Source organism: Telmatherina bonti (genome assembly GCF_933228915.1).
Source record: "Telmatherina bonti genome assembly, chromosome: 4".
NCBI classification, from domain to species: domain Eukaryota; kingdom Metazoa; phylum Chordata; class Actinopteri; order Atheriniformes; family Telmatherinidae; genus Telmatherina; species Telmatherina bonti.
In genome coordinates this window covers 21964974-22109152 of record NC_136622.1, presented here as the reverse complement: position 1 = coordinate 22109152, position 144179 = coordinate 21964974, and the positions used below count along the sequence as shown (strand labels likewise).

The following is a 144179-nucleotide window of genomic DNA, read 5'->3' as shown; positions in this document are numbered from 1 at the left end:
GAGCCAGCCCTTTACATGACCCTTACCTGGTATCCTGACATGTCAGCGGTCCAGTGTGGGTAAATGTTGCATGGAAAGGAATGAGCATGTGGATGTGTGTGTTTAGGGTAGGAGGGGGGCTTTATTGCAATGTGACTAAAAAGGATCCTGTCCATCCCGCTTACTTTTCCTAAAGCATTTCACACAACATTTTTTTCTCTCATTGGCCCTGAAAACCTCTTGGCAAAGCGAGGGTGAGGGTAGCCTGCAATTTCTGTTTGTTTTATGTTTATGATAAGCTGAAGGCCCCATGTTGATCACCGCGTTTCCTGATAATGTTGATATGTTGTCTTTGTTTTGAGGACAACAGTTTAGTTTATTGTGACATACTGTCCAGATGAAGAGAAGGCGAGGGAGAAGCAGATCGGTTGGATATGATGATGCATGTTATGTAATTATTCCCCTAGCTGGGATTTAAGGGTTAAACAAGAGTTCCACCAAACCAACGCATACATGCTGCACTCCTGGCAACCTGCATTACACTGTCCTGAGGTCATCAAACCTCCCTTAGAATCGGAGCATCTTGGCACCTTTTCAACTTGGCAAACCTCCACTTTCCAACTCCACTGGTTTAAAAAAAAGCGTGTCCTGTTGGTTTCCAAAACAAAGTCCATATTTCTCTGTGACACTCAAGTAGTTTAGGATAATAAATCTCTTACATGTTCTGTGATCAAAATCAGTTTGTTCAGTGTGCAGTGAAGAATCTTCTCTATGACAAGGCCACAACAATATGCTGCAAGTAGTTTTCCAGACATGGAAACCTGTAATATCTACACAAAACAAAAAAATAGCACGACACTGGACCGAAAATGTGTGTGTATTTATATATATATATATATATATATATATATATATATATATATATATATATATATATATATATATATATATATATACATATATATACACATACATATCTAGACCTGTTGACAGGTATCTTGTTCCACTGTTCAACAGAAAAGTGCTCTTATTTGTCCATTTGAGTGACTGTTGTAAATTGTATATATATATGTATATATATATGTGTGTGTGTGTAGATAGATACATAGATAGATGGATATCAAACTAATATCTACACATAACAAAAAAGATATAGATAAATGAAATGCACAAAATTAGATTTCCCAGAAAACTTGAAATATGGTCTCTATTTTGTTTTTGTGACACATCTGTGTTTTTCCTTTATCATTGTGATGTTTCTAATTTTGTTTGGTTGTTTATATATTTGTAAATTATGTTTTGTTTTTCTCGAATAACTGCATGCTGGATGTATCCATAAAATGATGTTTTCATGCTGGTTGTGTTCTTCACTTCAAGGGTATGAGTTCAGGTCCAGCATGATATGGACAGTAAAAAAGTCTCATGTGCGGTCCCTATAAAACTTGCAAATTACAAATATTTCTTTTATTATTTCTTTTTCCACTCCTCTGGAGCAAGATTCTCTCTATAGGTGTTCAAACCTTTTTTATAACAGCATCTGTCAGTGCAACTTGTTTCCCTTTTCCTTTTTTTTAAATTTTTTTTTTTTAACTTAAGTTCCCTCCTTTTGCTGTTATGTGTAATGTGGGACCATTTCCTGACTCTCTATTTTGGCCCCCTCCTCTGTCTTGAATGTCTGCAAAGCTCTTTTTAAAACTCCCCAGGTCACGCATATCTAAAGAGTTTTGATGAAAACAGATTTCTGCAAATCCACCAGAAAACTCAGCTTTGATTATGTTTCTCCGTCACTGTGACTGCCTGGCAAGAATCTCGTCTGTCTTTTTTCTTTCCGGTGCCTGAATGATATTTTAAGTAGCGCTGCAACACCATTGTTCCAAAACTAAAATGGATACAATTTATTCTGGGCTTACTTATGTCAAGGCAAAGGTGTATAGAATCTATACAAGATACAGAAGTGAGTTTTCACAGTCTGAAGAATTGATCCGCTGCTTTGACCCTTGCGATTTAGCTCGAAGGCTGCAGACTGGAAACACAGAGCAATTTCATCTTTCAGCCAGAACAAATCTGGCCTTGGGGTTAGCTAATCAGCGACATACCTGATGTGACCCAGTGCAAAGCCACCAGAGATGGGGAAGATATGAAAGCATATTCTTCCAGTGACCCAGCTCCCATCACATATTTTGTCTAACCATCACCGTGGAAGTGCAGTCAATCCTGTCTTTGAACAAATATGGAAGCAATGAGATTTTAAACATAGTTTGTCTTTGACCTGAATTTTCTTTGTAAAAGGTTGACATTTAGGATCCATAAATTTCTTCTTTTTTTTTTCTTCTTCTGCTGAATTACAGTTGTAATATTATCACAGCAAAAGATACTGTTACTCTGTGAGATAAATGCTCCATATCATCAGAAATAGGGCAGGAAAAGCAGGCTGTTGTGCATAATGACATGCAGTATGCTTTAGAAACATCCTTTTTGGTAAATATATAAAATTATTCAAAATATAATCCCAGGCATTCATTTCCCAAAACATCAAAAACAAAAATTATAGACTGCTTTTTTTATTTTTTTTTTTTATTTTTTTTTTTTTACATCAGAAACATCCGGTCAGCAGCACTTTCATCAGCCCATCGAGTCTGCATGTCTGCAGGGCCCCTTTCTCTCATCATCGGACTTATCCACGGCTTACTATCATCCTATTGCGTAATCTTCGAAAGAAAAAAAGTAAAACAAAGGAGAAAACCCATGTGATGACATGCTAACTGTTCAACATATGGGTTCATTTTTCACATTTTTGCAATGACTCCATGCTGTAGTTTAGTCTGCGAACACACCTCAGATCCTAAATTTTCCGAAGCAATGCCGATGCGCATGTGTCTGCGTGGCATTCTAGCATGTGGCTTGAAGTAGTTAAAGCAAACATTTTCCCTTCAGTTTTTTTGGTTGAGAAAAACAACAAAGAGTCGGTAAAACAGAGAGCAGTCTTTCCAGGCAGCAGGTGAAATCAAAGAAGCAGTGTGATGTGATAGAAAGTGGCAGCAACTCATGACAAACAGCCTGAGCGCTGAAGCAAGTCATTTCTTATTAACTCTGTGTGCCACCACCTCATTTTCCATTGAAATACAATACAGAAAATAGGCCTTAATCCCTGCTTTGCTCCACTAAACAATTCACTGCAAATGCTAAATATAGCTCTTTCTCATTCACACCCATTCAGTGCCTCATGCTTATAAATATTTAATGTAGATCCATATTTTTAATTAAACAGGATTTCGACTGGAGAACATGCTTTAAAGTCAACAACAAATGACATAGACTGCTTTTGTAAAATTACCGACGCTAATTATTTGCATGATGGCTAACACATGACCCCACAAATGGGACTGGATTGTTTATGCTAGTCTCTGCATGCCGTATGACCTACTGTACTCAGGACATCCGCTAAAAAGCTTAAACAAACCATGGCCACCCAAAGACAGTTTACTTTGAAAAAAAGGGCCTCACCTCAATTCCCAAGATAGAAGTTTTACCAATATCTTTAAAATACTTACGAAATGCACGACTTCAATATATTTAAAAGAAATTACAAGAGTCTGCGGTCGTCACAATGGAAATACAGTCGCACAGAGAACGCCTAATCCACTGCTTGGCACTGAAGGTTGTCATCTTTCCTATCTGGCATGTTGGGGCTTTAGCATTGCTGACCTGTCACAGCCTTGTCATTGTAATCTCAGGAGCTCTAACTGAACAGCAGCAGACAGCGAAAGAGTGACATACCCATGCTGGTTTAGGCTCTCAAAGCAAAATCTGCTGTGCAGGACAAGGGATTGTTCCAATACCCAGAATTCTTCAACCTCAATCACACTTCTTTCCCAAAAGAAACACAGGAAGATAAATCGGACTAAGTTAAACTAACAAAAAGTTTCACCACCCTGACCTACCTTTTCTCCCTTAGAGCTATAGTATGATTACACTGTGTCACACTACAGTTTACTTTACATAGGCAGCAGCAGACTTCACTCATGTGAAGTTTAAGCATTTTGAGCATAAACCAAAGGATCAAACATGTCTCTCTGGACTTGTTCTGACAAAGCAAACCAACCAGATTAGCACCTTAGTCAAACTGACACTGAACCTGCTTTGGTGATAAGATTAATTTTACACACAAGAACCCTTTGTTAAACAAGCAGAAATAGTCAGACACGCACACACACGAGCTGCAGACACACAGACACATCCCACAGGTGAGGAAGGCCTCCTTGCGAAGGTCACTAACCTGACACCTCAAACACTCTATTTATGGTGACAGACACACTTAATGTTTCATTGACTGTAACAGGAGATGAGTGCAATCCTCTTAAACACCCTCTTTTATACATGTCCGTTTGTATATATCTGTGTTTTTGCACCAGCCTGCTTTATTCCCACCTTAAGCAGTTTCCTGAAATTCTTTCCTTTTAATAACTTCAGCACTTTTCAATCAAAGATCCTTTAAGATTTTCCTCCTTAAAGAAAAAAGTAAATTCCTTTTCTAGTTGCCATCTTGTGAGTAGTGAGCAGCTTTCTGCTGAAAATATTCCTTCATTACTGCCACTCACGTAACCTTTCACCCTCTCTGCTCTTCCTGTTCAATGATGAAAACCAGCATGATTCAATTTCAATCAACCTAAAACCAGGAAACTAGAATTACTGACTCACAGCAGTAGCAGTGTTTACTAATATCTGAACCTGACTGCAAAGTGGAACAGTGTGCTCTGTTGTTTCCATCACATCGCATTAGGCTGAATGAGTAGAAAGAAGTAGATCATTATAGTGCTTTATGCAGTTCAGGAAAATAAGGATTAGGAGCACAAACAATCCCTTCTTAGATAATTGTAGATTCATTACAAGTGGTTGCATTAAATTCCCACTGAGCACTTCAGTCTCCTAAATTAAATCATGAGTCCTCTTAGGTGAAAAGCTCTGAAAACAGACCAGGATATGAACTGAAAAAGATTTCAGGTAAATAGATCAAACTCCAGATTTCTAACAAAACTATAGAACTAGATGCTAATTAGACTAGATAGATTTGTTTTTCCATTACAGCACAAATAAGATTTTGTAAGAGAAAACTGACTTTTCAATCTCTCATGATAGAAAAGAAAGATCTAAACAAGAATGATGATTTTGAAAACAAATCATGATAGGTGGTGATGTAAAGGTCCATCAATAAATAAATAATTAAATAAATAAATGGAAAAAAGATTACAAATGGTATAGTGTTTGGAAACTAGGTCTTGTAAAATTTCATGAAAAACCTCTTTGCGAAGTTGTTAATCTGGCCTTATTTTCAGAAAAATAAAGAAAGAAAGAGCTACATTAAAAAAAACACAATCAAGAAAATGAATAATTGCTGCACAAAAGTAAATTTAACATCAGGATACAGTGGTGAATATATTCCCATTTTCCAAAAACTTTGTACTTCTATGCCAGAGTAAATTCCAAAAAGAGAAATCTAAATTTTTATTTATTTCAAAGTTCTTTAATTTGGGATTAAATCAGCCGTTATATTTACCAAACTTGTGGACAAGAACGTGATAGGTAAGGTACTTTATGAATTTTAATATTTTGAAGCCGGTTCAGTTGACTGTGAAAGAAAGAAAAGGTGCTTCATTCAGTTTATATCAGCTGAGTGACATTTGGCAAATATTTAAATGTTTCCAGCTAATTAAAGGCATTTTTCATAAGTACTTCTGTGATCCTTTTTGTAAAGATGAACAATGATCTCTGTAGTAAGATTTTATGACATTAACTCCATCACCTTTCCATTTTTATATCTAAAAACAGTTATTTTAATTAAACCAAAAATAACAATATATCCTCGTTCAATAGAAGTGTGAGAGTGATTATTACCAAATATTATTGCCACTATACTTTTCATAATCACAAACATCATTATAAATGAACACGATAGAAAATACCCTATATCATAGTGTAATAAAGGATATTTAGTAATTATTGATAATAATGCTCTGCATAAATTAAGAACTTTGTGTGAGTGTGTGTGTCTGTGTTTGATTATGATTATATTTATGCCATCAGCTGGACAGTTAAGTATATAAAATTGTCTTCTTCTAAATAAATAAGTCAGTAAATAAATAAATAATAGCTGAGCTCTCTTCAAAACGGACAATGACCTGTTACAAGAGGATCATACTGACTAATCAAAACAACACTGCATTTCTGTGAACTTACTTAAAAAAGGTTGTATTTTCACACTTATTAAAAACGTAAATACAAAGTGTTTTTAAGGAGAATTAAAAATGAGAGAAGAAATAACTGTGAAGCTACTATTGGGATTTAAAAAAAAAAAAAAAAAAAAAAAAAAGCATTTAAGATAACAAATCAAAACAGTGCTAAAAATAAAGATCTCACTAAATGTGTCTCATTCATGACCAAACCTTTGTTTTAATCCTGTATGCGACCCAACTTTGAGACTATAAACAACTGAAAAGATAACAATAAAAAAAATAAATTATTCTTAGTTGGAATATCAGAGTAATTAATCATCTTCATCTTTAGATATTCTGGGATTCATGTAATCTTTTATTTGCTTATAGTAAAATTTTATAATTTACAATTTATAATTTGAAGAATATTTTTTCATTTTGTTATGCCTCCACTGGGGTTTTTCTGACCAAAGCAGTATGTAGCCCAGTTCGTTTTTACTCTGCATGTCACGCTGAGGCAAGTTTGTGCCTTTATAAATCACAATGAAAGAAATAAGCGGCAGCAGACCTTATTACAAACTTTATTCTTCTGCACAGGCTGCACATTAATTATCACAGAGTTACCGAATGAAATTACATTCAGCAGCTTTGCATGGCACTTTGTGCATAATGAATATAATGGTTCCACTTAAATAATTACACTGGTCAGCCAACTATTTCAAGTTGAAAACCCACTATGGGGCACACATGGACACACACACACACACATATGATCAATCAGACGAAGAACTATGCTGACATGTAAACACACCACAAGAGTCCTTTTTTCCCCCCCTCTCACTCCTTACACAGAGAACTATTCATCCCGTTTCCTTCTCTCTTTCGTCCTCAATCCTTCAAGCTGCTTTACACTGCACTCATTCAACCCTGTCTACCTTTTTCCATCTCTGCAGATAAATAAACACTGTCACAGTAATCATCATTAAAACTATGACGTGCACACAGGCCTTTGCGTGATGTCTTAAATGGCACTCTACAAATATTCACATGCACACAGGTACACAGAAGTGCAAGGTTTTGACTTTGAACAGTGTTTTTTCCACGCATGCACTCTGCTGATAGAAAATAAGCAAATGCATGTTTTGATAGAAAGCACATCCCGTATGTCTAAGGTAAAATGATATTATGCATGTGTCCTCATCAGGTGAAACAGTTAAGAGTAGATTTCCAGCCTGGAGTTACCTCATCCTGGTAGTATTTGTGTTTCTTCTATTCAGCAGACCCTTGCCATGGAGGGTTTGCTTTATTTCCCAGCCCTCCTCTTTGTTTGACTCTGTATTTACAAAGCGAAACTGATACACCTACATTGTCAGTCTATTTTTTTTCCCTCCAGCTGTGACTTTTCATATGCCTCCTCCAGTTTGTCCACCATTCTATCACCGAGTCTAGCCTTTTGCAAACAATGGGGGATGTTCCAGGATTCAGCCAGATCTCTCTAAACAAATAGGAGCAACTCATCAGATGGTTATCTCAACTGCAACACTTTTTTTCTTCATGGGCCTCTTCTTTTGATCATAAAAAAATCCATAATGCATTAAAACATGCAGGTATAAATGGTGATAGAAACCTGTTATAAGCAGCCCCGGAGCAAAATGTACTCACTGGGCTCCTATTAAACTCCCCTTCTCCGCCCACTCTCTGTGCTCTGTGGTTATCCCATTTCACCTATAGGTATCAATCAAGCATGTAGACGGTTACACGGGGCATCTTTATTATATTTCTCCTGAAACATCAGAAACTAACTATTAACCCTTTGATGGAATACCACCTTGTCCCAGGTTTGTTGTCTGTTTGTGGTAATTTGATCAAAGATTATTTTAATTGGAAATGTGCATCATATATGCCTCAAATCAAAAAGGTCTCAAACAAGATTATCACACAGGGTGCCTCTACAGGGCAGGACCTGGAGATTAAGTATACGTTTGTTTTGGATTAGTTATGTTACATAACAGTGTATACATAACATACATACAAAGAATATGTATAACCTAGAGTGAAAACATAGGTGGTATATAATCAGGCTAGTCTGTGAGGCTACTCAGAGCTGTGGATTATGGGCTTAATTCGAGGTTACTCAAATCCAAATCTAAAGAATTATAGCTCTTTTATATATAGAACCTTATTTTCCTCAAAATGTTCTCGCTGTTTCTTTGATGTTTTTTGTGTGTATGTGTTTTTGTAACCAAAGGTTGGTCTGTTTCATTTACAGAGTTCGTATGACCTTACACCGTGAGTTCACAGCAGCAACTTGCAAAGTTAATTGACTCATTAAATCATCTCCAAATTATTCAACCTCCAAACAGTTAAAAAAAAAATCACAAAGGAAAAGCCCACATCTGTCCATGTCACAAACATCATTCATTGCATCTGAACCTTTACAAAAATGGGTAATATAACAAATTTGTGCTGTAATTCCTAATTTCTTTTTAGCCCTCTCTCCAAATTGTCATTAAAGTACCTCAAATTAAGCTAACAGTGCTAATTTTAAACTTATTTCGTTACAGAAGTAAAAAACAGCTAGCTCAATGATGCCAGTGTCTAAACAATTTGAGAACTAACTGTAGTTGCATCAGAAAGATAACATTATTCCTATCAATCATAGCTTCATGAGAACAACCTCAACAACGGATGTGTAAAGACCTGTTTTTCATTTCTGTACACTTTGCATATATTTTCATGTGAATAATCTAATTCCAGAATAAACCCAAAACAAACTATTAATGTTACATATTATGAAGTGTTGCTTTTTTGAGGCACTTCATGTGATAGGAACTTGAGCAGGAACTTTAATTCAACAGCTATGGTAGCAACAACTGTGTCAACATGGAGATCTTTTCAAACGTCTGCTGAGATGATAAATCATAAAAACTTGTGACAAATTCCATTTCAGTCCATTCAAGTTTTGTCAGGTCAAAACTCAAAAACGGAATTTGAAACATTAAGTTGAGGTGATGACAGAGACCAAAAAAAAACCCCACAAGTTCACAAACATTACAATCTGTCATGTGGTGATGAACCTACCAAATATTGTGCTGGGACATTAAAGGTGGAGTATGTAAGATATTCAATATTTTCAAAATGAATTAACAAATAAAATAACTACAATCATAATTAGATCGTTTTTTGAACATGTAGGTTCCACTCTGTCCATATTTGATGCATTATTAAATCACAACTTTAATTAATGACAAATGACAAAAAGCACTTTTTTTTTTTTTTACTGGTAGGCAAACATTTAAGAAGGGTCTTTGTCATTAATTAAACTTGTGATTTAATAATGCATCTCATATGGACAGACTGGAACCTACATGTTCAAAAAACTATCTAATTATTATTGTAGTTATTTTTTTTAGTTAATTTATTTTGAAAATATTGAAAATCTTACATACTCCACCTTTAAGTCATTGCTCAACATTTTCTTGAACATGTGTAAATGTCATATGGCTGAAGTGATCATTGTCATTGTTCCTATTAATCGTAAAGTTTCTATTTTAATTCTGTTTTGATGTGGTTTGTTTTTATTTATTGCACAGGTAGTTTTTATTCAGTAGTGTGAGCATTAATATTTTCTTGTCTCTCTGAGTTTGCCTTATGATGGACTGGTGACATTTCCAGGTGTACCCTTCCTCTCACCTGCTAATTTCTGGGATAGGCTCCAGTTTCCCTGTGATCCTGAGTTGGAATATGCAGTTTAGAAAATGGATGGATGGATGGATGGATGGATGAATGGATGGATGGATGGTTTCAAACTGTATTTAACCCCAGATTCTGTAAGCAGAGGTGCAGCCCTTTAAGTACAGTGGCCATGAAGTATCAAATCAAAAGACACAACACAAATCCAAAAAAGCCATTACTCTAGAATTAGCCATAACACAAATGGCTATGCATACACAATAGCTGAAAAGCAACCAGCTAATAATTTTGGTGTGCACTATTATAAATGTTGTTAACTGTGATGTGTTAAAAAAAGATTGCCATTTTGGATCTACAACTACAACATTTACTGCCTGAGCGACCCAGTGGCGAGCCAGCATGGGTGGAGTTTTCACTCCATTTAAACCAGATGATCAGCTAGTCCCACTCAGATCCAACAGCGTATTCAGCAAGAATGTCCCGTCTAACCACAGGATTGGAAGAAACAAGTGTTCTACCTTGATAAATAATGTTGGTGTGTGGCACTAAATAACCCCTCCCCTCTATTTAAGCAGCAAACACCTTGTCATTGCTTCTCCCTGGTCATTGCCCGGCTGTATTGCTGTGACACTTCATGTCTACCATTTTCAAGGCCATAGCTTGTGGATTTGTCCCTCACTCACACAGGCAGCACTGGAAACCGTAGTTCACACCCACCTACATGGTAGGCCCCACCTTGGCCTCGAGTATAAATCGAACTAAGACCAGACAATTGTCTCCCAAAACAGCTTTTTTGTTGGCCATTTTAGGAGGCAGAGAGGCCCACAACTTAAAGGGTTGTGTCTATACACACAGAATATGGGGTTGCAATTTGAAACCAACATTCAATTTCATAAAGGCTTTGCTCTTTAGGGATTTTGTTTAAGGGTTAAAGGTGAACCAGGATGTAGTCTACTCCTCACTGGATCCATTCACTACCACAAGCATAAAAACAACTACTTGCAGAAAATATCCAAGTCCAGCTGCTGTGTCATGTGTAATGACACAGCATAAACAACCATTGGGCATATGAACTGCAGAGTCAGGAAGTATTCTGCATCAGGGCTATGCTGGAACAATGGAAACCTACTGCTATGAGAATTCACAAGGAAGCTTGTACACTGTTACAAATGTCTCCAAATGCCAACAGGCAGAAGGAGAAAGCACATCCATCACTCTGACAACACACTCAGGACAGAGCAGCTCATCGAGAAACTGGAGACCAATTTCACAAGGGATAAAAGAACATGGTGAGAGCCATGAAGCTGCAGCGTCCTCCACTGTCATCCCTCAAGCAAAGCTGTGGGGGATGAAATCCCTCAAGTGGAATGAGTTCTGAGACCTTCTGGGGGGATCAGATCCAGAGCAAACGTAAACATTGGCATAGCTAACAGTCTTCTAGGTGCTATGCAGGCTGAGGAAAAATGCGAGCCAGTTGTCTGGTCTCAGTCTAATCTATATTTGAAATGGAGGTGGAGCTCACCCAGTAGGTGGGCGTGGACTACAGGTTTCAGCGCCGCGCATGCAACAGCTAAACCCACAAGCAATGATCTTAAAGGAAGAGGCCTTTATGAAATAAAACTATCAATGAGAAATGGCAACATGCAGAGAGGAGTTACGGTGGTGTACTGGCGGACGATTCTGTTCTGATTTTTAGGCATCCAAGTTGAAGATGCAGGACAATGGTTATAGAGACCATGCAGACAATGCTGCCTTACCTTTTATTGTGGCTTGAATTTATTATAATTTGAAATTTTTTTAAAATCTATCCTGATTTTATCTGTGCTATGCTTGCGCTTATATTCTTTCATCAGATTTTTTAAAAAATGACAAAGATCATATTCATTTATCGGTTATATTCATTTATGGTTATTTAAAGACATGGTCCTATTGTGTCTTTATGTTCCCTCTGATCCCCTTGCTTGCCCTCCTCCTGATGTTTCAAACCTTGCAATAGTTTTAATTCCATTACTTTTTAATCTCACTCCACATTTGACCACCTCGTGAAATAAACAGATGGTGGTGTAAGAGGAAAGTCTGAGAAATGCTAACATTGATAGCATTCATTCTCTGGCAACTAATCACTGAGGTAACTCATGTTTATTGCAATAATTTAATCTTCATCGGGGGGGTGGGGTTTGTTTGTTGACTGGCATTGGGAAAGTGGAAGAAATTTGGAAGGCACGATCGCCTTGACACTGTCAGCTTTATTCCAGAACCCCTGAAGTGCACAACGTGCTATTCACCACATCTGCATCTCCATCTGCATTCTCACTTCTCACACTCAACACTACTTTAAATAAACTTCACTGCACGGAAACATGTGCCACACAGTACTGCTTACAAACCATGTACACACAGGCCACACTGCCTCCCACAACCATCACGCTGTGCTGTTTTTTCTGGATGATCACATCGTTCTTCTGCAGCGTCCTCGTTATACCCCTCTGATGTAACATGTGTTCCAATTTCTTTCCATTGTGAGATTTAATGGAGATAGTTTCTCCTCTCTGATCATTTTGCATGAATTGTATTCTGCTCAGTACCTTTAAGACTCTCTTCTCACGTCAGTTGTTTTACTCGATAGAATTCCAATTTCTACTTTTACACTCCCTTCAGCCCATTTTCTTTGCTTGAATTACTATCCATCTGAGTCCACCCAGTGTATCCTGTTTGCAAACTATTTACTTACCACAAAAAATATTGAAAATGAAGTATCAGAGGGTTGGATGCAATTTTAGTGAAGAAGAACATGGAAAACTGTTCTTCACTGGAAAAATACTCCTGATAGGCAGCTTTTAATGTCTGTTTTTGATGTTGCTCCCCTGATTGGCATTTCAAATGGAACTTCCTTCAATGCAGCACTCACCGCTGGACCTAAACAAACTATTTCAAAGGCTACTTCATGCTGAGTTAAAAACACAAAAAGCATTGCTGCCTCGTTTGTTTAATCATCCTGCCTTTTGTTGACTTTCATAGGGTTTTTATTTTTTCCCATCTTTTGTGTCTCTTGTCCACCTGGTTCTTCTCTGTTGTCCCATCTTTTCGGTCGATATACTTGCTTGGATGTTTTTGCTTCCCTTATCTAAGCCTTTTGTATGTTTGCTGTGCACACAGATAATCCATCATTGCCGTTCAGCAGAAAGAGGGCTCTGACAGAATAAGCGGGAAAAAAACAGACCCGTAAAATGAGCAGCTAAAGAGGAGAAGAGCCAGATGAGAGGGATGAGGAAGAACAGTTTTGAATTTTGACATTAACCCAGCAGAAAACACATATGCATCATCTGTGGAGGGGTCACGTTCTCAGGACCCCTGCACACTCACTGTAAATATTGATACTGCGCACAAGAGCGTCTCAATCCTTGTTTGTCTCAATACTAATTGGTTTACTAATTTTGGTCGGATCTAATTTTATTTAAGCTTGCTTTCTAAACCATGTACACAATGGAACAGCCCAGGTCCAAATTTTGCATTATGTGAATATTGAAGTGCATCGAAGATTAAATAATCTTCAAAAGTCAAAAGGCTGAAGTTAAAATCTCTTCTCAACATCTGAACTAAGATTTAGGTACTTTCTGCTTTGCAGGTCAAGGTAAGGTCTCGCAAACCAGGATAATTCTGAAAGAACAGAAACCGCTTGTAAGATTGCTATAAAGGCTAATCTTGTGAGCAGTCTGACTGTAAAGGGCATTCAGGAGCATTCGGCAGACTGCAGTGGGGCTGCACCATTTTACTGTGCAGCCACTGCTGCAAAAATGTGACCTTTATGGAAAAGTTGTTCGAAGAGAAGCAATGCTGCATCCTTACCACTATCAGTGTCAGGAGTTTGCTATTGAACAGCCAACTGGGTCTGATGCATTTAGATGGTCAGATCTTTGGAGAGATCAAGTTAAGAAAGCTTTTTGGGTGTGTGAGCACAATGTTTGAAAAGAAAAAGTATTCCTTGAAAGAGTACTTTTAAGTATTTTTAATTTTAATTGTGTAGGAGACTGGATGGACCATGTTTTGGGCTTGTGTTGCAGCTGGTGGCACAAACAGAACGAATGGGCTTCCCACCAATATTTTACAGGTGGGAAGGAATTATTTAAATTCAGTACTACCAAATTCCTCAGCATTGTGGTGTTGTGGTTAGTAGAAATTATTCCTTCCCACCAGTAAGCACCAGGGGCTCACAGGAAGAAGGTTGCTGGTTCGAGCCTCAGCTTGGAAGAGGTTCGAACAATGGCCTTTCTGTGTGGAGTTTGGATGTTCTCCTTGTATATGCACGTTGTCTCCTGATACACTGGCGTCCTCCGACTGACATGCATGTTAGGTTATTGGTCACTCTAATCCCCATAGTGTGGGTGGTTGTTTATCTCTCTGTGTTGGCCCTGCGACGGACTGGTGACCTGCCCAGTACTGCTGAATTAAGTGGAATATAAAATGAAGGAATGACCATCAAGTTTTAAAAGCAAATATGACAATTTGTATAGAAAAGACTGAAGATCATAATGAGATGGCTTTTAAAATAAAATACTGACCCTAAGCACACCTAAAATCTACCACAAGATGTTCTTTATATAACTGTTTTTGTTGGAAGACTAATAAAAAAAACTAAGCAATGACAGACTTGTTTGAATGGGGTTGCAAAATGTACTATTGCATGAACACTGATGCTTGGGAGTAATGAAGTTTTGGACATGTAATTAGTTCAGCTTCTCTGGAGACAAGATCTCTTTCAATATGGTCATTTAACACCCTTTCTATAAATCTAACCATGATACACAATCTCTCACATGCTAATGCACCAGTAAATTGTACAGATATATATATGTATACATATATATATATATATATATATATATATATATATATATATATATATATATATATATATATACACATATATATATATATATATATATATATATATATATATATATATATATATATATATATATATATATATATATATATATATATATATATATATATATATATATATATATATATATATATATATATATATATATATATATATATATATATATATACATATATATATATATACATATATATATACATATATATATACATATATATATACATATATATATATATATATATATATATATATATACATATATATATATATATCAGTGGAAAGGTTTGGTAGCCTAAAAGGAAATTGGCTCAGACAGCTGGCATGTTGGGAGCAAACAAATGAAGGCTCAGGAAGGACATTTTCCAAAACCTGCTCTAATTGTCTGGATCGAAATCTGGTGGCTCAGAAGTGACATTCCACTTGCACATATGTAACCTCTTATTTCTGTCTGAATTTAATCACAACTAATCAATCCAAATTGGGTCCAGGTAATATCTGCTGCTTTCTAATAGAACGTAAACCGACGTAACAATTGAAAGAAAACAAGGCAATCACGAAACAAAAAAACAAACAAACAATTGAAGCATGAGCTACACGACAGATAAAATGTTCTACCACTTGTAACAATGTTTTTATTAGGAAAAAATGGCTTTACAACTCCTATAGTTGTTCAGTAGCTGGTTCTTACACAATAATGTAAAATGAAAACTGCAATTTTCACTCAAACCACAACTTTAGCATTTGCCAGTGTGTCTTCTACTTCACCAGCTGACTTGAAATACTGTTAGATAAAAACAAAAAACAAAAATAAAACAGAAAAACACTTAAAATACTATTACGATTTATTTGATCCTTATTTGACCCTACAATCCTTTGGTTTATGAAGAGCTTTATTTGAACGGATAAAAATCTTCACATCTTATCTTCACCTTACTGATATAAGATGTAAAGGAAATACACTGCATGTTGTAGTTGTTGAATGCATGAAAAAGTTGCATCAGTGCATTGACATCACAGTGTGCTTCATCTGCATCCATGCAGGTTATTCTCTCACATTGGTATTCACAATCTTCTGTTATTGTACAGCATGGCAATGAAAATCAAAGATATGCAATTCACATTTTTTGTTTATGATTAGTTTGACAAAGCATGCAGACACAGCAGCTGTTTGACACGTGGTTTGGCGATCATACTGTGACCATGCACTAATGCATTCACTATTCTCTGTAAATGTCTTGAAGACATTATAAAGCAGCCAGTCCTATAGGTATTTGGGACTACAAAACCTTTATGTCTGCATCTTCTAGGAGAACAGTTGCTTGCAGAGATTGTATCAGACAGACCACAAACTTGATCCTCACATGACTACTGTGTTTTGCTAAGAAGTACATTGGGGGAAATACACCGCCTGGCCAAGACAAAAGTCACCACCTGGCTTAACAAAGCAAATAGGTGCGAGCGTCCTATTGGATAATAACTGCATGGGCGGTTGTCTTTCAGCTGGCAACATGTTTTTTAACCCCAACTGATGCAATGAGTAGCTTCTCATTTCTGAAATAACCATGTTGAAAGACACATCCTGTGGTTGCAAAAAGATGTTAGTCTGTTTAAGTAGGGTCAAATCATCGGGCAAAAGAAAACATAAAATACTGGTCTCGTGGTGGTTCTCCAGAATCTCTAAGACAAGAATGGGTTACAAAGCCTCTAGTTTTCAGGACCCTGTTTCATGGAAAGTGCTGCCTGTTTCTGTGACACAGAAACTCAGTTTTCTGAAATGTAACTTAAAGTATTTCTTTATGAATAAGATGTCTGTTAATATTCTTGATGCCACATGATCCACCTTTTAGTTTGTTTAATTTCATTTTATTATCCTTGTTTCATTATTATTACTGTCTTTTTATATATATCTTGGTTGCTTCTATATTTACGGTTTTAGTGTTGTATTTGTTTTATTGTTGATTTTTAAATTTTATTTATTTAATATCTTTTACTCCTTAAAGCACATTGGGTTGTTTGCATGGCTTGAGAGAGTGCTACTGCTATATAAATAAAGTTGAGTTTAGTTATTGAATCAATGCCACAGTGAATGTGTGGAATAATCAACAAAAGATGGTGTGAACTTCAGTCAGTCTCAGAGGCAAACATCATGGGAAGCACACAGAAGAGGCAAACAACTAGACATATAGTTGTCAACCTTTATTTTCCATACTCAAAGAACCAACCTGACTGATTAAAACTGCCTGCTTATATAACCAAGCTTAACTGGACTGTACCATTCCCCCAGGTTCCCAAAACAGCTATATACACAGAAAACACAAAGATATTTACATTAACATTTTAACAGAAACTATACATATATTTATATAGCTCTAACCACCCCAACAATCATACTTAAATTATCCAGCCCCTGATTAACCCCACTCTAAAAATCCATTCTCCACTTAATCCCCCTTCATTTACTCCACTGCTTCAGTTCCCTCCCCCCAGAACCATTAAAAGGCGCCTGAACACCTGTGGCGTCTTTTCTCCATTACTCAGTCCTGGAAAGCAGAGACAATCAGAGGTAAGTAAAACATCAGTTTCTTGCACATCCTTCAGGAGCCTTAAATCTACTTTCCCCATACTCCAGTCTTATCTTTACAGGGAAGCCTAATATGGATGACTCCAGGTTTCTTCACACAAACACCATGAACCAATAAAACAATACAATAACTCTGTGTACTCATTTTACTACTTGTCTTACCAGTATAAAACATATTAAACCAATTTAACCAGTTACCCAAATGTTTGCTGTCATTAATCCATAAACCACAGTAGAGTCACAACATCTCATTGTGACAGATGGTTCAATGAATTTTCAGTGAGACCTCTTTGCTTTTAGCGGCAAGCATAATATGTGAGGAACTCATGAAAACTACTGTGACCAATAAAAAATAAGAGAAGTTTCTTGAAAAAGGTTTTTCTACAATATGTGAGTGTGTGTGTGTGTATAATTTGTGCTGTCAAGACAACATAAGAAATTATTTTTGTTTTCATTGGGTTGGAGGCAAAAGAGCCAAACAAAACTATTTCTATGGACACTGTATCATAAAGTAACTGAAAAAAAATCTCTAAAGTATTGATTTACTGTTACTTTCATAAAACTCCTACAAAATATTCTTCCATGATGCTCAGTGATGCTGTAGGAAAGCAACACATGTCCAGAGCAGAGGTGGGATGTATCATTTCCAGTGTCAGAGGTTTGCAGAAGTGATTAATGCTTACAGCAGCTCATGGAAAAGAGCTCTGAGAAGCAGCTTTTCCTGGTCATCATGGATCCACTCGAGATAAAACCCAAATTCTTCCACAATCTGTTATTCATGGACTTTCTGACTGTTAATGATTTCCTCAGATGTTCTTCGACTTTTCTTTGCCAGCTTTGTCAGACCAGGTGTTCATCTGCTGTCTCTGCACAGCCTGACAGCCTTTACCATCTGACTGAACATTCACGTACGCCTCATCTCTCTCTGTTGATGTCCCTGATCGCCTTGTTTGTGGTCTCTAAAACAGAAAAAGGAAAAAAAAAAAAAAACTTGGACAGAACGGTGAACTTGGTTGAGCAATTGATTTTGGACTCCTGTACTGTTTCCATTTGAGTTTTCTCCATGCCAAAGTGGGACCCCCAACTGATCACAAGGCTGATTCATGCAACTCCAGTGCAAGATTTTTTGTATTTGTCAACACCTCTGAACAAATAAAGAGGTCCCAGAGAGAAGTCAAAGAAAAACAGCTGTTATTTTTATTTCTGGCACAAATAGGAGCTGAAAATATACACTCAATCATGTGGGGGAATTCTCAGCCATCAAATCTCAGAGGGAAAGCTTGCTGTAGATTGACATATTTAAAGTATACATATTTCTTTGGAACTCAAGAGCAACTTTGCACTTCTGCTTAACGTACAAAAGATTTTCTGATGACAGGACATGGTTAGCTAATTTACAATGAATTGTTCCCAAATAAAATGTCCACAGAGTGCCATTTCCTGCAAAGTTTTCTGGCTCAGGCCTGAAAAATCTGGGCAAACCACATAATTCCTTGTCCATCATCAAGGTGATTTAATTTGCAAGATAATTTCTTTTTCACTTTGCTCTACTTACAACCTCCCTTCATCATTTCTTGCTCATCTGTTGTCATTTGAGGCTGTTAAAGGGACAAAGTGGATTAATCTTACTGCTTTACTGCATTCAACAAAATGTCCTCTAAGACCAGAGGAGCAAGAATAATCACATTACAGTGATTCTCGTGGAACTCACAGCTGAGGACAAAATGGTACGACTAGACTGCTCATGTTTACATGATGACACTGGTGGGTAAAAAGAGCCAGGTTTTCTGACATCATGGCACAATCCAGTGTCTGTTGGTCTTGTATTGGTATTTTCAGGCAGGACAAACAACGTGTGGATCTCTCTTTGCTGACGGAGACACTAAATGCGAATAAAACATGACAAAATGTCAACAAACAGAAGTTTTACTTGTTTCCTCAAGTTCAAAGGTAAAAACGGGGAAGCTTCAATTGACTTATTTACATAGTTTTGAGTCCTTTACCATCATTTTCCTGTTTGGTTGGATTCTTTCAGTGTTTGGGGTCAAAGTGTGCTCATTTATTTGTGTGTGTGTGTGTGTGTGTGTGTGTGTGTGTATGTTGGTGAATAAATTCATTAATTCCTCCATTGTACACACCTTTAACTGTTTGCATGTGTGCGAACTGTATTTCCTTACCATCTAGAGTGTGTGACAGAAAACGAAGGAGAAAGAGAGAGAGAGAGAGAGAGTCTTAAGACTGAAATAGAAAAACAGCATTTTTTTTCTCTTTCTGTCTAACCTTCTGTGTGAACTACAAGGATATGACCTGCTGCCTGCCTGGCTGACTCAGCCAATCGGCATTTGTCATGAGGGGCGACTCCTCCGGGCCTTGTCCTCCGCCATTAAAGCAGATAGAAGCCAAAAGGGCGTGTAATTGGGGAAAGCTTGCAATCGAAACACAAGCAACGTGCACCGATGGATGCCCTAAACAAGACATAAATCATTACAGGTGGAGATGGGAGGTGCGGAAGATCCATTTGGTCTGCCACTTTCACAAGAACACACGAAACGCCCAAGGGGAACTCAAGCACATGTTTGTATTTGCATGCATGTACTACACATGCACATGCATAAACACAGTTGCGTTTGTGTATTTGTTCATGTGTGTCGTATGCAGACACACGCTTCATAGGTATGTGTAACATCGTTCCTCCACTCCTGGCTGCAGGCTCCACCCATAGTCCTAGAGGACAGGCTAGTTGACCCAGGAGGAGGAGAGAGCCAAGGAGGAGGTGGAGGGTGGTGGGGCGAACGGAGCTGTTATTCATTTCTGCCGGTGGTGGTGTAGGAGGTACGGCACATTGCGAGCATAGTGAGGCGCGCGAGGACCTGAGACGCACATGGCTACTGAATGGATTACTCTAATAAACAGTTCTGAACTAGAGCACAGAAGACAATTCAAAGGACCTTCACAGACCTTATGTAACTTCTTTGTGACAGTTGCCAGGAAAAAGTTGCCAGGCTTTTCTCTGTCCTGACAGAGCCATTCAGGTGCCAGCTGATGTTCCCCAGAATGGATGCGTACTGACTGCCATGAAGAGGTCAATGGTTTGGGCAAATCCTGCCTTCTTGTAACGTTGCTGCTCCGCCGAAGTAGATCGTGTGTGAGTAAGAACCCTTTATTCTATCAATGTACTTGTCTGATATGTTTCTCGTGTTTATGATCTTAGATTTATGTTGGAACCAGTGCAAAGAAAAGAGAAAAATCCAGTTTGCATTCATCAGTAATTTTCCTTTGCTGACTAAAAATACTTTGTAGGTCATCGGTCTGAAACTTGTTCTTACTGTATTTGCGCAAATTGTTAACTGGCTAATCTAGGTCATCTTTCTGTATGTTTACATATGCATGAGACGAATATATATCGCTGAAGCTCAATATGATGCTTAGTATTGATTATCCGTGGTTAAAAAAAAATGTATACATTTCTACAATTTGTCATCACTTTCGTTGTGATGATTAATCTCACAAGTTTTTCATTTAGCCCTAAAACTTCAGCAGTGCTTAAAAGAATATATATATATATATATATATATATATATATATATATATATATATATATATATATATATATATATATATATATATATATACAGATATCTATATATACAGATGATCTGTATATAGAGATATACAGATGGTAAGGACTCTACCAATTTAACAAGAGTAGAAAATAAGAAAGGGAAAAACGGCTTTTCATAGAAATGCTGTAAATATTTTTGTTTTTGATATCCTGTGTTTTTTTTAAAAATTAAAATACTACATTTATTGTCTAAAACAGTTAATCGAAAATGAATAGTTATGTCAATTTATGGTCTTTAGATGTATGGTTTTGCTTCAAAGACTGGATCTTCACAGTTAGCTGTTACTCCAAATTAGACATTAAGCTCGAGATGAAGTAACAACATTTAATGGAATGATTTTTCTCCCACAACCTTTAGTCCCAATTTTAGCATATTAAAGGTTATGTTACCACAGTGTTTTAATCTGAAGTGACTGAGCTTAAGTGACAGGATTTTATGGCAGAGTCTACCTGGAAAAGTATGTTTTTTTCCGTTGGTGAAAAGAAGCTCAAAGAAGCTGCCAGGTCATTTATGTGATCTGCTCTTGCATGTAATATTAATGGACTGTAATGATGACGCTCTTAATGCTTCTCTGTCCCAAAGCTAAACAGAGCAAGAAAAAAATGCAGACATGAGAGAGGCTACCATGCACTGAAAACAAAGTAGGCCACCGAGGCATGTTTTCACCTTTTGGGTGCTCATCTTTTCCACGCATGCATTCGTAGTTCATGTGTATTTTTCAATTTAAGTGTTTTGGTTTGGACAAATTTTAAAATGGAGATACAAAGTCTTCAGATGACAATGAAGTTTTGTTATTACAGACTGGCTGAGTGTGTGCACTCAAGTTAATTCAGCGTTCTTTGATTTATTGCCTGACTTTATAAGACGATTACAACAACAGAGCAGGTCATAATAGTGCAACATTTTCTTAAAATTTAAGCAATAAAGACAGAATTTTTCTCCGGTGAATTTTACATTTCTACATCACATCAATTTCTCCGTTTCCAAACATTTGATAGAGATCAAGCGATTAAAGAAAATCTTTCTGATTCTGAACTTTTCAGATGAATCAACAAACCACTGTTTTGGCAGAGACAAAGAGCAGGAAGCTGTCTTTGCTTAAAATGATTGCTTCCAGTAATCATTTGCATTTCCTTTTATCTAATACAATCTGCAATATGCAAATTGATAAACAAATGCAATTTCTTTGATTATACCACCTGCCAGGTTGTTGTTTTTTGCCAAGACAGTAGAGTCTGGTTTCTGACAGAGAATCATTTCATCATGTGCTGCAGATCTGACTATATCCCCCACAAGCCTCCAGGCCTGTTTTAACTGAAGTGGCAACACAGCAGCTGGCTTTCCATTTGTCAGGGGGAATACTCTGAATTTTACATCAGTTGTGTGACGCTTTATGTTGCGCAGGCTTGATGTCAGAGTGCTGGTTAATGATACATAACAAGAAAAACAGTCCGTGTTCTGATGAACGGGCTTTGTCAGTAATGATAAAAGGACTTAAGACTTTCTTCAATACCAGACCTTGTGAGTTCTGCCCACTGGCAGGAGCACAGAAACAGATTCACTTTCATATTTGTGAATACAAAACTCGCGCAGCACCGTGGCATAACACAGCTGCTATGTGGGCAACTGATGAGTTCGTAACTAATGTGGCAATGAGGTGTGGTCCTGCACGGTTAACATTTAACAGGTTGCCTGGGTCATCTTTTTTATTTAACCAAGACTAAGAAAGACCACTGTGACAAAACCATGAATGGAATCATAAAAAGTATTTATTATTCTGAGAAATAAGAGCAAAACAATAAAAGTTTTCAGTGGAATTCAAAATAAGGGTAAAGCAGTCACACCCCCGATTGGCAACCATCTGGAAATTAATGTGTGACACCCGTGCTTAAATACCGAAGAGGATGGCAGGTGTGCTGACACACCCCAGGGCCACTGTCGGGCTCTGCCTGGTAGGAAAAAAAAAAAACCATTACAGCAGGAACCAAAAAAAAAAAAAAAAAAAGATGAGCTAAAATGAAAATCCCCAAAAACCTGACAATATGGACAAGGCATGGGTGGCAGTGTGTAGTGCGGGTCACAGTCTGAGAGACACATACTGACGATGGCGATATGTAAATCTTGAATAAAGAGCTTTGAATCAGATTTTTTAATGAGTAGAGCAGGTGCACCCTACAAATTGAAATTCAGAAACATCTACAGGATATCCAGATGTCAATAATTATAATTAATCAGAAGGTGAATTTCTGCTGCATGCGTGTTCCTGTGGGGATGTAATTTACTGATATATGAGGGTTCAAAGAAGCAGGTCTTGTAATTGTAGCTTTATCATGCAGATGAAATGCTGAACAGCCCCGAGTGACCCACATGACTAATCTAAGGTATTATTGTGTGACAATCTATTGATCAGTGTGTAAAGTCCCATGCTATATTAAGATGAGCCAGAAATTTTGCTGCATGCTCATAGTGACATGTTTGTTTGACATATTTAGTTCCAGTTAACTCGGATGCTGATTGGACTAGACCATTTTAATCCTATTTCCTGCTGCTGAAGTATTAATGAGGATATTTACAATTAAGAAAGAATTAATAAGCACATCAGAGGCAGTTTCCTCTGCAGCTTTGATCCTTGATGACAGAGGATTACGCACTGGCTATGAGAGGAGGAAATTGGAGTGGGTTGAGGAAAATCAGGTGAAACTGAAAAGATGAAGAGAAGCAGACTAGAAGGGACTTTGCAAGGTTATTTTGATTTACACAGGGCTGATAATGATGGCCGAGAAGTCCACACTGATCAAACTAGGTCAGACCTGGTCAACAGACAGTAATCAAGGGACAAACTACCACAATCAGAACTGGCAGGGAAGTGATTGATCTTTGATTATGTTTGGATTGCAGCACCAAGTTTGAGTCCACCTGTTTGTTCCCTATTTAAAAAAAAAAATCTTAGCTCAAAAACCAGAGCAAAAGCTCAGCATTTATCAATAATCTCTTTATATATAATATCACAGCCATCCAGTCTTGCTATCTTGATTCACATGATTTTTTTCTGAAATTTTTATATCTAATATTTAATTTTGTTTCACACAAAATGCTGAGATTTATACTTCTTTTTAGTCATTAAAATTTAAATGAAAATGATAAATTGGTTTATATACCATTAAAGCCTATGTTGTAAAACCTTGCATGGATAAAACATCCCCTGTGGGAACTGGGAAAATGAGTTGTTTTCTGAAATCACATTGTATGTGACTACAGCATTACCTTTGAAAAAATGGGACAAAGTTTACAATTGTGTTTCTTCACATTTGTAAAGAAGTGACATTTACAGAGGCTAATTGCTGCTATTTTTTGTTCTTAATGCTCCGAATGTTTTCAGTATGTGTCAGGTCTGGACTGCAGGCAGACCAATTTTAATACGTGGAATCCTTCATTTTTCTCTCTCTCTCTACACAACCATGCAGAAAATGCATGTAAAATGTGGACAGCCCAATTGGTTTTGACGTTTCACAGTCTTTTTTTCCCGTGGTGTTATAAAACTCTTCCAGTCTTTTGTTGGTCGACTGCACAGTTTCAGCACTATGCTGTATTAGTATTATTAAAGCTAAAATGTAGGATTTTAAAGGTTTGTAAATCATTATATTCTGCTGTTGCTCTACTTAACATTTTACACACCATTCCAAGTTTTTACAATCTTCCAAACTTGCAAAGAATGTTATATGACATGTGCTTACATAGCCATGGTTTCATAATTCAGTTTTCTACGTAGTTTTGTGTCATTTTCAAAAGGAAAACACATCCTAGCAAGTTATTCTGATAATGGCATAAAAAAAGCCTAAATATAACAAATTTTCCCAACTTTAAATGATGCTCTAATGAGACATTAGGTACTTAACGTTGGGATGGTTTAAAGGACGCTTGTTGAAGTAGCATAACTAAAACATGAGGTAATTTGTTTAAAAAGGGAATAAAAAAATGTGCAATTAAAAAGGATGACTGACATGTTGAGATTTGAGTTGCGAAAGGATAGCAGGTGCAGTTTTTTCAATGCATCTCAGACTCTTGTGTCCGTAGACCCCGAGGCACTGTGAGGTTGAGTCCCGTGTCCAAGAGGAGTATAAACTGGAGGGGACGTGGAAATAGATGGTTGCGTACTAGTTTGCCTCTGCAGAAGAAAGCATATGAGGGTAGGGAGGGGCTGCTACATCATTGATCAGACTGAAAGCTTTAAAGTAAAGAGAGGAAGCGAAGCTATGCTGTAGACAAATAACTAAAAGCGGTCTTTGCAGTCTACCCGGCACAGAGAGATGGGATAATTTGTTTTTTGCATTAAGCTAGTCAGACAGATGAGATTGATGGGATGTGTTTGCAATACATTAAACAACATCCAGCACAGCCTTGCAGAAATGATTTTCCTTCTTTATGTAACCTTAGTTTGAGGAGCTTCCCTGCATTTTGGAGCCTATCACTGGTGTCCTACATGGTAACTGAGCCACTGAACAATTTAAAGACAATCTGTTGGATGTCTGGATGCAAAAGTCAGGCTAATGAGCCTGGAGCCTTTAGAAAAAAAAAAAACACTGTGTCCTTTGAGAGTTCAGGAAAATAAGAGGTAATTCGAAATTTCCCAGAATACGAAATAAGGAATCCACTTGGAAGAAGATCATGCAACACACAATTTTCCATAACAACATATGAACAGACCCTTTTAGCCATCATTAAACCTTTTATTTCATTGCACTAAATACAGTTTGGTGAAATAATTTGACAGAACTCCTGTTTTTAGAACTCTGTTGCACTTAATCTGCACAGAGGCCCATATAGAACAGTTATTTCACATCAGAAATTAGTCCCATACATAATGAGATTACTTGGAGGGGTATGAAGGAATGGTGCAGCTCTCATAAATTCTCTCTTGAATTATGCTGTAATTACAGAGAAGGGCACGAGTTTCCTCAGATCCCAGCAAGGACAACATCAGGAGATTCCTTCATGAAAAAGGGCTTCACTGTCTAAAACCCCTAATTAAAGTAAAAATGATAAACGGATACTAACAGGGAATTTAACAACCTTTGGTCCAAATGACTTCTGGATGAGGGAGAATATGCTTGAAGAATTCTTCAAACCAGGTTTTGAACGGATCCTTTCACCCACATCTCCAGGTTTGCACTGGCCAATGAAGGCCAGCTGGCCTGGTCTATAATGCATTCATACAAATACATTCCTCTGGCAAAGCCATTACATAAAGCTTGAACGTGTTATCGGCTGTGTTATCTCACACACCCATCAGCGAGTGGGCCATTACTCACAAATTGGTCATTAGGTCTCAGCATAATAGTGACAACAGCCTCATAATGGCTTATTAGTCACACTTTATTGCTTTATATTATCTTTGGAAATTCATTCCTATTTTAGACATGGAAAATATCCAAGCAACATTTCAGTGCAATACTTCAGAAAGTTGTCAATCAAAGCACATTTCGCAGTAACTAATGGAACATACCTGTCTATATTTTTCCACCATTTAATTCTTGATTTCATAGTCCTCTACAAATTTACTATTTTACCTTTTCTGGACTGTTCTGTTCTGTTCTGCCCTCTCACACTCGTCTTTCATCTTGTTCCCTTTTTCCTTACAGACTTTACTCTGCGTGCAGTTTATTTGACCAAGGCTGACCTCAGTAACTCATGACTGTTTCTCAAATTGTCATCTCATTCCTATCAACTTTCCGTATTTTCTAGGCATTTATTTAGAAGAAAAGAAAATAAACTTAAGGTTTATTTAGATTGAGACAGAGGGTGATGCGAGGAAGAAAAAAAAAAGCCTGGATGCATGAGAGAAAGCTGCAGAAAGGAGAGCAAGAACAAGGGAAAACAGGAATGTAGGGGGTTAAGCATGGGATGAGAGCGATTATGAGTGCAGAGGTGAATGAATGAGATTGGTGGGATCGAGGGGAAAGCTGTCAATTTAACCTTGAGAAAGTTTGAAAAAGAAAATAAACCAGACCGGGCTTGCGTCAGAAAGAATGGGAAGCTTTGGGAGATGGACAAACAGACAGGCCGAAGAATTATTAAAAAAACTGAGAAAGCAAAACAATATTCACATGGCAGCATGATTGGTACAGTATCTGCCCTTCATTACTTTCAGTCAAATTTCATCAAGTTGGTCAGGAGAATCTATTTGCAGTATGATGTGAAACAGTTGTTGATGCTCCGAAAACAAAGACTCCTTGTGATGAATCCTTCCACCAACATTTATTTTTATGAAAAGGCTCAAGGCTTTTGGATTCTCATCAGCACAATCAGGAAAACACTAAGTGCAACATTTTTCCGCTTACAAATTTAGGTTGAGTTAAGGGAATTTTAAAAATGGGACCAGACATGATGCCGCAGCTGTGATAAATCTGAACAAGTAAACTGTTTGTTAATTGAATAAAGAATAAAACAAACGAATAGATAAACCTGCGCATGACTAAACCTGAGCATCCGCAGTCTTGTGACTTTGCAGGAGTTTGATTCCAAATTGCTATTCTGTATTGGGCGCTGTTTAGTTAAGTCATAAACATTGAACAGTATGGCTTTCCACCAATAACTCCTGTCTCCTGTCTTGTCTTTTAGGAATGGAAAGCATCAGCGTGAAAACAGACTGGGATGGGTTAGGCCCCTCCTCTCTGGGAACAACAGGACGAAACAACTTCTCCTCTTTGTTTGTATCTCAACTAAACTCATCTCAGAGTGGAGGATCCCTCTTTGGGATCTTTCCTGAGAATGGCTTAAACTCCACAACTCACACCTTGCCTCAGCCCAGAATGAGGGACATCGGTCTTGCCCGAGCTGAGATTGCAGTTCTTGGGGTGGTGCTGGCTGTTACCACCTTGGGGAACAGCTTTGTGTTGTGGGTGCTTTTGAGAAGGAGGAAACAAAATGCGCCGATGCACTTGTTCATGGTCAACCTGTGTGTGGCTGACCTGGTCGTGGCGCTCTTTCAGGTGAGTTCAGCCAAATTTATAAAAGGATTGGAGTCAACATTAACATCAGACGTTGAACATTATCATGCTTACACTTCTAGTGTTTGGTTAAGCACTAACATACAAAAGTAAGCGCATGTTAGCTCACAACTTCTGTAGATATGCAAAGCCTCAGGACTTGATTTCCAAATAAAACAAAGATTAGTGATCTTTGTTTTATTTGGAAAAAAAACATTATTTTTTAAAAAGAAAAGCACTTGAGTTACATTTCCTGTTGCTGTTAGAGAACACTTTTTTTTTTTTACATTAATTAACTAATTATTATTATTTTATAGTGATTAAGTTTCTTCAGGTTTTCCTCTAGATCTGTGAGACTCCTGGCGTGTTCAGCATGCACTGCCCTGCTGCAGAAAGTGAACCCATTTTCAAATATTTTAAGGCGGGGGGGGCTGTCAGCACAATGACAAAACCTTCAGCTCCTGCCCTTTGTAGTTGCTCCCTGTGCTTTTAAAAGTATTTAGGGTTATTAACCAGCTGCAGATGCCATCGGTTTTTCCTTTTACTGCATTTTGCAGACCTTGTGATATTTATCTCTCAGACGTGTTGGCATGAAGAGGAATCCCTAGTTTTCTGTCAGTAATATGAGTAACAGGATTGTTTTTCAAAATGCACCTGCCTTGTATATTTTAGCGGCTGAATTTTGCTGCAGATGTGCAGAGAAAGTTTTGTTGTGATCTACTGGCTTTTATGGAGGTCATATGTGTGCAGGTACCTGTATGGCTGCACTGTTGAACAGATATTTATAACTTGAGATCTTGAAGATATGTTGAAATCAATCAAAACCTCTGTTTAGTTTGGTTAAAAATCTTATAATCAAAACATTTTCTAGATCTTACTATGATTTTCACCCATTAACCTCAATTTCTTGATTACAATGCAAACTTAGAAAATCATGAAACTGCAGAAACTTTTTGTTTTTAGTCAAATTTGCTTTTTGCTCATCAGGTATCATAGCTTTCAGAGTAACAGAAAGCTGCTCAGATGATCCCATGGTTGCTGGTTGTTTTAAGGTCTGAGGAGTATTCATAAAGCAATTTGTGTCATCAAGCCTTTGTCAATTATAACTACAAGCACGCAACTACCTTGAGATCAAATTTAGGGGTGAGATCTTTGTAAAAAAAAAAAGGAAAGTTACAAAAACATGTGAGTGGAATAGCACACTTGCTAAACAGGCTGAGACTTTCTGGACAAAGACAAAGTGTGAACCCATCACATAAAACGTATTATTAATCATTCATGCACAAGAAATATTTGTAACAATCCTTACAGTCATGGTGAAGATTGTTTTATGCAAATCTCTCTTCAACTTATCAGCTGAGTCGTGGCTTTTGACATTTTAACTGCACTCTGCCAGATTTCTTTGTGACATTAGACATTTCTGTAGCAGATGAAACTGCATGAACAGTATTAAAATACATCATTTTTATTCAAAATATCTTTTCTCATGAAACAGTAAAATAAAAAAAGAAGATCAAGAACAGAGCTGATGATAACATCGATGTGTCATTTAGGTTTGGAGCTGACTTCACTGAGTTTAAAAGGCTCATTTGGAGCTGGATACTACTTTGTAGTAGATGTCAAACTTGAGTAAAGAATATTTTTAAGAGTACATTTGGAATTCATGACAGCAGGAAGGTGTGTTTTCAGGCTGTAGATGTACTTTTAGATAGGAACAGCCATGTGATACTAAGAGATAAGCACTGCTCCTAAAACAATACTGAACATCGCCAGATTAATCCTTTAACATTTCTCATCTACATTTCTGGATGAAGTAAAAATAAATAGACGTGCTTTGTAATGTTAGAAACAACTTTTTCTGATTATGTGTTTGAAATCTGTGTGTCCAGGTTCTTCCTCAGCTGATATGGGACATAACAGAGAGGTTTCAGGGGCCCGACTTACTCTGCCGGTCCATCAAGTACTTGCAGATTGTGGGAATGTTTGCCTCCTCCTATATGATAGTTGCCATGACAGTTGACCGACACCATGCCATCTGCTGCCCACTGCAGGCCTACCGTGTTGGGGCTATGTCCCACTGGAACACCCCGGTCATAGTGGCCTGGGGCCTGGCGCTTGTCCTCAGCATACCACAGGTAGGGAGGGGTGAACACAAGCTAAACCGTTCGCACACAAACATGGATACGTTCACAAACACATGGTGAAATAGGAAATGAGAGCTCACCAGGCGTTCACACCCTGATTTCAACGGTGGAGCTCAAGATGTTGGTCTATTTTTAGTGAGGTCACTGCAGTTCAGGTGAGGGAAAATTACCTCACGCCGTTTCTGTGGGTGTGTTGACCAACGATTTTTGTTATGTCTGTCAGGTGTTCATATTCTCTCGCTCAGAAGTGGCTCCTGGAGAGTTCGAATGCTGGGGTCACTTTGCAAAGCCGTGGGGGCTGAAGGCCTACGTCACCTGGATGACTGTGGCAGTGTTCCTGCTGCCTGCCTTCATCATTACCATCTGCCAGGTAATAGTAGTTCCACTGGCAGCTTCTGCGCAGCGTACACAAAGATTATTGATAACAAAATTACGACACATGGCGACATTATCCAATAATGATGCATGTGGCATGAATGAAATGCAGGGTGCATTTGGCGGCTATTGTTCAGTAATCCATGGGGCACTGCAGTTGCTGTTATGTAGAATCCCATGTGGACAAGCATTTTGGGCTGCCTCCTATCAGTCTTGCTCTATTTAGGGAAAGATATCTCCAGAGTCCAGCTATTTCTTCTAATTAACACAGCACTCAGAGGTCCACTGCTGAGATGACTGCTCACTCCGAGAGCCTCCTGCCAGGAGGTTGAGTATGCACATCTCAGCCAAACTTAGAATCCATGACCCCCTTTTTTCAGTATCACATTTCACATTTTGAAGCATATTTTGATATTTTTCGTGAGAGAGGAACAAAGGTTGAAAAAGAGCTAAGCAGATGGATTTGGAAAGTTTCAACAAGCTCAGAATGAGAACGCAGTGCCTTTTAAAATGCATACCAAAGGTTTTTTTTTTTTTTAAGAAAAAAAGAAAAGAGTAGGAAAATTTACAAAAACAATGAGAAAAAAAGTGAGAAACAATAGCAACAAGCAATGATCACAAGTTACTAGTGTAATACAGCGTCTTTTATATTTTTCTTTTTCAGATAAGAATCTTCCGAGAGATTCACAATAACATCTACCTGAAGTCAGAGAGGATGGGGATGACCGAGATGAAGAAGAATGACATCCTTTTCCGTTTCCACAACTTTAAGAAGGAGGAAGAGCGGACCAGGGAAAGAGGGAGGCGGGCGTCTGGAGGGGGAGGGAGGGGAGGACTGCTATCAAAGGGGGCAATTAATAACCCACACAATAACATCCATAACAGCCAAATGGCAGAGTGTTATGACTATGTACCCTCTGCTATTCAGTATAGCAACTGCCACAGGGAACACATGACAACATCATCAACTACAACATCCCCAACACATCCACCAACGCTGAACGGCACAGATTTCCAGGAATCCTGCAACAACTCACCTCGCTGCTCCCTTGACTACATCCCTCCTCTCCCTCCAGCCACTCCACCTCCAAGTATCACTAAAGCCATGTCCAAGACTGTGAGAATGACTCTGGTCATAGTGTTGGTCTATACTATCTGCTGGTCGCCGTTCTTCATCGTCCAGCTGTGGGCAGCCTGGGACCCCGACCCTCCAGATCAAGGTAAGTAGCAAACACTCTCTATTGTAGTAGCATGCAACTACATATGCGATTCACTCTCTAAAAAGACGGAAAAAAAAGATATCTCTCACAGGGGCTTCGAGTTAATCATTGACGTTGCATTTCCCTGATGGGTGAATTCTCCTCAGCACAATGAGCAAACATGGCTTATTTTGCAGTTCAGTCAGACATAAGCTAAGTGTTTAGTTTTAGTTTAGAACGGCAAGCTCTGATCAGTGCTGTTGTCCATCTTAGTAAATAAGGATCCCTCATTACTCCACACATCACTCATTATTCCAAGGACTATTCATTATTCCAAGAACAAGCTGCAGCTCAGATGTGGTAATAGGGAGGGAAATACAAGGTCAAAAACAATGTTAGCTTTGACCATTAACAAGAAATGCCTGGATCATGTCCCTGGCATAGAAACAGCATCTGCTGGTGCCTTTACTGGGAACTAGCGATGAGACGTAAAGAGGGCTCGTGTTGTCTTAAGCTGTAGCTGATTATATGAACCAAAAGAGTGTTCTCTGATCTAAAGCTATGCAAATACCGGAGGCCAGTAAATAACCTGTTTATGTCCCCTGATGATTTTGCAACTAAGCCAGATGTTGACATTTGGACAGTGATCCATGCCGGCAGCCTGGACACATAGTTCAAGTGGACACAAGGGACAAGGCACACCAACTTGCACACATACACCCAAACACACATGCAATGTGTACTCGTACAGCTACAAGAATGCATAAATATGAATTATTCTTCACTGGCAAGCAGCTCTACATACAAACAAGCACTCACAGCAGATTTTTATCAGCTTTGTATTCAGAAATTTGTTTGTCCTTAGCTGCTGTTCTCGGCTGGCTGCAGAGAAATAAACATGTTTTAGTTGTTGCTTCAAATAACTTATTAATAAAAGTAAAACAAAATGAAAATAGGAAGAATGGAAGGTTTTTTGTCTCCGTGGGATATTTATAATCCTGTTTCTGCTCCTGAAGGAAACAAGTTAAAAAACAATAATCATGAATGCTACATATCCAAACTAAATAGTTATACGTACTTTTGTTTGTTTCTCAAAGGAAAACAGTCAGATGTAAACTGTAATCCGTCCTCAGTTTGTCCTCAGTTTGACTCTGTATGCAAAAACTAATATTATTATGTTTACTTTGCACTCATCTCTGTGAATATGAATACGCTTAATCACTCGTTCTTTCATGTGTGTGTGTCTTCTACAGGAGTGGCCTTCACTATCCTGATGCTACTGGCCAGTTTGAACTCGTGTACGAACCCATGGATCTACACAGCTTTCTCCAGCAGTGTGTCCAGAGAGCTTCAAAACCTTCTGCACTGTCGGTCACGACTTGGCCGGCGGGGCTCGCTGCCTGATGACTCTACCACCACACACACCTCCACCACCAAGGACAACCTGTACTGACAGAGGCAGATGAGACGGAAAAAAAAAATCACCCTGAGACATGTTTGAAAATGCATGCATGGGTGCACATAAATGTGCTGCAAGGACATGCTGCTGCACAGAAAACACTGCTGCTAGCGACGCCATCTGTAGCATCACAGCTCGAAAACAGCCTGACCTCCAACAGATGTTTGCAGCGACAAAGGACAGCTATACTGTCAGCAGGACACCTATCTGTAATCACCTGTCTGCTCTTTCCCAGCAGTAAGGAAGAGTGTCATTGGAAATGTCAACAAGGTGTGCAATTGAGTCTTTCAATGCATTTGCAATGCAAAGTGACCTAGAAAGCAAAGAGATTTTCACCTCAGTAGATTGTAAGCTGGATCTTGCGCAGTGATTCATATGACAGAAGAAAAACCACTTTCTGACATAGAAATCATTGCAAAGAGTGGACGTCTGCATTAATAAAATGCCTGGCTAATGTTCGAAGCAGCAGAGAGAACTAGGGGTACAGAGAAAATGAAGCAGCAAGCAAGAAAGAATGAGGCAGCGGTGAAAACAGACAAGGAATGTCACAAATATTACAGCTACAGGAGTGGTCCTGAGAAAGCCTTGGTGGAAATCTAATAATGTGAAAAAACTTTGTCATATTAAAGAAAGTGGATTAGAAACAGATGCTTCAGGGCAATTTCATATTCAGTGCAGTCAGAATGGACAGAGGATCTCTTTGATTCTGCAGTCGAGTTAGGACAAAGTCCTGCAAGGAGCTGGAATACTGCGTGTTAATACACACAAAAAAACACACCCAGGACCAAACAGGAGTGAGGATGTATGTAAGTCAGGTGTGTGTTTCAAGTGTATGTAATTTTTTTTTCAGAAATGATCAAATGGGTTCAATTCTGTGACTGCATTTTGTTTGAAAGTTGAGGTACACCAAATGACCTTGTCATCATGCACTGCTGGAACTGTGAAACTCAGACATGTTATTGAAGACCCAGGAGGCGAAGCATTCAGCCACATTCCATTTGCAGTACAAATAATGTAAAGTATATTTATTAAATATGTAAGGCACATGACATGTTATTGTATTTTCTGTGAAAGCTGAATGTAAAACATAAACTGTAATGGTGAAAAGTGTGTTGGAGAAAATGGGGTGTCATACCAAAGATTTTCTAAAACTTAAGAATCTATTTGTCTTAACAGGAACACAGCTTCACGGATAGCAAACATGCTAAGTGTAAAATAAAACTACTGCACCTAAGCCGTGTATGCTTAGGAATAAAAAACAAAAAACAAAACATTTAACAATGAAAATACTCCCAAGTCAAAAACCAAGTGCCTGTGATGTCAGTTACATGTTTTTAGAGGGGCCTCCCTCATCAGGTTAATCTTCAAATGATGTCAGACATGTTATTCTTAGACAGAGCAGGGATCATAAGATATGTTATATCACACCATGAGCTATTTGTTATTTTTATCCATCTATTTATTGCTGGAAAGAAAAAAGGAATACATATACTTCAGCTCCCGTTACTACCTTACTGGCACTTTTTTTTTTTTTTACATCCAATCATCATATATGTACAGAAAAATGTAGAATGCCCCTAAACTACATGGCAAATTTAACTTTATGACTTTTTTGTTTATAACGGTGCAACTATATTAAGCCAATGTACATCCAGTAAATGTGATAACTGTGTGTATTGCATTTGGTTAAACTACGCATTTCAGATGAGATATTCCTTGAAAAATAACTGTGTTTTTTTATCCTTTTCACTTGCACTGAGCCAGTTTAGCACACCCTTTTCCCATTAGAGAAAAGTGTTATGTGAGTCTGAAGGACAATACTGGGACGCTTTCAAGGTGTCTCAGGAGTATGCGCTGGGTCGAATAAGAGAGGCCTCACCTTTTCCTTTGGGCGCCAATGGTGTTTGGGCGTCCAGAACGCTGCTGTGCATGTGCTCCCCAGACGCAATCCCCCCACTTTGATTCTCTGCCAAACAAAAGGCCCCAGCAACAACATCCCCTGTCTCACTTTGTTATATCAGGAAATAGATGAACTTCTCATAAACCTTTGGAGTATTCATGTATTTTTCCTTTCCCTGTCAGGAAGTTGAGAGGTTAGAAGAGGATTCATCCTCAGAGAAAGGACCTTGAGGTTCATCCACTTTTTCAGATCCGTGGATGGGACTGAATGTGCCTGAATTGTGCTTTCTGTGTGGCCATTAGAGAGCATTACAAACAGAAAAATGATTAATGTACCACAAAAACGTCCTTAAATACCCACAGAAGGTGGAGCGTCCATTGCAGAGCATTTTCATTCAAATCTGCTTTGTACTTTGAGGGTAGAGGATCACACTGTTTCTGTTATAAGCACAACTGCCATCATCCCCCCTTGACATGGACTATGATAGATGGTCCATAGGGCAGGTCACAGTTTCTCTGTCATCTTGTGTGACAGAGTGGGCGTGTTTATGGTAAATATCCTAATGCCCTTGGTTTCCATACTAAAATCATGTTCTATGTCCACACCCAAGGTCACCTCTTCACTACCGTGTGGCAGCATTTCCTGCCAGGCCTGGAGATGTGATGGAGTATGAAAGAATGAAATGACCCTGCAGTTACGCCGTGACAAGGACAGGAAAGAAAGGCATCTTCCTTCTTTATTTAAGGATAGCCAAGGCATACAAGCAGGGGCTCTAAAAGATGATAGAGGCCTCTAGTCAGTATAAATCAGATCCATAGTCAGAGGCTTTACTACAGTAGATAATTTGTCTGTATTACTTAACTCCAGACCCCTCCACAGATCTGATGACTGCTAAAGCTCATACCAAGATGACTGGAGGCATATTGGGCTCAGACCTACTTACACATCCAACTTTAGAGTCTGTGTAAAGAAGAGGTACAGACTTGTACTTTATTTTCAGATAAGGCAAAACATGCAACTACTTTACAATGACATCTCTAACCGTTTTCTCTGTTTCACCTTTTCTTTCCTTTAAACTTTTTTTTTCACATCACCTGTGTGATTTTTGCTGTATAGGGCACACACATGCAACGTTTATGGTACAACTCAAATATTCACCTTGCGCTTTGTAGAAAACAAACTTACTGATTCTAAACCACTTTTTTTTCTCTGAAAGCCATGCAGGATCAAGGTTAGCTTTTATCACTCCCAGCCACCTTGTTTTCATTAGCATGGTTGTTCTTACACCTCAGCACGCCCCGGCTATTTTATTCCTTATGGAAAAAACAGACATGTGAACATAGTCTGATAAAACCTAGTTTATGGGGGCTCGTTCAACATGCTTTCACAAGATTTATGTGCTGAGAAATGGTTTGTTGTAATGTGTCTGCTTCTGTTTAACCTACAGTATTTCATAGCTGCGGGCCAGCTTAGGTGTGTATGTAATTTACAAAATATGTGTTGTACCAGTCATTTCACTTCTTGTGTGAAATGTGGTGTGTCTGTGACAAAAAAAAAGGCAAACAGAGCAATATAGAGAAAATGAGCAGTTCCCCATGTTGCAAAGCAGATTAGGTGCACAAATGGGACAGGAAGAGGAAGATAATGAGAGAACAAAAAAGCACAAAAGCTTAGAAGTGACTGTGTTTATTCTTTCCAAACTGTTTTAGCTGAAGGAGCTGCACATCTAACAATGTGCATACCCATCCATGAAACAGCCAGAACAATCACTGTTTTTGTAGAGAAGGAAGTGGAAGCTGACATAAAAAGATACAGTCTACTTTTTGATTATTGGGTGAGCCCACAGTTTGTTGACCTTGCTTTGCTTTATAAAAAGTGAGAGTAACCAGCAAGAAAAACAGTGCTTGGCCAGACTGCAGACAGAAAAGTGTGCCTCCATGTGAGAATCATTTGTCAGACGCCAGTTTCCACATTGCTGAATTCCGCTAAGCCCATCAGTATCTGCCCCCGGAGCTGGTGTTTTATACACCTCTGTCAGATCGGCTTTTCCTTGCCTCACAGTACAAATACACAATTGCACATGGATTCCCCCATGGTTACTCTCCCCCCCCTCTTGTCTTGTTCTAATAATTGAAGTGTGAACAAACAAAATTAAGAGATTTGGTGTTGTTAACTCTAATAGTCTAAATGTTGTTCTGTTATTCAGAACGTTTGCTTAAAAAAAAAACAGAAAAGTGCACTTTTGGACTACAAAATGTTGCAATAAATCACCTTGTTTTTACTTATTTATATTATTACTATAAAACTAATTCAGTGATAGTTAAAACCAGGGCCTTCAAATATGGTGTGTATTTAGTCTGTGCTGTAGTCACTGAAAAATATGTGTACATTTACAAAAACACCTGACACATTTTTAACATGTATTAGAAAGCAGTCAAGTCTTTTATTGTACTCCTCTTCTAGTCACTTATTACTCTGTAAAATGTTGTCTTGTTAAATAAAAATAAAGTTTAGATCATGATAAAGTTGCAAACACAGGAAAAACATTGCATTACCAATTTACAGTTGAAACCTTTGTGTCATTGTTTAAACAGAAGTGAGGATTGGAGTCTAAAAAGTCATAATTGGAGAAATAAAGTTACTTCATGTTAACTTTTATTACTGCATCAATGTGGACAGAGGCTGCTGAGGTTCACTCTGAAATGCATTACACAACAAGGAAGAGGAAGAGTCTAATTTCAGCACTGATTTTGTGGTTTTTGACTATTTGTTTGTCCGTTCCATTTATATCCCTCCATATTCCTCTCTTCCCACAGACCAATAGGTGAGTCCGTGGGAAAGTATCTGGATTCAATCTAGCTCATGTTTTCCCATCATTGCCAACATCTCTCTATTGTCTCCTTGACTGTGGGTGCTAGAAGACATCACCTGAGATGCATTTATGTTAAAGGTGTATGCCACAGAAAAACAGACATGCTAAACATCCTGTGTTCTTTTACAGCACAATTTTCATATGAGGAGGTCATGTTACCCACTGTATAACATTTACATTGGTCTCATGGGGCCAAGTGAAAGATGTACGCTCTCTGTGCTGAGCAGTGAAAGCAAACATGGATTTGGGACAGCAACAAAAATAGACATGCTAAATTTAAAAGTAACTAGATCACATCAGCACAAATTTGCTTTAAGCACCTATGAAGGTGCAAAAGCAGAAGAACAACAAATGCATTATGTAATGTGTTGCATTACATTAGCATCGGCTTATTCCCAACCAGCCATATTCACATGGGAGCTGTCAGACTTACAAAGCGGCACAGAGATGCCACAGTGTGTTCAACTGGTGGCATTGCACTACTGGAGTCAGACAAGCAACTACAGCGGTTGTTAAACCAGCCATCATGTCAGTGTGAATTTAAGCTACAACTTCTGTTCAGTCTGCTGCCCAGAGGAAGAACATATACAAGTATCAGAGCCACAAAACAGACTGAAGAAAAGTTTGAATAATCCTTCACAACCGTTTCCATCTGAAGGTTGGAGTTTATTCAGCAGTTTACGTGCAAATTTAGTTTCTACTGTATAGGTTTGATTTATTTTCTATAACACTGCTTTTTAATACATTTTAAACTGTTTTTTGTCAAATGGACTTCTTTTTGGCTTTCATCGGATCGGCTGATGTTGACTTTGTTTTTAATGTACCTTGTGGCATTTTTACTTGTCTAATTTTCAGTACAATCATAATGAAGCCTTACCTGCACTTTGCAGGTTCACAGCAACCCCAACCTCACAGAAAATCCAGGAAGTCTGTATGGGTTCATGTCTGCTGCAATCAGTCTGAAATATAAACCTGCTTGGTTGTGGTTACAGCTGGATCTATATTAGTTGAGAGAACTAATGGATACTGCCAATTTGAAAAGGAGGAACCTTACAGCACATGTTTCCTTTGTATAAAACACTCAGCATTTTCCAGTTCATTTTGGTAAAAAGTAATTGACAGACAAGCAGGACCAACTCATTTATTTATTTCCCCAGAGAAAACATGCCTACACAGGCCTGTTCAAGCCAGCCAGTATGGTCACATAACAACATGTGCATTGGAAGGCCTAGCTTGGTTGCTGACCACTTCAGCCAAAGAACCCACAGAGAAGTGCAATCTAGTCCAGATAAATTAACATATTTTAGGCAGTGCTGAATACAGTACAAGGCCTAAAACCCCAGGTTATTGGTCTGAAACAAACAAAAAAAAAATCCACTGATAAGGACAAGATTAAAAATTAACCTGAAAATTGGTCATACTCATCACACAAAGAAATATCTTGAAATAAAAATAAAAAAATCTAAATAAAAATACAAAGATTGCTACTTCAGCTTTTTGCCCCAATTCAGACAGAGGCAAAATCCTGTAGGTTCAGCTGCAGCACTGCACAATGGCTTGGTAACTGAGCTCCACCAGAAATCAGTCTTTAAAGATCCAGTGGTCGAACAGTGATTGTGGATCAGTTCATGCCTGGATGGTGCTTTTAGCGCTGAAGGCCAGATAGTAGACCAGGATACCAATTAGGGCAGCCACAACTTCAGTTGACACCCATGGGCCACTCCATGCTCCCTGTAGCAGTTTTAAGAAAAATAGATCAGAAACTTAAAGACACAAGATCCTTTTTCAAGCAGGATCAATTTAAAAAAAAAAAAAAAAAAAAAATCATTTAAATATTCTTTATGTTTCTTAGGAGAATACTGTCACCTAACCTGATAAAGTTATTTCTTATGTCATTTTATGTTTTTAGAAACAATGGAACAAAGCCATCTGAGAACTCTTCCATCTGAACCACGTGGAAAAGAATAGGTGGGGAGCCACACATAACATATGGAAGCAGTCAGTCAGTAGAGCACGGTTTAGGTAGCAACATGCTACATGTTATTTTTCAACCACAAATGGATATGAGACTGTCAGAAGAAATACACTCATGATTGTGATGTTGGGAATCTCACAAGAATCCACCAGCTTTGCCAGTTAAATTGCCCCCACAGTTACACAATGAAATCCCATTTGTAAGGAGATGACAGAGGCTAAAAAAGTTGACTAAAAAAAAGTTAATACAGCACTTGGGTCATACTAGCACACAACTAACATTTAGACTTTTGTGGCTCAATAGACCAACCCAAACCTGGCTCTTCATTAGGAACTACTGATTCTTAAAATATTTGGCTTTTCACTTGCAATACAAATAATGCAAAGTAATATTGTGGGATGGGGTTGCACGGTGGCGTAGTAGTTAGCACTGTGACCTCACAGCAAGAAGGTCGCTGGGGGGAGGTTTGAACAGTTGCCTTTCTGTGTAGAGTTTGATGTTTTGCGCGTGTACATGTGGGTACTTTGGATTCCTCCCAACACCAAAACACGTGTGTGTCAGGTTAATTGGTCACACATCCAAGGTGTACCCTGGCACCCAATGATTGCTGGAATGGTGAAGACCCACAACCCTTAATTGGACTAAACAGTTACACTGAGAGAACACAGTGATTTATGTGCTGAAAATGTGCCATTTGATGAGAATTGTAGGACTCAAAAGTACATGTGCTGGCTGGAAAATCCAGGCAATTACTCTTGAGATGCTGTAATGACAGATAAATGCATATCAGATACTATACTCACTCTATGGTCAATGTTGACAGAGAAGAGAGGCTGAATGGCATTTACATCTTCATTGTTTCTCTGGGCCTGAAACACATGAGATACTGATGTATTATTCTGATTGAAATACCTTTATATGTTTTAAAAAAATCTATAAACTCTAAACTGAGCAAACAGTATCAAACACCAACCTTGCGCAGGGCACTGTAAGATTCCTCATCAAAGAATTTGACCTGGTACGTTCCAGAGCTGGCTTGTTTGTGAGGAAGACTCCATGATACCTGAAAGAGAAAAGTTTATGGTAATCAAACACCGACCCTTCACCAACTCAAAGTCTTACTTTTCCACGAGTTTACACTTTATTCCTAAATGCTTAAAATTCATACTTTTCAACAAAGTGTTGAGCCAACTTTAATAGACAACCATTTATGACTGAAGTCTGTTCAGGTGAAAATCCAGACATCAAAAACAAGTTTACTATTGAAATCTTAACTTCTATTTGTAATTTTCTAATGTAAAAAGGTCCTGTCTGATGAGCTCTAAAAGGTTTTTCATATCCAATATCTCACTGATTTTTTTTTTTTTCCCAGAAACCCATTTTGGTAGGAAAAAGCTATTTAATCAGCAACGTTCCCTTCCTCTGCAAATCAAGATCTGTTGTAAACTGGTGGGCTAATCCAGCAAAAACTTGCAGCAATGGGGCAGCTGCTTCACATGCTGCCACATCAAGTTCATCCAGGCTGCAGAGTCAACCTTGACAGCTGCAGTCAAAAATTGATAAATTGGGAGATCACCTCTAGTGAGATGACAGACATGCTGAAGTGGCAGATTAAAGGCAGACCATAACCACACATTACCTGGCCTGGGTTGTGGTGGTTAAAAACAAAGATGAACAGGGTAGCGGCTCACAGTGATTGTCATTAGGACAATAATCTCAAACATTTGAAATAAGTATTAGAGAAAAGAGATGCAGCTCAATGCCAACTTCACTGAGGTTACAACTCTGTTATAAACTTGTATGATCCAGCACTGACCTACCAATCTCCCAGAAGAAATAAGATGCAACAAGAGACAATGCTTAAATGTTTGGCTTCATGTCAACTCTTACCTGGTATTTGCCAACATCCTGGCCTCTAGTCACAGGGAACTGTCTTCCATTGACATCTGCATACAGAGTCACACTCTGGAGACAGCAGAAATCAATGAATCAGTTACTCAGTAAAGCATTAATAACTGATCATGTCTTTGTCTTGTTGCACAATTACCTGAGCTCCATTTGCACAGGTCAGACTCAGTTCAACGATGAAGACGGACTCGGAGGAGATCACAGCGTCAGAAGTGGTGTAGGCCGATGGAGTAATGACTGGGTCTGTGCAAGTCTCTCCTGTCAGCACAAAACACAGACATAAGATTAACTAAAACCAGGGACAGGCCTACAGAAGCCAAACAAATACTACACGGTTTAGATTAAGAGATGAAGGCGCCTACTAGCTAAGGCTGGTTAGCATTACAAGCTAATTTAACCGGTAAAATGTCCCTCTCCGGTTCTCTGCACTTACCGGAGCAGACGGCCAACAGCAGCGTGAGGAATGCGGCTATCCGGATCATATTGATGCCTGAGGGAGTATGTATAGTCTCTGAGGTTCACCTGAAGAACTGCTTTGCTACTTTCACGCTGACTGACCGGAGAAAGTCCACCTCAGCTCAACACGGTGCCACGTATGCGCCTGCGCTGTAGTGACGCTAATCGTAGCGCCGCATAGTATTCTGGGAAAGAGTCTGTCGACACGTCATCTGTCTTCTTCTTCTTGCGGTTCCGGCAGACTGAACACCACGGGGTGTATTGCTGCCCCCCTCCACTTAAAGGGAAATGCACCTCGCATCTACTCATATTCGATCATGAAGTCCGGAAGAGGTTATGAAGTGGAGCACAGCCTCCGCTACGCCCTTACAGTTCACATTTGGATTGAGGAGAACTTTTAATGATACTGAAGAGAATCCTAGCTTCATGACATCAATAAAAAGAGCTCTTCTGAAGTCTGCATATTTCTCACATTCCAACAGCACGTGATGAACCGTTTCTGACTTTCTACAGAGGTCACAAAGACCATCTTGATGTTTTCCTATTAGAGCTAGATTATTTGCCAGGCCACAATGTCCAAGTCTTAATCGCGTGAGGATAACTTGCTCCCTTCGATTTTTCCCACAGATTGGATTGCAGGATTTTACACTCTGCTGGATTTGGTGGTAGTGCCTCCCTCTTAATTCCCCGTCCCATTCTTCCTGCCATTTCCCAGAAACATACTCGTTAACTATGCTGCGACACTCGAACTGCCCCAACGAGACCCTAACCTCCACCTCCAGCTGCTTTAGAGCCTCCTTAGCGACTGCATCCACAACCTCGTTTCCCTTGACGCCCACATGGGCCGGAACCCAAACAAAGCCTACACTCATACCGCGCTGTTCTATCCTATGCAAAACGACCATAATTTCACATATTATGTCGGGCCGAGCACCAACGCCCCCCCCCCTCCAGCGCCATCAAGGCTGACATAGAATCAGAGCAGATAACGACTCTCTCCTCCCTACTTGATTCAGCCCACAATAATGCCCACAGTATACCCACAAGCTCCGCTGTGAATACCGATAACCTGTCAGGAAGCCGACGACACTGCCTCATCTGTAAATGGGGTACATAGAAACCAAATCCTACCCTTTTTGTGTCTGGGTCTCTCGACCCATCTGTATAAATTTGAGTGAAATCACCCCACCTATTCACAAGATGCTCCTCCACATAAACAGAATAATTAACTGCTGAGCCATCATTCATTGCCTTATTGACAGATAGATCAACCTCTGCCTCCGGCCAGAGCCACTGTGGGACTGAAGGCCAACAGACAGGGGGCGCTATCCCTGCTGTTTCCAACGCGAGATCTCCTAAAAGACTTTTAACTGACAGGACAAGGCTACTATGATTAAGTCTCCCTCTCCCCCCTACAAATTCCCAGCAATCCGCAAGCAGAGAAGCCGAAGGAAGAGCTGTACTGGCTCCTTTTAATTTAATGCAATAATTGAGTCAATTTTTTACGTCTCCAACTCAATGGGGCCTCCCCCGCCTCAACCAACAACGCTGGGACAGATGTGGTCCGGAAGGCCCCAGTACAAAGCCGCAGCGCCTTGGCTTGAACCACATCTAGCAACTGTAACACTGACTTTGCCGCAGAGCCGTATGCAATGCAACCGTAATCCAAGGCAGACCTTATCATAGCCTTATACACTGTCATCATTGCCCGCCTGCCAGCCCCCCAAGAAGACCCAGCTAGGCACCTTAAGATGTTGATGATTTTCCCACACTTACCAATTTGAGGACATGTTCTTTATACGTCAGCCTCTGATCAAACCATACTCCAAGAAACTTAAAAGAGGCAACTCTTTCTAAAGGCTGCCCGTAGAGCTTTAGACCATACTCAGCTAACTTCCGTTTCCTGCCAAAAATGACAAACTTAGTTTTAGCCACAGACAACCGAAAACCCCATTTGGTGGCCCACATCTCCACCTGGTCAAGAGCAGCCTGCATCCGGTTGATCAAATACTTCACATTTCTCCCTCTCTTCCATACGGCTCCATCATCTGCAAAGAGAGAATGCTCAAACCCACTCCCAACATTACTGAAGATATCATTTACCATTATGTTGAAAAGAACAGGACTGATCACACTACCCTGTGGTGTTCCGTTATCCACATCTACTATGCCAGAGAAAGAGCCTCCCACTCTTACCTGAACATGTCGAGACCCAAGGAAATCTTTAATCCAGTTAAACATTCTACCACGAATACCAGCGTCATACAGCTTTATAACCAAGCCCTCCTTCCAGAGCATGTCATACGCTTTCTCGATATCAAGAAACACACTAACAAGAGCCTCTTTGTTAAAGAGAGCTTGCTTAACATCTCTGTCAAGGAGCAAGACCGAATCCATTGTCCCACGACCAAGCCTAAATCCACTCTGAGCGGGAGAAAAATAACCAGACTTCTCAAGTCTGTGTACCAGGCGGTCAGTGACCATTCTCTCCATTATTTTACAGATTACAGCAGTCAGGGCAATTGGCCTATACGACCCAGGGCTTTCAGCTTCCTTTCCAGGTTTCAAGATCGGGACTATCACTGCATGCTTCCACTCCACTGGGAGACACCCCTCTTGCCATACTGAATTAATGAGTGCTAACAGCTCACCCAAGGTCCACTCATCCATGTGTTGAAAGATCTCGTAACCCAGGCCGTCTCTGCCAGGAGTGGAGTGGTTTCCTCGCCTAATGGCTTGCTTAAGCTCTCTAATTGAGAAGAAGAGGTTAATTGGGTCACTATTATCATTATTCCTGCTCAGCTTATACCCCTCTTTATCCAACATACTTCTCCTCCTGAGCTGGCCTTCAGGACTTACATTGGACTCACTGTGGACCTGCTGGAAGGCCCTTACTAAAAGCTCTGACTTCTCCTTTTCAGTGACAGCCACAGATCCCCCTTCAGAAAGAACAGGGATAGACAAAGCTCTGTTGATCCCAGCCATATGTAGCCTCCAAGGCTCTTTCAGGAGGAATAAAACAACTTTTATTTTCCTTTTCTTTTTCTCCTTGGCAGGATTAAATTATGGGCTCTTGATCTCCTCTTGCAGTCAGGGGGGTGTCATCCTAGAGGACTGGAGAAAATGACCTTTTGTGACCCGAAAGAGGAGGACGGCTTCGGGTGTATTAGTTTTCTTTTCCTTTTCCCCCCAGATAAACACACAATTCACATTTACCTCCAGATTTCTCTTTCAGGACCTCCTGCAGACCCCAAACCAGATGGTCTGAACAAAACCTCTAACACAATTTACAGTCCCTTAGGTCAATAGATACGGAATGTCACATCGAACTAAGCAACTGGCTCTTGTCAAAATGACACCTTTACACCTCCAGATAAGACTCAACGGCGCCAGGAGAGAGACCCGGCAACTCTGCTTTGATCCTCCCCGAATATACATTCTGGGTGACAGATCCACCCCTCTTCCCACAGGAAGAAACTCCAGATGCACTTCTTTGTGTCTTAAATCTCCTTTCACTAACTGGTTTAATGTAGCCTACATGATTTTTGTTGATAGGTTTGACTGAAGTTTCCCTTTTTATTCATTCTCATATGTGATTTAAATCCTTGAACTGATCACACATCAGAATCAATCATGAACACTTTACTACATAATGTTGGATATATCTTTCCAAGTTTGGAACCCCTGTTAAGCAAATAATAGGAATGGATAAGAATGTAACACTCTTTCAGGATTCATCGGCTGAGGAAGACAAGTCATGCCAATGGATTAATCCACACTTGATAAGAAATATGTGAAATATGCAACAATTGGGTTTCATGTGTAAAAGTATTACTATTGGTAAATGTTCCCTTTTCAAGCAAACAAAACATCTGCATGAGTCCCCAGAATGTTGATTGCCATGCTTAAAGCTAAGAAACAAAGTTAATAATTTGATTATCATGATCATGTTAATGAAATGGGAGAAAGGAACCAGGGCCCGCAGTGAAATAAGACCTGAATCACTCCTACCCTCTTGGTTAACAATCAAAGCTGACCTGATTGGGTAAGACTGACCAGCCTTCTGACTATTAGTGGTTTGTGATTGGTCAGGACCTAGGAGGAAGGGTCCAGTTAAATGGACCCGCGCTCTGGACTTAGCCCCCTTCTTTTGTTTTTGTCCGCCCTTGTTCTTCTCTCTCGGCCCTTGACTCTCGATCGCCGTGATTCTTGTACTTTGACTTAATTTCGTTGCCCTCTCGCAACTTTCCGCTGTACGCAGCTGTTTCTTTGTTCTCATAAGTTTACTCCATCTCTCTTCCTTTGTGTGCGTAAGATCTTAACGAGATAAGTTCGAACAGAAAAGTAATATTTGTGTTGAAGGCAAAACAAGCCTTGTTTAAGTTTACCCAGCGAACATTTTTATTTTTCCTTTTTGAGATCAGTAATTCACCAGAACCGCAGTTCCACTAATTTTTGCGTCTGTACAAGTACTGCCTACCCTCAGACAGTACGCGTGGAACACAACCTTTGGAATAATTTGAGTACGAGAAACACCGCCCTTGGCTCTGGGATTCTGCTGGACAGAGATCCCAACCCGTTCATCAGAGCAGCTCCAGACCTACTTCTCCCGACGCCAGAAGGTCCATTTCCCGGAGACTTGCAGTCCAGGACAGAACCACCCGGTCCGCCGGCTCCATCAACTGACCCAGCGGGAAAAAGTAGGATCTTCATAGCGCTTTGATATCACTTGTGGTGTTCAACAGTACATCAAATTTAACCAAAGTATGAATTTGAATTCTCATCCAAACACTAAGTATAATTTTAACAAAGATTTAAATGAAATAACGATACCGATTTAATTGCTTCAATTCCAACCAGTTCCTTTCTGCCCCATTTCATTCAATTCATTTTTACCTCTCATTATTACTATCATAAATGAAAATCCCTGTAAACAAATTCACTTGACCATCTCACCAATAACCTCTCCATCATTGCTCATTTTCACTGCTGTATGTTTACCATCATTGTAATAAATATGTATAATCACTTCATCCGTTCTTGTCATAATTTCTGAATGTACAATTTCTGGTTCATTCGTTCTGAGAATTTACTACTTTAAGTGAGACTGTGTTTATTGAATTAAGTATATTTCAGGTTTTTCTCATCCTCCTGAATCTTAAGTTAAGTAAAAGTGATGAGTGGTGCTCCGAGGTAATTAAAATTGAATTAGTAATTGATAGAGGCATAGTTTTACTACACATACGATGAATCAGATTCCACACCCGACTAAACGGAGTCTCCCTACACAGGGTCCCACAAAACTTTTGCCAGCTTTCCCTCTTGGCATTCTTAATAATCCTCCTGGCCTCAGCACGCCTTCTTTTATACTCAACTGCAAGACTTTCAACGGGATTTTTCCTTAATTTTTTAAACGCATTATTACGCGCTCTTACTGCTTTACTGCAGGCCTCGTTCCACCACGGCACCATCTTTCTTTTTTCCGTCTGCCCTTTAAATGGGATGGACTTTTCTGCAGCATTTTTAACCACGTTACAAAAGGACCGATTCCATTCTTCAATGCTGCCCTTACTGTCTATCTCCTCCATTCCAGTCGACAGATGATCCAAAAAGGAGTCCCAATCAGCTCTATTATAGCTAAATCTCTTTACAATATTACTATGGTCAAGTTGTGCATCAGCTCCGAGCTTGATCCAGATGGGGAAATGGTCACTTCCTACAGAAGTGCGGTCTAAAACATCCCACCGCCCACACCTAGCTAGCTCACCTGACGACAAAGATAAATCCAAACATGATGGTTCTCCATTACCCACCTGAAAGCGGGTTGGTTTTCCATCGTTCAAAGTCACCAAATTATACTTATCTATCAAGTCTTCAACAATCACTCCATTACGGTCTCTACTACTGCTGCCCCACAAAGGGTTATGAGCGTTGAAGTCACCAAGCCACATCACTGGGGGGCGCACTTGTTCCATTATTCTTTCCAACTTTTCACCATCTAGAGGCAGACAAGGATTATAAAAATTGATAAGGGAAAACTTCCCTGACCTACACCAAATCTCCACCACAACACACTCAAGCTCCGTAGTCACATTAACCCTCCTATACTGAACTCCTTCCTGAACAAAAGTTGCACAGCCCCCACCCGACCCATTCACCCTATCCTTGCGTAAACAAACATACCTTGGCACAACAAAGTTCAAATTTGGCTTTAACCACGTCTCTTGAACACACATCACATGAGGCCTATCACTCAGCTCTTCCACGTACTTTTTAAATTCCTGCCCATTAGCTGTGAGGCTTCTCGCGTTCCACTGGACAATAAAAATCATAAGAAGGCTAAATATCATCTCCATTTTCCGGTCGCACTCCATCAATGTTGGCCCTACTAGAAAACACTAGTCTATGAAGAGCAGCTGGCTCAATCCCGCCAATTTGGGCCCGGTTTGCCGCATCCACCACACATCAGAGTTATTTTTACACAACTTTGCACTACTGATTACTTCCACAATGAAAGCCAGGAAATTAACCCTATTGATCACCACTGTGTCCTCCGACACCTCAGCAGCTTGGGGAATCGAGAGCCCATGGCTCTTTGCCTCAGCACTTGCACTCTGCTTACTTACCTGTTTTGCAGCCTCTGCATAGGAGATTCCCCTTACATCCTTGTACTGCTGCACCTTCACAGCTTGCTTATATCGCTCACAGTCCCGGCTGCCGGCTACATGGCCTCCACCACAACTTCCACACTTCAGTAAACTTACCTTACACGCAGCAAACTCGTGGTCTCCGCCACATTTACCGCACCTTCGTACACCCCGACATGCAGCAGCTATGTGCCCATAGCGCTGGCACTTAAAACAGCGCAGCGGCGGCCTTCTGTGCGGATGCACCTTATAAGATACACATCCCAAGTAAACTCGTTCAGGCAGCACCTCATCTCGAAATGTAAGCACCACAACTCCTGTATCATGTCTCGCCCCATCTCTAAAGACTTTAATGCGATCAGCACTAATCACTTTCACATTTTCGATTCCTTTAACCAACTCATCCATCGCTATTTCCAAAGATACACCATACACTACACCCTTAACGCCCGGCTTTTTCCCAGGGACAAATCCTTCCACAGGCCTATCTCCCAGCATTACCAGCCCAGCAGCGGTGGCCGCCTGAGACGCAGACGTACAAAATACGAGCAATTTGCCATCATTCAAAATTTGTGCATGCTTAATTTTCCCCAACTCGTCCCTCAGCATCCCTGCTAGTTTGAGAGGATTCATAGAGTGGAAACTGCCCTCTCTGAGCTTTAGAATTGTTTTAAACTCATCTCGCCTTTCTACTCTTGTCACTTTTGGGGCGCCTCCTGAGCCCGACTCCTGATCAGACTCCTGAGACAACGAACTTTGCTTGCTCCTTTTCTTAGATCTCCGTTTTTCAGCATCCTCCCAACAACCGCTCCTACCACCACCACCTCCTCCATCCTCATCATCCATTTCAAGGTAAAGTTTTAGTTATTTACAAACGATAATCTGCTTGTTTGAATTGCGAACGCTCTTCCCAACCATCGCAGCTGCTCTAATCCGGCGTCAGCTACCATCCACCTCGAAATGCTTCCCCAAGAACACGAGTATTGATCCCTGCTCGACACGTCATCTGAAAGTAGACTGATGATGTCGTTTGGTGAATGAATGAATGAATGATTAGGATGAGTATTTGAAATAAAGATGATGCCTTTGATTTCTGTCTTTCTGATTAGTAGGTGGAATATGCTTTTAATTATCTATGAAATTAAGACAGATCATGTTAAGAGGAAAGTATAGTTGCTTGCCACTTTTAATAATAATCACTTTTTTTTTTCCCCCCCCTTTATTCTCAAGCCTGATTGATTGGAACAGAGGCCACTTTTATTTCTGCCATCAAATGGTGTTACAAATATGTAATGGAAACTGTTACAACTTATTTGTGAAACTATTTGCAACCTGATTAATTATAATTCTTCCCTGCCGTGAGAAACAAGTCTCCAATTAAAGTTTTTTTCTTCTTTTTTTGTACATGAATTAGAAAAAACAACGCAAATTCCATCCAGGGTGTAGACCCTTAGATAAACAGCTCAACTTTTTAAGAATAGGCCTACTGGAGAGGTCATGGGAATCTGACTCTCACACAGTCATTAGTTTAGTTGACTGAAGACTTAGGATTGTGTTGCTTAGATGTTCTTACAAGAGAGTACGCGGGAAAAATGCAGAACCAACACTATTTAAACAAGATTTATTCAGCTGTAATCAGAATGCTTCCAAATGTTTTTAGCTGTTTTCACACGAACAATATACAGATAAACTCATTTGAATTTGAACATTTGCTTATCCTCATTTAGCCCTTCCGAGTAATACCCACAAATCTGCAGGACTTTGTAAAATAAAGTCAATTGTTAAGGTTCCATTTTTTGTCACGTTATTTTGTCACGAATCCTAAGATGTACTAAGGAGGGAACTTTTCAGTTTAAGGGCCTCAGAATATTTTGTGTTATTTATGTGGAAGTTTGCTCTAAATGAAAAAGTTTAAGCATGTAGCTGAGACATCCAGTTAGAGACTTTTAAATGAGCTCTAAATGAAGCTCTGACTGAAGAATCCATCAATTCCCAGTTCCATCACATGTTAATGTATTCTTGGACACACACTGAACTCAAAGTTGACTCTCGGCAGGTAAGTGCCAATTACTTCTGTAGAGCCCGCCAGACCTGCCACTAGTGCATCTAGGAAATTCTTCCTAAACCACCTTGTACCATGATGTTTGCATAAATCTTATCAAAGTGCATGTTTGTTCTACTTATTTAAAATAAAAATCATAGAGGAAAGAGCAAATTATTTATTATATGTACAAAATAATCAAAGTTTGAAACAAGTTTAAAATAAAGAACATACACAACTCCTTCCAGTTTTCACAGGTTTCTGTTTTTGTCTAAATCACAGGATGAATGTCTGTAAATCTGTGTATAATCATTAAAAACTATGGGGAAAATTTTTCATACTTTCAAAGCAGTTTAACATCAACACCTATGCAGACAAAGTTTTACAAACACATTTAGCTGTACCCAAAAAATTGTGACCTAATGCACCTAATATAATTCACAGTTTTGACATCTTTCTTTTGGTCTGCAGTGCTGCAGGGCTTTACTATCGAGTACATGGCTGAGTTTAGCTAGTACTGACAAAATTAAAGAAAATAAACCTAAACCAGTCATGGGGGTTCTTCAGAGAAGGGTCTAGGTCAGTGATTTCAAAAATAGATGTGCTGAAAGCTATTGTCAAAGCCCGTCACACGACACCTCGGTTTTTATTAACATCTTCCCTCCCCCCTTTTTTAAAAAATTTTTTTTTTAAAACCATGCTGATTTTAGTGCTTTCAGTCTAATGGATCTGTTTTAAAAATCCCTTTCCCCTTTCGTCCATCTCGCTTCCCCTTTTTTTGGGGAGCTTGTGTAGAAGGAGCCGAAACACAGGAGGAGGGTTCCAGTTGTGCTTGTCGTATGAGAAGCTCCTTGAAGACTGAATCCATGTGGCGACAGACCTCCTTCAAAAACATGATAAAACAGTTGTGATGAAAGAAAAAAAACGAAGAACAAAACTGTCACAGTTTCCTGCACTCTCTGCTTTTGAGCTTTGGTGTTATTGATCATACATTTATTTATAATAAAGCTGTCTTTATAACTGTCATATATGATGCTTTATTCAGTTTAAATAGAGATAAACTCATGAGTTCTCTGGCGATTAGTTATGTGTAGACACTACATCAGTTCATCAGGAATACTTTTCTAACAAGCTTCAAAGTATTTGAAAAAACTTTTTGCAAAAGTTTCTTCATTAGACTCTTCATTAGAGTTTAAAATTTTAGGATTGGTAAATGGACTTGTACTTCTATAGCGCTTTTCTAGTCATACAGACCACTCAAAGCGCTTTACACTACTTGTCACATTCACCCATTCACACACACACTCATTCTACACACTCATACCCCGATAGGCACATCGGGGGGCAGTTTGGGGTTCAGTGTCTTGCCCTAGGACACTTCGGCATTTCAGGGGAAGCCTGAAATGTCCTTCAACTTACCAGTTGAAGGACAACTGCTCTTCCTCCTGAGCTACAGCCGCCCCCAAGGCTGAGGATTGCAGATGCCTCAGTAGAAAAATGTTCAGCCAAAAACTCTTACTCTAAATAAACGCTTTCTATGATAATCTGTTGTAATACATGTCTAATCTAAAACCATGATGATAAACCAGACAGACAGACCAACCTTGTCTACTTGCACAACTATGTCTTCAGAGGAAGAGTGTTGTTGAAATCTGTGTGCAGGGGAAAAAAAAAAAAATAAATAAAAAAAAGGATCAGAAACTCAGTTCAATCTTTCTTGCAAATGATCCATGGATAAGTGGATAATGATCTATCAATTTCATTTTGTTTCAATTTTTAAAGTATTTCATATAATTACTTATTCTTTGCATTTCAGTATGGGGTCATTAAGTTAATGGTTTCCTCTTCATTTCTGCCTCAATATTCATGTGATGAAACTCTTTCAGATTGGACCATCAGGTCAACTTCTTGCCAAACAGCACTGGTCATACAAATGTTGGTCCCACACTTGTGGGGACTGAAGGAGAAGTGCAGGGTATAAATTTAGTGTAAGAGTCCTCTATATAATGAAGCAGAAATGCATAAACATATTACACTGTTATAAATAGGTTTGGGGAAGAATGATGAGGGGAAATTATAAATTTAAGATGATTCAAATATAAAATAACACAGAGCAGTGCACAAATGCAAAAGCAAATAAAGAAACTAAAAAGGTGTCTTTTAAAGAAATGATTAAAAAGATGAAGACTAAAAAGCTTTCAATATTAAGGTAAATAAGATGAATCATATCTCTTTATGTAACACATACTTTCAGTAAAATGAGCAAGCATCTTCATTTATTTATCCAGTCATTTCAACATTTTTGTCATATGGTGTCATTACTTACTCTCTGTGCACAGAGACAGGAGAGTGCATCCTCCTTGGCTTGCCTTGCGGCCCAACTGGAATCTGAAGAGTCATTTTTCCAGCAGAGGGAATTCCGCTCCCTGCTGGTCCAGCCAGTATCCTGTTATGGTCTATAGAGCCACTGCTGTTGGCTCGGGGACGTTCTGCTTTAGTCTGTGTAGGTGCTGAAGATACACCTGGGCCATCATTAGCAGAGTATCCCAATTCCAAATCTGTCATGAGGAATCGTTGCATTTTATTCAATCACAGCATCGTCAGTTTTAGTTGAGTTGCTAAAAATTGATTAACTAAACTTACCATCTTTGCTATTTGTGTACTCTGTGTCTCCTTCTCCTTCCTCAATAATGGGCTCACTGTAGAAAGAGACAAATGACCCCATAGAAGAACTCCACCACATGTATTTTCCATAACTTATACATTATGTTCAAACATTTTTCACCATACCAGTCAACCTGTTCAAGCGTCATGCACTTCTCATACACTGGCCCTTGTACTTCAGTCTGACTGGGGAAGATGCTCTCATGCTGAATGATGATGCTCTTTACCAGGTTGTTGATCTGAGGCTGCAGGGTTACTACATCATCATCCTGAGACCCTCTTACCAGGCTGGGCCCAAAACACACGGCCAGGTTGTAGGGCTGCATCATGTTCTCGTCACTGTACTCAGATACACTGGAAGCAGGGAGTGTTGAGGAGATGGAGAGTGACACAAGGACAAAACAAATATGCTAAGAGGCACGCATTACAATAGGCAAATTACTTTTTCTTCTTTCCTGATTTTACAAGTACCCAACTTGCACAATGTTTAGTACATCTGGAGTGGAAAAATGTGGGCAATCCCGGTTGAAATTCCTGCTAATAAAATACATTAAAATGATTTAAAGCAAGATTTCTTGCAAGATTAGTCTTTCACTTTTCTATATCTTTTCATGCTTAAGGTTTCGTACTTGAATGAGACTCATGAGTTGTCTTGCTTGCATTGCTATGTTATAGTCTATCCCCTTAGTTTTTAAAAAAAATAAAACTTATTTTACAGAAGATATCAATCTCTCAATGATAAGAATGTTCCCTTCACACCTGACTTCATCAGGAGTCTAAAGCATGACTACTTAACACTGAGCGTGTGTTTTTTTTTTTTTTTTAAACACACATCCAATCAAGGTGCATTCTTAAGGTGCATTTTGAAAGAATACCGTGAGGAGCTCTTTTATCTTGCCAGCATAGTCTGAAGATCCACGAGAGATGCACTCATTGCCTCTGCAGAGGTTGCTGAGCGTTAAAAATACAAAAAAGGCCCTTGATGGTGGTTGGTCAAGTGTGATCGCTCAAATTTTCTCCAAGATGCTGAAGGATGTGGATTTTGTGGGACTCTTTTGGGTGACCCACATCTGTTGCATGGAGGTCTGGGATGATCCGAGCCAGTGGTTGTTAAATGAAAAAGGAATGCTACTTCCAGGTAAGAGAAAAACTCTTGGGGCAATAACATTGTGGGCAGATGGGTTTAGCATCAGTAGTGATGTTACAACAAGAACATTGTTGTAAAGAGGGAGTCGAATCAAAAGACTGCTTTTAATTTACTGGACCCAAAATTAGAATGAAGACATAAAATGCTGAAATTATTTTAGTGTAAGTGTCTGGGATCAGCCTTAGAAATAGGAAGAGCAGCTTGAGCACCTGAGGGGGAGCTTGGAGTAGAGGCTCTCTGCTTAAGAATCAGTCAGAGATGGTTTAGGGCATCTGATTAAGAGGTTTCATAGTGAACTCCCATTAGAGGTAATGGGCCCCACGATTCCTTTCTGACCTGGGAAAATTGCCTGCCTCAAAATTTATACAGGAGGAGCTGAAGATTTTGGCTTGGGAATGGGATACAGTGGTTTCCCTTCTGAAACTGTTGCCTCTGCAATCTAAGCTCAGATGATGTAGAAGTGAATACATGGTCTTTTGGTTAATTAATGTGGCTACAACTCACTGATGAAGGAATGCAAAGAGGTATCTCATGACAACAATGATGGGCTCAGGAAAGGAAGAGATGATCGTCTTGAGCTGAGCTGCTCTCTCTCCTTCGTTCTTTATTTCTGAGAAAGCATGATTAATGAAAGATAAGTCGTTACAGTGCATCAGTATCCACACTCCTCACATCCACATTGGTACACTTACGGGCTTGCTCCAGTAGCTGGTTGGTGCTGTCCATTGGGAAGAGTGGATTCTCCAGACTTCTAAAGTAGAGCTTTAACACTCCAGCCACAGAGTCCAGATCATACCTCTGTTCATTCAAGGGGTCCTCACCTGGAGAAGAAGCCAGTAGCACACTATCTCACATTATCATTGGTCCACAGTAAGAGCTCGAGATGAAGGTTGTCTGAATAGATCCGCAGGTCTACCTCGCTCAAATGCATCCCGCAGGTTATTAACCTCCATCTGAGATCCTGGCACTCTGAAAATTCCTTCATGGTGAAGACCTGATGAGCAGACATTGTACTGTAAGTCCGATGTTCTAAACTACTTGAGAACATATACACATGCACACACTTGCACATGTATACATTCATTAAATAAAGTGTGTAAATATATTTACACACACACACACACACAGCATCTTTTGCCACTGACATGTTTTATCTGTTGCTTGCCACCCATACATACCAGTGTTGCTCCATTATACCTGCTCTGTCAGTCTTAATATGAACAACAGGAACTCTCTCAGGGCTTAAAATAAACTTTTCTTTTTTTGTAAATCAGAGGAACAATCATGCATCTACTGGTTTACTGTTACTTCAGTTATGAATACACACCATTGAGGTTGATAAAGCGAATACAGCTTTCCACAACAACTGGAATCTCCTGGCCCGATGCCTGAATAAAACAAATTTAGCAATAAGATTCACCAACAAGATAAATCACTGTTGACTAAAACTGGGAAAATAACTTTTTATACTGAATTCAATAAAAAAAAGTAACATGTTAAAAATCAAGATGGAGTGCTGACTAAATGAAGACAGTAGCTACCTGTATGAAGGACAACATGTCTCCATTGAAAAGCTTGTGGTTGTGCATCAAATAAGCACTTGACTGATTCCTTCTGATGCGCAAAGACTTTCCAGTGTGTCTGCACAACACATCACAATGGGGGAGACAGTATTGTGTAGTCATAGTAAATAATGTAATAATAATAATAATAATAATAATAATAATAATGATAATAATAATAACATCCAAGAATGCTTAAAAACATGGTGATACCTGGGTTGATGTCCATTTGATGCTTCAGCTATGAAAAAACAGAATATTTAATAAGAATGACTCAGAACCACTCACACACACAGACCAAAAAAAGTAATCTAACACTCGAACAGGTTGTGTACAAAAAAAAAAAAAAAACGGGAAAAAGGAACATGACTGGTGTAAAATGAACCCTGCTGTACATCAACCGTTTCTAAATAGTACTTTGTGTCAGTAGTTAGATTTATTGTACTGTAATGTGAGAAACACAGAAGTGGGCTGAAAGTGGTTGACACTATTGTCTCGCAGCATGGAGGTTCCTGAGTTTCCACTCAAGCATGGATTCTTTGTGTATTCTGGATTCCTCCCACCACTAGTCATATTAGGTTAATTGCTAATTTTACAGTTGACCACAAAAATAAAGTGTGAGTGGTGTTTTTTTGAACTGATGACCAGGTAAGATAGGCATCACCTCTGTGGCCATGAATTGGACTGAATATAAAAAACAATGGTTGTAAATGGAGGTGCAATACCTTTTTCCACAGCAACTTTAAGCAGGTCGTGTTTTGCTTTGAGCTTGGATACCAAGGAGGTGCCAACAAGGTATTCTTTTACTCTCTGTAAAAGGAAATTGTGAGAAAAAACTCATTATTCATCATAGTGAAAGTCTTTAATTTCAATTCAATTCAACTTTAAAAGTGAACTACTCTGGTTTACAACCTAAAAAAAAAAAAAAAAAAAAAAAAAAAGAAAAAAAACGAACAACTCACAGTGAAGTAGATATTTTCTATTTCTTGCAGGTTTGCCCTCCGTCGGGTTACACTGGGTCTGACAGTCAAATTCTCTGTGCTGCCTTCCTGAGAGGGCCCACAACCACTGCTGGGCTCCAGATCATCATCACTGATGCCCACCAACAGAGAGGACTGGGCTGATGACATGCTTTTACTAGCCTGTGTGAAAGTGAGTCTCACATCAGCTGAAGTGGATGCAGCACTTCTGACAAAGGTCTGATGACTCAGATGTATGCGCTTTTAACACAGAAATACTAAATACAAAAACTGTCAAAAATCTTTTGTTATTAATTTTTAAGGAGGTAAAATGGTTTTTTTTCCCTGTCATTTTTCACCTATTGTGCAGGTGATAGATCAAAAGAGTCAGACAACCCAAAGTCCAAATCATACAATTATTCCCAACTAATGATGCTGCTCCTTGTCTGCCTAAAATTTGCAGCCCATCTTTCTCTTCCAGTAAATATCATCATATCAAATCATCATAAACTACATTTGCCTTATATTCACATTTGAAAACATACAATGAGTAATTTACTATTGTTCTGCTATTTTAGATCAATCTGAGCAGATTTAGGCTTTGTGAGATTAGGCCTTTAAAAACAAAAAAACAAAAAACAAAACAGGGGCTCCAACACAGCATGTTAGAAGGTGACAAAAGGTTTATCTATAATGTATGAGAAAAGTATTTATTTTGCATTAAATCAGGTTAACCTCTACTGGAGACATCCCAGCTATGTGAGAAGCGCGGTGTGATGCACTTTACCTCCTCCGTTTCCTGGGTGACGGCTTTCAGTCGGGTTTGGATCTGTTTGAATCGCATCTCCAACTCGCATCTCATCTCAAACTCTGCACTAACCTCAGAAACCTTAGAAACACAAGACTTAAACTAGGTCATGGGCCAAAAGAAGATAACAACAAGCAAACACACACACATACACACTTTTAGATTATTACCTCCAAATACACACCTGGTCCCCTTCATGTGGCTGGTATGGGAAGCGAAGAGGCATAGAGAAGGTGTTGTAGTGGTCCTGTAGAAGGGCGTCTCTGTCTTGGCACTGGTCCAGTCCAGACACAGCCCCCTGGAGCTTCTCCAGACCAGTGCCCAGGTTCTCGTGGGCCTGCCACCGTCTGGATAAATAGGCTTGCATCACCCGGCCGAGAGAGATGTGGTACCCTATATCTGCACACTTAGGGGACAAAAAATGGTCTGCAAGATATCACCTATTCATGCGAGTTTCACAAATCTATGTTGAAAGAAGAAGAACTCACGTCTATGAGAGCAGAGACATCCTGAAGGTAGTACTTATTCATGGAGGAATTGGCTGCAGCTAGGTTTAGGAGGTACTCATTTCGGGCCTTGCTGCATTTCAGCTGTATCTCCTGAACTTTTATTTGCCTCTATAATATATAAACATAGTAAGTGAGATATCAAAGCACTCAATGATTAATGTGCATGCACACAGTACCACACAAAAGATTTACTTTACTTTTTCTATCAACCTCTCCAGCTTCTTAGCAGCACTCTGCTTTTGTTTTTCTTCTTGTTTCTCTGCTTCTCTCAGCTTCCCCTCTGCACTCATATAATCTGAGTGGTACTGGTAGTATGTGCGCCAAGCCTGTAAAGAGAGAGAGAGAGAGAGAGAGAGAGAGAGAGAGAGACACACACACACACACACACACACACACACACACACACACACACACACACACACACACACACACACACACACACACACACACACACACACACACACACACACACACACACACACACACACACACACACACACACAGGGCAATGCTTTTCTCTGCATGCTCAGGAAGTGGAAAATGTTTTGGGCAGTGGGTTTCTCACTTACAGTCTGCAGTTCTGTAGTAACCTTGAGCAAGCCGTCTTGTAGCTGAGTACAGATGTCTTTGCTCTGGAAACACAATGTTGAGACTAAATATTACAGATGGCACACAGGGAACACAGTGAGCCTTGATCTTTTCAATGTCAGGCCAGTTACACTGAAGAGAAAAAGACTTGTCCCAAACTGATAAGCTTGGAGTTTGTTGCAGGTGGGCTGAGATTGTACCTTCTTGGCAAGGCGCTGTGTGTACTCCAGACAGTGTGTGAGAGGCTGGATGAGAAAGTTGCTGCAACTCTCACTGAGCACATTGTGGTCCTTACTTTCCTGCCGGGTCTGAGACAGCAGAGCCAGCCAGACTTGGGAGACTGAGTGAGTGCTGAGCTCCTTCCTGAAAACAAAAACAAACAAAAAGTTTTACAGTGAAGACCTTTTTTTAAAATTGCAGGTTAACATCCTGAAATGCTGAAATACCATATTTACTTAATGTGCAGGATTCCCTTTACCTCTTTGTTCTGGAAGTAAATCTTTCAGCAAGTTTTTCTAAGGAGCGGGCGTACTCGCTTTCTATCTCACCCCGTCTTCGTAGGTAGTCTGTGAGGTCTTGTAGCTGTTGGGTCTTATGCTCAAGTTGCAAGTCCAACACTTTTAGTTGGTCTACAAGCTGGGAGCGCACTTCTGAAACATAAAGAGAAGACAGAATAAACGGCAAAGCAAAAGAAAAAAAAGTGACAGAATTCTAACAGAGCATGACTCAGTCTGAGAGTCCTGTTGGGAGGTGAGAAACAGATTTTATGAGGACTTTCCACAGAAGAGCAAAAGAGAAGAGGTTAACAGAATTGACTGATAAGCTACTTTACCTTTGATTTGTGTGTCGTAGTCCACCACACCCACCCTCTCCTTCCTGAGTTTTACATGAGAAGCCATTGTTGCTCCAACAGGATGGAATTCTGTGCAAAATAAATGAATACTCCTGTATCACCACTGGGAAAAGCATAAACTATGTTCCTCTCTCATGGAGGTCATGTGCGATTTGGGCGCATGCAGACCGTTCTGTTCTTTATGCCGGACAAGGCTGCTAACCAAAGTCCATGCCTGTGCCCAACTGCAGCACCTCACACGCCTCTTCACAAACTCTCATACTCCAACCTCTACCGACCACACCAACTTCCTGCTGCCACAGAAAGAGTGAAAAGAGAGCATGCTCATCTTACTGTAACACATCTCTTCAAACTGGTCACCCTGTGCTGTGCTTTCTTCATCAGCAGACAACTAGAAAAGCAGTTGGCATGTGTTGCCCACTGCACGGGTCACTGCAGAATTGCACAAGGTGCAAAAATAGCTCTCACAACATCTTAGTTACCCTAAAAATAGACTGAACCAGAAGGCATACAACTCTGTGGGGATGTTTGCTCTGAAGACAACAGGTGGTTTTCTGCCTGTGACACTCATGAGTACTGATGCACTCAGAGTACATTCTGCATTTCCAATTACAATAACTCATCAGCATTTGACTCTTATGTTAATGAGCAAGTTGTGGTTCAGTTTTGGCTGAACATGATGCGTTTAACTCTATTTTTGAATAAAATAAACAAGCCTCAGAAAACTTTAGTTTCCCTGGTTACCATTTTTATCATGCAGCATGTCTGAAATAAGCTCATTGTCGACGCATCAAGCAGCTTTCAAAAGAATGTAAAAGAAACAGGAGAAAAGGACAGTTCTTCAAACGTCTGATAAATCATCAGCCTTTGACAAACAAGTTACTGGGAGATGACGGGTTTTGCTTATAACAACATTTAAAGAACACCAGAAAGAGGAAGGAGGACAGTTTTTCTTGCTGGATCGAAACCCTTTGCACACAATCATCACCACCATTCTCTCTTTATCACTTAACTTCCCTTTTTTTCCGAAAGCCAAACATCACTCATCAGCATTCCCTTCAGCAAAATGTGCACCCTTTGCTCTTTCAGTTGAGACATTTGCCAGCAGGCCTGCTACAACAACTGGTGCATTTTAGCAAAGCCGAAACCTCTGCTTTAGAGGAAGATGTCTCATTTTCCCAGCATGTCACTCCTTTCTGTTAGCCCTTTCACTCTTTCTTATTGCGATCAGCATTGAATCAATGACTTCTGTCATCACAAGCAGCTGTATTATTGCATTAAAGTTGGTGTTACATTTGCTGCAACTATAGCCAGTCACTTGCTGTCAAGGTTTTCCTGCTACCCAGTAAGTCTTAAGACACAAATGCTCTCAGAGGAATGAAATGTTAAGGGCCAAACGTAAACACAGCTGAATTAGGTTAACTGAACAGCAATAATTATTCAGTTTAATACACTACATTACTTTAGATTAAAAAAAAGAAAAGAGTATTAGATATCGACTTCCTATCCTGTCGTGGACAAGTAAAGTTGAGTAAAATTCGATCCTATCCAGAAAAACAAATAGGATTACCTTATTAGGAGCTGTGTTGACTAGCCTCTTCTCCCAGCTTAAATCAGCTAAATAATGCCAGTTAATGGCACAGTAAGGTCTATAGTGTTTCACCACCCCCTCACATTGGACATGGATGGATGTGGGTGGAGTGGAACTCATCTCTGACTTTTTTTTTTCTCTCTCTCACACACACACACACACACACACACACACACACACACACACACACACACACACACACACACACACACACACACACACACACACACACACACACACACACACACACACACACAGTTCAGCTGCTCTCTCTTTCTCACCCCTCATCACACTCACACAATTTGAGGCATCAGAGTGTGATTGTGCAAAGTGTGACAAGCAAAACCTTTTTGAGTCAAGCCCTTCCTCTCTTTCTCTTTCGTGCTGCTTCTTGAACTCCACGGCAAGTTTTTCCACCCAATCATGCACCAGCTGTTTTCACTGATTAGTCCCAGATCACCGGTTATTTGGAGGTCACTGAGTAAATTCAGCTGTTTTAGGGTACATTCGGACAAATAAAAGATTAGTTGATTAAAACTACTTATATAGTTTTTATTTTATGTTCTTACATGCATACATTGTATCCCATAACAACCACCCAGATTGTTTGAGAAAAAAAAAAGCCCAAAAAAGATCAAATATATTTAAAACAAACAAAAGGTGTCTGTCAGTTCAGTGGAATTAAAATTCACCATAGATTTGCTTGATAATGCAGCACTGTTTTCACTTACATTGAGCTGAAAGATGTCAAGCAGAAAGGTGGCAAACTGAGCTACAGTTTATGAAAAACAGGCAAACTTTCTGGAGGGCAGTATTTGTAATTTGCTCTTATCTACCATGCACTTCTTTCTCACTTCTGTTTCCTTCCCCAAACTCACTGTTGGATGTTGTTGCACAAGCACACACAAATTCCACTTAACTGACACATTTTAAGTGTTGATGCATTATTTATGGTTTGTTGGGTGTGTGTGTGTGTGTGGGAGGGAGGGGGTGGATTCTTGTTTTTTTTTTTTTTCCTACTTCTTCTTTATTGTTTACGGCAAAGATAATACCAGCTCCTTTATGCCAAGCTGTAAACAAAGATGGAGCTCTGGAGTTACAGCAACAGACATTGCATAAAAGAATAATGTCTAATTAATTTGAGTCTTTTTATTTCAGAAGTATTTTTCTCTTTGCAAAATGAAAAGGATATTCATTCAGTTGCTTTCAGTCCATTCATCAGCGTCCTAGGGGGAGATTTGCTGTGGCTCTACGTGCAATTGTCTATTCTTACTCAACCACTAGGAGTCACAATAGTTGGAATTTGGAAAATTTTGCATGTGCTGTAGGAATAGTTTTACTGCCAAGGGAGGATTCAGTGGTTCATTTAGTGTTGACTTTTCATCACATATTTCAGAAGATTTGGATTTGTATACCTAAACAGTGCTTTGGAGTCTAAATGTTTCTTGTGACTATTTGTTTGATGGTAATTTTGATTTCAATTTCCTGTGTGCTCCTAAGACTCACAGTTGAAATGATATTAGGGCCATTGCTATAGTAGTGAGGTTTACAAAACTCAAGCATAGTCACCATTAACAATTCTATTTCTTTTTTTAAGGCTTATGAATCACTCTTTGGATCAGTTGCATGTCTGCTTTTGACCATTGCTCCCATAAAACTACAAGTTTTCTGATTTTAAGTTAGACTTTTTCATATAGTGGAGTAGTACTAACTACTTAACCCAATGAAGGGTTGTGGGGAAGCTGGAGCCTATCCCAGCAGTCTTTGGGCAAAAGGCAGGGTACACCCTGGACAGCTTGCCAGTCCATTGCAGGGCTGCACATGTGCACTCCTATGGGGAATTTAGAGTAACCAATCAACCTAACATGCATGTATTTGCTATTGAGATAGTGGGAGGAAGACAGAGTACCTGGAGAGAATCCATGCATTCACAGGTAGAATATGCAGAAACCTCACTCCAGCTGAGGATCAAACCAGTGATCTTCTTGTTGTGAGGCCACAGTGCTAACCACTATGCCACTGTGGAGCCCTTGTGGAGTAATTTTTAATTGGAATTAGTAGGTATAGACAATGGATGGATAAATGAACAAATGGATAATTATCTCAATGCCTCTAGTGCATCAAGCTGCAATGTAGGTAGCCCTAATCATAAAATCTTCACCATGCATTTCATTATGAAGGGGTTTTCTCAGAACTTCAGTTTCATCAATCACAAATGTAATAAAGAACCATAATCTGAAAGAACTGTGGTTTCCCATTAAAACCAATGTATGGTCGTGGAGCCTATCCCACCCATTATTAGACAGGAGGTAGACTAGAATGACCAATCAACCCAACATACACAATCCGACTCTGGGAAGAAGCTGGAGCATGAGAACATGCAAATTCCACACAGAAAGGTTTGGACCATGAACCTTCTTCTGTTCTTCCAACATTTTTGGTTTTCTTATTCGGCCGTCTATCTCTTCTATTACGACTGATCTTAGCAACTTGTTTAATGACAGAGGCTCATAGCATTATTGTCCACACTTATTCATCTGCATGAAGCCTTTACAACAAAAGCATCTTTAGTGTCCAACAGCTGACTTTCATAATCTTAAATAGAAACTCAGCTCACCTTTACACAATTCAACTTTATTTAAAAGAATTGCGGGACCTTTATTTGAACGTATCTTAACAGAGAGGAGCTGAGAGGTGGGCATATGGCAAAGGACCACAGGCGAGGCAAACCCAAGCCAGCTGCAGGTTGAGCTACATGGCACTTTGACACTTTGTTTGAGCTTCTGATTTCATCCAGAAAGGCCAATTTTGTGTCCAAAGATATTTGTCTTAGCTGTAAATTAATATGTATTTCACTGCATTTTGTAACTGGAGACATCAAGGTGTAAGAAACAAAGAGATTTTTAGTCATTTTGATCAGTAGCTAAGATCAAACTGAAAACACAGGTTTGCTTTAACTCTGTAAATGTAACAGAACTTCATTAATGACAGTGCCAAATCAGTTAAAAAGATAACACAGTAAGTTTTTTATGTTTAATATATATAGCACATTAGTTCCGTAAGATTGGTTTGTTTAATTGCAGAAAAAAATTAAAGAAAAAGAAAAAGAAACAGAAGTGGTGCAGTACAATTGATGCACAGATGGCCAGTCTGTAGAGCCAGAAATAGTTGTGGGGATTTATAAAAAGAAAAAAAAAAAAAAAGGAGAAACTGAGGGACATTTAAAAATGCTTGGTAAAACGTCATTGCGAGTCAGAAGAAGAATCTTTAACGTCTGTGCTTTCTGTTGCCTCGCTGACTTCACTCAGCTCTTTGCTCTCTCCACCACTGTCCCTTTCGCTTTCTCTCTCCTGGTCACCGGAGCCAGACGGTGCATCTTGACCCGATACACGCACCCCAGGTTTCCTCAGCTGCATGAAGAAGCACAGGGAAAACAACAAATAAAATACTCATTTAAAATACAGTCATGTCTTCTTAGTCATTCAAATTTGTACCAAAACAACCAGTGAAAAGATGTTGAAAATAAAGCCACCTCATCTGCCATGTGGGCCAGGTCTCTTTTCATGGCGTAAGCATCCTCTCCATCCGCATAGTACTTTGGCTCTACTTCACTAATCCTATAAATCCATGAAAAAACATTAGATAAGCATACATGTTATACTTTAAAGTACCTCTTATTTTTGTGAGTCATGTCATAATTTGCACAATCTGTGGACCAGTATGGCAAACAGCTTGTTTTAATCTAAACAGCCTGGACCTTCAAGGAAAGGCTTTTAAGAAAATGAATAGTAAGAGGCACTTTGTACAAACATTTTATTCATTTATTTATTTTTTAATCTATAAGCATGCTTCCTACTGCGCCGTCTCAAATAAGGTACACTGTTATCAAATGTGAATTATTTATTCTTGTACTGTATATGTCTGAGATAAATATATATATATATATATATATATATATATATATATATATATATATATATATATATATATAAAAAAAGCACAACATACAAAGAATTTATAATAATATCCTATTAACTATAACTCTTTGATTTTTTTTTTTTTATTAGATGTGCCCCAAAAGTACATTAACAAAAGTAATTCTGTATTAAAACATTTTAGGATATAGATAACAGGAAAAAAACAAGCCATTGCAATTATCAACTGAATTTAACTTCATGCTAGTTGACCCTTTGCGTTGTGCTGCAATTAATATTCTTGTTGATGTACACCCAAGTATTTGTTATTATCAAATATCAGGCAATATGCACTGCATATCTCTGATTTTACAGTCGAGCATTACTCCTGTCCTCAGTGCCATGCCCAGTCATGCCCAATAAAAGTCCCTAATAAGGCTACACAAAGAGAACACATATACTATATTATAAGAAATATCTGTGCTTGCACAGGATAAACTTACTGGAATTTGAGTGTGTTTGAATACAGGTGCAGAGCTGCCCGGTTGCTGCAGTGAAGAGAAGATATCAGTAAAGATCTTTAGAACAAAAGCATTTATCAATACAGAACACATATGTTTCTGAAATAGGGATCTGCGATTTTCAACATAAAATAGAGTAAAGACCAAATTCATAGTAAATAAATTCTGATAGAGAGGAAAAGAAAAGACACCTTTTACGAACGTGAAGGGAGACATATTTAGCATTAAAGTTTTCAATCATGGCCCGACTCGCCTGGTCCATGAGCTTCTGAGCCAAACCAAGACGTCTGTGGGATCGCTTCACCGCCTGGAAGACACAAAGTTAGTTTAACTGATATTTGAGTGACAAAACACATTAAAAACTTTACCTTGTTTATACAAAATGTATATAAAAGGCTTACCAGTGATGTGATGTGTCCATGAGGGACATCATCTGGGTCTTCTTCCCTAGAAAAAACAACAGATAATATTTAAAACCGCAAACATTACATGTAATTTTGATCAAGGGATGTCAAGATGCAAATGTTGACAAGGGTACTTACATCTTCGCCAGTACATATCCCACAATCTTTCCATTCTCATCCTCTGCAATGTATGAGAGCTGAAATAATGGAAACAGAAACAAATATATAGTTGTAAACCTTCGTTTAACCGCGGCTGTGCCATCAGCACAGGAGAAACTGGAAGGGCAAGGCTAGTCACCTGAGGCCAGGACAACCCGTGGTAGAAGTAATATTTCATTTGATAGTTTTCTGGAAGACACAGCAGGTTACAGTGCTGCATGTTCATTAGGTCTTCCGGCTGAAATACAAAAAATAGTTGTCATAAATATGAATGACACGATGCTAAACAACTAAAAAAGGTGATTTCTGATCAGGTAAAATGCAGGTTACAGGCGGTTGAGTTAGCCTTAGCTCGTTGCTAACCAGCGTGGCTGACTAAGAGTATTTCAGCATACTTACCCGCGCGTTACGTATGTTCATTATGTTATTTGTATTCTTATTTTGTTTCAGGAGGAAATATCAATTACACTTCCTATATCGAAATATTCATAATATTGGCAAAACAGAATTAAAAGATCTTATTTCGCTAGCTATTAAGTCGACTTGCTAGCAGAGGCAGGAGGAGAGAATGCGCATGACAGAAAAATAATCATTTCCGGTTAAAGACTTCAAATTAAAGTAACAATGCCTTACAGCAGCTTTATTTTCAAGAATGCAAAATGAAATGGGGCCCCTAAAATTTTATTGTCCATCACTGTGGTCAGCCCAATTCTTTCTATAGTTTGTATGCACGGGAACCAAGATACTGTTTTTTGGGGGTTTTCATGATTATAACTATTATTATGATTTATTATTGCAAATTTGTTTTATTATTGTCTATTTTCTGCCTTTTTTGTCTGTTGTAATTTTAATTGTTTTAAACATTTAGCCTCTTTTGCATTTAATTATGTGCTGTATGAATAAAGTTGAACAAAACTGAATGTTGTAATAAAATATGAACCTGATAATTTAATGAAATTAAGTGTCAGTGAATGTAACATATGTAGCCTGCTGTTCAGTGAAGCCCAGACTGAATGTGGGGCCTATATCACAACCCTTTTCAAACCAACGACATTTCTATAAGATAGCTACTTCACCACCGTGCGCTATGAGGCAACGTTGGCATTATAGAAACTGAAAATATGTTTTCTAGTTTTTCATAAGAAGGGTGGAAGCTCAATAGGATACATATTATATCATTCTGGTTTTTTTTTTTTTTTTGTTTTTTTTACCTAAAATATAAAATAAAAGAAATGTGTAACGGACCAGTTGCTCGTTAATCAACACTTTGGTTTAATACTTTGATAAAACCATACTGATAATTTGCATGGTTTTGGATGTACTTTCTAACGCTTGGCTATGCAAATTTAGACTGCCCTGAATCACGTAACCTACATTTTCTTATAACGTAAGCGTAGGCTAAACAAATTTAAGTAAATGAATAGCTAACCAACCAGCAAACATATCGTTGGTCAAGTTTTATTTAGGCCTACATAGTATTTACCATAAAAAAGAGCAAACTTGTTAAACACTCTAAGGCTTTACTGAACACTTTCCTTCAGGTGAACTTCTGTCCAATCAGCAACGCGCCATGCAAATCGAGCAGGTGTCACACGGAGGAAGAGGATACGGATTTAGGATAACGCCCTTGTGTCGTGCTGTGTCGACAACATTTCACATAGGTGTGTGTATTTGTGTTTTGATATATTTATTTATTTATTTTAAAGGCTTTTCAAAGGGAGATAAAAATGTTAACATGCGAGAACGGACTGGCAGATTGTTGCCTGATGGTGAGATCAGATGGGCAGCCCGCTGTATATTCCCAGGGATGTTAAAGTGATGAGTATAAAATGTGATCAGGATCATTGTTTGGCACACGGGGAAGCCTGACGTGAATGACAACATTTGTTGAGATGGAGATGGACCTGAGGTTGGAGTCAAGCTTGTGGATAGGAAATAAGAGATACCTGGCTGTCCTGACTGGTTGGCATTTCAAGTGGACCGAAGTGGATAAGAACCGTGATAAGATCACAGGTAAGTGTGCATGAAGCCATAATAAAGGGCACAGAAACATTTAACTATAAATGGAAAATATTTTGTGCTGAGTCAACTTTTTTATATACATATTTCAAAATAGTGAACAAAATATAAAATGGAATTACACAGAAATCAATGTAATTTCAGCTCGTTGAAAGCCACTGTTTTCTATCTGCACTGTTTACTATGAAGAACAGTGATAGTGACAAGTGTCTTTCTTCAACAGTATTTTAAGTAGCCTTGGAAACTGTACACAACAATATGGATAAACAGAATAACAACATTTTCATCCCAGGTGCAATTTAGGATCATTATAGAGAGGGAGTGCCGTGAGGTAACTGCATAGAAAAACACGAAGAACGAGTTGAACAGCACCAACAGGACACATAACCCTAAAACACAGTTTACTGAAAACACATGGACACACATTCTTTCTGGCACAAGAGCGCAGCATGATGTAGGACTGCTCTTTTCACTAAAAAAAAAGCCTCCTAGACTTTACTTATTAACCACCAGCAGCAAATGGGACAAAAAAGAGTTGTTGATATGAAGACATCCAGATACACCTTTTTGTTTTTAACAACAAAGATACAAAAATGTCTTTAAAAATGCCTTGCTATTGTTTGGGGTTTTTTCAGACAGTTGCTGATTTTGTAGAAAATGGTACACCAGTTGTTGTCACCTGGGATTCTACGTAGAATGGTGTGTGACTCGTTAGTGGACCAAAAACAAGGAAGGATCATTGTCTTCTGTGACAACAGCTTAAATGCACCAGCTCTGCAATAATCCCACCAATGAGATGAAGAACTGAATATCAGTGATAATTAATGAACTATTGTCAGTTACATCACAGTTTTTCATTCTGTCACATGTAATTAATCTATTATTTATACACAGCTGTGCATTAATCTGAAGTACAAGTAAAAGAACCTTGTAAGAAAAGTTGAAAACTTTTAGGGGTTATTTTGCAAATTGTATGTAAAGGAGTGTGTCTACTAAAATGTTCAATGCATTCATATTTAAAAGTTTCAGTGCCTGTGGCTGAAGTGGTTGGTGTGGAGGAAGGTCGAGTGGAGATCTTGCCCCAAAAGTCTGTTGAGGATACAGACAAGGATTTTACAGGTGTGTTCCCTGTGGGAGCTGCCACCACTATCCATCCAATAAAATAAATGATCAATAACAAACCTGAAGCATTGTAAATCTTAGAAATTGATCATCTCCCTCAGATTGCACCAGATAACATTTTGGTTTTACAACACAGTTCCTTTATTTTCTATGTATTTTCAGTTTTTTATGTGAAGCGTAGCAGCAGCGGGGCTTCCCATGGTTTTCTATGGAGGCTGGGCAGGACCCAGTTCAGCTGCCCCAGTCGTGCTCTCAGAGACCAGTGGACTAAACATCTAAGGACCGCTCTGAAAACTCACTGTAGGAATGGATAATTGAAAAACAAATAAATAAGCAATACAAGAGCTGTTTTGTCCTGTGAAATAACTACATAGCAGAGGTTTCTGGCTAACCTGTCATACTCTAAATGGTGTTTAGGTCCTTTACGTCCTCATAGACTCCTGGTGTTCATCAACCCATTTGGAGGAAAGAAGAAAGGAAGAAAGATCTACCATTCTCTGGTTTCCCCTCTATTTGAGTTGGCTGGTATCAGCTCACATGTAATAGGTAATTTTCCACTGAGCACTATTTCTTATGCCTGTTTTGAGGTGAAGTTCATTTGTTACCACTGCAAAACCTGACAGAGAGCCTAAGGCCCACAATTAGTTCTTGGATTAATTAGCCTAGAGTGAACTTTTTTACTCTAAAACCCCTTTCATATGATCATAAAATCTACTGTTTAGTTACAGAGAAGGCAAACCAGGCCCGGGACCACCTTTTGAAAAAAGATCTGACTGGCTTTGACGGGTAAGTGCCAGCAGCACTTTGTTGCAAACACTGCACTTAACAGACTATTTGGACATCTAAGCCTCCTCAGAGGTGCTTGTCGTATAACAGAAGCCGTTGTGTTTGTTGTTTGTTTTTAACAGTGTGGTGTGTGTGGGTGGGGATGGCATGTTCAGTGAAATACTTCACGGTGTGATTGGGCGAACACAACAAGAAGCAGGCCTGTGTGAGAATGATCCTACTGTCACTTTGCAGCCTTGTCCGCTGCATATTGGCATCATCCCTGCAGGTTACTGTTGCTAAGTATTAATAAACTCATGACATGCAGAAGTTTGACACTTTTTGATGTAATAAATCTCTTTTAGGTTCCACTGACTGTGTATGTTATGCCACAGTAGGAGTAATTGACCCCGTCACTTCAGCTTTGCACATCATCATTGGTGAGGATGGATATTTTATTCCATTAAAACATAGTGAAATCCTATTATTTATTTATTTATTTTTTTACTCTTAGCTTTGCTTATCTAATCTTTCTGATTTCCAATATTACCTTGCAGGAGACTCTCAGCCTTTGGATGTGTGTTCAGTCCATTATGCCTCTGCTCTGGTTCGCTATTCAGTGTCTCTGTTAGGTTATGGCTTCTATGGGGACGTACTGGCTGAGAGTGAAAAACATCGCTGGATGGGACCTCTCAGATATGACTATTCAGGTCTGGACTGATGATTTATGTAAAGAACAGGCGACTGCATTCTCAAATATGTCAGATGGTGTTATATTTGCTGTGTCAAATTTTTTCTGCGATCACAAAGAAATTACTTATACGACCCCTGTGTTCCTTTATTTTTTTTTATTAAACATTTTATAAAACAAAACCACAAAATGCCTTTTGTTTACATCTTGTGAGTACATCTGATGCTGTGTAGTTTTAAGCTAACATAATTGCTCTCCTTTGTTTAGGCACAATGGTGTTCCTGAGTAACAGAAGCTACAGCGGCACAGTTCAGTATCTCCCAGCAGACCCACTACTCTCCAGTCCTAGAGATAAAACATGCTGCCTCTCAGGGTAAAAAGCCAATTTCTGACAAGTATTCACATCAATAATTGTATATAATTAACCAAATGGAAAAACATAAAGAAAGGAAAAGTGGTGTAGAGTGAGTGAACAGTTTGTGTTTTGTCACCATAAAACCATCATGCAATTCAGATGTGTTATATGTTGTACAGACTACTTCTCTATTTTTATGAACTTATTTCCCAAGCACCTACTAATAATGTGTATGCAGATTCTGCTTTAAGTTTTCTATACCACAAATGTGAACTCAAACATAGTCACACACCAGATGAGCCATGATGTAGAAAAAAAAAAGGATTGAAATAAGCCAATATAAACATATAAGCTTCAACAAATAGTGAAATCCTGATGCATTTTTTGGAACCCTAATGGAACTCAGCCTCATCAAAGAATTTGTATTGTTTTAATCCTGAAACAATTTTAAGTGAAAAAGTAAAAGAATGTGGCATGTTTGATAAATATCAGTATTACCGTGGCATCAAGGAAATACTTCAAATTCACAGTTGGAGACACTGAAACTGCAACCACCCACAGTGGGAAATCAGGTAATGGATGCACCTTAAGAAGGGTAGCTTGATGGGAGGAACTTGATCTAGATGAAAGGTGAGACTTGGCCTCCTGTTAAGGGTGTCTGCTGCAGTCTTTGTTTGAAGCAGCTGCCTCTGGCGGTCACTAAACAGTTTCTAATCCTGGGTGACATCACAGCATTAGATGAGGAGCTTGTTATTTGACAGACCAAAAACCGTGTGCTGTGTGTGTTTAGATGTGGCGTGTGCTCCAGAAGTACAGAAAGACTTTTCACCAATGGCTCCGATTCGGGTTCCTTGTACAGCTCCTACTCTGGCCAGTTCAATACTGATTCAGAAGGTAACTCTGCAGACATGTTTGAGCCCATCAAACAAAAATCATGTTGATTTTAAAGTTATGAGTGTGACACTTTAAGGGGAAGGGGTTCTTTGTAGGTGGCAGTATTTATTTCTTTGTCATATAATCAACAAAATGATCCAAGAGGCATTTTGTAAGAGAGATGTTATTGAAGTGTAAACAAGCTCTTTCTGTGTGTGTGTGTGTGTGTGTGTGTGTAATCTTGCTCTGCATTTGTGTCTTCAGGTCAGTGGGTGAGTGTGGAGGGCAGGTTCAAGTGTATGTCCCTCACTTGTATGTCCAGCTCATGTGCCAGAAGTCCTCTGGGTCTCTCCCCGTCTGCCCACCTGGCAGACGGAACAGGGGACCTTATCCTAGTGTGGGACACTCACCCACTGGGTTTCCTCAAGTTCCTACACAGGCACACAAGCACACAGGACCAGGTACTGGGTCTGTCTCATGAAAGCAAAGCTTGACTTAAACAGTTTCTATTTCCACTTTAATTCAGTGCTTGGACTCTTTTTTTATTTTTTTAAACTTATTTCTAGTTCGACCTGCCATTTGTGGAAGTCCATCGAGTCAAGGCGGTTCGCTTCTTTCTAGCAGGGAGCATAGATGAAGAAGTTGATGAAGAATCTGGAGAACGGAGTGATGGGAAGAGTGGAGAGGAGAGAAGGGAGAATGGAGACAGAAATGGATTTCAGCAGAGATCCATGGGACGAGTGACACCAAACAAGGAGAAAACAGCAACCCCCTTCATGTGTCTGTGCTGTAAAAAAGCTCCCACTGTGTCCGTGTGGAATTGTGATGGGGAGATGTTGCCTGTCACTGATATATTTTGCAAGTAAGAGAGCATAACATAAAATTCTGTGACTTGTCTGACATTAAATCAAGGATCTAGTCCAGTTCTTTAGGTTCACTGTTCTTTTTAGATACTTCCCTACTGCAACACACCTGATTAAAACTAGGTTTGTGAGTCAGGTGTGTTACAGCAGGCACGCATCCAAAAACTGCAGGACGGTGGCCTCCAAGGATGAGTTTGACATCCCTGACCTGGGGGTTTGGAGTTGATGATCCTTGCCTTAATATATCTAAAGCATGGCAGGTTAAAAACAATAAACAGCAACAGATAACAGCATTTTGTATATATTTCAAGTTTTTTCTTTAACTGTTTTTTCCCCTCTCTTAGGATTCAAGGTCAGTTGGTGCAGCTGTATGCCAGGGGCATTGAGGATGGAACTGCCATACACAACAGCAGCCAGGAGGGGGGATCAGTGTGACAGAACACACTATCTAGGAAAATAATGCAACTTTTTTATGGAGAGGAAGAGAAACAAAATGACGAAAAGAAAAAGTGTGATGGCAGTGAACAATTGTATGAATGTCTGGTGTGTTGATTTCCAAAGAGTTCCAATATTTCAGGTACTTTTAGTTTTCTCAATGTATTAATGGGAATCGACTATTCTCAGATTTATTCATATACGATACCAAATCAAAAGTTTGGGCACACATTCTCGTTATATTTAATGGTAAAGCATATATGTATATATTGTGTGTGTGTGTGTGTGTTTGTTGAAATGGTTCCCTCTGCATTTCACTGCCGTTTTCTGAACAAAAATCATGTGATCTGTAACTGTACATAAGGTGTGTGCCAGTGATGCTTTTTTTAAGGTTGTTTTCTGTTTTGATTAGTTTTGGTTGTTTGTTTTGTTTTTGGTGCTTGAACTTGAACGCAAAATGAATTGATAATGAATTGATTTGGCCTACAAACCATAAAACAAATAAAATCAATGATCTGACTTGTCGCTATCAATATTAGGTCAAACAAACTTCTTTTTATGTTTCCCTTTAAACTGAACAAAAGTGGCAACAGATTCCTGCATATTCTATATATTCTCATAAAGACTATATAGTTCTGGTGAAACCCAAACTAAGCTCTGCTAAAATGGATTTTAAATGTCAACACAGCTTCTCATACAAATAGACCACAGCTTTATTGGCTTAGTACAAGGAGAAATAAGTGAAGCAACCACGGTCCCAGAGATAAAGTTGTTTGAACACATGTTTGTCCTTGCTGTTCTTCCCACACGTCTCTGGATAAGGCCATGATCAGTGACTGCGCTGTTATTGGTCATGGTTAATAAAATATGCGTATATTTGTGTAATTCCAGTTAGGGCGAACACCTAGTAGAGACAAAGCAACAAAACAATATCAGTCCATTGCAGGTATCTTATGAAAATCTCCTAATTTTATGGTGGAACTTAAAAAAAAAAAAGAATGTCATCTGAAACTTTATTCATGCACGATTAGTAATTAACATGCCAATAATAACAACTTGGGAGTTTTGATTGAGCTAAATCAGGTGAAGCTTTTCTCACCTCCTCTTAGAAACCAGTCCAACATGTCCTTCTGGTTTGGTTACTAGCTGGTGGTGCATTGTGTGAATCATGTTTTACATCACTATAGTTTAGTGATGGCTGAAAACACAGGCCTGCTGATGGCATAGAACAAGTCTTTATTCCTAACACTCAAATCACCCAGATAATACATTTTCCATACACACCCATCCATTTGCAAACTGCTTCAATGATTTGAATGAATGAATGAATGAAGGTCTCGTTTTCCTGATTATTATGGGTGAATGATGATTTTTTTTTTTATTTTAGAAATCTCATATGTTCATGTTAAATCAGGCTGTTTCACTTTTTACCTAATTTTCATTCTTGTCTGATTGGTAGAAACAAGCAGTGTCATTTTATTTTATTCTATTTTGTGTGTGCAGACAAATCAAACCGATCAAACAACAGTGACTGAAGTAAACTTTATTTTTTGTAAACTTTCATACAGTGATATCACCATGTGAGTGCATGTGCGTGTACGTAAACATCAGGTTGTGTGGGGCTGCACCCACTTGTATGTCCCCTCATAGCGGAATCCGGCCCTCCTCACAAGGTCATCTGCTTCATTCGGACCACGACTATGGACACAACAAAAGCAAAACATGAATGAAAGTCCAAGAAGTTCAGCTTCCTCCCATCATCAAAGACATGAATGTAAGACAATGGTCACTATAAAGTATCTCGAGGAGTGAATGTATTGATTGGCTCTCTGTGTTGGCCCAGTGTACCCTGCGTAGCTCTACAACCCTGAACTGGACTCAGTGGTATAGAAACATAAGTTTACCTTCCATATGTGTAAGGAATAGGTTGCCTCTTCTCTGCCTGTATTTGATGGAGGAGGGGAGTGAAGATCCTCCAGGCTTCCCGCAACTCATCACTGGGACAGAAAGATGAGGTGCTCAGATGAAAAGATGTTTAACAAAACATTTTTAGGACATTTTTTTTAAAAACTGCCACTGAGCTGAGTGATGGGTGAAAGATGGGTGAAAGATGCTGTAGGAATCTGGTTTATGTTGAAATCATTTGGATAAAGTCAGAAGATTTCTGGAGCAGAGTTGTGTGCAAATGTTTACATCTTCTCTCAGTCAGCTACAGTACAGTACGCTACTAACCTTCGGACAAAGTGCATTTGATTTCCACAGAAGACATCCAGAATTAACCTCTCATACGCATCAGGAAGCTTCACATTCTACAAATAGACGTTAGACGTTAAATTGACCAACACAAAGACTGGATCGTTATATTTCATGCTCCATGATTTCCTCTCATATCAGTGTCAAAATAAGTGAACTTTAACATCAGCGTGTGTTAAATCACTTCAGATTTTTTTCATTATTAGCAATTTCTTCTGTGAAAACCTGTAACAATATTTATCTAGTTTTCTTCCTTCTCCTGTCACAAAACTGCTTGAACTCCTTTATTTTGTTAGGTGCTTTTGCATTACAAAAGAATAATAAGACATTAAATAAGAATTCATTTTCAAATTTGTACATTTAAACTCTCCACAAAAATGGCACCTACAACTACTAATTATCAGTTCTCTTCTTCTGTGTGCCTTTTTGTGTCTGATATGGCAGGTCTCTCCTGTGTACCATGTAGGAACCACGAAAAGAAATAAATCGTTCATTCTTAAATGATAAAATCATGACTACACATATTTTGGGGGAAAAAAATCATTTTTGTCATATGTTGAGTTTGCCACTCACAGTCCCTGTGTATGACCAACGTAACTCAGGAATCAAGGGACATATAATGGATTAACAAGCTTTTCAGACTGATAATTTGCCCTCAGTAATATGCACCTTGTATCTGCTTTTGTAGGTGAGGTCCAGCTCAGTCTCCTCTGGGCTGAAGTAAACCCCAGGCCTTTTGGTCATCATCTTCAGGTAAATAGCTTCATCCGGCTGCACTCTTACAACCAACTCATTCCTCTGACAGCGTTCGCCAAAGATGTCTCCTGGCACATCTGTGAACTGCAGACGTACTTCTGCTTTCCGCTCATTCAGAGCTTTACCACAGCGCAGAATGAAAGGAACACCTGATGGGTGATTCAGTGATATACATAAAAATTGGGTGAATGGGAACAAATAAGTAGCAGATTATCAAATCAGTTGTTAACAATGAACTAAGAACTAAGAAAGTAAACAAAGGGGAAAAAAAGGCTGGAATGCCGACTCACCGTCCCATCTTTCATTCTGGACATAAACCACTGCAGTGGCAAATGTTGCAGTGCAGGAATCTTTTGGTACAGTGGGATCATCCCGGTAACCCAGCTTGGAGTCACCCTCCCCTTTAGGATCTCCAACATACTGGCCAAGCACCACATCTGACATAGCAACAGGAGCTACACACTTCAACACCTTCACCTATGGCACACAAAATAAAATAAAATAAAATAAAATAAAATAAAATAAAATAAAATAAAATAAAATAAAATAAAATAAAATAAAATAAAATAAAATAAAATAAAATACAGTCCCCAGTGTTACCTTTTCATCTCTCACATCATCTGGACTGGTAGAAGCTGGTTTCTCCATGGCAACCAAACAGAGCATCTGGAGCAAATGGTTTTGCATGACATCTCTACATTAAGAAGAAACGAATGGAGTAAAAAATGTGTTGAAGGTAACCATTCTGAATGTATAGTACAGTCTTTACCGTATGATACCGAAGTCATCAAAGTATCCTCCACGTCCCTGAGTGCCAAAGGGCTCCTTGAAAGTAAGGACCACACAGGCTACACTGTTCCTGTTCCATGTGGGCCCAAAAATGCGATTTCCAAACCTAGAAATGAGTGAATCACATACCTCTAAAACCTCCAAAAATTAGACAATTAAAAAATTAACATTTCCATTTCTGATCCATTCCATGTGCTTACCTGAGCACCATGAGGTTCTGCACCATCTCCTTTCCCAGGTAGTGATCTATGCGGTAGATTTGGTCCTCTGCAAACAGAGCAGACAGGTGGACTGACAATTCTTGAGAGCTCTGGAGGTCATGACCAAATGGCTTCTCAAAAATGACCCTGTTCCATCCTCTGCAAAAACAAAACTCATTAGAAGAATCCAATGAAAATCTATTTGCATTATTTTTCTGGACTGAACGGATGCTAACTTGTGGCTCATGCAGTGGTTTCTGATGTTTGTGCTGACATTGCGGTAGACAGTGGGTGGCAGAGCGAGGTAGTAGAGTCGGTTGGCGTTTGTTCCCCCAGGCAGAGATGACAGATGGCTGTTGAGTTGGTCAAAGGAACTGCCATCGTCATACCTGCCACTCAGGTAAGAGTTCTTACTGAAGAATGCTGACAGACCATCAGTCTCATTATTACTGACCTAAGGAAAAGCTGACAGTTATTCCTGAATGCACATCTTGAACAAGTCACAATCGTGTCTTAAATAGCCAAACGTTAACCTTAACCTTCATATACGGCAGACATGCAGCCTTAATGTCCTCCACGGTCAGGTTAGACCGAGCAAAACCCACAAAGTATGTGTTGTCTGGGAGAAGCCCATCTCTGAATAACCACCTAAACAAAGGGCAGTCAGTCAAAAGCTGCAATGCAAAACTTTGTCCAAAGGTCAAACTCCTCAGAGCAAAATGTGATCAAACAACTCCAAAGCAGTTCTGTTGTCAGGTGACAAGCGAGATGTAATGTTTTACTCACCATAGAGTTGGATAGATTTTCTTTTTAGCGAGATCCCCCTGTGCAAATAGCAAAAATTAAACCAGATCTGATCAAGAAACCTGCAGATAATCAGTGTCACAGTAAAAGATCAAAAGTCCAAAGTGTAGGTAAACTCAGGATAAGTGGGCACATGGAGAGAAAGTAACAATGCTCACAAAAAGTTAAGTTAAGGAAAACTGATGCTACATTGATATATCAAGAATGTAGAATCATGTAATGACAATTCTTTCATTTACACTAATGGTGGGTAAATCACAACATGTCAGTATCTCAACTTATGTGTTAGGTTTTATCTTCATTTGATGATGTCTAAAATGAGCAGGGTTATGAAGAGGACTATTTGGATACAATGTGTAATTAATTCAGAATATTTAGTGGTTGATTTATGTTTCAGACACTTCTTTTGAGGATTTTTTGCTGTTAATCACATTGTTAAAAAAAACAACAGGATAATGAGTAACTTGTACTGAGACATTTAAAAGTTTTACACTTGGATTAAAATTTTTTATGAAAGTCAAATTAAGTTCATTTGTAAAGATTGCATTAGATTTTAGATTCATTATATATATATATATATATATATATATATATATATATATATATATACATATACATATATATATACATATACATATTTATTTATTCTCTATATCCTCTATATTTGAACTCAGTAAAGAAAAACAGTAAATGCAGCACAAGACTGTCATGTGAGAATTCCCTGGCTTTTCACTGTGAATTATTCCCCAGTGGGCCTCTCTGTTGGGCCCCTTTTCATCTAAGAGTATTTGGAATTTGGTGCAAAGCAGCCCGAAGAAGATCCAACTACAGAAAGCGTGACATTATCAAATATGGAAATCAGCCATTACCTTGAAATAGAGAACAATATTATTTTATGTTGCAAGAAGTTCAAAGGTTTTACTCACAGATGCTCCTAGGATGATGAATACATGTGCGTTAGACTGACTTGACCGCTCCTCTCCATAAAGCTCCCTTCTGAGCTGTCCAAATACCTCCAAACGAGTAAGGGGCTCAGTGCTCATCTTCTGGACAATCTGTTCTCAGTCTGCCCCTACAGAGACTGTTCTTTATCCCGTGGCAAACTGACACACAAGTGTGGTGAAATTTCAGTTGTGTCATTGCCTTGCAGAAAAACTGACTCTATGCTGACACCTATTGTTGGACAGAAAAATAGCTTAATGCCAACCCTTACCATATAGATTGTAGACTACATCTTCTCTGCTCTCCACTGAGTGTGTATAATGATCAATTCTGCACATACCATCAGAGCAGGTTTGGCAATTCTTCCCATTTCAGGTCTCTTCAGACAAAACTGAGACAATAAAACAAGAATGTGTCTTGCTCTGAAACCACTCCTTGGACAAATGTTGCGCAACATCTACAGGTGCCTTTGACAAATAAATTCCTCACACTTCGTTGCAGGATTAAGCATCTGCACATAACCTTTGGCTGGGCGGGTTCCACAGGCTGTGTAACGAAGTCTCAAGAGAACAAAGCATTTCCAGGCTGGCAGCTTAATGCTACTGTAACTTTAAATCCTAGATAAATATTTATGGTATCAGTAACCAAAGCAAATTAATTATTACTTTTGAAAAAAAAAAAGGACTCTACTGGTTTATGTAAACCATTAACAAGCCAGGACAAAAGAGAAGATTTTGGGATGGATATGCAAAATATTTATGCTACTGTTTGGACAGTACTTAAGGGCCAGTGATGCAAAGTCCCAGCTTCAGTTCATTGAAATGTTTATCTAAATGATTATAGATCATTAACATGAAAGTAAATGAAAATATATCCATTGCTGTAAACGATCAAACATAAAAGATCTTTATTTTAAAAAATATTTAAAAAAGAAACACCTTTAACTCTGCATTCAAACTTATTCTTAAACAATCATTAAGACAAAAAAAAGACACAAATAAAAATATTCCCATGTTGGAGTGTAAAAGAAGTGCTCTCAGCCTCACAATCAAGCGGCCAATAACTGGAAAGTCCATAGATTTCATAAAATCCCCAACCACAGTCAAATCCTTTTCCTGAGTTTTCTCCATAAATAGAATTTAAAAATAGTTAAGACCAACCCAACCCAAATGTTTTCACCAAAAGGTGATTGTCTTTACACTGTCCTCCATCTTTCACTGGTCATCACTCTGGCCAAATGCACAAAACTCTGCAGCAGATCCTCCTGGATCAATGATGCTTAGGCTCCAAGGTTATGAGTCCAAGGAAGGTTGACAAAACGTGCCATAGGTCAGGTCAGCTGAAAGCCCAGTGCTGGTAGAGATCCGCAGCATTACAGTGGTCCATCTGAATCTGGCCTCCTTTTAGCTGTAAACATTTCCCACTGATGGGGTTCATCATAAGATTTTCCTGTGGAAAAACACCCCAACAATGAAAACACCACCAGAAATCAAAATAATGTAGCAATGTATTCAGCTTTCAGAGCAATATAATTCAATCAGAATGAGAGACATAGTCTCTTTTCACAGTGTGGCCTTTTCTGTATATATAAGTTCTGTATTTATTTCTGTAAATATAAGCTATAAAAGTTCTCTAATTCCTACATATTATAGTTGTTCAATCCGTTCAAACAGTAATTTGTAAAAATGCAAAGCAGGAGTTTTCAGATCGCCTTAGAGCAACTTCATTTCTTCAGCTGGTGCAGTGGTTTTTCAGGACTGTCCAAGTTATCTAGCAACCCTATGGCCTCAATCAACTTCCACAACTAAACAAAGACAAGGCAAGACTGTCTTATAAATAGTGAATGAATGCTCAATTTAGATGTAAAAGTGAAAAAAAAAGTTTACTGCCAGATACAAAAAAAAGTTTTCAACACAGGTATGGTCAGTTTAAGGGACTGTGTCAGCTGTCCTGTTCTCGATCAGAACCACGTCTTTCTTGACACTTCAAATAATTGTCAAGGGAATTACAAATAAATAATAAAAAATGGCAAAGGTCATTAGTGGAATTACATTATTTTTGCAGATAACCAAATGCTCCTCACCTCTGTTAAAATCCATTCCTGCTGTGGTGCCAAACTGGTACCCTTCCCCTTCAACTGGCAAAGCTCAATCTTCACAGGCTCTGGGGGGTTTGTGGCATGAAGACACAGTTCCTTTCCAATGTTATGACGCAGCTCCTTATGAGACGAGTACTCAAAGTACTAGAGAACACAATCACCCTGTTAGAACCCAACTGTCCCAAAAGATCACTGAATTATCTTGAACTGGAATTCTTCATTTCACACTGGGTAATCAGTTACTTTACCTGGTTTCCTCCCATGTTGTGGCACTGGTACATGATCACAGCTTTACCTCCCTGATTGTTCTCTCCAACATCCAGGCAGGTCTTAGATCCTGAGTTTCTGATCTTTTGCAGACATGGGCACACAGTCAGAGTAAGAAAATGATCCCAGTTATGCTTTGCATGCATGCTTTTATGTTGATGCATCTAGCAAAACGTGACTCACTGCTCCAAATTTTTGTGGGCTTAAATCTGGAACAAAGGCTTCTGGGTAGATTGTGTTGAGGTACCAAGTGAAGTTCTTGCAGTTAAGACTCTGTCTCAGTTTCAGGCGATCTGAAATGTCTCCATACTTATTCTATAATTGTGAGGAGGGACGGGGAGGGGAGGCAAGTTAATAGTCTGACAAGCAAAAACAACCACCAGTGTTAACAGCAACATATCAGCTTGTTGCATCAGGGTACTATGTCCTCTAGGCAACATGAAGGTGACAAATGTCACCACATCAATGTAACATTTCATAACAGACCTCACTGGCCATGATTGCAGCATTTCTGTTGCGTCGGTAAAAAATCTTCTTATAGTCATCCATCCAGACTTCAGCCAGGCGCACCTGGTTGCGGGTGATGACCTCTGTGCCTTTGGGGAAGGTATGTGGGCTTTTGGTGCGGAAGACGTGACCCACCACAGAACAGGGGATGATCTCTAGTTGACCCCCACATTGCCAGACCTGCAAAATACATAAGACACACACATAAGACACAGACAGAAAGCATTAAAACGGACTAAATAATAGTAAGGAGACTCATTGAGTAATTTGTGGAACTGTGAGGGCAGAGAAAAAGACTGACCCTGAATGACATCTCTACATTTTCTCCACCCCAGATCTCCATCTTGTCATCATACGTTCCAATGTGTTCAAAGTACTTCTTTGAGATTGAGAAAAGACCTCCAGCAAACGTAGGTGTTCTGAAATGTTCATGGACACACGCGAGAGCTTTAGATATTTAAATGGCTGAATGCTCCTGGTGAAAACAACAACACAAGCCATCTTACTTTACAGGATAGGTTTCGTCCTTGCGCAACTTCTTTGCTTCCTCAGGTATCGCCTCCCAGCCAAAAGTCAGGCTCCAGTCAAAGTTACCTCGGTTATAAGCTCGATTAGTGGCCACAGGCTTGTGGAACTGAAAGGAGTCGAGATCTATGGTGGTGATCTCCGGGCTAACTACAGCAGTGGGTTCCTCAACAATGCGAGCCAAAAGAGGCTCCAGCCAACCATGAAAACATTCACCTGAACAGAGACAAACAGAAAATTATGGGGAAAGCAAACTTTGATAAATCAAGTTAAATATGTCACTAGATTAAGACACTAAGTGCGTTATGTGACCGTTTAAAGCATGCTATAATTTCTCAAGGTGATATGGTTTTGGCCATTCTCATGCAGCTGCTTAAAATGCCTGCTTTTAACATGTGTGTTGTTGTGTTTTCTGTGTGGGTATTCTCACAATGCGCATCGAGGAAGGTGAGGACTTCACCCTGAGCGATACTGGCACCCAGCATCCTGGCTGTGATCAGGCCTTTTCTCTCCGGCTGCCTCACCACACGGACAATCTTCAGCTGCTGCACAAACACCTCCAGCTTACTCTTAAGGTGGTCTGCAGAAAAATGACAACAGAGATCATTGTGAATGAGTATTCCTTGTCTAGCTGAAACGGCTGTCTTAAGTAAGCTCCAGTGATTACAGAAAGTACTGAGGGTTCATTTTAACATCACTGCAGTCACACGTTTCAATATTTACAACCAAAAATGATCTGTTGATAAATAACTCAGTCTGTCACTTCATCGGGCACCTCACTGCTCCAGAGGAGGAAAAAGTCAAGCCTTCATCTTATTCATACTTATTTATACCCACTGCCGCCAGAAGAAATAGCAAATGAAGTGGAAATGCTGCTGGTAAAACTGGGTCACACTTCCCCTCTAAGACCTTTAGTGACTGCAATGAACATACTGTATTTCTTACCAGTTTCATTTTGAGTGAACCTAGAAAACCACAAAACATGAATGTTGTAACTGAAAGCTGCGGATCAGGTAACTGTTACAATGAAAAAAAAAAAGGGGAAAAAAAAGTTTGTGTGAATTAATAAATGATTAGAAACTCAGGGTGATGGAATGAAATGGAGATAACTGACTGAATATTTCAGCCTCAGTTAACTGTCAACAAAAAACTGACACATGTCAAACACTGAAGTATCTGCATAGTCTGGTGTAGAAGTGTAGCTTTTACAGGATGCTCTTTGGACATCCATTAAGTCCTTTAAATATCTACATTTGAGGGGGACATCATGTCTTCTTCAGAGAAGAACCTCTGGAAAAAGTTGATCGGTTTATGTATAAATATATGTAGTTAAATTAAATCGGTTATCGTAACTTTTGCAGCAAAGTTAGAGCCCAACTTATTGCTCTTCAAACCAAAAGTGTGAACCATCACTTAAGTCTTTCACAGTTTCCATTGTTTGCACATAATATGTGAAACCAGTGTGCAATTTGCAGCAGCAAACATGCATGTGTGCAAAACAAAAGATACAGTCATGTGACATTACCAGTGGTGAAAGACTGGGAGGAAATAATTAGCAAGCCATGGAATCTATTATAATTTAATTTACAAGCAACATGGCTGCCTTTAAAAAGAAGCTTATCGTGCCATAAAGTATTAAAGACAGGCCTGTTATCACAGTTATTCTGTCACTTATGGCAAATCTAACAGAAAAAGAGGTGACTTGCGCTTCATCCGTACTATAATTTTACATTGTGTTTAATGTTTTGCTTATTACTTTTGGAATACCAATAAGATGCCCCTCATAAGCACAAATAACTGCTAATAAACAATACATAATGGAATCAGGGAATTCAGAAAAATGACATAAAAAGCACACTGTATCCAATATTAACACTGATCACAGATTGAAAAACTAACACAACTACAAAATGATCATCTACAAAATGTAACTACCTATTCCTTTTTCCTTTACTGAACATTTAATCGAAATCCATCTGTAATTTTCTGAGTTACGGTCTAACAGTCACATTTGAAAACATGACCCCTGCCTTCATGGAGGTAATTAGCCTATGACTGAATCTGACACAATATTCTGTAAAGATTTATTGGAAAATATAAAAATGAGATAGTCGATGATAAGACAGCTTTCATTTTCTGCAACAGAGAATGAGAGCCTGAATGCAACTTATCAAATCGATACAGTGTGAAATACAGAAACCTGAGTAAGATACTACCAATATGGACAAAATAAAACGTTTCTGCTGGATTTTGTTCTTCATTATGCGCTTATGCAAATTCATTTTCACCATTTTGTTAGAGTCCACAGCAACTATTGCACTAGACTGCTCCTTCTGGTCTCACATGCTCATGAACTCAAGCAACAAGTGAAAAAGTTAGGTTTGGATAGAAAAAAATATGTTATTCTCTATTAGGACATAAAAACAAAACAAAAAAGTCTGCTTTTAAAGAGATAGCGCACATTTCCTAAATATGTTTAACACAGATCTTTGCAGTGATGCTTGTGAGATTTCCAGAGTTTTAGCTGAGAAATTGTGAAATACATGGGAGATATGAAAAGTGACTAAAGTAGACCAGTTAATGCTGGTGCAGGTTCAGAGTAATCCTTTTAAAACCAAGCACTTGCTATTTTTTCAGGGGGTGCAGTATCTGAAAGCCCCGCAAGCTCACATTTACTTTACTAAATGAGAGAGAACTTTAAAGTGGTGTTCCTCGCTCACTGTCTGAGTCAGAGCAGAACAAAGAAAAAATAGCCACTTAAAAATGTACTCAAAGCTTCCCTTATTGTCACACACCACTTGCTGTCAGCAAGTCTTCTATGTATGTATAATTAGTGTATGCACCTGCAGTACTGGCGTCATCTACCAAGATGATCTCTTTGAGCAGGATGGCAGGAGATGTATGCAGGACACTGTAGACCGTCCTGATGAGCGTGGACCAAGCCTCGTTGTGAAAGACTATGATAACGCTGGTGGTAGGCAGAGGTGGACAGCGAGGAAATTTTCTCTCCACACACCTGGGTGAGGTGAACCACAGAGAAAAAGATCCATGTGAGAGGGAAGAGGCATATCTGATTAAACGAAAGTCACACAAGGTCCAAACATAACCGACCATTGTCTGCAGGTAAAACCTGCACAGTGGCTTCTTTAAAACAGCTCAACATGTAAAACTCAAAAACAAACACCTGATTAAAAGCCATTTTAAAACTAAAAAAGAAATGCATCAAGGATTACAGTATCAGGGTGTCTGGATATGAAATGAAAATTATTTTATTAACCACCAAATGGAAATTTAAATAAGTAGGAAAAGCTCTTATTTTATTTATTTTTTGTTGTTATTGTCCATTTATGTACAAATGTTGTAGTTAATGTTTGGGTAGAATCTATAGTGAAAAGAATATTTACACTAATATTCCATATAATTCTCAAAATCAATCCAGAATGCAGCATACCATCAAGATTTCATTTAATTGCAGCGGTTATAGCTGGGTTAACCTCTTTAACCAAGGAGGGAAACAGTATGTAAATAATTTACCTTTCAGACCATGAGCATAGTTGAGAAACTGTTATCTAGCCTGCATACGTGTCAGTATACTGGTAAACAAACTGGTGATTAGACCACACGAAGAAATCATTCTGAGAATATAAACTCACTCTGGAGGCCTCGTGTCATCCCCAAGACTACGGCTGAGCGAGATACGATCACTGGCAAACTGGTTGAAACAATGCCGGGTCATACCCTCCTCCTTCTCCTTCTCTTCCTCAGGTGTCATGCTGTCTTTCTGAAATGCCCTCCCATCAGCTCCAGCGCTTTGAGGGTCCTGAGGTGGTCTCTCCAGGTGAGGTTTCAGTTCAGCCAAAGTGTAAAATCCAATAGGGCAGTTAACATCTTGGGTGGGCTGCTCGTTCACGCTTGGCCGTTGTGGAGCTCCAATCTGGAAGCCAATGTTGTTCACAGCCTCTCGGACCATCACCATCACCTTGTCCCCTCTGTCAACCCAGTCCTGCAACCAGGGTTCCCCAGCAGTTGAAGAGCCAACATCCCTTTGTAGAACCACCAGGACAACCATGAACAGAGTCCCCCCAAGAAGCACCAGCTTCAAAGGAGACATACGGCGCCGCAGGAACAGCCGCATGTTTCAGGTTGCCTAAAGGGTTGCTCTTTCTGCGGAGATAAAAAAAAAGGACATTTTCATGAGGTTTCTGTCTGCTTCAGGTGATGTATGAACAAGCTTATAAAAACTAAACAAACAAGATCAAAATAAAACAAAAATAAGATGATTTTACTACTACCTGCTTTTACTCAGTATACATCGACAAAGTTATTCAACTAAAAGAATGACAAGCGAGATAAGAACCCCTCAAACCGGTTTGCACAGCTATGACTCTGTCAGCGTCATAGCAGCTGGTGATCAAGCCAACCCTGCTGCTGTTCCTCCTCCCTCCTCGTCTCTTTAGGAAACAATCCCACAGGGTGCAGAGAACAGGGAAGTAGAGAGAGTGAACAAACACACCTCACCTCTCAGCAAACAATTCACCTGCTCTGGCCACAGTCCGCCAGGACCCACGTGGCAACAGGTGAACCATGACGCTGCAGGCTCAACCTCCAGCTCCCATCCTGGTTAACAAATGACACGCAACCCTCTGTCTTCACATCCACCATATATTAGCTCATCATTAATGAGCAGTTTTCATCTGGAATAGGAAGTTAAGTTTGCTAGTGGAGCATGTATTCACCCACCTTATGTGCAATGGCACACTGTTTCCTGTTGCATGAAACTGGTTATTAGTGTAATAATAGTAATTTCCTGGGGTGATCACTGTTCACTAAGAGGGTTATACTTTCTTGGTCATGATTAATTTACTTTATTCTTAAGCCAACTGCGTTCATAATTGATTCAAGAGAACACTTTACTGTTCAAAATAAGGTAAAACAGGTCACCCTGGGTCACTGGTCATATATAAAAGCCCAAATTAAGTCATTATGATGTGAGCACACACATCTGGAGACACAAATTATGTAGTATTCCAAGAAAGCATGGGATAAGGATAATCAATTTAGAAACTGAACAGAGTTTGCAGCACAGGAAAAAAAAAACCTGTCACTACAATACTTATGAAACAGACAAAAAGTACAGACAGAGTAGTCCTGAACCAAAAGCGAAAGAGGAAGAGCCGGAAACAAGTATGAGTGGTCGTCTCGAGCTTTCATTATAACATCACCTGTTTTAACCGATCTAACGTTTGGCAGATGATGAAACAAACAGGAACTCAATATCACAATCAGGACATGATGCAGGATCAGAACTTTCTGAAACGCTGCTACTTACCTAGAACTGGAGAAGAGGTGGTGTCCTCGTCGGCCTGCTCCGGCTGACTAGATGCTCCACGTTGTGCGCGTCAGGTGAAAGACGCAGCACGTGTCTCGTCTTGAAGCTTCTTGAAGGAGCCAAAGTGGAGTCCAGAAACAAAGCCGAGTGTTGCTATTAGCCGAGCAGGTGCCATCAGTAAGAATAATTTGTTCAAGTGAGTCCCCTGCTGGTTGCACGTGCCCTGAATTGGAGGAAATTCGGTGCATCACGTCACGTGGAAGACTTTTATTGTAGACAGCGCGCGTTGTTTGTTTTTCTTGTTATTATTACAAAAAATAGTGAAGTATCCCTAAAATGTTAAACATGTTTAACGTTGTTGGGGTCCACCTGCCCCATTCAAAGTACATTTTCTACCGATCCAATATTTACTACTACTACTACTACTGCTACTACTACTACTACTGATAATAATAATAATAATAATAATAATAATAATAATAATAATAATAATAATAATAATAATAATAATAACTTTTTTCCCCTCTCTTATTAATCACAGAATATCCCTTTCATTTCTTCTGGTGTCCTTGTTTGTAAAACTATAACTACTATTGTTCAAACCTAAACCCTCAGTTACTAATGCTAAATAAATTTCCTGTGTTGTCATATATGACAATAGATCAGTCAGTCATTCCAGACCAGTTTTTACTGTTTGCTACCAGTATTCATGTACTTTTCTTTAAGCAGAACTTTTAATCATTTTTAATTAATCTTTTTTTTTTTTTTTTTGCTGTATGCACTCTATGACATAACACTGATGTGAATCTCAGTGTGGTGCTGGGCCTTGTGCCTCCTGAAAGCATTACTGCACCCATGCAATGATTCTTCCAATTCATGGAATTGGAAGAATCATCTCTCCTGTAGAGAGATGTCCCATCTCTCTACAGGAGAGATGGGACATTATTCTACCAAACCACCCATCAATCCTTACTCCTTTAGTGCCAGTTGTACTAATATCCCCGGACTGTGAAGGTCACTGCATATGATCAAGATTTCATGGTCATCCTAGGTGATGTCTCATGAAAAACAAAATATGTCCTGCCTTCCAGTAAGAGACCACATAAAGATAGTGATTGTTCATTGTAGTATAAAGATGATCACTGAGATCAGCTTAGTGTTAACTGATGGAGACCCTTTCCTCCAAGAAAAAGAGAGAATCTAAACAAAGCCTGTACATATCTGCCCCCACAATATGACAAAGTCACTGGATCCGTTCATTATAGGGGTCAAAAGTTCAGGGTTTTCCTTTAAACGACCACTTGTCTGTTGTTAAAGCTAAGATACTGCAAAGAAACATCAAAGTGACTCAGATTCCACCTCAGACGATCCCAGACATCTGATACAGTCCGACAGAGCAGTTCAATACAACATGTTACTGTATCATGTATCTATTATAGTAACATTAGTGCTTTTTTCATCAGGGATTAGGGGGAATTTATGTCACTTAATTAATGTTCAGCATAGAGTGCTGTAAGTGAACATTGCAATAAGCTCAACAGAAATTCATTATTAATGTGCAAGCAATTAAATACTCTCTCCTGTATCACCCTCTTGAAACTGTAGACTGTGTTATTCAGAAAAGGAGATGGGTGTATCGCTCAGGTTACTGTCACACAGTGCAATCTTGATTGCAGGTTGCTGATTGACATGAGAGCTAAATGAAAGTTCACAAATACAGCGGCTACAGCACTTTAAAGTTTTTTGTAAAACAACAAATAAACTGCACATTATTTTATTTTGGATTTTTTTTTTCAGAAACAGCTGGACGGGAGCATCAAGAAAACCAAATAAATACAGTAATGCAAAAATTTATTTATTGATTTTGTTATCATTGGAGAGTCTAACCAAATTGATCATTGCACTAATGCAATTATTGAACTTGACACGTTTTAAAAGATGCAACAGTATTCACTCAACTTTTCCTCTGTGAGGACAGAGATGGACAAGTCCAAGTCATGAGATATATTTTTTAGCCTGTTCAGGCAGCATTTTGGTGCTCAGAAGAAGAATCGTGAGCGTAAAATTACCAAGTGTAAAGCTTGTTTAAATATAAAATATTCTTTTAGATAAGATGTGGTCCACACTGTCATACCTTCAATTCAATGACTGAGCTTCTTCTTTAATACCAGTTTTCTTCTGCAGTCTGAAATCTTCATTGTTTCATACATTCATTTTATTCTAATGCAAATTAGGAGCCAATACTGCTTTGTAATGTTGTGATTATTGGTCCATGAAGTATGTGATTACTCGTACCGCAAAAAATCAATACAAGACATAGAATTTCTAAATGAACTAAATACTGAAGCCGTCTGGAAACAGCTTTTCCTTCACATATTGTACCACAGTCCAAAATAACCCCATAACTTTTTCCATTTGGAATGAAGTCAGTCAGAATAACAGTCCAGTAAAGGGAATAATAGATGCAGTCCTCTTCAAATAATCCTTTGTTTTCAGAAAAATAGGAATGAACACACAACTTTGATAACTAATATAAAACATGCCTCATAGCAACCAGTTTGGCAAGAAAGCATTGTCATACGGTATCATAAAAATCTCACAGTGAAAAATTACAGTATGCCCCCTTTGCTGATCAGTGCTCGGCTACTCACACCCACACACCCACATATACAGAACTCACACACTTGTATAAAATGTTTCATAGCAGTTTAACAATCTGTCTTTAGTTGTGTGGTATTAATGAAACCGTTCCTCCACTTTGTACTTCCTGTTTTGTGGCTTGAACCAAAAACTACATTGCATGGAGTGAGTGTTCAGCCAAACATCTGACTGAACCACAAACAGTCTTCTGTCCAGAGTGTGGGTAATTACAGGCTGGAAGGAGCAAAAAAAAAAGCCCTGATAAAACACGCAGAAGTCCGAGCCAAGGTTATTATGTCTCTTGTCTGCGTATGTCCATAGATCTGTGCGTAGATGTGCGTTCTCCTTTATCAATAAGTCCCCAATGAAATAAGAGTTAATCTCTGTCAACAACAGAGAAGTTGCCGTGGCCTTTGCTCTTAAAAGAGGAATAATATATATGAGGTTATTTTATTTTTCAGCAGACTTATTAATTTATGTTTCATATCAAACATTTGTTCTTTGGTTATTCTCCTTCATTTTGTCCTTGCATATTTTCTTTTACGAAATATTGTTTTATTTTTCACAAAAATAAATAATGACTTCAGATGAAATACTTATACTATTGCTTTTTACATACAAGCATCCCCACTTCCATTCTAAGGCAACTGGGCTTCATTATCTGTCGGGCAGCTTGAAAAACAAACAAAAAAAATATCTTCAGACACGGACACCACCCTACATGTGTGCAAGAAAGTGACATAAGTGACAGACTTGTCTCTGTTGGCCATGTTCTGTCTCCAGTCCTGCGCACCGTGCTTTGGTGCTCATCACCGAGCTTATCACTCAGTCTCTCTGCAGTCTCTGCCGCAGTGGGAGTCGCTCTGTGGTCAGCCCGTCTGTCGTTAACTACCCGGGGGGCCGCTGGTGAGGAAGTAAGTGGTCATCTCTCCTTTTCCCTTCACCTTGACGACTCCTCGACAGTCCAGCTGGTATCCGTTATTGGCCAGCACATGGTATAAGTCTGTGGTCACCTTGGAGAAGACACGGACATTTAACACTCAGGAAATGAGACATTCAACCTTTCCAGAGAGAAAACCATGTCATCCCCAGATTACCACCGAATAATCTCCCTAAAGCAATTTGATAGATGTGAAATACAAACAAAGGAAATTCTTTGTGTTTATCAAGAATACAATATATATTTAAATACGCTTATATATAAGGACTTAAATCAGGTAGTTTAGTTAATAATATTTTAGTTTGTCATGTTAACCACATTTTTTTTAAATCAAATGCCATATTTCTCAAATGTAAGGATTTGCTTTTTGTTTTCAGTCTGCCTCCAGTTTCAAACTATTTCACAGCAAGAAACACAGTTTTAAGATAAAGTTTTAAAAATATCTCTGAACAGGTTTACTGAGAAGCTATGATGGTCAGCTTTCTTTTATTCTAGATAACATTATTTTCCCACAATTTCTGTGTTTTATGTAATCAAAACTGTTAACAAAAAACACAAGAAGTACTTTTCTTATTTATCCTTCCCATTTCATTGCCATAACAAAAGCTATGCATTGAGCAGAACTGAAACTAATGCTTAGTTGCTTGGATCACAGCTGATATTTTAGGTTTGCAGTAACATATACTGCACTACAGGTGGCAGCACTATGCTTGCTAATCTGTCAGTGGTCAGACAGGATGTATTACTAACACATTTTGAGAAAAACACCAACATCTGTTACTTGTTTGTGAATTACTTTTTGCTTTTTTGATTACCATGCATTGATTTTCCACACGAAAGTGGTTGTGTTATGGCAGTTGCATGACCTCTGCAGGGAATTGAACTTTTTTTACTTTCATGTTTTTGCCTCATACCCAAAGTGACATTAAAACAACAATTCTGGTACTGAAGAGCATGGCTGGTAGTCCCTGATATTTCTGAAACACAATCTATCCCAAGCAGAAGTATATGCTGTGATTGTTTCATCAAGAATTAGAACAACTTAATATGCTTTTTGTTTGTGATTACATACAGGTGTGGGCATTGCTTTTATAATGATTTGCATATAAATAAACTAATAAAATATTTAAAGTGACTGCTGGGAAAAAAAGGCTCTAGTATTCAGAGTTGGCAGGATTTGTTCCAAATTATTAAAAACAAAATGCTTCTTTTGATACAAAATTTCAAACTGTGCAGAGGTTACTTCAAGCAGACCAGAGGCCTGTACGATGAAGCTGGACTTTTTCTTATCCCGGTAACTTCAGGTTTAACCCAGCAGGGTTTTCTGTACTACGAAGCTGTTTCTCTTTTTATCTAATCACCATGGTAACATATGCTGAACAGCTAACCTGCTATGAAGCAGGTTATGTTCTGGATTACAGATCAGAGTGTAAGAGCACCATCTCCTGACCAATCAGAACTCTTGGAAAATTGCCTGCTCATTCTGTCGGCGTTGGTTTATGGAGCGTGAGAGGAGTGTTTATGAGAGAAAGAGTTTTTAGGAACAGATGCATCCTGTTGATGAAGAATTAAAGCCTTGTCACTCACAGCTCTGAAATTTTTTTTTTTTCTTGATCTTAGGTTTAGGTTTAGAGTTAGTGCTAGGGAGTTGAAATTAACAATATAAAATGAAAAAGCCCTGCCCAAAATACCTGAGCTTTAACAAAGTGATTAGACTAGTGTCTATTTATATTGTCCAATTAATTCATACTGTATAGTCTGATAAACTTACACATCAACAGTCAGCTATGAACTGCCAGGATTCCTTCCTGGTTTTTGCTGCAGCAACAGAGTTGCTTTAGGCCTGGATAATTTGTTTAAATTCATCATATTTATGAAGAATAACTGACTACTCCTCCACGGTACAGTAGCTGCTCTGCAGTATTTGCTCTATGACTGCTATTGGTCAGACGCTGCAAACACAAACCTGTTTATGTAAACACGGACTGATCAAAATGGGAAAACCCTGTGCTCAATTACCGAGCTGATAACCAGCTTTATTAAAAAACATTTATCAACTTTCTGAGCTATGTTAATCATGCCTCATCATGTGTATTTTTAATACCTGGATATAGTCTGGCACTCCTGTGCTGTCCATTCGGCTGGCCACATTGACTGTGTTCCCCCAAATATCATACTGGGGTTTTCTGGCTCCAATCACGCCTGCTACAACAGGCCCCATGTTCAACCCTGGGAATGGATTACAGGTAGCTGTGAGGCACTGTATTAGTAACATCATTTGAAGGTAATTTTAATGCTGTGTTATAAAAATAGAGATTATTTGACTGCTTTTTTGACTGTCCGAGCAAGACCTTTCCAAGGAAGATTTATCAGATAATGTTTCAAGATCAATTTCCTCTGCCCTCCAGGCTTACCTATCTTCATCTGGAAGTTGTTGAAAGAGTGCTCATTGATGTATTTCATCTGCTCTCTAAGCCTCATGGCATAGTCTGCCAAGGCCAGGATGTGCGAGCGGCCTTCTCTATCGTACGTGGAGACGTTAAGGCCAGAGGCTGCCATGTAAGTGGAGCCAATGGTTTTAATTTTCTCCAGCTGGCGGAACCTCTCCTCACTGATGATCTGTAGACAAATAATCAGGTAGAAGAAATTAGAGAAAAAAAAGCAGCATTTCAGCTATAGGTCAACAGTATGCAAGCACAACACACAGCCAAGAAAATATTGATCATAACGGCATAAAACAAATATTTCCCCATCACTTTACCCAATCAATGTTCTTCAAAATTATTTTAGCGGCATGAAATTTACCTCATCAAAGTCAGCAATGATCTCATTAAGCAGCCTGAGACACTCGACCCCCTCATTGTTTGCTTCCAGTTCCACATAAAACTCTGAAAAGTTGCTGATGGAGGCGAACATGACAGCGACGCACTCGCATGACTGGTAGTACAACTCATCATTTCGGCGCTCCCGGGCAAGAAAATGGGCAGCCACGTCCTTGGGCAGTATGTTGTGCAGCAGGCGGCGGTTATACGCCTGCAGCTCCTCCATCTCCTCCTTCTCCTCTGTGGCCTTAGAGGTACAGAAAGAGAGATGAGGCTGCTCAGTCACTTTGCCAGGTGACTGGATTCCTGAGGTACTCACTGCTGTTGCTATGGGCGTTTCAGTCATGCTGACATGTGACAGGAGCACAGGTGCAAATAATGAAATTTATGATGGCTGAATTCCTCTTCACCTTCCTCATTTTTATGTATGATGCCATGTTTATTTACTGACACAAAGGAATAGCTTATGTGTTCGTAGAATAGTCATGGTCATTCATGGATAACCTTGTAATTCATGAAATAACTAATATCCATCGTGAAAAAGAACTTCTGATGAGTTAAAAAAGTAATTATTTGAATTGTTTCTGGTTTACAAATGAAACTCCATTCACCTGCAGCTTCCAGAGAAAGTCAAGGCGTGCAGTGGACTCCACCTGCTGGCCATGCAAGTAAAGAGCCAGGACAAAAACCATGAGGACGACAGGTGTGATGACCTTTAGAGATACCTTGGTCATAGTTTCCAGGCTGAGGAGAGAAAGAGGAGTGCGACTGAGAGAACGGCTTTGAAGAAAAAATGTATTTGACCAAAGATAAATAAGAAGATAAACAACAACTCACCACTCTTCAGCAGTTTCATTGAAACTAAGTCTGGAACAAAAGGCAAGAGAAAATCACACCTAAAGGACAACGTTAAGCCATTTCAATTTGCTAGAACAAAAGCACACAAACACAACTTACTGTGGTAGGGAATCATTAACGGGGGATAATTGCCTGAGGAAAAAAAAAACTTTTTATAAAAAGAACATGAGAAAGTAGGTCTTCTACAATCTTAACCTTATCTGTAAAACTAGGCCAAATCCACACTAAACCATAATCTTGTAATACATAAGCTTGACTATTTTGTTGAAAATTAGGAAAGAGTGAGTGTCAATATACTTGTATGTGTCTTTGTGAGGGACTTACAGTGCGTTAGCAATAACCAGCAGGTCTGCGTTGTCAAACAGGGCCACCTGAGGCCACTCCACCAGCAGGATGAAAGTGAGCTGAATGAGCAGCATCAGCGCCAACTTCCCTATGCTGCTGATGTGGAGGAACACTGAGCAGGCTAGCAGGGTCAGCAGCACACTGTAGCTGAAATACTGCAGCAGAGGGGAGGCAATAAGAGACAAGGAAGGTTTGAGGTGAATATTCAAACTCATTTTTCATGAAGCATACTGAAGAATAACATTAATGTTCTGTCAACATTCACTAACACTCTTACACACACACACACACACACACACACACAAAAGCTAAAATTTTACAGGACCAACCTCAGGAAAATGGCAGGGCATGGTCTGATTGGAGCACAGAGTCAAACCGTCCATTGCAGTGTGGGTCAGGTTGTGAAGCAGGCAGAGAGTCACTGAAGTGTTCTGCTCCTTGGCCACACAGTCCTGCAGTTCCTCTCTGCTGCAGGTAAACTGTCAATAACATAAATAGTCTATTGTTTAGGAGTGCAATCTGGAGACAAACATATTGAAGATACATTACTTCTCAAAGCTGTCATAACTATGGGATAATAAAGGAACTGTGACAAATAAATCTGCTAGGTAGAAAGCTCTATATTTAGAAAAAATCCTCACCAATCTTGGAAATGCATTAATATGTAAAACCCAGTTCGCGGCTCATGACTAAACCAAAACACCTTAACTGACACACGGTTTTACAGTCAGGAATAATATCTCAAATACTGTCAGTAAAGGATATGCAGAAAGTAAAATATTTTAGCTACAGAATGGGTAAAGTGGCACTTCATGCTGATGATGCTTGGAGGTGAGTTTCAGTACAGATAATTCATATGCATAACCTTTCCTTGGCTTTTTTGTTCTTTTCATCTCCAAAGCATATGCAACATTGCAATAAGTGTGTCACCGTATGTAATTTTAGTTGGTAGCATTTACAATAAAATGAAACATTTTGTGTTGATACACATAAGAATGCGGCAAGTTTTTGATTTTAGTAACCTTGAATTGGCAGCACGTGTTAGAACCTGTGAATATTTTGCTGATCTGTTAACCTGGTTGCCTTTTTATGTCAATTAATTTTTGTTCCATGTTTTTAAACAGATATCATTGGACTCCTTTTCCATGACCCCCCCCAAAAAACACAACACACAGGGATAAAACTTAAGTGCTTTGTTTTGTGCTTCTTCTTCTTCTTATGATGGTTAATATTATTATTTCTTGTTCTGTCTTTCTTTGGAATTTTCTAAAAATCTAGCATGGCATTGCTATTAAATAAATAGCTGTATTAGTTTTATGCAGATCTAATTCCACACATATGCAAACACAAACTTAAATTGGTTTATATAATGTTGATAAACATGGAATATGTATGATGTTTAAAAATAGATGCATTTTTACAACGCCATCTGTCACAGCCACAGATTATGATTGAATGCAGCTTTGCCTTTAATTATAGCGCCCCCCCAAGGCAAGATGGTGTCATCTTAAAGCATGGATGGGGTATTGCTTTTTTCAAATGACTCAAAAATTGGCTAAGCGACATCTGTGAGAAACTGCATGACAGATTGATGGAGGAACAGATGAACGAGGAATTCCAAATCCTTTCAGACGCCCATGTTGAGGGACATCTGGAAACAACATGTTCACAACAAAAGAACAGCTTGATGATTCAAAAGCCACTAAATGAAGACCTCAAGCGCCTACCATGTTAGCAAAAGAAGAGATGAAGAGGAGAAGGATGGTGAAGACGCCCACCAGTGTGCTGTTTGTTCGAGACTGGACTATTTTCTTGGTAAGCGTCTGCAAGGCAGCTGGAAAAAGCTTTAATAGAAACGGCACAGAAAAAAAAAACAGATAAGAGAGTTAATATCACAAGTGATGCAAGCTGAGGACGTATGATAAGTATTCTTATCGATAGATATCTAGAAGAAGGACCATATAGATAGTGAATGGCTTTGTTTCCTACTTTAATGCAGGAATAGATGGCACAGATGAAGAGGATGTTAGCAAGGATGATGAAGATGCTGATGTAAAGCCCAAGCATAAGTGTTGTTCTGTGGAAGAGAAGAAAGCCAGCTCATTAGGATGTACAGCTCTCATTAACTCCTCATAAACTAATCAAGGCCACATTTCCTGTCCGTAATTTAGTAGAACTCAGAAAGGCTACTTGACAAAGAGAGGACTTACTGTGGGAAAATAATAATCTGAATAAAGCAGATGAAGCAGAAGACAAGTAGTGTGCAGGCCACGTATCCACCAAAACGATCATCAATCTTTTTGGAGTACTGAGAATGAAGCATGAAGAAGAATTCATTTGCAACACAGATACATTTTATTGTGGCAAGTTTCATATAATCTCTTAATGCAAACCTTTTTCTCCAGATCTGCTCTCTGAAATGTGAGTAGAAACTTCTTGACGTGATCTTTCCTCAACTGGTCAATGCTGCGTGCATCGATGGCCCGTCCAAGAAACTCATCCACCTCATCCTCGGGGTTCAGAGTTTCCTGAACACAGCGACTGGGGTACATGGCAGAAAAGGTCACTCTATAGAGTGTGTTTGTATCTGTGTGAATGTGCATGTGAGAGGACAGACCTGTGTTGTGACAGGCAGGAAGACTCAGAGCTAATGTGGTATTATTGCTGTGTTGGATTTCATTGAATTAAACCAACAGTGTGCTCTCAAGTGAAAGTACTGCAGTAACAATCTGCCAGTCAACTTCTAATAACAAAAGCTGCCTCAATAACAAAAAACAGAACAAAAACACTCACTTTTCTTTGCTGGATGCAGCATCGATGCCCTGTGAAACACAAAAAACTAAAGTTTAAACAGGAGCAAAAAGTGTAGAGAGCACGACAGGAAAAAAAAAAAGTAAAGGGAGAAGTTATAAAGTAGTTACAGTACCAGTGAAATATAGACAGAGACTCAGACATCTGCACAGTTAATCCCTGTGAGCCAGACTGATGTTTTAATTAATGCTTGGAGGCTTCAAATTACACCCTCTTTGCCCCTAGGGCTCAAACCCTCTGAGACTGAGAGGACAGATGAGGAGAAAAAGGAGAAGAATGTAGGAAGAAAAGGAAATTAGACTTTAAGCACATAGAGGGAGAAAGTGAAAAAACAGCTGCAGCTGCAGTCCCATCGAGTTAACTTGGGGTTGTATATGGTGAACTAGGAATTCCCAGGGGTCTTTTTTTATCTTCTGTGGGCTTGATGGAAAAAGATCAATACTTTTTAAATTCCCATAGCCTCTTTTCATCTTGCAATGAAAGTTCTGTGAATATTTATGACTTCTATTCATCTTCACCGAACATGCTTTAAATTGCAGGAAAATTAGGAGAACTCCAAGACTATGGCAGAAAGTTTTGGCATGTACATGTATGCCACGATTGAAAAGTTAGTGATACACAACTTATCAGCTGAATATTCAGAAAATGTAAAAAGTTCAATCAATCAATCAATCAATCAATCAATCAATCAATCAATCAATCCTCATGTATAAATCGCTTTTCCTTTAATAAAAAATGTGGTGTGGCACAAAGTGCTTTCAGTTAAAAGCAAAAGCAAGACAAGGGGGTGGTGGTCATCTTGTCACATAACAGCATGTTGAGTACTTCAACACTGAACAGTTGTATAGTTGCATTGCAATTTTTAGAGAAAGCCTTATTAAGTCCACCTATAAAGGTTTTAGTACATTTTAGGTTTATTCTGACATTCAACAAACTGGCTATCTCTACATTTTTGTAAGTAATACATGTGCTTTTCACACAGGGTCCTTAGATTTCAAATCTACATGTGTATTCTTTTAAGGGCATTTCTTTGCCAAGATCCTATGTTCCCAGTGTCCTGCCTTAGCTTCCCCCACTCTATAAAACTGTTAATAGGAACTGGAAAAGCTTTCATCCTTGCATTTGCTTAATTGGACACTGAATACTTGGGAACTTTTTAAAGGGGTTCTTTGGTTGTCACCATCAGTTGAGGTTAGGTATTAAAAGCCTGTGTTGCTCCCAGATGCCTGTTTTCAACACAAGTAGACAAGTGTGCAGTCTTCCAAATGCCTAACAATATATAGGTCTTGGAACTCAAATACTTTTGACTTGATGAAATTTAGTGCAAGTTAGAAAGGCTTAACAAGGGCCAACAACAACTGATTTTAAGGCAAAAGTTAAAAGCAAAACCAACAGTAGCAGCAACTGCACAGTATTGATTATGTAACACTTAAGTTTCCGACTATCAAATAAGCAGATCTCATACTCTGTATTCCAAAGAGGAGCAAAGCTACAGTGCCAACACAACCAACACTAGCCCACAGCTAAGCTACATATGTCTAATAACTGCTTCCAAGTGGAAACATAACTCTAAAATATAAGTAGCATTTGCAGAGGCAAAAAAAAAAAAACACAATAAAGAAGTATGTAAGGATATTAGGGGTTCATTCTATTAAATTGTAAACCAAAAATGACAACACAAAATATTTTTGGTATGATAAAAACACTATACATTAATCTGTCTTTTTGATTTAACTTGCTAGTTTCTGGTCCTCCTGATTGTCAATGGTTTTGTTCTCCACAGGGACCATGAATCTAGAGTTGGCTTATGTGGGTGTATATATTTATGTGTGTGGGTGGGTATGTGTGTGTACATATGTATGTATGTATGTATATGTCTGTATGTATGTGTATATGTATGTATATATATGTATATATGTGTGTATATATGTATGTATGCATGTATATCTATATATATGTATGTATGTATGTATATATGTATATATATATATATACTGTATGTGCGAGTGTATATACATATATATGTAGGTGAGTATGTATGTGCATATACGTGTATGCATTGATCTCTTTTTGTTTTTTATGTTCTCTTTTCTGTTCTCTTTCTGCCCCTTTCCTGTCCTTTCCAGTCAGGTCCAGCAGCATAAACTCTGTAATACAAACTATTATCCAAAGCAAATAGAAAAATAAAATAAGAATCAAGAAATACAAGGGGATCATTGCATCTATAAAAGTTCCCCTTGGCAAAATAAATTTGCTCAGCAGAACACAGCATCCAGAACATCAGTCTGCTTGCTTAAATGCTGGACAAGACAAAAAAAACAACAAAAAAACAACAAAAAAAACCCACTATACATACAAGGATGATGATAAGATGGAAATGCTGGAGTGTTTCCAGTGCTCACCATCATCTTAACGTGCTAACATCTGTTTTTTTAGTGAGGGACCCTGTTCAATATTGAAAGACATGCTACATGTTCTCTGAACAGATTATGAAAATGATACTGAAAATGTGATGATGTGTGCAATCAGATGTGACCACTAAGGCTCTACAGCCTTGCCTCAATGTCTTTCTGGATACAACAGATTTCCTTGAAAAAGAACAGTACATTTTTCTCATAAAATACTGAGTATAAATATTTTTTGATCCACAAGTAATTTCAGTCTCGTCAGCTAAATGACTTGTCATGTCAAGTTTTAAATATCACAACATTATAAAAATATGGTCACTTCTCATCCAACTAATGAAGACTGTGGTCATATCAAAGCTTGAAATCAACTGCTTTAATCGGTAACATCATGGAGTTTACATCCACAGTGTAGTTTTTGATTCTTTGTAACATGAGAGCCAACAGTAGCTATAACATAGAAGCAGTGATTTGGGAAGATGAGGGAGAAGTTAGTCTGAAATATATGTATATGATGAAAAAAAAGTTCCATTGAAAACCTACTGTACCTGTTTCATGTATAACATACAGGGTGATGCTAACACTTTCAAGCAGCAATGCCTCCATGCATTTATAGCATAATAGCTGAGCCCTAATATGGACAAACAGGAGGCTCAACATATCTGTGTGATGTTATTTCACATTTTTATGCTTTAGTTTTAATGCATTAATGCATGAATTAATGCATTAATAATTAAACTGTTCATCTCTAGCAGATGCCTCTTAGGTCAACTCCACTAGTGTAACTTTCATAGACTGTAAAATAGATTTCTTACACTCTATGGTTCCTTTCACCCAAGCGAAAACAACAATGAGATTTGATTTTAGCGAGTGGACAAGATGCTTGGTAAGAATAAGGAAGGTATTCCACAGTCTCACCATTTTCTTGTAGACTTTGGACTCCTTGCTTCTGGAAAAAGTTCTCTCTGACACCCAACGTGGCATAAGTCCCTCTGCAGAATTCGCACGTGCCCGCTGCATCTTGGCTATCATGGCTTTCTCTTCTTTCTGGAGGAGAAAAAAAAACCCACCGGGGTACACGCTTTATCAAATAAGGCCCTCTAAGCCAGGTGACAAACCATTATACTGTTTGTGTGAAATATGGCACTGGTGTGACACTTTGAAGGGTTTATGCAGATAATCAGGAGCATGTCTGTGTGTTTGACCATGCACAAACCCTTTTCTGGCTGCAGCCAAGCACCAAGAACGTTTCAATGTTGTTCTCCTTCAGATAAGCATTCCTTTCTCCTCCAAAGCCTGGCTCCACCTCGTAGTCCCCATTCAGATACTGCAACGTCGCTTTGGTGATGTGGATACGCCTAAAAACATGTAAAAAAAAAAAAAAAAAAAAAAAAAAGGTTGCTATGTCTACGGGACCATACCTCAGTGGAGTAGCAGGTGGAATGTAAGGGACTTACCCTGCTTTTCCTCCCGCTTCCATTTGGTTGGCAAGTGTAACATCGTTGGACCAGACGTCAAATTGCCACTTGCGCAGGCCCAGGACCCCACAGTGAACGCGCCCACTGTGAATGCCCACCCGCATGTTCACATTAACACCTGTCACTTCTCTCACCAGCCTGCAGAAATACATGCATAAAAATACACACAGTTGTCAGAAAAATCACCATTTAGCGTTAGAATTCCTTCAGAACTCTGTGCATAATGCAAGGAATTCATACTAAACCTTCAGTGAAATGCTGTTATTCTTTGTGTTTTGACTAATTAGTGTGAAGTTTACTTACGAGATGGCTTCGATCATGTCTACTCCCATCTCTACACAGCAGTGGGCATGATCAGCTCGGGGCTCAGGTAGCCCTGAAACACAGTAGTAACAGTCCCCGAGGATTTTGATACGCAGGCAGTGGTTCTCCTGTACAGCAGGGACACACAGCACAAATCACCTGCAATATTAGACCTTTAATTACAGCTAATACACAGCTTGCTCAGGTCAAGCAGATGCATAATTTAGATGACTCATCAGTCTGTGCATAGTCTAATTGGTGTGCTCCACAATATAACCTACACACACAGACACACACCACAAAGAGACCATCATGCTGGGTTTTGTCATGCATACAGTGTGACTGCAAACTGTGCAATTATATAAGAGATAATTGTATAGAATTCTGCTATAAAAGAGGTAGCGGCATATGCCACAGGTGTCTCACTGAGGCCAGCTTGTCAAAGCGGGCAAACAGCTCGTTCAACGTCATGACCAGCTCCTGGGCCGTGCACTGAGACGCCAGGCTGGTGAAACCTTCGATGTCAGCAAACAGGATGCTGCAGGACAGATGAGGGTAGGAGAAAGGGCAAAGACAAGCCGAAAAAGGCAAAAAGGAAAAAAGAAAGGCAGAGGGAGTCAGAGAACAAGATCACTCAATAATGTATTAAGGGAGTTAGCATGGTGTAGGACCTCCCTCTCCTCTCACTGTCAGGCTGCCATGTGAGCAGTGGGGAGTCGCAGACATTTTTTCAGCTCTGGCTCTCATCATCTTGGCCGATGTAGGTCATTACATCCAGCCCTCTGAGAACACCAGCCCCCGTCCCCCTGTCTGCATGCCTTTCATTGCTAACTTTTGATAGTAATGAAAAGCAAGCATAAACAGCATCTTAGACAAAAAGTTCCAGTTTAATCTGGCAGATGGTGCTGTGGATCCTGTCAGGACCACCACTGAGAGAGGGCAGGTGATCTGGACCTTAATTACAGAAGTCCAAAGTACATCTGTGTCTCCCACTATTACTAAAGCTTTGAGCTGTAATGCATTAGTTTATCCCCTTAAGGTAGAATAAACCAAATTCTAAATTGAGCACTCATAGATGTAGTTGTTGAAGATTTTAGCATGTTTTTTTAAAATTACTATTTTTATTTTATTTTATTTTATTTATTTAATAAATCAAAACATATTTTAACATCTGAACAGATCTTCAAGTTGAATTTGAATGAAATGAGAAGCAGCAAAAGTAAGCTCATTAATTGCATGTTTTTTCATTAACCCACAAGTTCAAATTGCTCTTTGTCAACATCTATAATCTACTTTTATTTTGAGATTTTTTCTGTATTTGATGCCCATTTCTTCACATTGATAATTGTTATGTTTCTCTCTCCCTTTATTTTGTACTTGTTTTTTCTCATACTGACTTTCTCATTTTCTCCTCATCAACTCATCCAATACAGATATGAATACTTTTCAGATGGAGGCAAATGCCTTCCTTGTCGCAGGACAACTATTTGACTTGTACACATAATTAGATAATGCACATAATTTAGGAATTTAGAAGTGGAATTTTGTAATTTACTCAGAAAACTGATGTCCTGTGTCACAATATACACCCTATGTATACACTGCACACCCCAACTTGCAGGGAGGGATGAAAACTTGATTAACTGTGATTTTCCTATAAAGCTTCAGTGGTTAAGAATTACATAACAAATCCTGTAAAAAGAAACATAAAACTGCTCGTAATACAGCTTACAATTTCACATAACTTCTTACCCTTGAATCTTGGACCTAGAAACATAAAAGGTGTACAAATAAGATGCACAAAATGTGAAGAAATATAACAATTGCTCACTGACCATCCAGTAATTTTAATTCTAGGCTCTTTGGTAAACATTAAGGGTGGAGTATGTAAGATTTTCAATATTTTCAAAATAAATTAACTAAAAAAATAACTACAATCATAATTAGATAGTTTTTTTTATAAAAAAAAAAATGTAGGTTTCATTCTGTCCATATTTGGTGTGTAATTAAATTACAAGTTTAATTAATGACAAAGACTCTTCTTGAATGTTTGCCTACCAATAAAAAAAAAAAGTGCTTTTTGTCATTTGTCATTAATTAAACTTGTAATTTAATAACGCATCAAATATGGACAGACTGGAACCTACATGTTCAAAAAACTTTCTTATTATGGTTGTAGTTATTTTATTAGTTAATTTATTTTGAAAATATTGAAAATCTTACATACTCCACCTTTACGGATGCAAACACACCTTTAGAAACCATAAAACATAAGTCACTAATTAGATTTCTTAGTTCTTTAATGTTAGTGCTTTTACAAAATGACAGTTTTTGAAACAAAGACAGCAGGATAAACTATCAGGTTACATACTGATAATGAATTGGTCCTGTAAGTTTACACCTTGCCAAGGCAGTGATGCTGCAACAAATTCTTCCACTAAGTACATGACCTCTTCTAATGCAGGTCATCTGTGACAGAAGATCTCTGTAGGAACCTCATTTCATTTTGCCCTGCCAGCACCTCCATCACAATGGATGAAGAGTTTCGATGTCCTTTTACAGCTTAGTTATTCACACTGTAGTGAAATCCAGTGACATGGGCTGAGACAAGGAGCAAGCAAACTTGAAGTCTGTTTGCTATAATTTGCTTCAGAAGGCGCAGCAGTGTGCTTCAGTCAATATCATTACTGCAGCCAGAGCTGTCAGTGCAAATAAACAACAACATGCATAATACATACTGTCAGGGAAATAGCTGTTGAAGTCACACTGTAACCGAAACATCAGTCACTGGATTGAGGTCAAAGCCACTGATGCCAGTTGTAACCGCTCAGCTTGTGTGGAAGCATGCGTGCGTGGCTCTCTGTAAGTTTACCTAACGTTGTCGTGCTTTTGGATGTAGATCTTGTGAAACATCATATCTTCCTTCTTGGCATTGATATCAGCCTTCATCTCCATGGCAACGTGCCTTGGCAGCACTGACAGCAGTAAACGCTCCTAAGAGAGAGATAAAGATAGAGAGAGGAATTAAAAAAGGTAGACGGAAAGAGAGAGTCCATTCATTTTAATTCTTTTCCCCCGTTAGAATGCTCAGTGAGTCACTCTCCCTCGCTGGCATTTGCGTGGGAATGTGCTAGTCAAATAAAGACGACTGGAGACACTTGTTACACTCCAGAATTGTTGACCTCGAAAATTTGAGAAAAACAAATTTGAGTGGGAATGGAGACATCCATCTGCTGCTTGTTTGCATATGTGACATTTCTTCTGACAGAACTATAACACAGCTCATTCCTTGTCTTATTTAGCTTAAATATGCAGGTGTCTACATGTGTATTTGTATACCTGCTGCTGGTTTTCCCTCTGCAGGTGAAGTCTGGCCTGAATATATCCCCTGGTCTCCTGGAAGGCTTGCCTCTGGGAAACCTCAGCAGGGTAGTGGGTACAGATCCCGATCATGTTAGTGCACAGGAAGATCAGCACATTGGCACTGATCTAAAAAGACAAGCATTTTTAACAGTGAGTTAAAAAAAAAAAAAAAGAAAAAAAAAAGATATGAACATGTCTCAGAAGAAGACAGTACACTCTGTCTGACCTGGGTGAGGTCATTTAGTGAAATTGATAACATTCTGTGTCATAGGAGTGACTGCAAGGCGAAAAATTCCTCAAACGTCTGAGGAGCCATTAGATGTGATCTGGTCACAGATGGTTAACATGGTGTCATGGTTACTCTGCAGGAAAAAGTTTTCTTCACTTTGCGTTTTAAATGGCAGATAAGATGCCCAGATGGTTCAGTAAGAGGGCTAATGCAGTGTACAACCCATTCCAATTTAAAATAAAAATCCCAAGACCCACGTCATTTGTTGGACACCCACTTGCATGGTTTGAACTCTTCAATGTGCATCCTAAGACAAAGACACAAACAGCCATTAAAATAACTTCTATGTGACTAACTAGTGCCATAAGCTCTGAAAATGCAGTACACAGTCTGTACAACATTATCTGTGCCTTGAGTAAATTATGTTTAGCTACGGAGCACAGTTAGCTTTGTGAGGTCATTGACCTTGAAGGCATTCATCTGTGCTGCTGAAGTCACTTTCTATGTGTGCCTGTGTGTTTTTGGACCCATGTGGTAAGCCAAGTCTGTTAGTAATTTCTCTCCTCACTAGTCCACAGCCAAGACTGAACATCAGAAAGTGCGCCTTGAGCTGTGGACTTCCCCTCTGCTCAGAAATGCAAGGGGCATGCGCACACACACACACACACACACACACACACACACACACACACACACACACACACACACACACACACACACACACACACACACACACTTCTTCTTCATGTTCAGAAACATACTCCAGCCTGGGAAAGTCACTTGACCCCTGACCAGAGGCCGGAGTGTTTCCTCTAGAGATCATATCATCAATAAAGGGAAAAAGACATGCACAGGACACATACAGAGGCTGTATTTCATTGTGGGTTAGCAGCGACATCATAACTGAATGTGAGGAGGTGAAAACACCCCATCACCACTACCAGTAGGTCTGAGCAAGGGCTGGTATGTTGCCAAACCAGTGTGTGCTTGTGGACATGCTTGCAATTTGTGTTCATCAAGAGAATGACGGAAGAGAGATGAAGAACTAGAGATAGAGAAAGATAATTGGGACACATACGTATGTTGCATATTTTCAGGGATGTGTCATTGCCTTCTCAAAATATAGATAAAAACTACAGTTTTGAACTATTACATTAGCATCCACACATTTTCTTAATTTAGCAGATAAAAACACCGCTTCAGTCATGATGCCAGCTTTCCTCACACTGTCCTGATACGAGGTTTACACTGTATACACGAGAACTCAGCCTTTGTTGTCACAACAAGATAATCTAACAACCTGTGCTTGAAACAGAACACTATCGCCACAGGACAGAGGGAGGCAAATTTCACGCTGAGGATTATTAAGCGACAATCAATTTTAGTTGGCCATTCTACCTAAATAAAAAGACTAACTAGATTAGGAGCACATCAGGAAGCAAAAATAAACTCACTGATGGCTCACAGGGGCAGATGGAGAAATACTTTGGATGTACTGGGTATATATCAGTCCTTGGAATTACAGAAGCAGGTAGAGACACTCAGTTATTCCAGAACTAGCAAGAGGGCAAGAAAAATAAATCCTCATTTTCATCTCTAAGGGAAACACATACAAGCAAGTTCCCTTGACCACAATTTTAGGAGTGAATGAGAGGAATGTTTTTTCTGAAATCTTTGACCTGAGATTAAAGAACAGAGCTGATAGGCTCTTCAGGGATTCACATCAAAACTATCAAAAGGCATGACATATTTAATAAGCTGGTGATTAAAGCACAGGTGTCTGGACCTACATCCACTCATGGTGGCTGTTTGAATGTTTCTTGAGTGAAGCATTAAAATTTGAGTCTTACTGTAGCTTACATTGTGAGCTAATCATAATGATAAACCAGCAAGAGCTGAGATCTCATCATTAACTCCATCATCAGGTTCTGGACAACCAAAGGAAACTTGACTGCCAAACAGCTGTGGTACAATCTGATGGCATCAACTCCAGAAATGACTATGCATTTGTAAGATAAGTATTTCTTAGAAATAGGCTTATATGGACACAGTGATTATAAATTTAACAACTGTGGATTGTACAATGGATTTTTGAAAATTAGAATATTACTGGACTACACTGTACTGGATTGCATCTTTAAAAGTTAATTGAGTTGACTTTGTTGTAAGCTGTCACTTTTGAATACAGCTTGACAGAATTGAAAAGAGCGAAGGTTATAGCAGGCTAGTAGCCTGTCTGACTTTCATGGCTAACTGCAGTTCACAGGACTGCATTTTTCAGTAATGAACTTGGTTTATGTTCAGACAATTCAGCTTCATGTAAGCACACTGTATTCAGTACAAGTTCAGACATTGTGTGTGTGGTTCAACACTGGTATTTCCAGGAAAAAACACAATAGTGCTGTGATAAGGTGGATGTACAGTTTTGTGAAAAAGAAAGTACATCCTCTTTCAATTCTGCTTTGAAACATAAGAGAAAAAATCTGATACTTACCAGGTCATCTGTGTTACCTCAGCTGAACAACAATGTGTGACATTGTGTCTACATTTATTCAACAAAAGTCTCCCAAAATGGAAATAAGCAAACCCCATAAGTACACCCCTCAGTTCAGGGGCTTATAGATCCACCTTTAGCAGTAAAAACTCAAATTTATTATCATTTTCTGTACGTTATCAGTCACATAAATCATTGCAGATGTATTTTCAACCACATTGCTTTACAATTTTACTTTAGTTTATGGAGATCTGCAGGCATTCAGCATGCAGGTCTTGCCACAGCGTTTCAATCAGACTGAGGATTGGACTTTGACTGGACCATTGCAACATGTTCATTCTTTCCTTTTCCAGACATTCTGTTGTAGATATGGCGGTTTATTTGGGATCATTGTCTTGCAGCATGACCTAATTTCAACCAGGCTTAGCTGCTGGACAGCTGGCTTCACACAGAGGATTTCATGTTAGACTCAATGACAGCAAGGTGTCCAGGTCCTGTGGCTCCAAAACAAACCCAACTCTTCACCCTTCATGCTTAATATCTGCTATGAGGCCTTTGTGCTGATATGCAGTGCTTGGTTTTCACCAGACAAGTTGCTGTACATTACAATCAAACATTTCCACTTTGGTCTAATCTGTCCAAAGGACACTGCTGCAGAAGTCCTGTGGTTTGTTCACATCCAGCTTTGCTAACCTCAGCTGTGCTGCCATGATCTTTTTAGAGAGATGAAGCTTTTTGCCTGGCAACTCCAAACCAAACCATATGTGTTCAGTCTTTTTCTAATTTTCTTAGGCTTTATAGAGATCTTCACACCTGCAGATTAGTTAAACAACTTCAGATACATCTTTTGTATAGTTGATGCTAAATAAATAATGACAAACTGTCAAACATGTCATGTCTTGTCATCGTCTGAGGTTTTATTCACTCAACTTTGACCAGATGATTTGTGTGTGTTTGAGTCTGTGTGCTATATATAAAAACTTTAAATTAAAGGAGTATGTACTGTCTTTTTCGCAGTATCTAAAAATCAAATGCATTTATTCATGTTCTTACCGCTAAGTCCAAGTAGGGGTCAAAGCAAAAGCAATTTATTCTAACTATTTAAACTTGGTGAGAAGTATGGGTGATTCAGTTTGAGCACCGTTAGAAACTGCAATAACTGGGTAACCCCCCCCCCCAAAAAAAAAAGTTAAAATACTGCTCAGTGCATAATCTTGATAAAAAAGAAATTAAAAGAAAACATGCAGCCTCTGACTCCCACAGGATGGAGTGTCTCCTGGCGTTTCTTTGGTATGGTTTGGCTCTTTTTGTCCCTGTTGAGGAGGGAAGGTTCACCAGAGAAAACTTGTGCTTACAGTAATTTCCAACAACTTTTCATTTTAAAGCAAATCGTCCCACCCTTCTAGTAATGCTACAGACTTACACAATCAACACCAAGATGCAGCCAAGCTGTACTGGCAGCAAATACTGTCAAAACAAAAACTGTGCTTTATTAATGTCATTTTCTTTCCCCCTATCACTATGATAAAGTGAAACTACATTGTGGGGAAACATGACGAACAAAGCTTATGTTAATGCTGAGTTATATGCTTAGTCACCACAAAGTCTAGAGATTAGAGGCAGAGGCATTCACAGAGGATTTTGAATAAATCTTGTGCGGGAGCTATGCATGTGCGAGAGTCCTTTTGGACTGGCAGCGCTTTGATCCTGAAGCTTGTTGTGTCTGTTGCAGCACTTACATCATCCAGGCCTTTAAATCCAATTCAGACAAATGGCTGACACTCTTCACAGTGATGTGGTGAAAAGAGAGCAGAAGGAACTTCTCTAAGTGAGCACAATTATGCAGTTTTTATAACCACTAATCTGGACTTAAGTATCTCCCATTGATGTCTGCTGACCATTTGTTCTTGAGATTTTAGGCCACCAAAGGTTAGCCTCGCACAACTTTTTTTTTTTTTAACTTTTGCAGGGACATCTTGGCGGTAAATTTAAAAGGAGCCCAAACATTGGCTTATAAGGTGCGGATCATGGCAAGGTGCTTTATAAAGTAAGAATGTTATAGAACAAATAGAGGACAGGGATGGAAAAGATTTCGTTTTGGCAAACAGACAGCAGATCCAGTCCGTCTTTAATAATATCCCACTGGACGATCCCCTTAAGCACAAGCGTGCTGGAATGTACATGTGCACAGATTGAGCGCCAACCATTCATTTAGGGATAAAAAGCAATGCAATTACTAATAACCTCATAAATAAAATCTAATTTCATTACATTTTAGCACAGCCCTTCTAAGCTGTGATCACTGCAACTATCTTGTTCCTATGTAGATTACATGAAGGCAAATGTGGCACATGTAGTCATACGTTTATGATTTTGTAACTGTTATTCCTACAACAAACCAGGGAAGGATGTGAAAATTAACACTGGATCATCCAAAATGTATTTTACTGTCATCACAACTTGAAAGTTACCGTTTGAATAATATATGTGAACTTATTCTGGGCTGTTTGAAGAAACTTGCAAAGAGAGAGAAGTTCAGATATTTCAGTAACCCCAGGCTCCACAAATCTGGAGTTCAAACTTTAAAAGGCCAGAGTGCTACATCCCATAAGCCAACACACAGGCTCTTGGGACACTGACTGCTGTTGACATGGGGGCTACTCTCCAGCAAATGACCTTTGATAGGCATCTGGTGCTTTTAAAATGTCTAACAGAAATGACCATCAAAGCCCACACTGCAAACACTGCAGATGACAGCCTGAAAAGACAACATGTGCAACTAGAATGGTAAAAATAGACAAAAGTTTGAGACTTTGTTGCGCTAGCTGTGATGTAATTGGAGGTTACTATGATGTATAATTACTGACACAAGAAAGAAGCTTTTCCTTATAAAGATAAATTTTGCAAAATGGGTGTGGGTGCCCGTCTTTACCATCTTGGGCTCATGCCATCTGGCATCGAAGTTCTGTTTATGTCATGACTTGGGCCAAACCAAAATTGCTCTCAAGTGACCGGAGAAATCCCGAAGAAGTCTTTGAGAAAAGCTTAAGCAAATTCCACAATGTTAAACAAAGTTGGACACGGGCCTTACATCTGTCAGAAAAACAGATCCTTAATCAAAACTAGCTTGAGGAAAATTAAACAAAAGCCTTGTTTGACAAATGCAAATTGCAATCACCTGTTTACCTACCCGCTCAATCTTTCTAAATTAACACATTTATCTCAAAGTTAAAAATCTAAAGGCTCCTTTTCTGCCAGGAAATCTCAAACTCAATTTACTGACTTTAATTTTATCTAATGTTCATACTACGTCAATGCCAAATATACTTTAATAGCTCCTTTTAAAACAGCTGACCAAAGAGCTTCACCCCTAATAACACCAAAAGTCACGTAATTGCAAATGAAATAAAACAATAACAATGTGTATTTGGAGAAAATCATAGACACAGGATGGGATTTTCCCATGTAAAACTTTAAAAGTGAGCACAAAAAATTGATGCAAAGATAAACAAGAAGCCTCCATTCAATATATATATTGATATTAGGAATATCAACACTAGTGGGGAGACTACATGCCTCTGACTTTTCCATTTATTTTTTTAACTATCATTCATTAACTAAAATAGACATGCGTTAGAGATTCTGAGAGGACTACTTGTTGTTTGTCAGTGGTCTTGGCTGCTCAGTGGCTGGAGGTCAGTGTTTGGCTGGACACGCAATGGGTGGGTGGGTGAGAGGGAGGGAGGGAGTGAGGGAGGGAGCAGGCAAAACTGGACACAGTACTCCCCTCCCAGCTGTGTCCTCACTAACCCTCCACTTCCTGCCCACTGACACCCTCACAGGCACAGCTGCAATTATAGCACAGCGGCTGAAGAACACAAAATCTGCTCAATTAGCCTAACCTACCAGGCGGCCAGCCACATTAAGTCTTCTATTGGCTCTTTTCACTGGTTTGTACTGTGTGAGAGAGTCCAGGCCTTGAACTGTGAAAGTGTGAGCTAAACATCCAGGAATTCCCAGTTCAACTTCTATTTCATCTCCTTTTAAGCACAATATCCAACATCAACCCAAGGCCACCATTTCCCTTCATGATAGAGACCAATGTAACATGAACAAAGAGATAAACATAGAGCTTCAAAATAGAACTGCATCACACCTTGTTTGTGTATCTTTGTGATTTGTCTCAATGGTACATTTTAGGATAGGAAACATTAAACTTCATTACATTACTGAGTTACTGAAGTGTCTGTTTACAGAGGTTTAACCATTGTCCTTCCTTGTTCCGTCTCCTCAACCAAGCACAATATTAGCTTTTACTACAAAGCTTACAGATCAATACTGTCACGGGAACACCTTATAGTTTAAACAGCAGAAAATACTCATACTCTTTAAGCTGTTTAGTCAAGGATGAGCTGACACTGAATTCATGCGTGTGATGTACAGTATCCACATCTTGAACCAGCTTCAGGAGAAGTCATGTGACATGTCATGTTTACAAAGCCTAATACATACATAGGGTTTAATGAGAATTAAGGTGTACAGTTAGAGCACATGATTAACCATAGCATGAGATGCCCCTATGTATGTTTAAGTACTCAGATCTTTTGTTTATCATTTCCTTATTGTGTCTGCTCAGCACTTAAGGGCTAGAGTGCTTTTATAAAAACACTAAAAATGTCATAAAGTCATACTGGAGGACACTAAAGCTTAACCCTGGAAACGTAACGGCTAAAGAACAAAAAACACCAACACAAGCTAGGAAAAATCATTAGAATCATCTGTTTTTTCCATTTAATAAGCCATTCAATTAAAAGTTGAGGAAGCTGAACATGTTTAAGAGGGTCTACAATATCCTTGACAATAAACACATGGGTCTGGCAGAGTGTTGCACATTTCAGTGGGAAAAAGGTGGTGTCTATTTGTACTCTGATAGTGAATATGTCATTACAATTGTTCTCCTGTTGCACATTCACATGCCAGTCTTACATATGCTGTCGTTGTTTCAGCAGCTTAAGTGTAACTGAGAATGGGGATAACAAGACAGCTGACTTGTGAGATTTTGACCTCTGACAGAGTCATTCACCTTCTTGTCACCAGTTTAAGGACAGATGTCACACTCAATAAGATCCTGAGTAAAACTATCTTTGAATAAAAAAGGGAATGCATGCCACACACACACACACACAAACACGAATATACTTTAGCAGAGTTACACCATGTCAGTAAACCATGACGTGTAATTAGAAGCTTGCACTTCTTCATCCCTTGACTCACTCAGTTATTATTAGTCTCGCTATTATTTCCCTTATCATTGGTTATATTTTAAGACCAAGGTTTCACTTATCACTAATCTTAATTTCTCCCACTCATTGTAATGGAGGCTATCCAGGTTTGTATTGTTGCTTGTGGTTGTAATACAATAAGCGGATGAGTCACCATCTTTCTCTTTCTTGTCTAGAGGGGGTGAGAGGTCTATTATTCGAGGCACTGTGTTGTTTAGGAGCCATAAAACATGAGGATGTATTCTTGCCATCTGATAGCGGCAAAGTAAGTCACTCAGATCCTTGCAGCTCATGCACACACATGTAGGTAACTCTTCTTGTTACCTATACATTCAGAATAAAGCACACAATGTGTGCAAACTGGAAAAGAAATCTGTTCCATGCATGCCAGACTATGTATAAACATTTGTTAAATACTAACCAAAACTCAGTATGTTCAGAACAACAACAGTGATGTTGATGGCATCAAATGGATTAACCTATTTTTGTGTCTTTTTGACTCAATCTTAAAGCATATTTTACTGTTTCCATTCAATTCTCAATTTTTTGTAAAGTGATATTTAAGATTTTGATCATATTACTTCTAAAACCTTCATTGTCTTTGAACCTAATATAAAACAGTAAAGACTTTTGCCATAAAAGGGGCATCCAATGCTTTTATTTGCAAAAAGAAAAGTCCTAACAATAAGCCAATGTAACCTCGACAACAATTAAAATCAACTGGAAAATATATCATGCGAAACAGGATCAGTGTTTTCAGTTTGTTTCAGTAAAAGCTGAGCATCAGAGAGCACATGTTATTTTCCTGCAGAACATGTGAGTATTGGTCTTCCTTTCAAGGCAAACACCATAAATCATTGTCCGAGGTAACAGTAGCCTGTGCTGCTAGTTTTGAGTTGTTTTCTGGCCTAACTGTATTATGCAAGCCTCGTCATTCTCGTGACATTTCATTGATTGGTATCTTTCTCACCAGTGTTAAGCTGAAGAATCGGTATGTTTCCACTAGTCCCACATTCGTTGACCCCATAACAATCTGCCAAGGGAACAGGTTTTTCCTCTAGTGCAGGATCAGCACACAATAACCAAAGCAAAGCCGAGATGTCCCTTCGAGATTTACTCTGTTTTTGACATGCTTGTCAAAAGCTCCTTCCAGCTGGATTTAATTTTGGATTTAGAAATCCAAATTTATCCCACACCACACCAAATAACAATTTATGCATAGCTCCTTGTTAATCCATGTATGACATCATGATGCAATCTCACTGGCTGTAAATTCTTAGAATTAAACAATGGTATGGGAAATCGAGTAATCCCCCTTAAGACATATAGGCATTTGGATGCACAGCTGCAAAACTTCCAAGTATGGAAATTCCATAGCAAAGCCTTTTGGGCTCGATGCTGTAAAAGTTGCTTTACCTACCCACAGGAGACGACAACACACACAGTAAGAACAGGTGGACTTTAACAAGGAAGCATTCCGAGGTCCAAATGTGTCCGTTATGGATCATGTGATGTTTGTGTCTGACTTCCAGCCCCAGCACGAGAGCTCGGCGCTATGAGCTAAAATCATCCCTCAGGTGACTGGACCAAAGTAGAACAGTGCAAGTGGATGTTATCTACTAAGGATTACTGGTGGAAAAATCTTATTTCTGAGTCAACACAATGGTAAAATAAGAGGTAAAAAGTGTTAAACACAGAGTAAATTATTACTAGCTAAAACTTTCCATAACAAACATTTAGTTTTGTTAGCGTAGATCTGACTTTTAGGATGTTCAGTGTTCATTAAAAACAAAAAGAGAAAAAGGCAAAATCTTGAATTTTGTATTTTTGTTCTAATCATCAATCAAAAGTCATGAGCCAAATATCAAAAACAGGAAAAAAAATGGTTTCCAAGACATCAGCTTTCATAGATGCCCTTTTATAACAAATTCAATTAAAAGACTAAAAAGAGCATGACTGGGGACAAAATTAAAGTGCCAGAAGTATTTCTACAAAACAAGGACAACTACTACACACTATCTTGGAAATTGTTCTGTAGCTGAAAACCGTTACAGAAAAAGGAAATGTAGCAGTAAATAAGATTCTATAGGAGTGCACTTGTAACTCTCGACATTTGTCTGACTCGAAACTATATTCAGATTGCATGTTTTGTATGGAGAGCAATGTTTCTTCCAGTTTGCAAACTCAGAACAAGCACAGAGAGCAAGTGATAATCGAAAATACTTCAAATTATGGTATCAGAAGAAAATACATTTTGAGCCTCTACCTAAACAATCAGTCTGAACATCAGTCTGCATGTGGACATTTAAAATTCCCAAACAAGGAATGAGATATTTGAACTGGAGTTTTCTTGTTTCAGTTTATTTCTTGTCTAAGTAGCATTTTTTATTCACATCAATCAGGACCTAATCGATGGGACTTCCGGTATGACGTCACACTGAGAGGTTCAGCGCTTAAGAGCTCCCGGTGAAGCTTTCTCAATTTTAATATATTACGGTTGAATAAGGCTACCAAATTTTACACACGACGGATACTTTGCATATGTAAACATGTCTGGCAAAAGAGGAGGCGAAACTGTGGATAAGAGGCCAGTGAGAAGCACTCGAAATCAAACTGGCGTCGAGGCTACTGCTACGGCTAATGATGACTGCACCGTGGATGCTAACCAAGCTAATTCCGGCTATCCCTTTGATTTTGCGGCCTTGAAAATGGACATTAGGGACACAGTTGCTGCCGTTGTAGAAGACAAGATGGCGGTTATCAGCGATAAACTGGACACAATCCAGACTACTTTAGACGGCAATACAAAGTGTCTGGAGGAAGCCGAAAGTCGCATTTCTGGTGCGGAAGACACCATCGCCAATATTGAGACAAGAATGATGCAGGCTGAGAGACGACTTACCACGCTGACAAACCGAATGGATGAACAGGAATCTAGAATGCGAAGAGACAACATAAGAATATTTGGAGTGAAAGAAGGCATAGAAGGAAAGGATGCCATTCACTTTTTTGAAACCTGGCTACCAACTCTCCTGAACATGGAAACCAAAAAGGGCAAGATCCGGCTGGACCGCTGCCACAGGAGTTTGGGAACGCCAAGACCAGGAGTTCCACGGGCTGTCATCATGAAGCTTCACTATCCGACCGATGCAATGAGAGTCTTCGCTCTCAGCAAGAAAAAGAAATTGGTTTTCGATGAAGCCTCGATTATCATCCGTCAAGACTTCCCACAAAGAGTATTATTGCAACGAAGAAAGTTCAACGCAGTATGTCAACAGCTGATCAGCAAGAACATCAGGTTTGGGATGCTGTACCCTGCGGTTCTTCGTTTTTCTTACAATGGTAAGAATTTCTCCTTCGATTCTGCTGAAGACGCAGCAAGTGTTGTAGAGGCGTTGGACGGCCAAACGAGTGATGAATAGTGTGGATAAGATGCCAGATTATGTTTTTGAATATTTTCATTTCAACCATATTTGAGTAAGGATAAAAGTGACTGTTCGTTGTTTACCTTTATTACAGTATAAGGTAGCTTTTACGTTTTGAACTGAAAGTTTGATCGGGGGTATGAGAGTGCCGTTATGGGAGCGGACGTGTGGAGTCTGCCTTGGAATGTGCGCTCACAACAGGTGGTGATTCCTCCCAGACCGGAGAGTCTTGAACTGTTTTTCCAGAGGACTGTTATACCTCTCGTGCTTGGGTGTTTTGATCTTTTTATTGATATATATATATGTTGTTTTCGCCCAGGTTTTTTTTTTTTTCTTTTGTTCTTTTCTGTTCTGGTTCGAGCAAGTCTGAGCAAGGTTTTCTATATTTTAATGCAGATTATGAGTGTTATGTGTTTTTTCCCTCCATTGTGTTGCATAAATGTTTAGTTTTACTTTTTTCTTATGAGTACAACTAAGTATATTTCTTTGAATGTTAAAGGAATAAATAATGCGGTAAAACGGAAAAAAATATTAAGTTGGTTTAAGAAAGAGAAGGTTAATATCGCCCTTTTACAAGAAACCCACCTCACTGATGAGGAACACAAAAAGCTTAAAAGAGAATGGGTTGGACAAGTATATTATTCATCTTTTTCAAGTAGTAAGAGAGGAGTTGCAATATTAATTAATAAAAACACACCATTTACCTTAGAAAAGACTGTGACAGACACTGAAGGTAGATATGTTATCATCAGAGGTTATTTGTATGGGGAAAATATTTTGATTGGCTGTATTTATGCCCCAAATGTTTATTTAAAAGACTTTTATTCTAAACTTCTTGCTGTGAGTTCTTCTTTTATGATCGCATTTAGTATTCTTGCAGGTGACTTTAATTGCACTATGGATGCTAAGATGGATCAAAGTCCTCCAGCAAGAAGTTCAATGTGTAGAATGAGAGAGGCAACTAAGGAATTATGCTCTGATTTGCAATTGATTGATGTGTGGAGAGCTATTCATCCACTTGAAAAAGATTATACGTTTTATTCAAATCCACACTGTAGCTTCTCTCGCATAGATTATTTTTTTGCTTCTAGGTCGGTTTTGGATAGAGTTCAGGTATGTGACATTGGTACGAGGGTACTTTCAGATCATGCAGATGTTCATATGCTGGTATTGCCACCTCAACCACAACTAATATCACGTAACTGGCGTCTCAATCCATCACTTTTAAACAGCCCATTATTTGTAACATTTATTAGAGACCAAATTGAACTGTTTTTGTCCACTAATGATAATGACAGTACAAACCCATCTATCCTCTGGGAGGCGCTGAAGGCCTTTTTAAGGGGAGCCATAATTTCTTACAGTACAGCTAGAAAAAAGGAGGCAATCCAACAACAATTAGAGTTAGAACAGGAGTTACACAGGTTGGAAACTCAACTTAAGGCCGGTTTTACAGTGGTTCTGCACAAAAAGGTTGAGGCCACTCGCTCAGCTTTGAATCATTTGTTGACTCAGAAAGCTGAGGCCAGTGTTTTTTATGCTAGACACAGATTCTTTGAAATGGGAGATAAACCAGGACGGCTCCTGGCACGGTTGGCAGCAGGCAGACAAGACATTCAAGCTATATCATCCTTGAAAGATGAGAATGGTCAAACTCATTATGAAAGTACAAAGTTAGTAAAAAATAATGGAACATTTTTATCAGAAAATATATTCATCAGAGACATCAATGTCACCAAATGCTACTTCTAAGTTCTTGGAAACTCTCAATTTGCCTTCTTTAACAGATGAGGATCAGGCTGCCCTTGGTGGGCCAATAACAAAAGAAGAAGTGATTAATGCAATAAAATCTCTTCAAAGTGGAAAAGTAGGTGGGCCTGACGGATATGGTCCCGAGTTTTACAAGACTTTCCAAGACCAACTTGTTCAACCACTTCTAAATATGTACCGGCATGCGGCAGAATTGGGCACTTTCCCTACTACATTGTACTCAGCAAATATCTCTTTAATATTAAAAAAAGGCAAACCAGCAGATCAGTGTAGCTCCTATCGTCCAATTAGTTTGATAAATGTAGATAGCAAGGTTTTCTCAAAAATATTATCAAGAAGATTAGAGAAATATTTACCAACCCTCATCAGGTCGGATCAAACAGGGTTTATTAAAAATCGACTCTCATTTAGTAATATGTGAAAGCTCATGAACATCATTGAATACTCCAACGTCACTAAAACAAAAGGTCTGGTCATATCGCTTGACGCTGAAAAAGCGTTTGACCGTTTGGAGTGGCCATATTTATTTGCAGTTATGGAGAAATTTGGTCTTGGGGACGGCTTTATTGCCCTAATTAAGTTGTTATATAATTCTCCCAAAGCTTGTGTTATTGTAAATGGTATTAAATCGACTGAGTTTAAACTGAGTAGATCCACGCGCCAAGGGGACCCGATTTCTCCATTAATTTTTGCATTGGCAATTGAGCCTTTGGCTGAGGCCATTTGAAGTCATAGTTCCATTTCTGGATACCAAATTGGAGGGTCTGAATATAAAATTGTGTTATATGCTGACGATGTTTTGCTGTTTATCACTAATCCTGAGAAGTCTGTTTCAGCTGTAATGTCAGTTATAAAATCATTTGGGTCTCTTTCAGGTTATAAAGTTAATTTTGATAAAACAATTGCCATGCCATTAGGAAATTGTAACAAGATTGATAATTTTCCATTTTCTTGGTCTGACACTGGGTTCATATATTTAGGTATTCATATTTCGCCAAATATTAGGACTATTCTTAAGAAAAATTTTGATGTGGTTCATAAGAAAGTTAAAGGAGATCTCACTAGATGGGCGGAGCTCCCAGTGTCCTGGATGGGCAGGATAAATTTAATTAAAATGAATGTGTTACCACGTCTTCTATACCCTTTACAAATGCTTCCAATATATTTAACAAAAAAGGTGATAAAGGATATTGAGAGGGACTTGTCAAAATTTATATGGAGAGGGAAAAAGCCCAGATTAAGTTTTAAAACTTTGCAGTTACCCAAAGATGGGGGTGGACTCGCTCTTCCTAATATTATGTATTACAACTGGTCTTGTCATTGTAGAATTCTCCATGACTGGGTACATGCTTATTTGAAGGGAAAAGGAAATCCTCTTGAATCATGGGCATGTACTCCCTATTCATTAATAAGTGAACTTATGAGAAAGAAGAAGGTAACACAGACTAATGTGTTGATTTACAATACTATAAAAGTTTGGCGAGATATGAATAAACATACATCTTATATTTCCAACCTCTATTACTTGACACCTTTAATGAATAATATTGATTTTCCCCCAGGGGTCAAAAGTGCTGTTTTTCAAAGATGGTACAGTGTTGGAATAAGAGTAGTTGGTGACTTATTTGAAGGTAATATCCTTTTGTCTTTTGTACAGGTACAGAGTAAATATGGTATTTCTCAAAAGAACTTTTTTGCATATTTGCAAATTAGACATTTTGTTCAAGCAAATTTTGGACTTACTCAAGGAACAATGTTGCCAGGACCCATCGAGAAATTTGTACTGGATCTTAATGTGAAGAAGCCCATCATTAAGCAGTCGTGTGCAAATTTACAGGAATATGCTGGACATCATCTTGGAAAGTTGATTGATCGATGGGAGGAGGATCTTCAGTGCCACTATGATGAGACTGACTGGAAAGATTGTATTTGATTTACTCATACATTATTTCTTAGCAATAAATACAAAGAAATTCAGTATAAAATATTACATAGGCAGCACAGGACTCCGGTCTTCCTGAACAAGATAGACTCACTAAGGTCCTCCTTATGTACTAAATGTAAAATTACTGATGGGACGTATTTACATTGTCTATGGAGCTGTCCAAAGATATCGAAGTATTGGACTTGTGTAACAAAAGAAATAAGTGCTATATTGAAGAGAAGAATCTGCAAAGACCCGGGTCAGTTTCTCTTGGGGCTGCCGTCTTCTAATAAGTTTGCAGATAGAAAACAATTCATGTTAGTAAATAAGCTTTTATTTTTAGCACGGAAGTGTATTTTATTCAATTGGATAAAAGATAAACCACCAACTGTTACTCAGTGGTATAAAGAAATTTTTCAAGTTTTACCTATGGAAAGACTGAGTGCAAAGTTGAATGGTAATGATGACCGTTTTTTTGATTTATGGCGTCCCTTCTTGGAGTACTTACCCGGAGACTTGAGCGGTGTCCTTCGGAGAGGTACAGGCCTGAAGTGGAGTGCTTTGGGTCTATCTAAATGAATATGTGATGTTACGTTTGTGACAGATGGAGGTATTTATTTTTTCTATTTTTGTGATATTTTTGTTTTTTTTATATTGCTCAGACTGCTCATCGTTCAGTGTTATGTTTTGTATTTATTTTTCCATTTGTGTTGTTTTGTTTTGCTATATTAAAATTCAATAAAATATATTTACGAAAAAGGACCTAATCGATGAGTGTTGCAAAGAACAAGTCATGGTCAGGGTATCCATTTCTTGCATTTCCCTTATCCAGATAACCAATAATAAAAAAAAAGGTTAGCTTTAGCTGTTCCTTCTGATACAACACAAAAGCTTACTTTTAAATCTTTACAGCACAGACAAAAATGTGATTGAGGTTCTTGTAAAGGTTTGCCTGTAGGGTTAAGGAGACACTTCAAGGGAACATAGCAGTGTCTCATCCCTGTTCCTGAGAGCAGTTCCACCTTCATCCCTTTGTATTGCTTCTAAGGAAACCATTTATAGCAGAGATCACAGAAACATTTGGATCTATGGAAGCAATCCCCACGAGTAGCATGAGCTCAATCTCAGCCTGTTGTGAAATAAAAGGCCACTCCATTTGAGAGAGGTTTTGTGAGACTGGAATTATGACTCATAGAAAAAAAAGAGTGGAAAAAAAAAGGAGAAGTGACTGGCAGGTCTTTTACAGCAGGGTGAGTCAGCCTCGCATTATTTCATGCTCTCCATCCATGGTCGTCTGCTTGTCACCACTGTATAACCCCACAAACCCCCATCTCCCCATCTTCGCGGAGGTCCCTCACAAAGACTGCTTTTGTCCTTGTTGTCATCAGTTTCACATCTTCTCAGCTCTCATCCTCCATAAAAATATCCACAGGGAGAATAAAAAATACAAGAAAAGACTGGGATACACTGAGGGTTGGAGAATGACGAGGTCTCAGAAGAGTGACGCCAGACTTTGTGCCAGCGTTAACATGAGATACACTTTGAATAGAGTCACTCAGTATTCACACATCTGTGAGTAACTTGAAGCAGGTTTGATAAATGCTTGCCGGGACTGTTAAGTTACTGAAAAGCACACTATCTTTACTCTAAACACCAGTATCACAAAAAACAAGCAAGGTTCATGTCTTTACATAGATCTCGACCAAACACCACGAGGTCCATGTCCTATCTTTAAATGTTCACACAGCTGGAATGTACAGTGGCGCAAGCCTAGACATACCGGCAGTCCATCATCTGAAAACCAATGCAACTGATCATGGCTGGAGCACACACAGACAAAAGAGCAAAATGCCTTTCTCATTCTGTCTAGTCAAGTGCATTTAACACATAAACTGACTGTACCAGTAGTTATGTCAATATTGCCTTATTGCTAGTGGCTGCATATTCATCAGGCTGCTCAACTGTCATGGAAAAAACGATACATCGAGATAGTCAGTTTATATTGTCTTGCTCAGGCACTTGTCTCTATATTTGCCTCTCTCATGAGGGAAAAAATATTTTTAAGGACTGAAAACTTCAGGAAGAATATGTGGCACAAGAGAAAAAAATTGTTACGGCTGCCTGTTTCACAAGTTCTTATGCTAATCAACTATTTCCCTGCACAGTGCCTAATGGTAAAGTTACCACTGGCACCAAATACAAGGCAAAAAAATGCATACGGTATGCAGAAACAATCAGCTAAATGTTCAATGTGGAAAGTGGAAGTTTAACTAATATAACAACCTCTGATTTGTATGATAACAAAACCGAAGACAAAAACATTGGAGAGGTTTGACTGTAGCCGATAGATGATTATTTCACAGCACATTCATTTATACAGGTTAAACTTCTATGCAAACTCAATGTTTTTTGTATTTCCTTTCCATATTTTCATCACAAAAAATGTAACTGATAAATGTTTAGCCTGTTGAAGGACAAAGAAGCACATCTGGTCAGTATTGAGGCCCCGTACATGGACACATGCATATATATATATATATATATATATATATATATATATATATATATATATATATATATATATATATATATATATATATATATATATATATATATATATATATATATACATACATACATACATACATACATACATACATACATACATACATACATATATATATATATACATATATATATATTTATACATGTATATATATATATACATATATATATATATATATATTTATACATACATACATACATACATACATATATATGATTGTACTAGTACAGTCACTTTCAAAGTGGAAGCTGAAACGAATAAACACGCAAAAGCAATGAAGAAATATTTACAATGTGCTGAAAGCTAATGAAATTACAAACTGTTTCCAATATGTAGAAGTAACCATCCTGTTTTCCATAAAATTCATTGCACAATCTGAGTATCCCACCCCACCCGGTTTTGTTTAACTACAATAGCCTCCTTGTTTTAGAGGATTGCGGCCTGAATGCACCATGCTACGTTATCATGATAATTCTCTACAATGCAGCTAAACAGGCTCATTCAACCCAGATGACCCTCTACAAACCCCCAAAGAGATGCCAGTAGCTGCCCTAAAGCACAAAACATAGACTCATTAAAAATCTCATTTGAAAAGCTGCCGAGATCTACAGCACCATCTACTTTTAGTACAGCACCTCTGACATGAAAAAGTGGTTAAGGAATCTGTACAATGTGTGTCCTATATTGATGGGAGCAGAAAGTGGGCCATTTTCACTGGTGAATACAGTGACAACATTGTACTCAATTGTATGGTGGCAAGCATGTATGGGATATTTTTCATAGTATTCTCAACAGATGGTTGAATAATTATGACAAATATTCTGCAATACACATCAGGAATACTATTTAGGAATAGGCTTTATATCAAACTATACACGGTACCGTCGCACAGTGAAATACTTGCTGAAAACTTTGAACCCTAAAGACACTGATATTTCTATCTAATGCGGCTAAAAACTTGTTTTGGATTAAGTTTAGATGAACAGAAACAGTTACAGCATATGTTAAAGCAATATAGGTAAAAAAAAAAATCAAAATAAAAAGAGCTCAAATATTTTGCAACTGTTTGAAGTCAGATAACCAATACATAAAAACCTCAGGATGCACAGTCATTGTAGGAATCTAGCTAATTATTAGGCATGAGAGACTCATTATAGTATTAGATTTTCTATAATGAAAGACCTCGACTTGTTATGTAATGTGCAAAATCATCTCTTCATGTTTCAGTTTTTTTTTTTTCTTTCCAGAACATCTTATATCACGATTAAAGCTGGTTTAAATTTTCAGGGCAAAACATGACACATTATTTTGTTTAAACAGCAGTCTCAAACCCAGATAATCTTTTGTCCAATTATATGAAACAGAAAAATGAAAGTTGAAAGCATTGAAAGTTGGCAAAGCTTGGCTTAAATCATCGGCTGACAAAGTCGTGGCTGATTATTTGGCTGTCCTGTAATTAATAGCCAGACTGTTTCCACTCTGATAACTGAGGTGGCAAAAGAGATAGAAAATTAAACATACTGTATTAGAAGGGTATTTAAGGTCTTTAGTTTCTTTGAAAGACCTGCAGGAGCTTGTTTCTGGCTTACCTGTTTGAAAATGAACTTGTCTTCTTGGTTGAGTTGCCAGGCAGTGACAATGTGTATGGTGGACAGCACAGTCCCGCTCAGGACTGCAGCTCTCATTCTGACTGGCAGCAGAGTGTAAATAATGTAGATGAAGAAGACTGTCCACCAGATGCCCTCTGAAGCACTACGGGGGGACACCATCAGCACCCCGAGAACCTGTACTACAATCAGCACCCCGATCACCAAGTAGCTCACAATCCACATGTAGTCCTGGTGGAAGCCATTACGGTTGCACACCACCATCATGCCCAGAAAGAGAGCCATGGCTACTGAGAGTACAGAGATGTAGGCCACATTCAGGGTTGAGTGGATGCAGTGGAAGGCAAGCATGACTCCACACACAACCACCAGCACTCCCATCAACATGGTCAGAGAACTCTGGTTGAGTCTGAAGAAGTAGCGCTGGTAAAGGCGCTCCAGTTTGGCAGACTGAAATTTCTTGGATTGGAAAATCCACAAAATTTGCATCCAGCATTCCGTGACAGTCATCACCTTGCAGTTGTTCTCGGATAATTCCCCTAATTCGTCCTCTTTTCTGCCATTCAGCTCGCCATCTTCAAAGCCCAGGTCCACGGCCTTTAGTCCCACATCGCCGCCATCAACCATCCTTTTCCCATAGTGGTCCTCCTGCCAGCCACAACGCAGGCCAAAGCTGCCCCCACTGGTACCTGCTCCGCAATGGTAATGCTGAGGGGCCACATTAGGGGTCTCTACGTCCTCTGAGTCCCTCAGGCAGCTCATGTAACGTGGGTTGCATAGAGACGAACTTTCTTTCCTCTTTTTGCCATTGCGCTCTCCCCATGCTGTTTTTCGCTCGTCCTCTCGGCCTGCGAAGAGGCTTCTGGCCCACGACATCCTAACAAAAAGCCGGTGATCCAAACAAAATTAATTAAGCTAAAACAAGCTACCTGTATGATATCAGTTTTGAATTTGCAGAGATTTGAGGATCCTCTCACCTGTGTGGGCTTTGCTGTGTGTAGAAACTCTTCGCTCTTTGGCCAGGCCACTAGTTGATCCCAGCGAACACACACCATGAGCTCAGACTGGCCAGAAGGATCAGAGGTGTGTCTGTATTTGAACCACTTTCTGTTTTGTGTCTACCCTTCACACCATGATGTGTCTATAAACCACCTGTTGTCCTAAAGAACAAATAAATACACAATCCGTTACAGCACACACACAAAGACAAATCTGAGGGTAAACTTCCTGGGGATCAGGATCATGATAGATGGAAACACTGAGGGAGATGCATTTTCCATAGCACATGTGTTACAGCGGTGAATGTGTGCATGCATGTACTTACATGTGCCCTTTTGTGTGTGACTCGGGCTGAAAGTTTGAGAATCAATGACTGAGCTCATGAAATAATGCCTGTTAAAAGGTTTGTCATTTGACTGTCCCTCATCACCCAATGTCAACAGGATTCAACAGCATTTTCAAGGTCTCCATGATGCTCTGCTAGCAAAACTTGAACTCAAAAACTCCTTGAATTAGGTTACGTCGTGCAGCACAGATTATTGTGTCATTAAACTGTAATGTCGAATGTAGCCCCATTTTAACTCAAACTGCACTGACTGCTGAGTTTTTCTTTTTTAACATTTACCACTCTGAGCTTTGGAACACCAAGAACAACAATTCTTGGTGAATACATGCTACGCTGTATCCTTGCAATCTGCCCCAAACATCTTGAGTGGCCAGGGTTGGCTGTGCTCTATTTGACAACAAAGGCGCAGTGAGTGGGCACCATCAGAGATCAAGAGCTCTCCTGTCCAGATTAAATTGTCCATGCTTCCTCCATTAGCTTTGATGACTCACTATAGCTGGCTTCTGACTGCACATGTCAAGGACACTGCTGACCTCTAAACTTAATAAGCAAATCTCTGCCAGAATGAATGAGTTGAGGCTAATGGTAGGAAGAGCACACATAAACTGCACTCATGGATTGGGTTAGAATCACCAGTGGGTTGTAATTTGAGTTAATCAATCACCAAAGAACAAATCCAATTGAAAGAGCAGCATCAAACACGCAAAGCAAGTTTAAGCTTGTGTTTCAAAGTCATATTTGTGTTCATTCTTCTCAACAAATCCCAATGAAGCACAGGTTGTTCCTTAATTAAATTATCTGGCCATAACTGCTTGCAACAATAGCAAACAAGAGTAATAATCAGTATGTTATTTATATGTTATGAACATATGGTGAGTGTGTGAACCACTCTGGCATAATGTGGCCAGTTCACCCTTTTTTCGTGCAAAAATAACCTTAGTCCTCGACTCACCTTTGATACAGACAGGTCAGCCCCATCTTATGTAATGCAATCTGTGCATGCAGGCATCTGTCATATATCATGAACTGAATCTTTATCACATGAACTGATTTGAGTCAGCCGCCCTGCATGCACAAATTAAAATGTTCACGCTGGCATTTTACAGCGCAAAGCACATCATGGGTGTCTTTTTTTCCCGACGTTGTTGCTTCTTTCTTTTTTGTTTGTTTATTTGTCGTTGTTTTTTTGTTTTTTTTGTGTATGTGTATATATATATATGTGTGTGTGTGTGTGTGTGTGTGTGTGTGTGTGTGTGTGTGGCTGACACAAACAGTCTTGTTTCCATTGATGTTAATCATGATGAAAAAAACATGTTAGGCAAATACACGTTGTAGGCCCTGTCTGTCTATTTGCGGGCAGTCGGCCGGCCGAAGCGCGTTACATAACCGGACGCACCAAGTAGTAGCCTACATGGAAAGTCGACAGCTCTCCATGTTCACATGTAGCTTCTTTAGGCACAATTCACATGGACACAGCGTGGAACCGGACAGCCCGAGGTCAGCCTGGACTGCAGCTTGACACACATCACCGCCTTCACCAACTTATCAGGAGTGAAACATTCCGTCGGGCAACTTCAGTCTTGGCACCGGGATTCTTCGAAATCACAGGGGTGTGTAGTCCAGCTTATAGCAGTGATAACATGGTCTTATCTATATGGACAGTTTAGGTTACATGGGCCTTTCTCTCGGAACACGTGTGTCAGATCATGTAGGATACAAACAGAAGTGAAACGCTGTTTGGGAGACATATTTAAGATATGAAATAGCTGGCAGGTTAAGAACAAGTTATTTATAAATAAATAAGAAAACAAATAAATAAATAAGCAAATAAATAAAGAAATAAATTGCAGGCATGCGGAACGTTGTTATGTTCTGCAGAAATGTCCTGCTGCTCAGCCCCGCCGCAATCACAACTGTAGTACAAGTCAGCTGTTGGCGTGACCCCCCCCGTCCTCCTCCTTGACTGCTGTATCCTCAGACTGCATTTAGTTAAACCGACCTCCAACTAATGAACAATGTGAAGAGCAGTTCCCCAGCGAAGCCGCGGGAAAGCTTGTGAGAAGCACCGCACTTACCATAGGATAACCATATATGCCAGAAATATCCAATAGGAGTAACTCTTCACACCGCAGTGGAGCTCTAGTTTAGCCCGGTCTTCAGTCCTCGCGCAGCCGCCGTGACACGCTTCAGATGAGGGTCTGTCCGACACCAGGGAGCTTTGGGAAGGCAGAGAAAACTACAAAATTAGGAGGACAACTTCTGCTTATTGCAGCCAGAGCTCGACAATACAGTCCAAACGCCTCTCTTCCCTCCCTTTCTCATTTCTCTCTCCCCCTTTTCTCTCATGCCGCACACACGCGCGCGTATACTCACGCGATCTGCGTCCCGTTTCGCGGGGACCGGTGTCCCCCTAGAGGAGGCACAGTAAACCTACACGCTTGTGTGATTTTATACGTTTCAATCTATGTCATTTTTCTCCTTTTATTTATTATATTTTCAGCATTAACCTGCAGATTTACTCCGACTGTATCACAGCATCCAGAACAAATCTGACTAATAGCAGAGAACTGCCAGAAACTCAGGGCTTCATTAGTTTACATTGATTGGGTCAGAGCACCACCTGGTGGCAATGATATAGTAAGTCAACTTACAGTTCTCTTAAAGCAGTGTTTCTCAATTCCTGTCCTCAGGCCCCCCCCCCTGCCCTGCATGTTTTAGACATGTTCCTCCTCCAAAGCACCTGAGTCAGATTATTGAACTTCCTTATCAAGTTCTTTGCAGCCTGTTAACGAGCCCTTTATTTCATTCAGGTGTGTAAAGGTAGGGTTGCCCATAAAACATGCAGAGCAGGGGGTCCTGAGGACTGGTAGTGAGAAACACTGTCTTAAAATAATCAAATACAAACTACTGCATACTGTCAATCAGGATTTTAACCACAAAACAACGAATGATTTAGGTTTGATGACCGTGTAAGTAGCCATGGGGTAGTTAGAAATCATATTATTAAGTTTAAACTGTAAATCAGTAAGGCAGTTCTGGTGTTATTTAAAACAACACACCTTCAGGAACATTACACACGTGGCCAAAAAATGCATAATGCTAAAAAAAAAAAAAAAAAGGCCAATGATTTGAAGATATATGCTACATGCTACATAGTGATATAACAATAAAAAAAATGATGACATGTAATCTGTATTGTATCACATGCTAAAACAAAGTGTCAAAGTGCTAGATACTGTATAAAGAAAATTACAACAATAATGTATGTATGCATTTAGTATAGGTACATACATGCATACATACAGCCAGTATGTGTACTAAGGCAAAAATGCATTAACACACACACACATACACACACACACACACACACACACACACACACACACACACACACACACACACACACACACACACACACAAAACTAACTGAAAAGCTTTTGAAATTCAAAATGTAACTTAAATTTAATACAAAAAGTCAGGACTTTTTCTCACTGGTTAATTATTTCTTTGTTGTTTGTTTTGTGTTTTACTGTGAAACATTTGGTGATTTTTTTAAATCTCAAAAGGTGTTATATAAATAAGCATTTACTGACTTAAACAATGCCTCTCGGGAATAAATACTGATACGTATGCTGTTTAAAACCTTGTTGATTTACCCTTTAAATGGTGCCATATTCATAATGAAAATGCATCTGCAGGATGAGCAACAGATTTTATGGATATAGCCCGTAAAAAACAACTGCCAAATCTTTTCTGCCAGCTGCATCTTATTCTGCTATCGACTTATTTAGCATCATTTAATGGATTAAGTTGTTAAGGTCTGAAGACACACAACTACTTGGCAGTTTAACTATTAATTCGTTTGAAAAAAGGACTATTAGTGTAATGTTTTCTGCCATTTTTGGATCCTATGATCCAGCTGCTGTAGTCAGAATATGATTTTATTGCTGAACATAATGGTCCTCCACATGTCCGGTTTCCAGTGCACATGTTTCTGACATCAGTGCAAATGTGTCTGATGGTGAAGGGCAATCATGGCAAGTCTCTTGGCAGCCTTGTGAGACTGGATTGGCTGTGTGCAGTGTGCTCTGCACAGACGGTGAGCTTGCAAATCTTGATTGCAAATTCACAGAAGACTGCCTACAGTTCATGAACACTGACAGGGTGAGGAGAGGGGGTTTTTAGGACACCCATTTAGTGGTTGGTTTTTAATGTCCTTCATAGAACTTGGCTTTTAGTTTGGACATGGTATTAGGACTCAATAGAAAATAAGACTGCAACTTGGTTTTATTGAATATCAGCTTGAAGTACTCTGTGGCAAAGGTACAGTCCAAATCAGTCAAATGTGAAATACTTGGTGCAAATACAACATCATCACTGCAGTAGGGTCCATGCTTGCAGGTCAGATGCTAATCAAGAGCCAATTCGGCACTTTGTTGTCAGCATCTACAGTACAAGAAAATTAAAAATTAAGAGTTAATTGCAAAAGAATCTGTTTAGTAAAGAATAATTTGTTTTTTCATGAGTACAACCCACATTCTCAACTCTGCTGCTCATTCCACAAATACATTTTCTCCTCTTCTTCTCTTCAGTATGTCTCAGCATGTGATGCCTGTTGATTTCTCTTTCCTGTTTCTTCACCCCAACTTGTCATGACCACCCTCTTTGCTGGAGGGTTTTCCTTCATATTAAAAGGGACTTTTTTTTTAAACCTTTCAACAGTCACCTGTTGCCATGTGCATGCTCAGGATGGGCTGCAAAGCTGAGGACAAGATGCAATACATTGGTTTCCATAGGAAGGCAATTATGTTCATAAATCTATTTACAAAGTGGTGAAATGTGGAATTGTCCTTGTCCTTATTAAAACACAACAAGTGAAAAAGCAGTGGAACAAAAAATCGTTGAACATTTAACACTTGTGCAAACTATGCTATGACAGTAACATCAAGATAAGAATTGGAAAACTGCAATATATAGTAAGCACACCAGAAGTTCTGGCAAACTAATCGAGGATTTAGGAAGGGAAAGCTGAAGCCATCCTGAGTAGGTTTTGGCCTTGGTGCAGGACTGCTGACCTGAACTGGAAATATTAAATGAATTTCTGTATTCTGGCCATGATTTCCTTCACTGATGAGATTAGATCTGAAGACTCGGTCAGAGGTTGACCAGGTCATTGAAAACCCCCCTGACAATAGGGAACCATCAAGATATGCCCTGATCTACTGAAGGCTCTGGATATTGTGTGGCTAGCACTGTTTTGTTTTGGATGACACGCCTTTCCAGTGTTGCATGGATAAGGCCTGTAAAGTGTTAGACTGGTTTGGGATCCTCAGGGTTGCACCCTGCTTTTAGCAGATTATGTGGTTTGTTGGGTTCCTCAGACCAAGACCTTCAGCGCACACTGGGGTGGGTGTGAGTGTGAAGCAGTCAGGATGAAAGTCAGCTCCATTAAGTCTGAGGCCATGGTTCTCAGCTGGAAAAGGGTGGAGTGCTATCCAAAGCCTCATTCACAATCTATTTGAGATCTAATGAGCATTGCACTGGTTGATTAAAGACAGATCTAAAAGGCAAAGCTTTAATTTACAGAGCTGTCTACAATCCACATCTGAAGTCACAAGATGCGGGTAGTGATTGAAAGAATGATTTTGTAAATACAAGTTTTCAGCTCAGCTTACAAGATTGGGTGAGGAAGTGGGACGTGCAGAAGGAGTTTGGTGAGGATCAACTGCTCCTCATGTTGAAAGGAGCCAGCTGAAGTGGTTCAGGTATGTGATTAAAAGCCTCCTGGTCACCTTCTTCTTGGATGTTTTCCAGGTATGGCCTACTGGGAGGAGACCCCAATGTAAAAAAAATGTTTCTGTTCTGACATGGGGATTTTTTTTTATTCTGCAGGAGGATCTGGAGTACGTTGCAGGGGAATGGGTGTCAGGTTCTTCCTCCAGAACCAGTTGCTTTCTTAACCCAACCTCAGATAAACTAAAGAAAATGGTCAGTTTTCAGTGTCTCTGAAACTCCTTGTTTTTATGCACTCCTCACAAAACAATAGTGACAGTAATTCTGGGTAAAATATACAGAAAATGTAAAAAGTTTATGTTACACTGATATAATATCATAATATATCGTAAAATAGTAGAATCATGTAATGGATATGCCATCATTCAAAACAATTTTGACACAAACATTTAATAGTGGTCCGTATGCTTTAATAACTTTTTTGTCTTAAGTATAATCTTGGTCGGGGGATGTAAAAAAATAAATAATTTGATGAAGAGAATTATATGTCAAGCTAACCTTTAAAGGTTTTAGTGCAATTTAGTAACTTTCTTTCAACATAAGTAGAGTTTGATATCCTTAACGGTTTTTGTGTAGTGTAAACTTTGCAGTGTGTTTAAGATTATGGTCATGATCAAACTGGAATTAATAAATTTCTTGTATGGACCCTTTTAGATAGAATTACTGTACTGTAAAACAGAAACTGTGTTTTTTTGGCCAAATAAACCCTCTACATGGACATGACTGTGTTATTGGTCCTCTGTCCTCCTTCACCCATCCCTCTCCAAGGAGCCTTGGGGTGATTTCTGATGTCATGTTTAAGTTTGACAAGCAAATCTGTTGTGTCATTGAATCATTTTCAGCTGAGACTTATTTAAAAAATAAAGCAGTATCTCCATCTGGCTCATTTTAAAAGAGAAACTCATGCTTTTGTCACAACACGACTAGATTACTGTAACTCACTCCACATTGGTTTGGACCAGGGTTCTCTCCAGCGCTTGCAGAATGTGCAGAATGCTGCAGCCTGTGCTTTTAACAAAAACCAAATGATGGGAGCACATTACTCCTGTACTGGCCTCCCTTCACTGACTCCCAATGACTTTTAGACTACAAATCAAGATTTGATTTATTGTTTGTAAATGTTTGCATTTCATGGCCCCGCATTATCTGACTGAACTTCTGTGTTCCAATGCTCCGTCAAGAGCCATAAGGTCTGTAGATCAGCTCTTGTTGGCAGAGCCTAAAACCAGGCTCACAACTTAGGAGATAGAGCTTTCTCAATGGCAGCTCCTAGACTGTAGAACAGCCTTCCACTCTGTTTTAGGGTCTCAAGCTCCCACCAGTTTAAGTCTAGCTTGAAAGCCCATTACTTCTCCCTGGCATTTAAAACTTAGGTAAACAGGATATCTTGTCTATTTTCATTTTTATTTTTTATTTACATGTCTACTAACTTCATTTTTTTTTCTCTTGCTAGGGTTTTATTATTGTGAGGTATAATTTTGAACCAGCTGAAATTTCTGACAGGACATGCTATCACACCTTTATCTGTGTTACAGTGACTGAGAACAATGTATGACAAACATAACAAGCATTCATCACAAGTTCAAATATTTATATGAAATTTAAACTGATTATGTATTTATTTGTTGTGAGCTGGACAACATGTTAACAGCAAGTTGTGTTGAGAAAGAATGGCTTATAGACGATAAAGTGTGACTGTGTAGGAAATAATCTACTTGTGAGTGTGGCCCTGGTGTGTTGTCAGAACACAAGGTATGAGAAAGTTGATGCAGTCCAGATATAGTCCAGAGTTCCCAAACCAGATGATGTCCCCTTAATACAGCACAGCTGAGCTAAATCAGGTGCAGAATCATTCTGACATTTAGTTGTGTGGAGATACAGATGAATTAGCATTAAAAACTGTTTTTTTCTCTCTCTTTGTGTGTGTGTGTGTGTGTGTGTGTGTGTGTGTGCATGGTCAGAAGTGAGAACAAAGGAGGGATAATATATACAGTCAAAATACTAAAGTTGCATGATAAACTTTTTATTTCACATGTAGTAACACACCAAACGCAAATGAACTTTAGCCAAATAATATCACACCTTAGCAGACTGAACCCACAGATCGGTTTAGTGTTATTTCATTTCAGTGTAAAAAAAAAAGTGTTTGAAAAAGCATTGACTGGCTCTGGGAACTGGCTCTTCTGTGGAAGTGAGAGAAAGCAGATGAGCGTCTTTGACTGATTTGAAGTGGTGGAAATTCTGCAATGTCGTAACGCACTAGCAGGTATGTCGACATCCGCACAGCAGAGATTCCCTATTCGGGTCATCAAGGCCCACTGTCCTGCAGACTTTAAATGTTTCCGTTTCAACACACCTGACTCAGAGTAATGGCTCAAAAGCAACCTTGTGCAATAATATCCAGTGAATTTGAATCTGGTATTCTGTAACATTAAAATGTCTAATACCTGCAGGATAGTAAGCCTCGAGGACCAGGGTTGGCGATCATTTCCTGAAGACAGGGGTGACCAGCTGTAGTCCTTGAGGGCCGCAATCCTGCAATCGTTAAAAATTTCCTTGCTGCAATACACCTGACTCCAATCAATGGGTAATTACAGTTTTGTGCAAAGTTTGATGTCAAGTCCTGCACAAGTCTGCTAATTAAATTTGATGGGTGTCAGGTGTGTTTCAGCAGGGAAACTCCCAACGCTTGTATGTGACCCTTAAGGACTGGAGCTGCCCACTCCTGCCTCAGAAGGTTTCATCCAAGAGTTGCACACATAGGAGACCAGGTAGCTGGCATTCAAGCTGGAAAGTAACAGACTTCAATATTAAGATTCAGTTTAAGAATTAAGATTCTGTCTTTTCAAACTTCCAGCCACCCATCCACTAGGAGAAAATAAGCTTAGTCCATGATCCTTTTCAACCTAAAGAAACAGTCAAAGGTCCAAAAGAACAGGGAACCCACAAGTAAGATAAGCAGAGCTTATGAGGCAGGGAAGTTCACTGAGCCAGGGAGGGAAAAAGAGGTCAGCACCACACCATAGGGCCAAAAAATGAAAGAAAAACACCAAAAACTCAGAGAATGGCTGAATGCACACAGGAGCACACTCAGATGATATGTGAGAAGAACAGTAAGAAGAGGAAAGACTGCTGGGAAGAAGAGAGGAGCACAGATGAGGACCATCAACTCAAAAAAACTGTGACAATTATATCTGCATGCATATAGATGTAATTTGTCTGCATAAAAGCACTTTTCCAGGCTGACTTTCACTTGATCTTCTGGCAGCTTGTCTGATATCAGATGTCTCTGTTAAGTAAAGGATTTGCAACAAGAACTGCAAGTAGTCCCGTAGTGGAGTAGATCTGTTTGCCACTTATAAATCTCAAGTATGTGATCTTTCTGTACTTAATGCCAGAAGAAGCATGATAGCAGCTCGTCTTCAGAGATGGGTTGTACTTGATGAAATGTATCACGCGTGTATCCGCTGATGGCTACACTGTGCTCCCTACACTAACGATGTATACTCAGGAGAGAAAGGCTTGAGGTTGAACCAGGCGGCAGGATCTCATTGTTGTTGAGATTTTTATTTGAGCAGGCAGTTGAATACTATTCTGTCTCTGCTGTTGTGGTCAACAATGAAACGAGGAATGTGCCAACTTTGTGTGTGAGTGGCATCAGAGGGTTGGTGGTTATCAACTTCTTGACTTCTGCATTATTTGCAGCTGTCTTGTCAGGGTCTTTTACAAGACGTCTGTGGTATCACAAATGATTATTTATCATTGTTTTGCTTATCTATGAGTCCAGGAGGGGGCAGACTGAGATTGTTTTAAGCTGTTGGATTTCATGTTACATATTCAGAAGCTGGAGAGTTGCACATGTGTTTTAATGCTGCAAGTTGCTCAGTAAAAATCTAGAAAACATAGTTCATGTATTATCTTAGGAAGATGGAACACCCTTCTCAATGCTCCAGAGACCAGGTCGTGGCTGGGCAGTTCAATTCTCAAGAGCCACTATCCTGCAACTTTCAGATTCATCTCTTCTATAATACACCTGAATCAAATAGAAAAATCCCCTCATTATTAGTATATCATTTAGCTCTGCTGAGGCCTGGTAAATAGCCATTCATTTGATTCAAGTGTGTTGGAGAAGAGATGAATCTAAACGTTGTAGGATAGTAGATCTCAAGGACTGGACATGTGCACACCTGGACTATACATTTCAGCTTCCTCTGGGCCTGGAAGCTGGGAAAATCCTTCTTGAGGAGCAATGGTGTGGCACAAAGGAGAACCCAATTCACATCTAGTCTGGCTGTTTTGGTCTCCTTTGGCTGATGGCTTCCTGATTCTTTCGCGATCTTTTGACCTGCTTTTCACTGCAATAAGGTACTAGTGCGTTTATTTTGTACTTTGAAGTTTGATTTTCTGCGTTCCCAGTTGGAAATACAAGACGCCCAGTGTTCATCTGCCAACTTAAAAAGCCATGGCAGATGAACAATCACTGATTTTACCCTTTAAACATAGCTGCTTATAATTAACGTAATATTTTTATCTAAATGTAATTGTTTAAGTGTTTACAAATCAATGTTAAACTGTCCTTTTCTATCTGTAGAATAATTTTGAAAAATTATTTCCATTTCCAAAATTATTTCTATGTTGAAATAATGCAATGTTTACAGGTTTTACTGCTAACAGGATCCGTAGCTAATGTGGCTAGCCCGTTTATCCCTGTCTCTGATAACTGAGATGGAAAAATAAGTAGAGTTTTGCCCCGTTCTGGCCTGAAACTCCTGTAGTCTGCACATACATTTTTTCTTCCTTTGGTAAAGCTTATAATTTGACTCAATACAAATACATTGCAACAAGCAAATGTGTTCTATGAATCATTGTTTAAATAAAAGTCCCATTTTCTCAATTTGGGCATTAATTACATATTTAAGTTTCAATGGATGTAATATATTACAAATAATTCTATGTGAACAGACAAAGCAAGCAAAACAAAGTTTTCTGGTAGCAACCATATTGGTATTGTGACTTTTCTGACTTTGCAAACAAGATAATGCTTCACTTGGATATCATTTCCAGATCCAACTTTTAACATCCAAGTTAACTCGAAGGCACCGTAAGACATTGGGTTACCAATTTCTTCAATGTTTCTTTTCCATTCAAGCTCTATTGGACTGAGGTAAAGTAGAAACACTCTTGAGTTTTCAGTTGAAAGCAGTCAAGCAGTCAATTGGTCTGATCAAATGGGAGTGGTCGGCATTAATGAGCAATGGCGGAAATGCATGTTTGAAAGACAGCAAGGGTAGGTCTTTGACGTGCTCATGCATGCTCAGGAGGATGGAAGGATAGAAATGATCAGCTAGTCGAAGGCATTCAGCAATGAAAGCTGCTGTGATTTGAAAGATTTTCTGTGACAGAGGAGCCACTGATAGTCTGGAAACCTTTGTGGAATGTTCTTAATGTCAAACTCTCATGCCTTGCATACCCATCTTGAGCACTGCAGTGGGGAGTTTGAGGGTTCTCTGAAATTCACCTAGCACTGCTTAGGTGTCAAAACTCTTTCCTTGGTAGCAAATCAGAACTCTGATTAGTTTCAGAAGAACTCATTTGCAGCTGGTCCAGGTATAAAGTTTCAGTAGTTGAGCTTGGCTGGTATGAATTTTTCTTAGTGCTTCTATCCTTGGGGTTGACCTCATGTAAGTTATGGAGGTGTCTTCCTTTGCAGACGCTGCAGTTTCTTCAGCGTGCACCGCTCAGCTTAATATATGCATATACATCAACAATGACAATTAAGCTTGATCGAGTCAGTCATTTGATGTTTACTGAAGGCTTTAAATGTGATGCACTGACTGAGGTGATGCTCATCCTTGTTGCAATAAGGAAAGAAAGCCTTTGATATGGCTTTCTACTTTGGTAAATGAATTGAATGGATGTAGATGACTGAGGCGTTTGGTATGTAGATTCTTCACTTGCACCATATAGTATGTATCAAGATAAGGATTTTGCCTGTTATCTGATATTTGGCCCTGTCCCTACAGCTGTCCCTTGCTGCTGGTCTGCAAAGCAAATCCCTCGAATGACAGTTCATCCCCCCTTTGCATCTGCTGAGGTGTTGTGTTTGATATGGAAACGGAGAGTTCAGAAAGAAATTTGCTGTCAAGTGAGCCTCCTCAAGTTTCAAATGGTCCATGGGGGTTTTGGCATCTGAATAGTTTGATAGCATCAGTAGGCAATAGGTTGTCAAGGGTGATCTTCAGGCAAGTAAACTCACTGGGATGTTTTGTGACAAAGACTGGTATTGTCAGTTTAGCCTGCTGGGCATGTGGCAGGTAGCACTGGCTCTCTGTAATGTGCTGTTTGTAGAGTAAGAGGATGAGGTGTGGAGCTGCCTAGTTTGTGGAAGTATGCTGCAGTCTGGACAATGACACCCTAAGGCTGTGGATACTGGGCATAAAAGGACTTACTGGTATGAAGTTCAGGAAGTGGAAGGAAGGATTCATCTATGGTCCCACCTCTGACAGGTGACATCTTTCTCCAGTGCTCTGTGCTCGCTGTGCGGAGTGAAGGACTAATGGCTGGATGGCATGTCTTTGGCAAACACTCAAATCATAATCTTAAAGATAAGCAGGCAGATAAATCTGAATTCTTGTCCCAACAGCTTCAGGTTTCTGTACGTCTTAAGGTTATGCTTTAATCCAGGGCCAATACATCTGGGTCAAAGGACTTTACACTAACACTTACAAATATGACTCTTATTATTATTATTATTATTATTATTATTTATAACATACTTTTGCAACTAATACAATGACAGAGTAGGTTTTCTATGTTACATTTAAACAATTAAATACCTCTTTTTGTCTGAATAAGTTTGTGTTTTATGATTACAAGTCAATATGGTTAATGATTTATTTATCCATTTAAAAATGACAAAACTCTACATGAGTGTGCATAATTGTTACAGATGCTATGTTATTTAATTTTTTAAAATATCAATGTGAGTAACAAAGAAAGCAATTTTCTATCTGTCTGTCTGTCTGTCTATCTATCTCTCTAGCTATCTGTATGTATGTATCAAACATTGTTATTATATCAAACAGAAAAATGTTTCATATGAACATCAGCATTTTGTTCGTTCCTGTGTTTTGTGACAATACTTCTATTCATGAAAACTGATTAATCATGTCAATTTTAAATTAGGTCTGTATACCATAAGAACAGTTTTTAATTTTTCTTTTAAAGTCTCTGTGATGGATATTTATTTTTGAGCATGCCCTGTATCATGCCAAAGGTTAATTTATTCTTGATTGTCTCTAAATATTAAGTTAATCTGCTTCAGACTAAGTGCAATGTTAAATAAAACTGTATGTCATTCTCAAACATGGATGTCCTCTGTGGCTTGGCACTGTATCTTTGTCTTTCTCCAGTGTTTTTTGACATTGGCAACATAGCTACCTGACACAAGCGGTCAATCGACCCTGTGTAAATGGAGGACGTTTACAGGATATGAGGGGGGGATGAGAGAGGTAGTGGGCAAAGTGCTGGATCAGTGAAAACCGAGAAGACCTGCTCCAACCCATCCTGCCTGGACATACTGAGATAGAGACGATAAATGGTCTAAAAACAGCAACAATATGAAGAACTTGCACCTTTTCACCACAGAAGAGAAATTGTTCATATCAGTGCATAATCATTCAATAAATTGGCTTGTATATATAAGCACATGGAATAATAAAGAGGAAATAAGTCATCATTTTCTTTATGTAGACTAATGAAATGTCAGCTGGATGTGCCCCCCACCCACCCGATTCCTAACCACCACAACCAAAAAAAGCTAATTTCTCATTCTATTTGATTAATTTTACGCTGTACAACCATTTCTGCTGAGTATCGAGCTAAGAAGGCCATATTTGCTTTGTGCACATCCATTTCCATGTGTGCTCAACACATTTTTACACGCTTAAAGAGAAGAAAAAGAAGAGGATTATATTTTGAGTTTGACTCGGGGCACAAATTTAAGAGGACTGACACCAAACTCCCAAATGATCATCATATTCAACTCAAAAATAGAAATCCGACAGCGACTGGGCTACAAGAAAAGTGCAGGTCTTGCATAATTTATTACAGAATCTGTAATCTATCCCCCCGTGTGTCGGTGCGTCTATGGCTTTGTGTACATTGATCATGCCACGAATCAGAAAGTCCAGATTTGACCACACAGATGCTGCCGGAGCTTCACATCCACGTAAAGCGCTGAGTGGCAGGCAGCCCACCCAGCTGGTGGGAAGTGTTTGGACGAGGCGCGGTGCTGATGCCTTTTTGATGTCGAAAAACCGTGTCCTTTTCTTCTCTTTTTGTTTTCACCCAAGTTGAGCTGTGGTGCACGAGATCCCCGTTTACTGCCGATGTCCCTGACCAATTCAAGCGTCTTCCTGCTTAACGAGGTGGGCTATTCTCAGTTTCTCCTGCTCCAGATAATTGACTGAAAGGTGACATGTTGCAGTGCTCTAGTGTTGCTTTAAAGAACACGTGCGATCTCACCACGTTCCCATTCGGACATAAACAAGCAGCGACGACGACTGGATCACACCCCTGCTTGTTGCTAAATGGTGCTGATTAGATTAGACAGCCTGACCTCAGTGGGAATCTTTTACTTCGGAGCTGAAGAATCTCGACACGCATCGGCATGTCAGGGTGCCAGCTGAAATTAGGGGCAAACGAGCCAGGCTTTTAAAAGCTCCTTCAACAATATTCACCAAAGTAACTGCGCTGGTGGTCATCTCAGTGCAACAGATGGACTCTGGCTCTCTTGTCCAGCTTTCTTTCATGATCCAACGCAAGCAAGTGTGGTTATATAGACTACCAATAATTTTAATCACACAGTCTATAAAATGTATCCACACAAAGTGTCATAAAATGTTACATGAATAACTTTCTGATTAATTAAATGTGACATTTTACGAAAGACAGCCGATCAGTCAACCATGAGTGTGAAGTCGTGACCAGTAGTGGAATTAACTTAAAAGTGTATTTACCTTCTCTATTTTAGTGCAAGCTTAAGCTAGTTTCCCCCCCCCCCCCCCGTCGACATCCCCCTTTCTTTACAACTTTATCTAAAAGCAAATATTACAGATTTAATATTTAGCCTACATGACAGCAGTTACACCTCACATCATATTTGAAGGTTTTTGCACACACATTTATGAGGGACAAAGGCTTTCATTTTTTCTGTTTTTTTTATTTATTTAAAAAATGATTTATATATTTGTCCATTATACTAAAAGTCAAACTTCTTAGACTTTTTCTACAACAGCATCATAGATAACATTTTGGCAATAATAGATTTCTTTTATTCCAAGACCATTAGTTCAAAATGAGGTCTCTCTCAACCAGCTGTCATATTTTAAAGCTATTATGTATAATAGCATTATATAGTATAAACACATGGTTTATTAGTAAATGTTTTAGTCAAGTAATGGTTTCAAAAATGGGGTTCTCCTTCAAAAGAGTAGACAACATGTAAAGGGTGTAAATTTAGCTTGTGACAGCTTATACTTCCATTTTACTTGTGTGAGTGACGACTTTAAAATGTCCTTTTTGTGCACTTTATGTGGAACCAATGATGCAAAAATGACAAATAATGCAGCAATAAGCATTAAACAGTGTGACAAAATCCAATCAAATAACCTAAAATGTAATTTAATATTTTACAAATGTATTAATTCTCTCTCAATAATTAAATCCACTTTAAGACTTTAAATAAAATGTTCAAAATTGCATCACAATGAACAGTTTGATGAAACAAAAATACAATAATTTAGTTTACAAAACCTTTCCTCTGACATTTTGCCTGGTTTCTTCTGGTATTTCCTTAAGTCTGTCAAGTTTCACACACCTGCTTAATTATGATCAGTTTGAGATGATTCAAAAGACAAAACAAAGGATATTATTTGGTTATTTTTTATTTCTGTAATATGCAGCAAAAAATAGAAGGACAGATAGGGGCTACCATAACTTTTCTAATGAACATAGATCCTGCAGGTTTAAAAACTGGAGCGGTATTTTACCATGCGTCTCAGATACCATCAGCACAACCATCTGCATCTCTTTGTGCTCGTTTACCACCCAGAGTGTTTGGCCTGTGTTAGCGTTGATTAAAAAGTTAAGAATGATCATTTTGACTAAGCTGCCAGCCAGAAAGTTGGAAAAGGCAGATCATTTGCTTAAGTGAGTCAGGTGCAGGTGGTCTGTTTGCACAAGGCTTGTAGTTGAGACGTCTCCTGTCTTGAAGCCTTCTTAGCCTCACACTTAAGGAGAGTTTACATTTTCACAGTGAAAATGTGTTTCACTGCAAAACAATTGGCTGATCATTTGTGGAACACTGATTTAGAAAGCATGTTAAATGATGAAATAATGTGGCAAAATCTTTCAATTTACTAGACAGATAGTATCTCTTAAGTATATAGAGCAGTTTAATTTAGTTTAACCCTTATCAATCATAAAGGGATGTCCCTTCATGTACAAGCTGGGTAGAACATGACATTGATGTTGGGGATGCATCACCGATTAAACAGCAATATTACCGTATGTCTCCTCAAAAACGGACTTTGTTGGAGCGTGAAGTCGACTACATGCTCCAGAATGATATTGCTTGTCCCTGTTCGTCAAGTTGGGCATCTCCATGTATTTTAGTGCCAAAACCTGACAACACTCCACGGTTTTGCACTGACTTTAGGAGGATAAATGCAGTAACGAAGGCAGATTCTTTTCCGTTGCCGCGAGTCGATGACTGTGTTGACCAAGTGGGCTCTGCCAGGTTTGTTAGCAAGTTTGACTTGTTAAAAGGATATTGGCAGGTTCCTTTGTCCCAGCGTGCACAGGAAATAGCATCCTTCATTACTCCCTCTGGACTTTTTTCATATAGGGTCATGCCATTCGGGCTGCGAAATGCCCCTGCAACATTTCAGCAGCTAATGAACAGAGTGGTGGCTGGTTTGGATGGCTGTGCTGTCTATTTAGATGACCTGGTTGTCTATAGTGATACTTGGCATTCCCATCTTCAGAGGATTCGTGCACTGTTTGAAAGGCTGTCAGAGGCACACCTCACTGTCAATCTGGCTAAGTGCGAGTTTGCCCGGGCCACCGTTACTTATCTTGGTCGGGTGGTTGGACAGGGGGAAGTGAAACCTGTCGCTGCAAAGGTGGAAGCTATTGCAGGTTTTCCTCAACCAACTACAAAACGGGAGCTTCAGAGGTTTTTGGGGCTGGTAGGGTATTACAGGGGGTTTTGCCGTAATTTCTCCACAGTGGTTTTCCCATTGTCTGAGCTGTTGAAAATGAGGGCTAAGTTTATTTGGTCAGCAGCCTGCCAACAGGCTTTTGACAATATAAAGTCTCTGTTGTGTTCGTCTCCAGTGCTGTTGGCGCCACATTTTGACCGACCGTTTGAGCTCCAGGTAGATGCCAGCTTGGTTGGGGCAGGTGCAATTCTCCTTCAAAGGGATGACCAAGGTTTGGCAAGACCTGTGTGCTTCTTTTCTAGGAAGTTCAATGCATATCAACAGAACTATTC

General features: G+C 39.1%; 8 protein-coding genes across 9 annotated transcripts; 2 read left to right on the top strand and 6 right to left on the bottom strand.

The window, feature by feature from the left end:
* Nucleotides 1-27608: 27608 nt before the first annotated feature.
* avpr2aa (arginine vasopressin receptor 2a, duplicate a) lies at nucleotides 27609-33145 on the top strand (the record flags this gene model as incomplete). The annotated part of the gene is made up of 5 exons (XM_079239298.1): nucleotides 27609-27977; nucleotides 29864-30109; nucleotides 30342-30488; nucleotides 31158-31713; nucleotides 32946-33145. 5 exons carry the CDS (start codon nucleotides 27609-27611, stop codon nucleotides 33143-33145), a joined length of 1518 nt encoding a protein of 505 aa, XP_079095424.1.
* A 5916-nt stretch (nucleotides 33146-39061) lies between these two features.
* ssr4 (signal sequence receptor, delta) lies at nucleotides 39062-42397 on the bottom strand. Its single transcript, XM_079239302.1, has 6 exons — nucleotides 42240-42397; nucleotides 41946-42064; nucleotides 41789-41863; nucleotides 40872-40961; nucleotides 40702-40767; nucleotides 39062-39654 (listed from the first exon to the last, which is right to left on the bottom strand). Exons 1-6 carry the CDS (start codon nucleotides 42286-42288, stop codon nucleotides 39550-39552), a joined length of 504 nt encoding a protein of 167 aa, XP_079095428.1. The 5' UTR covers nucleotides 42289-42397; the 3' UTR covers nucleotides 39062-39549.
* An 8882-nt stretch (nucleotides 42398-51279) lies between these two features.
* arhgap4a (Rho GTPase activating protein 4a) lies at nucleotides 51280-60086 on the bottom strand (the record flags this gene model as incomplete). Its single annotated transcript, XM_079239297.1, has 21 exons — nucleotides 51280-51833; nucleotides 52554-52602; nucleotides 53277-53508; nucleotides 53594-53649; nucleotides 53741-53968; nucleotides 55266-55371; nucleotides 55454-55582; nucleotides 55678-55755; nucleotides 56089-56149; nucleotides 56303-56402; nucleotides 56537-56564; nucleotides 57049-57133; nucleotides 57286-57465; nucleotides 58070-58171; nucleotides 58275-58496; nucleotides 58579-58707; nucleotides 58797-58925; nucleotides 59169-59231; nucleotides 59388-59550; nucleotides 59666-59837; nucleotides 60020-60086. 21 exons carry the CDS (start codon nucleotides 60084-60086, stop codon nucleotides 51666-51668), a joined length of 2547 nt encoding a protein of 848 aa, XP_079095423.1. The 3' UTR covers nucleotides 51280-51665.
* Nucleotides 60087-64246: 4160 nt separating this feature from the next.
* On the bottom strand, nucleotides 64247-67190 carry naa10 (N-alpha-acetyltransferase 10, NatA catalytic subuni). Its single transcript, XM_079238416.1, has 8 exons — nucleotides 67029-67190; nucleotides 66769-66867; nucleotides 66609-66667; nucleotides 66468-66513; nucleotides 66258-66373; nucleotides 66049-66093; nucleotides 65164-65248; nucleotides 64247-65041 (listed from the first exon to the last, which is right to left on the bottom strand). The coding sequence occupies exons 1-8, from the start codon at nucleotides 67047-67049 to the stop codon at nucleotides 64874-64876; spliced, it is 639 nt and encodes a 212-aa protein (XP_079094542.1). The 5' UTR covers nucleotides 67050-67190; the 3' UTR covers nucleotides 64247-64873.
* A 1331-nt stretch (nucleotides 67191-68521) lies between these two features.
* Nucleotides 68522-73752, top strand: LOC306754480 (ceramide kinase; the record flags this gene model as incomplete). The annotated part of the gene is made up of 13 exons (XM_079238499.1): nucleotides 68522-68642; nucleotides 69672-69767; nucleotides 69933-70070; nucleotides 70188-70316; nucleotides 70493-70556; nucleotides 70679-70824; nucleotides 70901-70975; nucleotides 71093-71245; nucleotides 71494-71599; nucleotides 72372-72475; nucleotides 72719-72915; nucleotides 73021-73316; nucleotides 73662-73752. The coding sequence occupies 13 exons, from the start codon at nucleotides 68522-68524 to the stop codon at nucleotides 73750-73752; spliced, it is 1716 nt and encodes a 571-aa protein (XP_079094625.1).
* Nucleotides 73753-75359: 1607 nt separating this feature from the next.
* LOC306754867 (glucose-6-phosphate 1-dehydrogenase-like) lies at nucleotides 75360-79597 on the bottom strand (the record flags this gene model as incomplete). The annotated part of the gene is made up of 12 exons (XM_079238972.1): nucleotides 75360-75450; nucleotides 75657-75749; nucleotides 75985-76061; nucleotides 76675-76910; nucleotides 77052-77238; nucleotides 77362-77455; nucleotides 77531-77656; nucleotides 77751-77909; nucleotides 77987-78204; nucleotides 78290-78398; nucleotides 78537-78574; nucleotides 79481-79597. 12 exons carry the CDS (start codon nucleotides 79595-79597, stop codon nucleotides 75360-75362), a joined length of 1545 nt encoding a protein of 514 aa, XP_079095098.1.
* Nucleotides 79598-80831: 1234 nt separating this feature from the next.
* Nucleotides 80832-87028, bottom strand: galnt6 (UDP-N-acetyl-alpha-D-galactosamine:polypeptide N-acetylgalactosaminyltransferase 6 (GalNAc-T6); the record flags this gene model as incomplete). Its single annotated transcript, XM_079239690.1, has 10 exons — nucleotides 80832-80945; nucleotides 81580-81738; nucleotides 81843-81944; nucleotides 82045-82176; nucleotides 82348-82548; nucleotides 82670-82787; nucleotides 82875-83109; nucleotides 83324-83473; nucleotides 85737-85909; nucleotides 86547-87028. 10 exons carry the CDS (start codon nucleotides 87026-87028, stop codon nucleotides 80832-80834), a joined length of 1866 nt encoding a protein of 621 aa, XP_079095816.1.
* A 3123-nt stretch (nucleotides 87029-90151) lies between these two features.
* LOC306755324 (adenylate cyclase type 6-like) lies at nucleotides 90152-129044 on the bottom strand. 2 transcript variants are annotated; one of them, XM_079239677.1, is made up of 24 exons: nucleotides 128905-129044; nucleotides 126462-126644; nucleotides 125467-126361; nucleotides 106164-106313; nucleotides 105697-105818; nucleotides 103251-103362; nucleotides 102825-102952; nucleotides 102501-102659; nucleotides 102260-102401; nucleotides 101962-102090; nucleotides 98621-98649; nucleotides 98221-98368; nucleotides 98038-98135; nucleotides 97817-97904; nucleotides 97555-97671; nucleotides 96157-96306; nucleotides 95807-95982; nucleotides 95582-95614; nucleotides 95462-95491; nucleotides 95236-95368; nucleotides 94608-94871; nucleotides 94217-94421; nucleotides 93907-94031; nucleotides 90152-91875 (listed from the first exon to the last, which is right to left on the bottom strand). In XM_079239677.1, the coding sequence occupies exons 3-24, from the start codon at nucleotides 126358-126360 to the stop codon at nucleotides 91747-91749; spliced, it is 3561 nt and encodes a 1186-aa protein (XP_079095803.1). In that variant the 5' UTR covers nucleotide 126361; nucleotides 126462-126644; nucleotides 128905-129044; the 3' UTR covers nucleotides 90152-91746. The 2 variants fall into 2 exon arrangements, 1 of the variants encoding a protein (XP_079095803.1); XR_013771294.1 differs by lacking the exon at nucleotides 90152-91875 and having other exon boundaries at nucleotides 93909-94031; nucleotides 94732-94871.
* Nucleotides 129045-144179: the final 15135 nt, after the last annotated feature.

What these genes read in the sequence shown, in the direction of transcription:
- ssr4 (XM_079239302.1), bottom strand. Translation starts at nt 42,288, where the DNA reads ATGATCCGGATAGCCGCATTCCTCACGCTGCTGTTGGCCGTCTGCTCC. An exon ending in CCTGTGCAAATGGAGCTCAG is followed by an intron (nt 41,864 to 41,945) that starts GTAATTGTGCAA and finishes TGCTGTCTCCAG; the next exon opens with AGTGTGACTCTGTATGCAGA. An exon ending in AGGATGTTGGCAAATACCAG is followed by an intron (nt 40,962 to 41,788) that starts GTAAGAGTTGAC and finishes TTTCTCTTTCAG; the next exon opens with GTATCATGGAGTCTTCCTCA.
- LOC306755324 (XM_079239677.1), bottom strand. Translation starts at nt 126,360, where the DNA reads ATGTCGTGGGCCAGAAGCCTCTTCGCAGGCCGAGAGGACGAGCGAAAA. An exon ending in ACAAGTTCATTTTCAAACAG is followed by an intron (nt 106,314 to 125,466) that starts GTAAGCCAGAAA and finishes TTGTCTTTTTAG; the next exon opens with ATCAGTGCCAATGTGCTGAT. An exon ending in TCTCTTCTTTTGCTAACATG is followed by an intron (nt 96,307 to 97,554) that starts GTAGGCGCTTGA and finishes TGTTATTGACAG; the next exon opens with TTTACCTGCAGCAGAGAGGA.
- naa10 (XM_079238416.1), bottom strand. Translation starts at nt 67,049, where the DNA reads ATGAACATACGTAACGCGCGG. An exon ending in GGATATGTACTGGCGAAGAT is followed by an intron (nt 66,514 to 66,608) that starts GTAAGTACCCTT and finishes TGTTTTTTCTAG; the next exon opens with GGAAGAAGACCCAGATGATG. An exon ending in TCAAACACACTCAAATTCCA is followed by an intron (nt 65,249 to 66,048) that starts GTAAGTTTATCC and finishes ATGGATTTATAG; the next exon opens with GATTAGTGAAGTAGAGCCAA.